Source organism: Ostrea edulis, chromosome 1, assembly GCF_947568905.1.
Source record: "Ostrea edulis chromosome 1, xbOstEdul1.1, whole genome shotgun sequence".
NCBI lineage: Eukaryota > Metazoa > Mollusca > Bivalvia > Ostreida > Ostreidae > Ostrea > Ostrea edulis.
The window spans coordinates 52,423,551-52,545,446 of record NC_079164.1 but is presented as its reverse complement, the minus strand read 5'-3'; the positions used below and the strand labels follow the sequence as shown (position 1 = coordinate 52,545,446).

General features: G+C 34.9%; 4 protein-coding genes and 1 long non-coding RNA gene across 11 annotated transcripts in view; 2 read left to right on the top strand and 3 right to left on the bottom strand.

Annotated features, from left to right (window-relative positions):
- Positions 1 to 731: 731 nt before the first annotated feature.
- On the bottom strand, positions 732 to 9,124 carry LOC130051627 (uncharacterized). The gene is made up of 2 exons (XR_008799897.1): positions 6,206 to 9,124; positions 732 to 6,096 (listed from the first exon to the last, which is right to left on the bottom strand). It is a non-coding gene; the product is annotated as an uncharacterized LOC130051627 (long non-coding RNA).
- A 1,556-nt stretch (positions 9,125 to 10,680) lies between these two features.
- Positions 10,681 to 25,671, bottom strand: LOC125650268 (uncharacterized). Its single transcript, XM_048878414.2, has 8 exons — positions 25,539 to 25,671; positions 22,918 to 23,705; positions 22,479 to 22,611; positions 21,902 to 22,187; positions 21,399 to 21,624; positions 18,460 to 18,634; positions 14,223 to 14,276; positions 10,681 to 13,494 (listed from the first exon to the last, which is right to left on the bottom strand). The coding sequence occupies exons 2-8, from the start codon at positions 23,624 to 23,626 to the stop codon at positions 13,260 to 13,262; spliced, it is 1,818 nt and encodes a 605-aa protein (XP_048734371.2). The 5' UTR covers positions 23,627 to 23,705; positions 25,539 to 25,671; the 3' UTR covers positions 10,681 to 13,259.
- A 186-nt stretch (positions 25,672 to 25,857) lies between these two features.
- LOC125650219 (NAD(+) hydrolase sarm1-like) lies at positions 25,858 to 39,274 on the top strand. 7 transcript variants are annotated; one of them, XM_056153774.1, is made up of 10 exons: positions 25,858 to 25,995; positions 26,438 to 26,504; positions 28,920 to 30,372; positions 30,493 to 30,669; positions 30,808 to 30,932; positions 31,257 to 31,492; positions 32,758 to 32,908; positions 33,324 to 33,513; positions 33,901 to 34,022; positions 35,100 to 38,450. In XM_056153774.1, exons 2-10 carry the CDS (start codon positions 26,494 to 26,496, stop codon positions 35,374 to 35,376), a joined length of 2,742 nt encoding a protein of 913 aa, XP_056009749.1. In that variant the 5' UTR covers positions 25,858 to 25,995; positions 26,438 to 26,493; the 3' UTR covers positions 35,377 to 38,450. The 7 variants fall into 7 exon arrangements, with proteins under 7 accessions (XP_056009749.1, XP_056009751.1, XP_056009756.1 ...); XM_056153776.1 differs by lacking the exons at positions 25,858 to 25,995; positions 26,438 to 26,504 and adding an exon at positions 26,263 to 26,344; XM_056153781.1 differs by lacking the exons at positions 25,858 to 25,995; positions 35,100 to 38,450 and adding an exon at positions 38,757 to 39,274 and having other exon boundaries at positions 26,277 to 26,504.
- Positions 39,275 to 48,402: 9,128 nt separating this feature from the next.
- On the top strand, positions 48,403 to 70,605 carry LOC125645967 (aromatic-L-amino-acid decarboxylase-like). Its single transcript, XM_048872064.2, has 14 exons — positions 48,403 to 48,697; positions 53,906 to 54,019; positions 56,892 to 56,958; positions 57,021 to 57,085; positions 58,090 to 58,200; positions 58,633 to 58,743; positions 58,866 to 58,898; positions 60,846 to 61,007; positions 61,205 to 61,272; positions 62,031 to 62,101; positions 62,238 to 62,257; positions 65,344 to 65,442; positions 69,909 to 70,010; positions 70,114 to 70,605. The coding sequence occupies exons 1-14, from the start codon at positions 48,473 to 48,475 to the stop codon at positions 70,309 to 70,311; spliced, it is 1,446 nt and encodes a 481-aa protein (XP_048728021.1). The 5' UTR covers positions 48,403 to 48,472; the 3' UTR covers positions 70,312 to 70,605.
- A 17,210-nt stretch (positions 70,606 to 87,815) lies between these two features.
- The window catches only part of LOC125650195 (protein strawberry notch homolog 1-like), a 43,144-nt gene continuing 9,063 nt past the window's right edge, over positions 87,816 to 121,896 (bottom strand). The window contains exons 5-29 of the mRNA XM_048878256.2: positions 121,669 to 121,786; positions 119,380 to 119,589; positions 115,498 to 115,582; positions 113,950 to 114,040; positions 112,852 to 113,013; positions 112,343 to 112,584; positions 111,965 to 112,118; positions 111,623 to 111,805; positions 109,668 to 109,765; positions 109,380 to 109,525; positions 108,990 to 109,181; positions 104,778 to 104,993; positions 102,454 to 102,719; positions 102,065 to 102,200; positions 101,861 to 101,973; positions 100,649 to 100,720; positions 100,400 to 100,499; positions 100,216 to 100,290; positions 99,788 to 99,934; positions 98,412 to 98,506; positions 97,055 to 97,147; positions 96,608 to 96,754; positions 94,669 to 94,745; positions 91,121 to 91,321; positions 87,816 to 89,790 (exon numbers count right to left, since the gene is read on the bottom strand). Of these exons, the coding sequence (XP_048734213.2) occupies positions 89,661 to 89,790; positions 91,121 to 91,321; positions 94,669 to 94,745; positions 96,608 to 96,754; positions 97,055 to 97,147; positions 98,412 to 98,506; positions 99,788 to 99,934; positions 100,216 to 100,290; positions 100,400 to 100,499; positions 100,649 to 100,720; positions 101,861 to 101,973; positions 102,065 to 102,200; positions 102,454 to 102,719; positions 104,778 to 104,993; positions 108,990 to 109,181; positions 109,380 to 109,525; positions 109,668 to 109,765; positions 111,623 to 111,805; positions 111,965 to 112,118; positions 112,343 to 112,584; positions 112,852 to 113,013; positions 113,950 to 114,040; positions 115,498 to 115,582; positions 119,380 to 119,589; positions 121,669 to 121,786 (3,549 nt within the window). The 3' untranslated portion in view covers positions 87,816 to 89,660. The remainder of the gene's footprint in view (positions 89,791 to 91,120; positions 91,322 to 94,668; positions 94,746 to 96,607; positions 96,755 to 97,054; positions 97,148 to 98,411; positions 98,507 to 99,787; positions 99,935 to 100,215; positions 100,291 to 100,399; positions 100,500 to 100,648; positions 100,721 to 101,860; positions 101,974 to 102,064; positions 102,201 to 102,453; positions 102,720 to 104,777; positions 104,994 to 108,989; positions 109,182 to 109,379; positions 109,526 to 109,667; positions 109,766 to 111,622; positions 111,806 to 111,964; positions 112,119 to 112,342; positions 112,585 to 112,851; positions 113,014 to 113,949; positions 114,041 to 115,497; positions 115,583 to 119,379; positions 119,590 to 121,668; positions 121,787 to 121,896) is intronic.

Below are 121,896 nucleotides of genomic sequence, written 5' to 3'. Positions count from 1 at the left end.
TTTAGGAAAATAATTAGACCCTCCCGTCCCAACAAGATACACATCTACAAATGGCAATGAAACATTGTACAAAGTTTCAAGTCTATCCAATAAGCCATATAGGAGAAGCGTTTCACAAGACTTTGCGACTGACAGAAAGTACAAAAACAATATGTCTCCCTTTGGAAAGGGGAGACACAATACACAAGTTCCGAGTTACCCAAAAGTTATTTCCCTTTGTCGAACTCTTTCGCATTTTATGACGTATGGTGGGTACACAATGTATACATTATATCGTAGACTGGCATTGTACATAACGATTACGTACGATTAATGTAATAAAAGCGTAACTTTTGTTTATATCAATCACTGGTATGCATATTCTGGCCATATCAAGCATAATTTGTTTGAATAAGATCATCAAATTGGTTATTGAATCATTATTCGTTTCCTCTTCTACATGAGTGACGCTTTTATCAAAGAAAGATGGCAATTAACAATATTTGTTTGAGCCATTTTGTTATTCAATACTCATAAACTCACTAAAGTTGCATTTTCCCTGAGATAGGATGGTCTCAGAAACTCTGGATATCATCTTTTAAGAAATAATACAACGATAGTAATTAGCAAATGTACCCACTGTCATCATATTTTACGTCATAATTTATGGAAGAGTTCGACAAAGGGAAATAACTCTTGGGGAACTCGGAACTTCCGTATTATAATATAATGAAAACCAAATCAATATCATACCCATATAAAGATAGATTTATTTTTTCATAGAAATACAATATGAACATATTTTTCATTACAGTATCATAATTAATACATTACTTAAAGACAATAGCACTAACAATTATTGCTGTCCAACCAACACCAAGGCAATCTGTTTCACTGTATATTTTTATCCTAATTTTCATTTCAATGTCTCCCCCCTCCCGCTTGTGTTCTTTACACTGCAGAATCTGACATACTGTCTAATCCAACACAAAATTAATGTAGAGTATGTCAAATAAGACAGGTTTCACTGTTTTTAAAAAATAATATAAAGTAAACAGCATGTATATGTACATCTCAATAAATTCTGAATGTTATAATTATAAGTGTATTAGTCTATATAATGTGCTTTACATTTAAAAAAAAAAATGCTGATCTCTATTACATGTCATTAGAAAATATTTGTCCCAGTTGCTAAACAAATATGAAATTTAAAATTCAGAGAAAAATATTTTATATATTTGTATGAATTATCTCTCTTCATATGTATAATACACATATTGCAGATATGACATTATAATGTTGGTAAAGTGAATGGAGTTGAAAGAAGAAGGATGATAAAGACAACTGTACACTGAGTCAGTCACTGACTCATCTTACAGGACCCGGGGAAAGAATGGCTATACAATGACTCCCTCACTGAAAGGGCCGGGGAAAGAATGGCTATACAATGACTCCTCTTAAAGGGCCCGGGGAAAGAATGGCTATACAATGACTCCTCTTACAGGGCCCGGGGAAAGAATGGCTATACAATGACTCATCTTACAGGGCCCGGGGAAAGAATGGCTATACAAGGACTCCCTCACTGAAAGGGCCGGGGAAAGAATGGCTATACAAGGACTCCCTCACTGAATGGGCCGGGGAAAAGAATGGCTATACAATGACTCCTCTTAAAGGGCCCGGGGAAAGAATGGCTATACAAGGACTCCCTCACTGAAAGGGCCGGGGAAAGAATGGCTATACAATGACTCCCTCACTGAAAGGGAAAGGTTTGGATTCCCCTACGATACAATCATTCTGGATTTTATTCAACACTTTCTTTCATTATTCTACAAAAACCAAATTCGCATTTTTTCTCTTAAAACCCAAGGACTTTGGAAAAAACCCACCAACAACCCAAGATTATCATCTAATAAACCACTACATATATACTTAGAACCATGCATGTCTATATTTCCGTATATTCCTAAACATACGTTAAAAATTTATTATTACATAATTTTGTGAGAAGCATCATTTGCAAAATCAAATTATTCACTTTTATTTTTATATTACTAAAATACATGTAAAAACTCATGCTCAACAGATCACTCACGTTCACCGGATCTGATGTCTACAAGTCGTGATATTAAGTACTCGTGTTAAATAAGGAATCTACTGTATATAACATTACTTGTTGCAGATTATTTTGTAAAATGCAAAGCAGTTTACAACAAGAGCTTATGTGGGTTATGAATTTTTCTGCAGTGCTAGCTTCCTTCATCACCCGATGAAACAACAAAGAAAGCATTTTATTGTTTAAATGTCCAGAGTGGATTGCCTTCAAAATCAATAGGGGTCATCTACTCCTTAGGATGCACCAGTGTACCAAGTTTGGTGTCAATCAAGCAAATGATTCTCAAAATATAGAGGAGACAATATAATTTGACCTTTGACCATGTGAACCCAAATCAATAGGGTTAATCTACTCCTTATAATCAATAGGGTTAATCTACTCCTTATAAACAATAGGGTTAATCTACTCCTTATAATGTACCAGGAGTGTACCAAGTTTGATGTCTGTTAAGGAAAGGGTCCTCAAGATATTGAGCAAACAATATCTTCCTATGTCCAGAATTGATTGACTCTTGACCTTTGACCATGTGACCTCAAAATCAATAGGGGTCATCTACTCCTAAGATGTACCAGCATAAAAAGTTTGATGTCTGTCAAGCAAAAAGTTCTGATTCTCAAAATATAGAAGAGACAACATACTACTATGTCCAGTTTGACCCTTGACCTTTGACCATATGAATAATATACAATGTACCATGTTTGATGTCTGTTAAGGAAAGGGTCCTCAAGATATTGAGCGGACAATATCTTCCTATGTCCTGAAAGGATTGACCTTTGACCATGTGATCTCAAAATCAAGTCATCTAATCTTTAATGTACCAAGTTTTATGTCTGTCAAGCAAAGGATTCTTAAGATATTGAGCAGACAAGACTTGGGCTTTTGGATTGACGGGTGCATAACAATATGCCCCTCTTTTTCAAAGGGGGGGGGGGGAGCATAATAAAAATTATTTTTTCATCTTAGGGGAAGAGTCACTGTATAGTCATTCTTCTAGAGGAAGAGTCACTATGTATAGCCATTCTTCTAGTGGAAGACACACTATATAGCTATTCTTCTAGTGGACGAGTCACTATGTATAGCCATCCTTCTAGTGAAAGAGTCACTATATAGCCATCCTTCTAGTGGAAGAGTCACTATATATAGCCATTCTCTCAGAGGAAGTCAATATATAGCCATTCATCTAGTGGAAGAGTCACTATATAGCCATCCTTCTAGTGGAAGAGTCACTATATTGCCATTCTTCTAGTGGAAGAGTCACTATTTAGCCATCCTTCTAGTGGAAGAGTTACTATATATAGCCATCCTTCTAGTGGAAGACCCACTATATAGCCATTCTTCTAGTGGAAGAGTCACTATATAGCCATCCTTCTAGTGGAAGAGTCACTATATATAGCCATCCTTTTAGTGGAAGAGCCACTATTTAGCCAACCTTCTAGTGGAAGAAACACTATATAGCCATCCTTTTAGTGGAGGAGTCACTATATAGCCATCCTTCTAGTGGAAGAGTCACTATATAGTCATTCTTCTAGTGGAGGAGTCACTATATAGCCAACCTTCTAGTGGAAGAATCACTATATAGCCATTCTGCTAGTGGAAAGGTCACTATATAGCTGTTGTCACTATATAGCCATCCTTTTAGGAGAAGTGTCACTATGCAATCATTCTTCTGTGGAAAAATCACTATATAGCCATTCTTCCAAAGGCTCACTTTAATAAAGAGAAAGCTCACTATATGACACTGATACATATCTAGTTTTTAAATGACAATAATGTATTTCTGGGAATACAATTCAAATAACTAATATTTAAGCCACATAGATAATCTTCTCCAGTACAATTTGAATGATTTTAGCTCAAGAGGTCATATATAAATAATTCTTGTCTAATTCACCATAGATAATAATTGAAAATAACTCTACATAGAGTACAGAGAGAGATAATTCTTACAAAAATTAGAACTTTCTCTGTGCATGTCACATGTTTTACCCAATACCTAATACCTTACTGACATTCATTGTATTTAAGTTAACAATCACCATTCTAATGCTTCTTCCACACTTTGCTAAAGTTACATGTATGTCCCTTGGCTGCCATCTCAGGATTCTCTCACAGTGGCCTTTGTATTATTTAAGTTTGTAACTTTGTCATTTCATAAAAATTGTTTGAATCTTTTATTTGGATTGCCCCAAGATGGGGCTACTTATGTACATTGAAAGAAAAATTGTTAAAACAGCTGTAAATTTATTGCAGTATGCCTACACATTTGGTAGCATAAAGACAAATATTGTTTTATTCTATTTCAACCTTTGGGTTGACCCCACTTAGGGACACAACTCAATTTACTTTTTGCAAAGTGTGGATGGACTTATACAGATCGAGTAAGATCCAGAAATTCTTTACCAAAGATGATGTATTTTTGAAGACAGACAGCCAAGCAAATAAAAATGGCAAACAGAAAGACCCCCCTCCAATAGTATCTAACAATCTTTTAATTCAGGGAAATAAAAAACTAAAATCACAAACCATTATGATGATTGCATAAAATAAATAACTGAGCAAATGAAATAAAATCTAGTTGTTGGTTGGTTTTTTGGCAATACTGCAATTCACGATTGCTAGAAAAACCCCGTGTTCGTACAAAGACCTATGGAGATCGAAGGTTTGATGTAACAGCTGCCACACTATGGAACAGTTTACCGATAGACATCCATTTGTGTGGCACATTCAAAACTTTTAATACAAACCTCAAAACATATCTTTTTATGAAATCTTATAACCATATTTTGTAATATATTCTTTTTTAAAGTAAAGGCTGGTTTGTCGCATGAACTCGTAATGTTTAAATTGTTGTATTTTATTGGATGTTATATTTTATGCTCTGATTAATCTTATCAGGTTTTACATTTTACATTGTTAAAGCACTTAGAGTAATTACAAATTATATGATGCGTTATATAAATGCCGCACATTATTATTATTATTATTATTGGTTGTTGTTTTTTTCATATGCAGAAATGATATGTCAAAGAAAATCACAGCCATATTCAACTAATCATGTGATGAAAATAGTATACCTCTAAACCTGGATATAAATAAATATTAACAGCATTCAGTTGACAGCACTCAGTAGAAAAATGACCATTGTCAAACATTACTTCAATTAATACATGTAACTACATCAAAAACAATCTAACTCATAAAATATTACTGTAAATATATCACATGACACAGCCACATTCCAAAAAAATGTTGTATAAAAATGAACCTCTTTCTTTGTCGGATTGCCAGATAAATGTCATAGAGACAGTACAAAAAGAGGCGGGCCACAATGCTCACCTAGGTCACTAAACACTTCCAATAACAGAATGAATCTCAACAGCCCATGATTCAAATCTATTCCTCTGTATGATGCTGCTAAATTGTAAATAATTGTTGTTCTTGCAAACTGTAAATGCTATTACAGTTAGATATCTCTGGGGTTTCTGATCTAAACATATTACATATGCTACATCTAGATTTCTGATTTAAATATATCATACGCTACATCTAGATTTCTGATTTAAATATATCATATACACTACATCTAGATTTCTGATTTAAATATATCATATACGCTACATCTAGATTTCTGATTTAAGCATATCATATATGCTACATCTAGATATCTGAACATCGATCATTTTAATAAATGATTGCCTTGTTGCTCTTAAAAGATATAAACAAGAATTTTACAGATCAGTCAAGGAGTCATGTAAAAGCATCTTACTTCACAAACAGAAAAGTCAATATGTCATATACAAGTGTCTTACCTTACTAACAGAAAAGTATGTCATATACAAGTGTCTTACCTTACTAACAGAAAAGTATGTCATATACAAGTGTCTTACCTTACTAACAGAAAAGTATGTCATATACAAGTGTCTTACCTTACTAACAGAAAAGTATGTCATATACAAGTGTCTTACCTTACTAACAGAAAAGTATGTCATATACAAGTGTCTTACCTTACTAACAGAATAGTATGTCACATATAAGTCTAAATTTACAAACAGAAAAATATGTCATATACAAGTCTTACCTTACAAACAGAAAAGTATGTCATATACATCTTACCTTACTAACAGAAAAGTATGTCATATACAAGTGTCTTACCTTACTAACAGAATAGTATGTCATATATAAGTCTTAACTTACTAACAGAAAATATGTCATATACAAGTGTCTTACCTTACAAACAGAAAAGTATGTCATATACAAGTGTCTTACCTTACAAACAGAAAAGTATGTCATATACAAGTCTTACCTTACAAACAGAAAAGTTACTATGTCATATACAAGTGTCTTACCTAACAAACAGAAAAGTCAGGGTGTCAAATAGTGTTCAAATGTCAACTGATGTTGATTGCATTGGGTGCCCTGAAATAACCATATTATCATTCCTATTCTTTGGTCATTTTAAACCCCTTTAAAGGTCCCATGCTTGCCCATTAGAACATGGATTAAGATGTTCAACCTTCATTTGATGAAAATCAAATCCCAATTTCCCATGCAAGGAAAGGTTTTGTGATAAGATTGGGAGTCAAAATGTGAAAGGTTGCTACATACATGACAGGACCGTTTACAGGACAGACAGATGTGAGACTAAGGTTGTTACATACATGACAGGACTGTTTACAGGACAGACAGATGTGAGACTAAGGTTGTTACATACATGACAGGACTGTTTACAGGACAGACAGATGTGAGACTAAGGTTGTTACATACATGACAGGACCGTTTACAGGACAGACAGATGTGAGACTAAGGTTGTTACATACATGACAGGACCGTTTACAGGACAGACAGATGTGAGACTAAGGTTGTTACATACATGACAGGACTGTTTACAGGACAGACAGATGTGAGACTAAGGTTGTTACATACATGACAGGACTGTTTACAGGACAGACAGATGTGAGACTAAGTTTGTTACATACATGACAGGACCGTTTACAGGACAGACAGATGTGAGACAAAGTTTAATCAGAAAATGCTCACTTGAGACTTTAGCTCAGTCAGCTATCGGGTAACAAAAAATATTCTGTAACAACAAAATTCAATTAAAAATGAACACAAAAACAGACCTGCACCATGAATTGGCCTTGGAATGCAATGAAAACAAACAAAACAAGTTGTGATTAAGATTTAAAATCGAGTCCTTTTTTCAGAATGGATCACCTCTTACAGTTTCCACCAACATTTACTGATAAGATACATACACATAAATTCTCAATGTATCAGGAACATTAAAAAATATATATTTCTTGATAACCCAAACAATTATTTTAACATTATAAAATCCATATACAAACCCATGAATGACAGAAAAACAAAGAATAATGTAAAAAGAAAACAGTGAAGAAAGCATGTCAAAATTTGGATGCAGTTAGACTTGTTTGCAATGACCATGGTCAGAATGACCTTTTGGTTTAAACAAACTTTATAACCCATGAATTGTAATTAAGGACACGGATTTCTCATCCAGTATGACGGAACTTACAGGTGTACATGTAACACAAATAGAAGACCAAGACACCCCCCCCCTTCTGTCTGGTCTATTTCTGTATAAATTATGTACTGTAATGATAGAAAACAACCTTATGACCTGAGAATATGTATATAGCATATATTTATAATACATGATAATGCATACTAAGTACAATCCTATCTGTAAATACAAGGTATATATACAAATTATCCATAAATACAGATGTACAACATATTGAAATAAAAAGTCTTTATATTATATATATTGTCTTTATATTATATATATAGAGAGAGACACACACACACAGTAAAACTGGTATTTCTGCGGTTGGAAATTTTTGTGCTTTGATCCGTAAATTCGGCATTTCCAATATCTGCAGTTGCATTATACCTATATGTACCTATGAGCATGTGGATATATTTGTTTGTTATTGTAATTTTTGCGGATTTTTCCTATCTGCAAAAAATGAACAACAGCAGAAAATACCCATTATATATATATATATATATATATATACACTAAATACAAAATAAACTCATAGTACATGTTCATCCTATTGAGTGCGGCATAGTGGTTAAACCATAATCCTAAACATTAGTAGCTTATAAAACCAGTGGTGCCTTATATTGTTTTTTTGTGAACCATTGGTAGTTTACTTCAGGAAATGAGTAACAATATTTTTTTGTGATATAGAAAGTGAATAGGATTAAACACAAGGATACAATCTTTAAACTAGAAATATGTCCATCTGTGCCCAATGTGACGTTTGTAATTCAATATAAAAACAAAAAAACCCAGAGATTTATCAGTACTTTCTCATGGCCCAATATTCTGCCCTATTCACAATGAAAAAAAGGTTGCATTTTTCCATTTTGGGGAAAAAAATTAAAATATGAACTTTTTTTTTATTTTTGTAGAAAATTATGCAGTACTAGGATGACCATAGGGGCAAATGAGGGGAAATCATCTCCTTCATGTAAAAAACTTTATAGATTTTCAATGGAGAGAGAAAGTTGCTGCACATTTTTTCATTCATCTTATCAATGAATAAAAAGAGAAATGCAGTGCTTCCTCAATAATCTTATCAATGAATAAAAAGAGAAATGCAGTGCTTCCTCAATAGGGAATACACTTTGTTGTGTCTGTATCAGGGTTAAAACCTTTATTGAACTTAGTCTGGTGTGATGCTAGCTTTTTATAGGCCAATCCGAAAACATGAGTTATCTTTCCTTGATCCGGAACGTAGTACGCTTGCGTAACAGTAGGTTAAGACTTCCGGGTAGTATATTCGAGAAGCGTCATTATCAACAGTGCAGAAGGCCGCATATATATTGCTGTATAATTTTACAGCAATCACGCCAACAAATATGTTAACGTTAATAAAAGATCTCAATGCATAGGTTTACTTCATACACGTGAAAATAACCAACTTTGCCTGTAAAAATAATAGAAAATTAATGTTGTAAGTAGAGGAGGACACCCCCCCCCCCTCTCCGATAGGATGTTCTATCGTTAAACTGATGTAATTTCCTACAACGGGTCTGTCCCGAGACGCAGTAAGATTATTCTAACTACCCCCCCCCCCCATTTCCCAGGATTTCACGTGTTTTATAACTGAAATTAGTATATATCATATATTGCATACATTTCCTCAGGATCTTTAGCCCGTGTTTTAATACAGTCAGATTTATAATAAAATATCAGAAGTTACTTGTTCAATATCAATGTAGTACATGTACATTCAGCGATGAAAGTTATGCCACGATGTACGTCTAGGTATGTCGGACTGACACATCTGGATTCTGAAAATGTTCATCTCCTTCGATTGGTGAGTAAAATTTAACCCAGCCTGTAGGCCTACTTGTAAATGAAACAGAGGCCACTGACAGATTTCCAGCTGTCTGCCCACAAATTTTATACAGTTTCAAATACAAGTATAACATAAAGAAATTCGTCGTCACAAACCATCTTTAAACTGATATTTAGACATGCAATGCTTTGAAAATAAGATAACGTATAATTGAACACCCTGAATTTATAGTTGGCAAGAGTATGTACCTGTAAATACAGCCATTTTGAGTAAAATATTTGGAGTTTTACTCAAATTATTTTGTAAATTTGTGGCGAAAGGGGGTGTCTAAATCTGTCATTGCAATTTCTTTTATGACACGATACGTGCCTATACATAATCAAGTAGATTTCAAGGGGGCTAAAACGAATAAAAGAGGGAAGATACAGAGACGTCAAAAGCATTGTATTAGGGGGGGGGGGGGTGTAAACTTACCTATCCCCCAGAGAGTACATTTGAGAATATGCCCCCCCCCCCCCCCTTCCGGGATCACACAGGTCTATGAAAAATAATTTATATCAGTCTAGCAATATTCAACAAAATTGATAAAAAATATTATTTAGTTACCTATTTTACTGCATTTCAAACATATCAGTTGATATTAACAATCCTAGCTTCATTCTGCAGTGTACAAAATGATTTGCACGTCCAGGTACTTTGGAGAAAGTTACCCAATGATTGCAATCCGGTTTATTTTTGAAAGAGTCGATTGGTGGTGGTATAAATTTAGCCCTGATAAAACAATGAAAGCGTTGATTTCCTAATTTAATTGATTTTTTTATTTTGAAAAGAGGGGGGGGGGGGGGGGGGGGGGCATTTTACATGTATGCAAGATCTTCTCACCACAGGCACTCGACGTTTTAAATATCTATAATGAAAAAAAATTGCCTACAAAATAATTATGTCAGTCGTTATTGGAGACATATGTAAACAAATGAATGTCTGGGTGATTTCCAATTTAATTTTTAAAATCCCCCCTCCCCCCGAAAATCACTCCCGACTCGATCAAGAAATTCTTCTCTTTTTTCCCCCCATTAACATTTTCTTACTCTCTCGTACAAATGATTTCAACTGTTCTCGATTTTGAACAGCGCCCATACTAATATAACTATATATATAATATATGCGCAGTTTGACTGTGTTACTACCCGGAAGTTGTCATAATCACACTAAATGTAAGAATACAAAGAGAGATAACTCACGTTTTCGGAAAGGCCTATACAGACTGGTATAAATCTGAGTTGTGTTTAAATTGTATCATAAATGTATAAAATATAAAGAGAACCTTTGAAACACTCTTTTCTATTGTTATTTACTCTAAAAGCTTTAATACGATTAAATATCAGTTGTTTACATGTCATATCACACATGAATAAAACAGAAAACCTTTCAAACACGCTCCCTTATCAATCTAATGCATTATTTCTATGGCAAAGTGAAGTGTTTTAATGAAAAAAATGTCACCTTTTTTAAAATTTATTTTTATTTTTAAACTATCACCCATTAAATTCATTTCACTCTGAATATTATTCAAATTTACTAAAATTCTAAGAAAATTACTATAAAGATAAATAGCAATTTTGCATTGGTTAAATGTTGCCTAGCTATCAATAGAATAATGATCATTATTCAAAATTACTTATAAAAAGGAAGAGGGGAACAAAAAAAATTATACTCACATGAAATGCACATGTACATGGATATCATAAACGGACATGAAAAACCCTGGCCATATTCAGAAAGGGGCAAAAATTTTTAAACTAGCTAACCACCAATTATGGAATAGTGAGGTCAAGGTCAAAAAATAATGCTACAGTTGAATAGCTACCACTGATATTACTGTATCAGTGTAAGACTTTTCATAAAAATATTGTCAATAGTTGCTTTGAAACTAAGCTAAACACCAAATAGGGAAAAGCGAGGTCAAAGTCAAAGGAAATGTCAAGGTCAAAAATAGTCATGAAGTTGAATAGATGTCACCAATATCTATCAGCATATAAGGTTTGAATATCTTGATCAGTTTCTTTGAAACTGAGCTAAATGCAAAGAGTGACGGAAGGACAGAGGGACAAAAGATGGACATGACAAACACTATATGCCTCAACCATAATCATGGTGGGGCATAAAAATTACTGTAAAATACTTGAACCCCCCCCCCCCTCCCCCTAAAAGATACACACAAACAACTTCTTATTGGTTTTCTTTTTCATTTGGCACAACAATATGGAATTGATTAAGATCAGACTTGTGTTTGGAAGACACCCCTTCCAGTAAATACTATATATGGCACACATCTGCATCAAATATGACTCATTTGTCTATGAAAATAATTTTAGTATTACATAATTATGCAGTAAGTGCATGTACTATCGTAATACTTAAAATGCTACATATTTCTGTGATTCTGTACTACAAGGGTAGTTCCTTTTCCCCCTGACAATACAGTACAAAGGTCATTTTTAAAATCCTGTCTTTCATACACTACAAGTACACATCTTATTTTGGAAATGAGTCTCCTTAGGGATCTTCACATCCGATTAAAACTTAGAAACGTTATTCCATAATAGCGGCACTAGAAAGATTCAAAACACAAAAACACCCAACCATTACAACCGCATTGTTAAATTCTGTACACTGGGAAATATAATTTTTTGTTTTAGTCCTTTTGCCCTTTTTCACTTTGGGTTAATTTGTAATGGGACTAATATCAGACCATTATAAAACTCTCATTTATATGTATATCAGGATAAAATAGTATTTGAATGTGATATGTTTGGACAAAATATGCCCAAAATATCACAGGGTGACAATCTCCCTATATCTGATCCTACTGCTAGACAGTGAAGCTCTAAAATAAATTCAAACTAAGTCTAAAGCTAAAAGAAATACATACATGTACTATGAGAAGTCATTAAAATGACAAGAGTTGTAGCTGCACAAGTCCCGGTCATCCACTACTGTATGTAAATGGATAGATCTACTGAGGTAGTGGTACACCACAATGATAGTTTCCACCATACATATACTTATCTAAGCGGGATAAAAAATTTAGCTGCTTTGGAGGTAAAGCAAGAGTGCTAATTTATACTTGTGATAAAATATGAAATTCTCTATTTATCCATTACCATACAGAGAAGAAGAGCTAATTTAAATCAAGATCATGTCAAGTACACGTACAGGAACTTGTCTTTTATATCCAAAGAAACTAGCAATTTTAAAAATTCATATCCTTCAGTCAATATTTGCATTAAGTCTTAACATTTCTCATACAACTTATTACTCTGCCAATTTTAATCTTAAAGGTGAACTAGATAAATCTGAAAATGGGGGCATATATCACCTTTCTCATTGCACAATTCATGAGGTTGTTTCTCATCATTAAAGTGATCATTCTTATCTTATATTTGAATTGCTTACTTATACGTACATCAAATAAAAAAGGCACATACAAGTAAATGAGATCAAAGTGTGAAAAGTAGAAATTGTTTAAAAGGGTCTGTGAAAGATAGGAACATTAGGTTAGAGAATGGAATCCTGCTTGAAACCTTGAAAACCTATAGAGATCTCGTTACAAAAATAGACAGTATAATATGTTTAAATGAAAATGCAGTGGTACATGTGTACATAAAAAGAGAATTTACTCTTATTCTTTTTAACAACCTTAATGGAGCAAATAGTACTTCATAATTATAGCACTAGTCCATATAAAACAAAGAAAATACCATCTTTTTGTACATGACATAAAACTAAACACCAACAACAATCTATTTCAAACACAGACTTATAAAGAACTATTTAGAGATGTCTTCTATATTAACTTTTGTTTTAGCTATATTACCATATGTATCCTCTACAAAAACTGTAATAAGTGAAGCCCCAGGTGGGAGATTTCTGATCTGTGATCTCTTCAGATAAAACACATTTGGGGGTGTGTCCTGTATAAACTCCCAGAAATGGAACACTTCCTCTTGGGGATCTGATCGCAGCTCCACCAGTCGTAGACCATTACAGGACTTCACAATGTTCCTAAAAATAGAATATGTCACGATAACACAATATATTTACATTTCCAATGCTTTCGCCTTTGATATCATTACAAATCATTAATGCGCTGCATGCAGTTGTGAACAATATGTGTATGAATCTTGATAAGTATACATTGTAGTACTTCTATTTTAACAGCTGGAAATTAAGACAGAAGTGATAGTAGAATGTAAATATAATAAATAAATTTCATTTTTGAAAATACATGAGGGTATGAACTGCAATGCTTCATGCCAGCAGACTTTTTATGACATGCTAACACGACGCTTGAAATAAAATATTATCTTCTTTCGACACCATAATTACAGCTAGTAGTGCTTTAAATAATATTGTATTTTTCAACAGAACAGTTTGGCAATAAAATACATCACTATGGTACCCTTCTTTCACTAAATAAATGTTGCCTATGTAACTTTATTTTAATAATCAAATACATCTACTTGCATATGAATTAGTTGTCAATTATCTTGGCTCTAATTATGCGAGAGCTGAATAATTTTTTAGAGCAATCAAATCCAATGGTAACAATTGTCCTTGGTACACTGATGAGATTTTTCATTGACCTGAAAGCACTATTTCTAGGTACTAACATATACACTAGACAGAAAAGTGGCCAATCACAAACAAATGTTGCTGAGATCCCACCCTGTTATTTCTATACACTACACAGAAAAGTGGCCAATTACAAACAAATGTTGCTGAAATCCTACCCTGTTATTTCTGGTGGTTTTCCTTGGTTTGCTGGATTACTTTTGTTGAACCACCTACAGAAAAAAAGCACACATACAGTCTGCATAGAAAACAAAATGGAGGATGTAAACAAGAGGTCAGGTAGGACAAACCTTACAGACTTTTTACTTTACATTAATCTAAACTGTTTAACTCAAAAATTGTCCATTCTGAAAAGTGACTGATTGCTTAGGATTGTCAGCGAATATCAACATTTCCTGAGTAAGAAAATAAACTGAAGAGTATTATAAAAATATCTTGGGTACTTCCTCTGCCTTATCCCTAGAGTGAGTAAATCCGAAGGTACATGTAACAAGTTTGTAACTTTTCTCTTATAAGACAAGTTTTTTTTGTGCTCACTGACTCAGTGCCCCATCTTTAGCATACACACACATGTACACACCCGGTATAGCCTTTTGGAATTCTGCTCTTTGATGAGATCTTTTCAATGATATGTCACATGAAAACTTTTACTGTATTTGCTGAATTTTTTAAAATTACACATGCATACTGCATAGGGGATGATTTCACAAGTTGTAAATTTCACTGTTTTTCTTGTTTAGACACAATCGTTGGTTCATGAATTTGCAGATTTGAATCACACCCCCCCCCCCTTTCATTGTCTGTATTTTAACACATCATGTTGTATTAAAGAGAGACAACTCTTTTTATTCCCTTTCGATACACCACTGCATAAGTGAGTTGTATTCAATTCAGTAACTAAGCAACTCTAAAGGGTTTGAATACTAGAACATTCAGAAGTTTTGGCAAAGAAGTACAAGAACAAAAAGAGCCATTAATCCAGTCATTCATCAGTGTTGGTTTAGTGCGTTAGTTTATCATGTTTATGTCAATTATATTGAGAGACTGTTCGAAATGACATAGAAATTTGAAGAAATAAAAGCATGAGCTACACAAACAAAACACATTATCAGGTGATTTATCCCCGAGGTAAAGGTACACGGGGCCTGTACACACGTATGAATCCAAGAGGGGCCACTTGTGTTTTTATTAATCAAACGATGATAGTCGGCTCATACTTTATAATAAAAGAGTGAGTAAAAGATGAATACATTTAAATCATTACTGATTGGAGTAGTGAGAAATAAAAAAAAAAATACATGGCATATAACCGAAATATAGTCACTACGTAATTATAGATAGCTACATAGTTAGATAGGTGTCTTGTATACTATGTAAAATCCGGATATTTTCTAGTAGCCTAAGTGAACTAAAAACAAGGATACTTCTTTTTGATAAAACTTATTCAGTTTCTTGAATTCATGGATTTGTCTAAACCGTGAATATAGTGAATATTTTCACCGCGAGTTATTTTCCCCTATACAGTATATAGCACATACCCATAGAGCCATGCTACGCGGTCTGAGTCTTGGACAAGGAGGCCATAAATAGCAAAGACCTCCACACAGTGTCTGCCAGATTTCTAAATTCATTACTATGCACCTAGTTTGTTTAAGAGTAGAGCTAGAAGATGTAAACGCATTTTCATGTGATAATACAGATGCATATAGCCCCATCTTCTGGCCTGAATAACTGACCCAGGATCAGGGATGGAGTAATTGAAATAAGTAATAAGTAATTACAGCTTGTAGAAATTATATTATTGGTAATTGAGTTTACTTTTAATTACATGCATGTGACTGCAATACTTTTTTATTACATGCCCTAATCTTACTGAAAGTAAATATTGACAGAAATAGAACTTCAATTATGAATTCCAAATTTTATGTTTGATCTCAACTTGGCCTTGCTGTTCTGGAAAAGGCTTTTTGAAAGACCTATATTGATGTATGATTTTAGTTCCACCCTAACCCCTGGGTCCATGAAATAAAACCCAAACAATCTTTTGTCTAATTGAAGATCGTAATTCGTTTGTACTTGATAATTGTATTTTCTTATTTTGATTGAATGAATAGTTTTTAAAAATATTAAAATCTGACTATTCCTGGATACATTTTAAACACTCATACCCCAGAAAACAAGAGGCCCAAAGGCTTTATCGATAGGTCACCTGAGTACTAGTTAAAAGTATCACTATAGCCCCAAGGGCTATGAAATGTAGAAAAAAAATTCCTGTTTTGCATATCAAAGTTAAATTCTAATATTCAACATCAGTATAAAACAAGATTTGTTCTTAAAACTTAAATGTTCCAGAAAATGCCTATACTGATGAAAGGCTTATATGCAACATTAACACGATATGACAATTTGGACCCGTCCTAGAGGCAAAACCCTGAGATTGCTAAATTCACAAATTTTTCCTAAATACACATTTAGTTTTTATACAGTACCAGCAAAATTAGATAAGTCTTTGAAATCAAATGATAAGACTTATCTAATTTTGCTTATATTATATAAAAAACAAATGCATATTTAGGAAAAGGAGAAAGTGGTGTACTAAATTTTTGAATTTAAAATTAGATAAGTCTTTCAAATGATAAAGCTCCTGTGGGAATCTGGGTTAGAATAGGTCCTCAGTACCCCTTGCTTGTTGTAAGAAGTGACTAAATGGGACAGTCCTTCAAACGAGACCGCAAAAACTGAGGCCTCATGTCACAGCAGGTGTGGCATGATAAAGGTCCCTCCCTGCTCAAAGGTCGTAAGCACCGATTATAGGACTAAATTTTACAGACCTTTACCAGCAATAGTGAGGTCTTCATATGTCAAGTGAATATTTTTCGAGCTGGACGTTAAACCAACCAAAGTCAAATGATAAAGATAATAATCACTAGGGTAATTATCATCTCACCCTAGAACCAAAACCCCTATCCCTGGGATCATCAAATTTACAATTTCAGTAGAGGACTACCTACTCCTTCTAATTTAGAATAGTTTCAATTTCATATCAATAGCATTAAAGAAGATAATATGTGTACGGTGTGACCGTTGAGACGAGCGAAGACCAATAACATCTTACAATACGACTTGAGGCAATTCATTTAACGCGGGAAATATAACGCGGTTGATGTAAACAGTGCATTGTGACGTTATCATTAGCTGCGAATGTTTTTCTTTCAAATACAAAATATACGAAGGTATGGGAAAGCTTGTCTGTAATTTAAAATCATTTGTGGTACTTCCCAAACTATTTATTTGTTTTATCTACGGGGTTGTCAATGAAGTATATTGCAGTGACAGCGACATTTTCCCGGAAGCATTATGGGTAGTCCCCATCATTTTTCAGCTGATGAAGAGCAAATCACGTGACTCAGTTGCGTAATCATTGGAGCGAGCTTGTCGCGTCGCTTTGCCACGCGAGCTTTGCTCGCTATTATTCAAATGTTTTACACATACACACTATACATATGAAGTTTAGCCCCACTCTGGAATCAGAACCCCTACCTTGGGTAGAGGCCTTCCTGCTCTACATCAGTATGTATTTTTCTAACAGATGTGCAGCTGTTGAGAAGAATATTTTTGAATATTGGTCAATGTTTGGCAGTTTTTACCCCACTGTCATGGGGGTGCTGGAGTCCTGAAATTTACAATTTATGTCATCCTTGTCCCAAAGATGCTTCATACCAAATAAGAAAATAAATGGAATGGTAGTTATCGAAAAGAAATTAAAAATGTTCAATTGTTAACGCATTTAATCATTGACCCTTTTGGACTCATCCTGGAACCAAAACCCCCTACCCCTGGAACCATGAAATTACAATTTTGGTAAAGGAGAGCCTGCTCCTTCTAAATATTCATTTAGCTTCAATTTAGTATCAATACCATTAAAAAGATGTTATTTGAATGTTTTACACATATACAATATATAGTAAGTTTGGCTCACCCTGGAGTCAGACCCTCTACCCCTAGGATCATGAAATTTTGGTAGAGGTTTTCCTGCTCTACATGACTATACATTTAGTTTTTCTTACAGATGTGCAGTTGTAGAAAAGATTTTTGAAAAATAGTCAATTTTTGGCACCTTTTTTTACCTGCCCCTAAGGCTCCGAGAGTGCAGGAATTCTGTTACATGTACAATCATGTCCCCCTTGTCTTTAAGATGCTTCATACCAAATTTTAAAAGAATTGGACAGGTAGTTATCAAGAGAAAGTTAAAAATGTTCCATCATTAATGCACGATGAACGACGACGGACAATGTTCCATCATTAATGAACGACGACAGACAAAGACCAATAGCAATAAGGCTACTGATTGACTCAGGCGCCCTAAAGACTATGTATGTTTGCAAAAGTCAATACCTGTGGAAATAGAGAAGAACTGCTGAGGACCTATACCAGTGGGCACCACCATCTGTAAATGATGGCTGTCGAGTGGGTGGTCCTTCAGGAGAATTGGGCAGAGTCAATGGTGTGGCGGACAGTGGTGATGGAGGTGGGGAGGAAGAGCTTATAGATGAACAAGAGCTGCTCTTCTCTGATAAAAATTTGTTATGTAAAAATTAGCATTAAAATGGACAACATAACAAACTTATTTGAAAATAATTACTCATGTCAGAGACACATATACATGTAACAGAGATTAGCAACTTCCCCAAGTCTCGTATTATCTTGTGGTCCCCTGTTTTTCAGCAAAAATGCACAAACTGATTTAAATTGTGCATTACATCTTAATAATAAAAGATATCAAGTTCAAACCTTCCAAATCCTATCACTAAAGCATTGAAGACACAACATTTTCAGAAGATGTTCACTTCAAAGTAAAATGAAACTGAAGTTTCAAAAGGTGACATATGACTTAAATATCGGCAATATTTCAGAAAATGAATGATTTGCTTACTTTTTTTGTTAATAGTACAATTTAAATAGTAAATAGTAAATTTGTTGATCATCAAATCATTTCAAAACTTATTACATTCAATTCCAACTTATGATAGGGGTGAAATAATCTGAAATCAACATCAATTTATCAAACCAATAGACAGGAATTAACAATTTATAGGTGGGACCGTCACATATTTTTTAAGTGGTAAACATGTCGTCGAAGGAGTTGCTTATCTCTGTTATAACTCAGCTCATGTGTGTATTATTACCTTGCATTAATCATTATTTCATGAGGCTATTAAAGTACATGCATAGATTAGGTAACTAATGATCACTTAGTCTTTATACATAACATTGAATGAAAAATGCTGAACAGAGAACACCAGTATAAACTTCTAAACGCAGTTAGATCTTGGGACCTGCCAATTAAAGACACTGGGCGCACTTGTTTCAGACATCCGGGAGATGACCCGGTTCACTTTTTTTTTTTGTGTGTGTAAGTTTTTAGTTTTGTGCACATACCGGTATATCAGATATACAATAAAGTGCACCGCCACGGCACATGATACGCCCGTCACATATTGTTAACAGTATAGATTGTACCCATTAAAACATTTTTTTTATATCACCTTAATTAAATGTCACAGTGACCTTAAAGTAGGATGCGACACACCTTCTACCTAAGATGCATTAGTTGACCAATTTTGGTGATTCTAGGTCTAATAGTTTTCAAGTTATGAGCCGGACAAGTTTTTGCCATATATGGCCATATCTTCTTAATGAAAAGTCACAGTGACCTGGTTTTAATGTGCGACACACCTTCTACCCAAGATGTATCTACAGACAAAGTTTGATGATTCTAGGCCTTGTAGTATTTAAGTTAGGGTTGGACACGAAAAAGCTAACAGACGGACGGACAGACGGATATCTTCTTAATGAAAAGTCACAGTGACCTGGTTTTAATGTGCGACACACCTTCTACCCAAGATGTATCTACAGACAAAGTTTGATGATTCTAGGCCTTGTAGTATTTAAGTTACGAGTCGGACACGAAAAAGCTAACAGACGGACGGACAGACGGATATCTTCTTAATGAAAAGTCACAGTGACCTGGTTTTAATGTGCGACACACCTTCTACCCAAGATGTATCTACAGACAAAGTTTGATGATTCTAGGCCTTGTAGTATTTAAGTTACGGGTCGGACACGAAAAAGCTAACAGACGGACGGACAGACAGACAGACGGACGGACATGAACGCCATACCATAATACGTCCCGTCTTAAGACGGGCGTATAATAATATTTCACTTTTATCATATATATATATATATATATATATATATATAAAAAAAATATATATATATATATATATATATATATATATATATATAAATATATATATATATATATATATATAAATATATATATATATATATATATATATATATATATGAAGTTTTGACCCGGAAACGAGTGGGAATCAGCTGATTTCTATCAAAATATAAAAACAAAAATTATGTATTTTTTAAACAATATCTGCAAAAAAGATTTCATAATTTGTACCCCACATCAGCTTATAAATCATAATTGATAATCAGTTTTCTATTCTGATATTTTATTCACAAAAACTGCAGACTGAGCTGTAAGTACCACAGGGAAGCAGTGTTGATTGTATCATCGAGCATATGGAAACAAAAATGTCAGAAAACTTACCCCTTACCTCACTACTTTATGCTAAATTGAAAATTAAACTTTTTAATGAATGAAAAATGGAGAAATCAAGAGCAAGATAACTGTTACCGCCATTCTTAGCCATATTGTTTTACGTGTGCCTGCTCTAGATTTATCGGCCAATATGGGCTACTTGCTGGTTGACCTACTTCCGGAAGTATCAACCGGCTTGACCCGGGTGATGAAACAAGTGCGCCCACTTGCTACAAACAAATTTTTTCAACCTCCTTTCAAAGAGTTCCAATCTTTACAATATTTTTTTTTTTTTTTTTTACAAAATTGGGGCATGTTTGAAATTTCCTTACTGCAGAATATTTATTGATACTTATTTACCAACATGATGTACCTAGAGCAATTTCAATCAATGTGTGAAAAGAATTCAAGTGAGTACAGAGTGTCTCAATGCAGGAAAGCTCTGAAAACAAATACCCAGTATACACTAATTTCAACTTGACTTCATTCATTTCGTAATGTTGCTATTTTGAAATGTTTTACCTATCTATTTACATTTTGTAAAGAAATATTTGAAAACAGATAAGTTTGATTTGTTTGTAGGAGGTGTCCTTAAGGCACAACTGAAACTACAAGTAACAAAAAGAACTATCTGTGAAACCAGAGGATTTCTGAACATCTGATACATGGATAATTCAAACAATTTGTCTCAAGTTCATATAAACTGCTTTACCTCTCCTAGACTGTGTTTTAGCCAGCACACGACCATCCACTCCCAATAAGAGATCAGTGACAACCTCACATCCTATCTGCTCAGACACGGTTTGGTGTCGTTCTGTACCATCATAATTTCTTGCACTGAATGTCAAACTGGTAGGTACTGAGGGCTTGAAATTTGACTCCAAGTTGACAACTAATGGTGGTGGGGCTACATAGCATTTACTTGCAGATTTATTGTACTGTAAACATAAAGAAAAATTCCTGTCATCAAGATGCATGAAAATTGACTTGTTCAGATACAAATGGTATATATGCCCAAACACTGATTGCTTGTCCTAAGGATAAAAACATGGTTTCTACGGAAAAAAAAGAATTCAATCTTTATTCACGTCAATTTAAAATTACCTACACTGTACTACATAGTATAATATGAGCAATAATATTTTATTTCATTCATCTAGAAACCAGGGTACCAAGCAACATTTGATTAACATTATCATATGATAAACCACCTACTTTTTGGACTGGATTTAGACACGGAACAGCATTGGGGGTATACACTCCTGTTAATGTGGCCTCATTGCAGGACTCAATGCTGCTGGCAATACTTCTGTCCTCGCTAGTGTCCCTGTCTCGTTGCCACTGCTGTTTAGACTTATACCTCTGGACTATGAAGACTCTGTTGATGTCATCAAAGCCTCGAGCCATAACCCCAGTTGGGGTGTGAGCAAGATCAAATGTGTGCCCCAGCTCATGTAAAGCTGCCCCTAAGCCAGTTGCATAGTTGGCCCAATGGTATTCCCTAGAGTACAACATTAATAAACTCAGTACATTTGATTGCTTGATTTTCCAAAAAAGAAAATCATGTACAATTAACATTAATGAAGAGAGATTATATAGACTGCTGCCCAATCCTATTATGCAAAATTCTTTCCATAATATGAAAATGTATAACTCTCTAAAGATTAACAGTTTCAACATGGAAATTCAAACATGAGCAAAACTGTATGTAGAACTGTAGGTTTCTGAGAAAAAATCAGAATATCCTAATTCTATCCCAGAAAGCTCCAGTTCTGCAGCTAGAGCAACACACCTGTATGCACTGTCATCCATAAATTTCTTCCTGTCAATTTTCCGAATATCTGTGAATCTTTGATGAATTTCATCAATATTTTTAGCCCAGGTGTGTAAGTTACCAGTACCAAACAAAGCCAACCCTCCTCCACCTGGTGTAAGAGACAGTCACACCAATAAAAACATTATTAAAACAATAATAACAACAATAATCAAATATGACATCATTTAAAACAATAATAATAGGTATTTACTTTAGTATGGATTCATGATGAAATTTTCATTCAAGTTCAAGTTCAATACATCAGTGGAAAGTGAACTTGGAAGAAAATTTTCTCATATATGTACACAAGATATTTTTCTCCTTTAGAAAAATTACCTGTCGCAACATTGCATGTTTTTCAATTATCAAATTTGCAACTGACTTAAGTTTGACTTCATTAACCAGTAAAAATTACCAAGAGCAGCATGGCCTTTCGTGTGACTGAGGACATCACCATGGGATCTAGGAGGTTCTATGTCTTCTGGTAGAAAATATCGAGTGAATGACATAAAACAAAACCATTTGCAAAAATCCTTTTGAGTAAGATTAGACTTCATTAATTCCTTGGCAAAATAAGTCCATAGCTCATTGCCTGTCATTGAGTGAGCTTGTTCTAGAGTCAGCTGACTTCGAAAAATATGACAAAATGGTTCGTAATCTTGATCCATTTCAAGCTGGAATGTTTTGTGGCCAAAGCCATGTTCATTCAACTTTTCTGCTGTAAATGTTTGGACTAGCATGGTAGCTAATGTTACTCTCTCTACAGCACTTTGTACAGAACAGTCTTCACCATCTGGAGCTTGAAAACTCCCGTCATCATCACAACAGATGATGTACACCGGCCGAACAAAGACAGGGATTTGTGGAATGTATCGTGTAAGGGTTAAAACCAAAAGCTGAGACTCATAAACAAGACGGATTACATTTTCTCCAACTTTTAACTTAACCAACACTTTGAATGCTCCCTCAACAACTGGCCATATGACTTGTTGACTGCTGGGGACTGAGGTGTTGTGTACTGTAATGAATCCATCCGACGTGGTGCAGTCGATGTCACCTATCAGAAGAGGGAGATGCAGACTCACCGACTGGCCATCACCTATATTATACACTCTGATGACCATTCTAAGATGTCATCTAGTGAGTCAGGTCAGATCCAGTAAAGAAGTTCAGATTCATCATTGTAATGAACTGTCCAAGTCTCTGCAATGGGAAGGAGACATTTTATCTGTAAAGCTACATATCTGTAACCTTATATTACAACCTGTACTTAATTACCTGTTCTAAAACAGTAATTATAAGAATTACTCAAGAAGGACTTAGTCCTCTGCAAATTGTAAAAATTAGGCCTACAAGGTTAATTCATGAGAAAAAGACAACACCAGTCCTGATGTCCATCAGTATCGATTCATGCCTTTCCATTAGAGATACAATAAATAAATATTTTCAAAGCATGTTCAAATTTAGGACCAGTGTACAAAGTATGACTATTTGTTGCAATCATGAATTAGTGCTAAACAACATTACAAAATATGTATATGTGGTAAACATAAATCATAGTGGAGACTACCCTTTTTGAAAAATTAAAAAAATGATACAAGGAACCAAGGGATCACTGGTCCTACTGCAAAGTAACTCTGCTTGAGGTAGAGGGTAAAGGTGAGGACCCACCCACTAATATCAATTCTCAGCATATGTAAAGCACGAGGGGGGACTGAATGAAAACAGGCTCAAGGTTAAACTTTAAAAACTGACCTGTCATTTTCTTTGAAAATTGTAATGGGAAATTTTGTCATACCAAAAAATACCCAGAAATAGATGTTTTATTCTTCTTTTTCTGCCTCCTTATAAGTAACACTGATAAGATTATCTCTAATTCATTTCCTGTATGCTGACCATGCAAATATTTTACTCCTGTTATTTACGCCATGAAGCAAATAAATTCCAAGGCTTTGAGTAGATTTAAAGAACTTGCACCGTTATTTACTCTTGTTATTTGCTTCGCTTTTTACAAAAAACGTGCCATTTTCTTGATTTGTTCTCTTTATATCTTGATCCCCCAAAAAATACCAAGCCCCATTTTTATATGTTTCTCCCCCAAAGAAACCCTTTTCTGGAGAAATCTTCCCCTTGAAGTGCTATATAGAATGAACTGGTTCAGTATATATATATATATATACTCCTGTTATTTGCTTTGCTTCTATCTATCTATCTATCTATCTATCTATATATATAAAAGCACGAAGTTCCAACAACACCCGATACCTAAAAGTGTCGGATCCACAACATGGATGCAAGGTCAAATACAAAAAATTATACAAAGCACTATAATGACCAACGACAATCTGGTTGTTAATGTCGTTGGTCATTTTAGTGCTTTATATATATATATATATATATATATATATCTTCCTGTTATTTACGTCATGAAGCAAATAAATTCCAAGGCTTTGAGTAGATCTAAAGAACTTGCGTCGTTATTTACTCCTGTTATTTGCTTCGTTTTGTATAAAAACGTGCCATTTTCTTGATTTGTTCTCTTTTTATTTTGACTCCCCCCCAAATACCAAGCCCTATTTTTTATGTTTCTCCCCCAAAGAAACCCTTTTCCGAGGAAATATTCCCTTGGAGTGCTATTTAGAATGAACTGGTTCAGTATATATATATATATATATATATATATATATATTATATATATATATATATATTTATATATATATATATATATATATACTCCTGTTATTTGCTTCGCTTCTGTATATATATATATATATATATATATATATTTACTTCTGTTATATACGTCGAAATGTGTGGAATTATAGTCAGAAAGTGTAATTATGTACACAGATGAAATTGACGTTAACGTCAACAACGTCAAACTTTAATATCTGATTCGCGAACGTGCAATATAGGTACAATATAGGTATAATTGCTTAAGTTACGTTCTGGTCCTATCCTAGTGTTACCTACGGTACCAATTTAATTATTTACCAATTATTGATAGCAAAACAGTGATCTATAAACTAAACATACTCGTCTTCAAGTGCAAATTTTCAAAAACACTTTCCTTGCGAAGATGCTTGAGTCGCACACATCACTTTTCATAATGATTCTCGAAATCTCCAATCTCGACCTGTCAGCTTGTTTACATGTAAATATTATTTGTATTGTGAACCCGAAAAAAAAATTAACAGGTACTTAAATCAAGCATTATGCATGCAACCAATCGTAAAACAATTCAATACGAGAAATGAATTGATTGATAGATCTAGATTCAATATATTTCATGATGTTTGTGAATAACAATCGACAAATCTTCTCTTATTGATTTAGGGATCGGGCTCAGGATAGTAGGAACACAATCTAGCAAAGGGAGATAAAAATAGTCAGTTAATGAGTTACAATACTTTGACGTTTTTAAAGTTTTTTTTTTATTTATCAGTTTATGTTACTTTTATTTCATTTATACGGTGGAACTTACACATTGAAGGTAGATTTAGATTTTAAATAACAGTGCTAACTTCACATGATTACTTGTACCGGTTGTAAATTTAGATTATTTACTTTCAGGAGTCGAGTGTAGTTATGTTTAATAATTTTCAGTTACATTTACGTATATATATATATATATGTATGTATATATATTTGAATAAGTTTAGGTAAGTTAAACTCTATAAACATTTGACTATTTTATCATAATCTTGGAATGATGAAAACATTACGCATGGCTGTTAAATGACTCATATAAGATAAAGACACATGTTTGCATATTTGTACGAGGCAAAAGGTACCATGCCCTTAGGCACTTACAATCACATAGGAAGTTATTAATCAAAATTGTAAGCACGATCTACTTTTTTCTTGATTTATCCTGCCATATGATTAATATATATCTGGTTTGTTACTTTGAAATGGATTGTATATTCTAAAAGGAGAAGATCCCGTGGAAGTGTAGTGTTGTTCGTATATCACTTTTGAAGTTATTAAAATGGGGAAAAGGTAAAATTTGTAACTTTCCTTGGTATTTAGAGTTTTAAAATGATAATGTGATTGATATGTTATAATTCTTTTATATTGCTTTCTTTGGGCAGAGTATTGTCTCGGCAAATGAAAAAAAAAAATTAGTGTGACAGGACGATAAATCACTGCCTGTTAACGTTTTTAAGCTTCTTTTTAATTGTAGAACTACAAACAGGTCAGCTATTTTAAATTTTTAGTTTTATGGTGGTCTTGTTTAACCACATTTACAGTTTAATAATTTAATTACCACCCCCAACAATGAGTTGGATTTAAATCAGTTTGACAGGATGATAAATATACTATGTAGTGTTATGGAGAGGCTTCATACATTTAAAATAATTCAGTTTTAGTATTGAGGGATGTACTATTATAGGCATACTTCATCTATTTCTAATTGACCAGGGTTGTGATGGAGACTACCATGTATATTCCATGATAATCTTTAATTGTTTAGATACATGTGCAGTATGCTGCATTATATAATGGTTTCAGAGCATAACTTTTAACATTTACAATTATTTTGTTGTCTAATTAGTGAATGAAATATTTTCTAGTACATTAAACTTTGGAAGGACATTGCTGTCGTGTGTTTTTGTGCGTCAGCACTCTATTATATATAGCTGTGATCCTATTTCCTCATACCTGTTGATCTAGGAATGACAGTACAAGACCTTCCTGTGTTCTAACATATTGTTCACAAGATATGATCACAGTTATGGGCGTAAAGGGGAAACACCATTAGAAAACTACATGAAGTAAAGTGTAGCAGTGAAATAGCATTTTGTACAGTTCATTCATGATATCACAGAGGTGAAGTTGTATTTGTGGGGGAGTTAGGGGTATATAAAAGCACCTGAATATCTTGGGAATTTAATCTTACATTAGAAATGCAAATTAGGGACGCTAATAGGTAAGGATGACATTTTTTAAAATTTAAAGTTGGACATGATACTGAGGCAAAGTTATATATATACTTTATTTGCATTTTTAAGGAACATTCCAGAGTAGATGTGATTGAGATATGCCCTTTATTCTTGTATCTAAAAGTAAATCAAAGAAATTTTGATTTATGTCTATTTTCATGCATTAATCTTAATTTAATCAATTAGTGACATGAATTTTGATTAGCATACACTTTGATTAGTTGCCTTATGGTATTCTTTAATGGTGCCAAGAAAAACAATGATTATAGATTGTTTATTTTTAATAACTTAGTTGATGTTATCAAATTTACCTATTATATTTTTCAAATGAATATATTCATTCAGTGTATATACATATTATACATATGTATTTGCTGTCACATTCATTAATGACTATATTGTGTGAGTGTGTAGTTACGGGTCGGCAGCATTGTTATTAATCATTCAGTGTATGGAATTCACAGTATGTTGAGTGGGATTGAGTCTTACCACATGCTGTTAGTACATCATGAGACAAAGCACTGTGTGCATCTGTTAATCATGTCATTGCACTGATACCCGTCTTTAGGTGCATTCCGTGTACCATGAATTGAATGCTGCATTGACAGCAAAAAAAAAAATGATAATAAAACACCCTCCCCAACACTTGCCAACAATATGTTAATCATCATAGTAGAATTTTGATACCTCTCATGAGATCACAATGCTGTTTGCTTTTAAAATACTAAAGTACATGTACATGTAATTATAACGCACACACACACCCAGAAAAAATCAATATTGTGTATAATTAACATAAACGGTAATCCACTGATTTTATCAAAAGTACTAGGAAGACTATGTCAAAAATCTTTTGCTTGATTTGAATTCATTAGCTCAGTCTGAGCTTCAGGATGTAACACGAGGAAAAAATACTCCACAATCAATTGTTTATCAAGAATTCTTCACTACCTTTTTGTTATTCTAACCTTTTACTTCCGTGTGGGAAGTAAGGGTCTTGTTTATATTACAGAGTCTGGGTTACCGTTTGTACAATGTAATCTAATATAAATAACCACGTAGAGACTTTGAAAATGCAAATTTCATTCCTAAAATGCCACAAATATTTAAGATTTTACCACATATGGTATTACATTCTGTCTCTCTCTTTCTCATTTCTTTTGATGATTGAAATTCAGATTCTTATGTTTACAGAATGATGTACCAAAAAAAATCTGTTTCATGTATTAAAAAAAACAAAATAAAAAAAAAAACTGTGTCTATTGAATATTGCAGTTTAGTAGTTAATTTATATTGTAGTAAGTTTTACTTCATTCTTTGCAGAGGGTTTAGTACATGAAACGTAAACTATCCAAGCTATGAAATACAACCTCTGGAGGGAAACAGAATGGTTTCCTGTCTTATACATGTATTTGTTTATCTGTGACCAGTGTTTTCTTCAATTTGCTGAATTGCCAATATTTATTTTTAGAGCTCAGTTACAAGAAATGTCGGACGACTCAGATGATGGAGCTAAAAACAAATCCAAAGTTACCAAAGATGTCAAAGAATTTGTTTCTAAGAATTTTGATCCAGAGAAGTTGATTGAAAGGTCCCAATCAGATGCCACTTTTGTAAAATTCCACACAAGTTCTGTATCAGACAGCAGGAAATATACAAGCCAAAGAATTGAAAGGAAAGGACAGCCAGCCAAAGTTTCAGAAAGTTCCAAAGTTTTCTTTGATCTCTCTAGCATTGATTCAGAAGAAAATGATTCTGGAGAATATACCAAGATGGAGAAAAGAAACTCATTGGACATGTTGGAAACTATCTCACATGATGGAGATTCGGCAATTCATGAAATTTCTTCCAAAGATTCTTTACTGTCTGCAACTGAAAACAGGTTTTCATCTGATGATCTGGAAAGTATTGTGGCTAGCGAGGACACAATTGAACCTGAAACTACTTATGTGCAGTACTGGGAGAAGTACCCATTGATCCTGCCAACAGTGACTGACTCAGATACAAATCGTCAAAACCAAACAAATGTGAAACTCAGTTACCAAAAATTGTCTCAAGAACTTGAGAGCCACATCAAACCCTTGAAGGCTGCCAAGCCTAAACATGAAGTCAGACACCTAGATAAAATCAGACATGTTTTAGTGGAAGCATGGCAGGTCCCCATGTACGGAAGGGACATTGCTTATGGTCTGTGTGATGTTTTGAGAAATGAGGGCATATTGGATATGGTGATAGAAAACTGCAGCTCAACTAATAAGGACCTTTTGAAAGCATCAGCATCAGTGTTAGAACAATGCCTTTCTTGGGAAAATCGAAACCATGTTGTAAAATCAGGGATTGAAACAGTTGTATTAATGACAAAAAGAGAGATTTCCAATCATGAAATGTCTTACATTAATACTGGCATTCTAGAAGGTTTGTTCAAAGTTTCAGAGGAAGCATCAACAAAAATGATTACCCTTGGAGGTTTGGATGTCATTTTACACTGGTCAAGGTCAAGTGACATCAGAAATCTCCGACACTGTGCAAAAGCCCTGGCCAACCTTTCATTATTTGGAGGTGCAGAAAACCAGGAGGAGATGGCCAAAAGAAATGTCCCAGAATGGCTGTTTCCTCTGGCTTTTATGGAAGATGACACCATAAAGTACTATGCATGCCTTGCCATTGTAGTGTTACTTGCTAATAAAGAACTGGAGGCTGCAGTGATTAAATCAGGGACCTTAGAATTGGTGATGCCGTTCATAAACTCTACAAAGCCCTCATCTTTTGCTAAAAGTGATACATCTCAGCAGCAGGGAAAGGACCACATGTGGTTAGAAAGACTGGTGCCTCTTTTGCTGAGCAGAAGAGAGGAAGCTCAAAGTCTTGCTGCGTTCCATTTTGCCATGGAAGCAGGAATCAAAGAGGAGCAAGGAAAACTTGATGTAAGTTTATAGAAGTTGACTTTTGTTAAAGTTTTAATGAATTGAGTGAAATATTCATGAATGACTACTAAGTCACGGCCGTGAAGAAATAAGTCATGTCACTAAGTATGTATTTTTCAGCTCTTTTATGAAATTGGTGCAATAGAACCTTTGAAAAAAGTTGCCAGTAGTCCCAATGCCACAGCATCCAAACTAGCTGTCCTGGCCTTAAAAGTTATTGGAGAGAGTATTCCCCATAAGCTCACTACACAAGTTCCAGTGTGGAGTGTGATAGATGTGGCCCACTGGGTGGCACAGGTCAGTGTTAGTCACATGACTTTTACAGATGAAATTTGCTGAAAATTCTTGATTGTGTGTGACTTAAAATGAATTTTAATTTTTGCCAATTTGATACTAGAGTTATGAATGTGATGTCACATATTGGTGTATTTGCAGGTGGGCTTTAAAGACTTTGTTCAGAACTTTATAGACTGCCAGGTAGATGGCGATATACTTTTACTTCTGACAGAACAGGAGCTGGAGACCAGTATCAAAATGGACTGCAAGATTGCCAGAAAAAGGTAATATAAGGACGTTGTACATATCTTGGAGCCATCTTTTCTTAGTGACTACTTGAATTTATGAATAGCAATTTTAAACACTGTTCATTACAAGTAACAATCATGAGTGAGCCTATTTTTGCCTTGTATATAAAGGAACTGGTTTACAATGACAAATATTTGCAAGAAAAGTATGCGGGAAAATCTTGATTTCATACATATTGTCATATATGCATGCACTGTATATAAGTAAATGTTAAATAACCATGCAAATGTACAGATTTTGCAAACACTGGATAACATGTATATCTTCTCTGACAACAATATTTCTGTGATTTGTTGCAGATTTTTACGAGAGTTGAAGTCATTGAAAATAACAGCTGACTATTCCTCATGCGACCCATCTCAGATGGATGCTTGGTTGATGAAAATTCTCCCTGATCTGTCGCAGTACACATATGAAATGCTTAAAGCAGGCATGAACAAGGAGGTGTTGGCATCTACGAACAACGAAGAATTAGAAATTGTGTGTGGAATCAAAAATGGCATTCATCGTCGTCTCATGTTGGAACATGTTGAAGGTAAAGTGAGATGGACTCCTGTTAATAATAATTGAACAAAATATTTGGAAAGTTTGGAAAAGAGATAGGTTCATTCAGAAAAGGTGTAATTTGGCCCTATAAATTTGCTCAAATTTTAGAATCGTTGATTGGGGGTAAAGGAACCATATACATGTATCATCAGAAGACCTGTCACTTATTATGATGTCATACTCCTATCGACATTTCTGTTATGATGTCATAATCTGTGTTATTATTTCCAAATTCTTGAAATGTCATAAGATATGCCAACTTTTTGGGCTTTTGACCTATTTTTTATTTTGTATGCTCCTTAACCTCAGATTGTTTGACTGATTGTTTACAATAACATTATTGGAAGATTTGCATGCATAATTAGTGAAGTATTTTTGAATTGTGGGCTGGGGCATATTTTTGAATAAGTGATATAGTTCTGATACCCCATATTCAGTGGATGAAATCTTGGGAATGTGTGAATAGATTGAAGCCTTGTCTTCATGTTTATGTAGAAAATTCAAAACAACCCAATATTTCTATCAATTGCAAATTAACAGGGTAGAATAATGCCACTTGTGAACCAGGTTCTTTAAGGATGAAGAATCCAAGTGAGGTTGGGTCGGGGAGGGGGGTGAAGATAGAGAAAATGACTCTCAAACCATAACCACAAGTACAAAATGAGTTGTGGAAAGTGAGAGGAAGGGATCATCCCATCTTCACAAACCAAAGGTTTTCAATCCACTCCACTCCCCACAAAGAATCCAAGTGAGGTTGAGTAGGGGAGGGGGATGGAGATAGTTGAAATGGAGTTCAAGAAAATGACTAACCATTACCATACATTGATTTACATAAAGTACAAAATGAGTTGTGGAAAGTGAGAGAAAGGGATTGTCCCATCTTCGCAAGCCAAGGGTTTACAGTTTGTGGGGAGCGAAGTGGACTGATAACCTTTGGCTTGTGAAGATGGGATTGTCTTGTTTGGTGGGTATTCTGACAGGAGGATATACCTGTACATTACATGTAACAGTGAGACTCTAAGAAACACAAAGTACATATATATGTAGTTCAAGTGAGTCTAAAGTTGATTGGATCTGTACCAGAAAATGACCAAAACAACATGCTTTTGTTAACTTTGTAATGAAAGCTTTCAACCAGTGTCTGAATTTCATTTTGTGATAGTATGATGGAGAGTAGAAAATGAAGTACATCATATAAATTGGTGTACTTATGTTAACATTGCAGTGTCTCAGATTCGCTTTCTTCCATTTCAGATTTGTACACAGCTTTACCAATGCCTAAATATGGCAGTATTGGCAGCCTAACCAGGCAGAAGAGTATAGATCCCACAGGGTTTGCATCCTATCCCAAAGCTGTCGACGTGTTCATCAGCTACAGGAGATCGAATGGATCCCAGCTAGCCAGGTCAGAACAGATTTACAACATCAACATTTTTATTTCATAGTGAATAAAATATGTATAGGTATTTTAGCATCACATATTTTCAGAACATATTTATTTTATACTATTGCTGTAAATAACTTTATTTCAGAGGTACAGGTGTTCTTATTTTAGGACTGTTCCTGTGTTCCATACTGACGTTATTAAACTACTTGTATTGTAAAGCTTAAAAATTTTGACTCATTTTATTTTCGCTTTTGTGGCACTCATTCTTTGAAGGCAAACACGGCTACTATGATATTACATGCCTGATAGTGATGGGACATTGGTTAATTTTCATAATCGATCATCGGTTGTAATCGGTACTTTTTTTCGTCAACAATCGATGTTTTCTGATTATCGGTATAATTCCTGATGTCTATATGTCTGTAATTTGTAGCTTGCTAAAGGTTCATTTACAACTGCGAGGATTTTCTGTGTTCCTGGATATAGATCGACTTCGAGCTGGAAAGTTTGATGAAAATCTGTTGATGAATATCCGGTTAGCGAAGCATTTTCTATTGGTTCTGACACCAAGTGCCTTAGATCGATGTATTGGTGACGACGAACAGCAAGACTGGATTCACAAGGTGAGAAATCATGGAGACCTATAAATCATTGGTGGAATCTATCGAGAGGTGAGAAGTCATAGCTATGAACTCATTAATCAACACAAAGATGTATTACTAGCTCAACAATCCATCATATTTATGTGTAGATGTTCTTTGTAAAGAAAGCATTTTCCATTATATACTGTTCGATCCAGAAGAATTTCCAAAATATTTTATATACAGCTGTGATTTTTGCTTCTTTATGTGTACTTAGTACCCTGAATATTTTATTTACATGACTCAAAGTGAGATGTAAAGAGCAAAATGTGTGAATCCTCTAGAATTAATAAATGATGATTGATGATACCTCTGTGTATGACAATCTGTTTCTAATCATGTAACTCAAACTTTCTCTATCAAATTTAGGAAATAGTGACGGCTCTAGAGAGTGACTGTAATATCATCCCTGTCCTGGATAATTTTGATTGGCCACTGCCAGAAGTGTTGCCGCCTGACATGCAGCAAGTTGTGTATTTCAACGGAGTCAGGTAAGGTTTCAACTGTATGCTACTGGTTCACCTTGCTATTAGCTTTAGCACGCTATATGATACTACATAGATGACTAGAATCTTAGTTGGGCACTAGTTTCATATTTACCATGGAATAAAATATTATATAGATACATGTATATACTGCTGTATAGTCGGTCCAAGAGCCAATTTGAGCTCATGTTTACATTTAATGTATATGTGTGCAGGCTCTAAATAAAATTTACTTGCGTACTAACTTATGTAAATTGCACCTGCTTGACATGAAACTCTTATTTGCACTGAAAAAGAGGGCAGATTGTTTTTGAAGCTTTATGTTAAAAGGGTTAAAAATATACTTGAATGACTTTGATACTTGTATGGGAAGGGTTTCCCTTGAAGGTAGATTTTGTAGATAGTATATATAATGCATGCTTATTCCTACTAGCAGACACAATTTATACATTTCCAGATATGTATGATATAACCTATTCCCAGAGCATGATATAAAAGCTGAATATGATCATCTGTGATAAAACAAAGACCCCTAAATCTATGTTGTTGCTATTTAAAGCTGAGATACTCCAATGGTATTATCACCTTTAAGTTGCCTAGTTGTGTAAACATTTGCATGGCTGTCTCTTCTATATATGCTATATAAATTTGTTTCTTCCCAATTCTTTTTCTTTTGGAAAAAGTTTTTTTTTCTTTTGCTATTATATATAAGCTTTTGATAGTTCGTGTTCTAGTATTTAGCAGTACATTGTAATTAGGATATTCAACTGGTTCACATTGTTATTTACAGAAATTGTTTTTATTTTTTTCAAAATCATCTTTGTATATATATTTTAATCTAACAATAGTTTGCTTAATTAACCATGGATTTGGTGCTTTTATAGAATTATTAAGATAGTCTTGCACAATAAAGCTACAAAAATAAGCTCATCCTGAATGGTGATCTGTTAATGACAGATTAAACAAAAGGCATAGGTGGAATAAGTAAAGTATGTCCATTTAAATGTCCTCCATAACTGTGTAAATGCACCTTACAAATGGTCAACAGATGGTCATATAATGCTTTGTCATTTATTGCTGTAGATGGGTGCACGACTACCAAGATGCTTGCATGGCTAAGCTTGAAACATTCCTCAAAAAAGTTCCTATAGCTCGTCTGAAGTCTGAGGAACTTCCTACCATTGTGGAGAGACCGGTGTCAGAATGTGACAGCGTGTCATCTGCTCTGACAGTAGAGGAAATGATGGCACAAGAAGAGGTTGTGATGAGGAAGTCTAGCACTGATAAAAAAGAGGCCCGTAAAAGAGCCTCAGGCTCAGCCTTTATGGACACATTAACTTCTCTAGTTGAAAATTTTTAAGTTGTTGACTATTTGTTTTTGACAATGATCTGAGTGTGTTATGGTTTTGATGTTAGAAGAATGTGTATCTTCTCATCTCACCTTGTCCATAACTGTTGAGATGTCTGTTACCTTTCATATGATGCTTAGAGCTTGTTTATGGATTGTAGATATGTATTTTGGAATTTGAGCTATTGAAATGCACAGTCTTATGTTTTGAGACATGATCTCTGACCTGAGCACACATATATTATAGGTGTGCATCTTTTAGGGTATTCAATATTTAGGCAAACGTTTAGGTCTCCGAGTATTTGATACAATCATGAATTAGTGCTAATAGTATTACACTATGTATATGCAAAGATATTTCATATTTTAGTGTAAAATACATATGCACAAATGCAACTGTGCCAAAGATGCAAATATTTAAATACCACTAAAATGTTCAATTTTCCATGCATCACTGATGCATATTTTCATAATCAGGGTATTTAAAGTTAAAATACCTCATTCATATCTCGAAAAATCTTTTATATTCTTCATTAGTCTATAATAAAAATTATGCAAAACATAAAAATAAGTTTTATGCTCCTGTAGACCATTATTCAATCATAAGAAAAAATATCTAGCAGATTGAGACTGCCATAAGTATGGTTCACTTGACGTGAATATTGAGCAGGTGAAAAGCAGTCTTAAAACGTTATGCAAAGTCGTCAATCATTGATGTTAATTACCACAAACAGATTTACCTCACTATTTTAAGCATTAAATGTGTTAAGAGTAGACACATGGAAAAGTGGGTCAAACTATTTTCATCAGAATTAAGGGAACAAGTTTTTAAGTGTATGAATTTATAGATTGTATTTTCTTTTTTGTCTTCCCTATTTTGGCCTCTTGATATCCATTGTAGTCTCTTGAATTTTTATTGTTTTATCTGGCTAATTGTAAGATTTTGAACTTGCTCTTGGATTTAGATTGGGGCCACATATTCTTTTGATGTGTATTTATTGGAATTATTTATTGTATTTTAATGTCAAATAATGCAAGACAAAATCAACTACATTTTACTGATGAAGTGAGTTATATTATGCAATTGTTTTGTAAAAGAAATTTCTTGAAATTTTATATCTTTTATTTATTTGTGTACACGTGGTGCCCATTTATGGCAAATCAGAGATTCTCATGTCTTGGTGAATACTTTTAAAGTTTTGTCAGAGTTTTAAACTGGTCCCTATATTGCAGTCCCTATATTGCTACTATCCACAGTGTTTTATTCTGTTTGAAACATGTGGTGTTGTTTTTAAATCAAGTTGTCAATCCTAAAGGAGACAAACTGATAACTGAAATAGTTTATGTTATTCTGTGTCCAATGCTGCACACCAAACCTGAGTGCTCTTGACTTTGGTACAGGATAAGATGGGCATTCAATCAATAGTATTTTTACTCTATATGTGTATTGCATGAATTTAAAGGAAATCAGATAAGTTTTAGTCATATAAAAAACATTCCCCAAAATATGCAATGAATTACTGAATCTAAAAATTCAAATCTTATTTCCTGTACTATTGCCTAATTTTGTATAAAATTCTGTTTTCTTAAGAAGAAAACATAACAATGTTTTAAGATATCATATGTACCATAGAATTTTTGCACGTACAAAGAAGCAGGTACAGTTTCTTCAGTCATCTAGCCCAGAAAATGGACGATTTCAATAGGAGTCCCAAAATCTGGCATTACAAAAGAGAATATATAAGAAAACCCAAACTACATTTGATTTGATCCAAAATTGCTTCGTGCTGTATTGACAAGAGCGTGAAGTTGGCATAAAATTGCCAAAAAGCCAAAATCAATGAAAAAATCCATAAATTCAGGGGATTTTCCTTTCAGAAAACATGCAGCCCATGCGTCGAGCAAATTCATATTCAAATATATTTTTTATCGTCTATTAATAAAAAATATATATTAATTTCATTTTGCTTGACAGATGAGCACACCTTTTCCTAGGCAATAATCGGGATGAAATTTAACAGTTATTAAGCTTTTTTTTTAAAAAGGCGGGAAAAAGTCTTATTCATGACGTAATAATGCTATCAAATAAGCAATAACTTTGATTTAAGTTGAGATAGTATACTTGGCATATATTTAACTTACTTTAAACACTGATCAAGCTTAATTCAAGACACATTTAAAACAGAGAAATTTTTTGGGCCTTTTAATATACACAATCGTACCTTGTTCTTTAGTGTATTTTCATATGTGAATATGTGAGAGATTTATACACTGTTGAAACATTTATTTTCGCGGGTCCAATTTTGATGGAAGCATAAATTTGTGGATACAAGTTCAAAATTGACATCTGGGAGAGAATAGCTTATTGGCCATTAATTTGAGAGCTTACAGTTATCACTAACTGCCACAAATAATGTTGAATCTGGTGCAATTTATATTGGCATCAATCACACACACATGTGTGCATGCGCGCACACATACACACACACAAGCGCACCATCACATTATTTTATATGATGATTCCACACTTCTAAGCAGTGTTGATGAAATGTATGATATCTTTAAGATTATGAATTCTAGTCATTTTGACTTAACTGTTTTGAAATATTTATTGACATTGAGAAACAGACAGTGGATGTGGGTAATTAGATTACAATCAGGTCTGTGTATTTATTTTTCATTTTTGGTGCTGTGTTGTTGTTTTTAATAGTGAAAAAGAATTAAAGATGATAGGGGGGACCATTTTTATTTATGTATGTTTTGATATAAATGCTTTATTCCTTGTTTGAACTTTTAAAAAAAAAAAATTTGTTATGTTATGTGAAATACACAAATTCATCTCTCTTGAAAGAGTTGACACTTATATAACTATTATTGAGAGTATTTACAATTTGTAGGTAGTTTAGCACATATATGTGACTGTTGACCGGTGTAATGCAGTATTCTGGGGAGGCCTTCAACAGGCTGTTCACTCTCATTGTCATTTCATCTGTTTTGTTATCCTTCTGCTTTATACAGAACAGTTTGTAATATTCAATGTTTTTGTCTCGAAATTGTCAATCAATAAAAAGATGACATAAAGTTGATGCAACGTTTTCCTGTATTTTATTGTTCAGTACATTTTTAATTGGTCTTCCCTACCAGAATTTGAAGTATTAAAGGAATATTTCATTATGATGAAGAAGAAAGAAAAGGTCCATATGCAATTTACATGCTGGAAAGAAAATACAGCGTTTTATCGATAATTGGGCCACATATTGACATACAAATAAATGGTATTTTCATTATCACTTTACATGTATGAATTAATTATTGATAAGTTCTCCTATTGTTATGCATGAAGAACAATAAAAGAAAGTAACTTATGTTTCTTTTCCTGGTCTTTGTTTCAGATGGGTGCATGATTACCAGGATGCTTGTGTAGATAAAGTGGAGAAGTTTCTGACTGGAGAAAAATCCCCCCTACAGAAGACCCTCCCCCCACTGTCATCCTCGGGGAGTCTCAACTCTGTTGAGAGAAGCTCTCCCCGCAACTCCATGGACCGCATAGAAATCCATCGTAACTCTGTTGAAAGATTGTTGGCAGCTAATGGTGGTCCTACATTTTCTCTAAGTTAATTTTTTAGTTGTTCTTATTTATATTGGTCTTGCTGTTGATCAGTTTTATTATATTTACCCCACAAATGAATTCTGAGATGTATATTAGGATCAGTCTCTGTTCATCGGAGACAATTTTTGTCTGAAGTTTTCTCTGATGCTATTGATTTATTTTCCCCCAATTTTGATGGAAGTGTTATTTATATATATATATAGAGAGAGAAAGGACTATATAAAATTTCATATTGATTTGTTCAACTTTGATGAAGTTTTGTCTATTTTTAGATTTGAATAAAAAAAATTCTGTACATTCTGTTTGTACTATCTTTTGATCACAACACAGAAATATAGAATTCTTGTACTTGACATAGAGGTTGCTAATGACATAGTGACATGTTTTGACCCTAGCTCAGGTCATTTGTACAAAGTAAAGGTTGTCGGAAAAAGCATATATATTTTACGTACAGTTTGCACTTCATACAGAGGCTTGTCATGTCTTATGGATGTGTCCCAATTTATTCCGAAGGTCATTTAAACAAAATCAAGTTCACTTGAAGAAAAAGTATTTAACTTTAGGTTGGTATTTTGCTGTGTTGAAATAGTAGATGTTCATTCTTAACTCAAAGTATAATTGTAATCCATTACCCTTACTGCAGGTCAGTTATAAGGTCAAGGTCACAGAAATTCCTCTTTCACCTGAAACATTGCTGTTCAGTGTATGGATTTTTTAAAAAGAATTGAATTCATAATTATTGATTGTTTTTGGTCTGTGTCTCTCAAATATGCCATTTCTCCCTTTTACACTCCTTGAATATATTAATGAAAATCAAGGTAAAAGAAATTTAGTGTAGTCTTTAACTTGTATTCAGATTAGACATGAATGATATTTAAGCCTATATGACTTTCTGACCTTCAAATATACAGCATTTCAATTATATGCCAATATTTGAATGAGTCATGTTGAAGGGAGGGGTGGTATAAGTTTAGTCTTGTGAGGACAAGTTTCATCTAAGTTTGGACTTGAAGTTCTCCTTTTATAACTTCTGTTTTATAGTCTCTCCTTTTAAATGGCTGCATGTTTTATTGAACCTAAACTGTATTTTACAATTTTCTTTTATAAAGCTTAGATGCAGAGTTGGTTTCATTAGGCTCTTTAGATTCTCACACAGATCAGAAAATACAGTCATAAATGGAGCACCAAATTAACATAAACTCAAATAATTGAAGATAATGAAGATTCTGTGTTTATCAATTCATACACACATATTGTTTACAACTGTAGTAGGTCATGAGGAAATGCCTAACATTAATATCAAAGGAAAAAACTGGAAATGTAAATATTATATGATATTGAACAAACCTGAAGTCATGTGGATCAGATCAATGTTACCTGGAAACCAGTTTGATATTCTTGAATCAGGAAGACTGGCCCTACAATGTGACATTTTGTAGGACGTACCTTTGCTTGTAGGTATGTTTCTAGATTCATTTACCATACAATATAATGTACACACTGTATGTACTATGCATTTAAGAGATTTATATTATGGAATACTGCATAACAAAACTGCTTTTCAAGATATTTGTATTGGAAATACATTTTTTAATGAAAATTTCCAAATCTGGATGCTCTTATTCTATGCCAAAGACATCTCTGTTGTTATTATCACTCAGTCACTTTATATCAGCCCTTGGCCTTCTGGCTCTCGGGGTCAATATAGAGTGACCTCTGGCTGATATAGGGTGCAGCTAGTAAATGAAAAAATGTAACAATTTACATCGCTAAAATGCAAGTTTGGGGAATTCATTTTATTATTTTGTGTAACCTTTTCAACTATAATTATATTTCTTATGAAAGTTTTATTGCAAGTCCATTGCTATATTGTAATTACTTGTTTTCTAATTGTACACAAAGCACATGTAGCTTTCAGTTTACATTATTTACCATTTTACTTGCTTTATTATTAATAGGTATTGATTAAACCTTTAATGGATATGATATAGCATTTGTAATACTTGTTTTTGCCTATAGCAAAATAAAGTGATGAAAATTAATTAGAAATATCTTAATTACTTAAGCATCCAGGGTGTTTGGTAAATTGCAATACGACTGTAAAAAACAGATCACATTGACAGTGACTGATGACTAATATCAAACTCATGCGAGATTCATGACTTAATCACTCTTTTTTCAGCTCTCTTTTTTTAAAATTCTACATGCAGGTCAAGTTTAATTTGCGTATATCATAATTCCCCAAATGTGGAGAGTATAATTTATAGAAGGGTAGTCAACCTAAGTCAGGTAACATGTGTCAGAGGAAAATGGCATATTTTGGGGAATTTTACATACATTTTGCTTTGGAAAAAGTAGAGCACACATTTGGCTTTGTACCTTTTTTATATCAAAGTCGCACCTGATACAGGTGTACAAAATATGCAAGTTGGAGAGGTAAGCAAATGTGAGCTCTATCTTGAAATTAATATTCATTTTGAGATGGACATGAGTTACAAAATAATATATACAATGTCGTCCATGATGACCCCTCAAAATGGGGGCCATATTCTCATTTTAGCATCAATGCTAACTACAAACAAATGAAAGACTCTATTGCTAATGTCATGATATTTTGTAACTTTCATTTACTGATGATATGTAACTTTTATCTACTGATGATGTGTAACTTTTATCTACTGATGATGTGTAACTTTTATCTACTGATGATGTCATGATGTGTAACTTTTATCTATTGATGATGTCATGATGTGTAACTTTTATCTACTGATGATGTCATGATGTGTAACTTTTATCTACTGATGATGTCATGATGTGTAACTTTTATCTATTGATATTGTTATGATGTGTAACTTGATATTCTGATTTGATATACATGTATATGACAATCATGAAGGATGTTGAATTTTTCTTGTTAATTTTAATAATGCTGTTGAAAGAAAATTGCAATTTTCTGATGTTGATATATGATTTGTATCTGTATGTCTCACATCTTAAAAAGTGTGATGTCAACCTATATATTAAAAAGTGTGATGTCATCCTATATATTTTATGTGATAATTTATTAGTTTTAACTCTAATAAATTGAAAGAATTACACATTTTAGATTTTATCAGATAATGATACGAGTATGGAGTTACCTTAATAGAGTGTTAGGTTAGAGCATGAGGACTACAAAATGTTAAGTGCTTTTGTGCTTGATATATATTACAGAGTTTCAACTCAATTATTTATGAAATACAAGTAGTTTTATTAACAAAAACAACATTATTTATTTTATTTTATCTTTAGAAGCATATCTTATCCCCTGGTTATTTTTTTCTTCTGTGTTTGTTATCTTGGTATAGTTGGTGTTTTGATTGCATCTGTTTTATATGGTTTGTACTAGTAAAATTTATCTCGGTTGAAGCTTTATTGCAGGAAGAGATGGGGATGGCCTCTATTGTTCATATTAATCCACCCTTTTCTTTGATATTACAGATTAAAGGTTAGTTGTTAAAGTATGTTTTCTTTCAATCCAATTCTTTATTATCCTTGAGTTATACAACTCCTTGGAATACATCTCAGTACGTGTATATATACTGTATATCTAATTGTATAAGGTAACAACGGGTGAGTGGACAGGAGAAGATTGGAGAAAAAATTACAAATATGATATAATCACGTTATGAGATGCACATGATATCAAAAAAGAATTTTAAGTTTCATTTCTTAGATCTTTAAGTTGATTCACACACAACTTTTCAAACAAATATTCGTAATCAATGTCCAATGCTTGACAGATCATCCAGCAATCATATTTTCATAACTATTAATCTTTCAAAATACCGTAATTCGTGGTTTTGATTTTTAACCAGAATTTAAAAATTCTCAGTTTTCTTCTGATGTGAAGTGGGAATCTACCAAATTCACAATTTACCATACTAATGTTGGTTCTTTTGGTCACCCCTAACATTTTTTTTTACAAAAAGAAAGATGCACCTTTTCAATGTCCGGTGCTTTATGAAAACCCCCAAATTTCATGTGCATATGAAAGAATACTGTGTATATAAGTATCAACAAGAGTACCGCAAACGGTACAATATACGCCCGTCGGACATTGAGCCTTTGACTAAATGAAGAAAAAAAGGCTGGAAAACTGTCTGACCTTTTTAGTTCAAAAGTAGGTCAAGGATGGACCAATCCAGCTGAAATGCAAACTGAACTTGTATTCCTCCAAGAGAAAGCATCTGACTAAATTTCAGGGCAATATCTGTATCCATAATGAAAAAAAGGCCGGGAAACTATTTGACCTACTTTTAGTCCTAATGTACGTCACGGACGGACGGACCAATCCAGCTGAAATGCAAACTGAACTTGTATTTCTCTGAAAGAAAGCTTATGTGTAAATTTCAGGGCAATATCTGTATCTGTAACGAAAAAAATCCGGAAAACTGTTTGACCTACTTATAGCCCTAAAGTAGGTCAAGGATGGACCAATCCAGCTGAAATGCAAACTCACTCTTGCAATTCTTGATGGAGATATTGTGACCAAATTTCAAAGTTTTACATGCATCCGTTTAGGAAAAAAGTCTGGAAAATAATGACCTGGGACGGACGGACGGACAGCGCCATAACATAATACGTATAATGACGGGCGTATAAAAATTGAACATTGCGTCTCAACATTAAAATGATGATTTCTCAAGGTATTAGATATTGCAAAAAGTGCTTTACGTCCTTGTTCGGAAGCATGTTTTTGTGTTTGAAAAAAAAATTGCCATTTAGGGAAACTCCACGAAAGCCGATTTGTACATGTTCCAAGGGAAATATAATTTTCCCTCGTTATTCACGAACAAAACCCTTGTAATTTCAAGTGAATTATTTTGTAATTACGAAGTATTATTCTGTAATTACCACGTAATATTAGGTCAACATATTGAATTATCACATCGACATAAACTGACAAATTGTTGCCATACATAGCATTGTGTTTCATGTATCTGCTAGGAGAGGCTGGGTTAACTGTATGTAACATAACCATGGTTATTTACATCACATTGCATGAAGAGACAAATGTATACCCCAACGTCTGAAAAATGGTTTTTATTAAGCAATGTTAATATGATATAACCGTTTATTTGAATGTGATATATTGAAAAATGTGGAGCTTATTGCATGCATTGATGAAATTGTTGATAGCATTAATTATTCCGCTGAATTGATGAGCTCTAATTGAGTTATTGCTCTCTTCAATTGAATAGTAGCACGCATCAATTCAATTAACGCGCGCAATAATTCAATGCTTGTTCTTTTCAGTTGAATTATTGATATCATTAATTCAATTGTTGCGCGCAATAATTCTTTTTAGACAGAGCAGCTATGAAATTAAAAATATCTTCAATTCAACATATCCACAATTAAATTATATTTTGATGCGCCTTATACAAAAGTGTTGTAAATGATTATATATATCTTCAATGGAATTAAAAAGATCATCAAATCGTATATACCTAGCTCAAACTTAAATCTTGTGACTAATAATTGATTTGATGCGCGCATCAATTGAATTGATGAGAGCGATAATTGAATTGATGCACGAATCAAATCAATTGTTGCTCTCGTCAATTGAATTAACGTGCGCATAAAAATTTGATTGAGATGTCTTGAAATAGTTAAAGATATCTTCAATTGTTTGGGTTTATCTTAATTTTATGCTCCATAAAAAAATGTTTATTAGATCCGATATGTGAAATATTGTTCTCAATCACTTAAACAATATTTCCAGAAAGAAGAAACGCTTTACTGCTGTGAAGAGATGACAGAGAGTGTTATAAAATATACAGAAAAATTAACCTGTTTTTATGCATGTTGAATCGAGAGTATACGTTACCATGCAATAGTTTTCGATTATATGATACCAGAAAGAAAATACCGCAACTTCTTTCATCAACGCCAATTTCCACCGGTAATATCTTACAATTAATTAAAGTGTTGTTATATTAGACTCCACTACAGAAAAAGGGGGTGCAAATTTGATTAGATTCTTTGATCCTATCCGCCGAATATTTTGTGAAATAATATGAAACAATAACCCGTGGTTTGCGACGATGTATAAATGCAAGAGCCAATGGGAGGTTAACTAACCATCATGCAACTGGTTCCAGAACTGTCCATACTGGAATTCTCATAGCTCCGAAAATGAAAACTCATTCTTCGAGATTGGGGACTTTTGGGATGCTGAGTATGCAAATATCACGCGGCTTTATTGTAAAAACTAAGCAGTGACATGGTGATAAGGGTACAAGTTCATATATAAGACCATTCAACAACAATATCCATTCACTGTTTTGACAAAGAGTCTTTATTTTGTTGTACAGCTAATCTATTCATATTAAAGAAATTAAGAATAAACACGGAGCGTGAACATCCGGCGTTTCCTCGGAGTTTTCAATGTGTCTATCGAGATCCACTGACATGGACGCTGCGGAATTTCGAGTCAAAGCTAAAGAAGTTGTAGATTTCATCGCGGACTACATGGAGACTATAGGAAATAGACGAGTCTCCCCCAGGGTCAGACCCGGCTACTTGACAGGAACCTTTCCAAAATTCGCTCCGACGGAGCCCGAATCTTTTGATGATCTGATGAAAGATTTCCATGGTAAAATTTTGCCGGGGGTAAGTTTATCGCAAGTACATGTCTTCATGTAGGACAGCAATGAAAGTTCTCCACTCCTATCGGTCTTTCGCAATCTTCTCTACTGTCTGATGTCATTCCTTTAGTTCGGCCGCCGCTGTCCTCTCCAGGTGTTTCCCGTCCTTTCTCTTTCCCTCTGGCGTACATCTTAGAGCTGTCTTAGTGATTGAGTCATTCACCTTTCTGATCACATGATTTTTATACAGTTGCGAGAATTTCATAGATTTTGTATCGAAAATACATTCTCCGTAGTTTAGTTTGTTTTTGAAAAGGAAAGGGTTATGTACTATCGTTCCAATAACAGCGTTTCAATTTTGATCGAGCGTGATATTTTTTTAGAAGTTTCAAACAGTCACATTGGTACGGAAGCCGATAGGTGCCAGGGTATAGAATTAATATTCATTTAACTGGGGTCGCCACTTAATTTATGTGGCGGCCGCCACTTAATTTAACTGGCGGCCGCCATATAAATTAACTGGCGCCGCCTGTTAATTTATCTGGCGGCCGCCACTTAATCTAACTGGCGACCGCCATTTAATTTATATGGCGGCCGCCAGTTATTCAACTCTTTTCTCTCTCTAAAAATGAAAAGGGTGCAATCCCTGTAATCTCCCTCTCCAATACTTAGTAATTTATATGCGATATACAATTAAGAGCATTGGTGTGGTAATGAATGGTAAAAATGTAATAATGAATGAACTGATGAATTGAATGACGAACGGAACCACCTCCAATTTAGGAGTACGAATTTTGGGCAAAAGAGACATTTTTAGGTTCTTTTTCTATTTGCCAACAATTGTAGAAGACATTTTCTCCCCCGACTGTTTGACCTACTTATAGCCCTAAAGTAGGTCAAGGATGGTCCAATCCAGCTGAATTGCAAACTCACTCTTACAATTCTTGAGGGAGATATTGTGACCAAATTTCAAAGTTTTACATGCATCCGTTACGCAAAAAAGTCCGAAAAATAATGACCTGGGACGGACGGACGGACAGCGCCATAACATACGTTTGTAATACGTATAATGATGGGCGTATAAAAATTGAACATTGCGTCTCAACATTAAAATGATGATTTCTCAAGGTATTAGATATTGCAAAAAGTGCTTTACGTCCTTGTTCGGAAGCATGTTTTGTGTTTGAAAAAAAAAATTGCCATTTAGGGAAACTCCACGAAAGTCGATTTGTACATGTTCCAAGGGAAATATAATTTTCCCTCGTTATTCACGAACAAAACCCTTGTAATTTCAAGTGAATTATTTTGTAATTACGAAGTATTATTCTGTAATTACCACGTAATATTAGGTCAACATATTGAATTATCACATCGACATAAACTGACAAATTGTTGCCATACATAGCATTGTGTTTCATGTATCTGCTAGGAGAGGCTGGGTTAACTGTATGTAACATAACCATGGTTATTTACATCACATTGCTTGAAGAGACAAATGTATACCCCAACGTCTGAAAAATGGTTTTTATTAAGCAATGTTAATATGATATAACCGTTTATCTGAATGTGATATATTGAAAAATGTGGAGCTTATTGCATGCATTGATGAAATTGTTGATAGCATTAATTATTCCGCTGAATTGATGAGCTCTAATTGAGTTATTGCTCTCTTCAATTGAATAGTAGCACGCATCAATTCAATTAACGCGCGCAATAATTCAATGCTTGTTCTTTTCAGCTGAATTATTGATATCATTAATTCAATTGTTGCGCGCAATAATTCTTTTTAGACAGAGCAGCTATGAAATTAAAAATATCTTCAATTCAACATATCCACAATTAAATTATATTTTGATGCGCCTTATACAAAAATGTTGTAAATGATTATATATATCTTCAATGGAATTAAAAAGATCATCAAATCGTATATACCTAGCTCAAACTTAAATCTTGTGACTAATAATTGATTTGATGCGCGCATCAATTGAATTGATGAGAGCGATAATTGAATTGATGCACGTATCAAATCAATTGTTGCTCTCATCAATTGAATTAACGTGCGCATAAAAATTTGATTGAGATGTCTTGAAATAGTTAAAGATATCTTCAATTGTTTGGGTTTATCTTAATTTTATGCTCCATAAAAAAATGTTTTTTAGATCCGATATGTGAAATATTGTTCTCAATCACTTAAACAATATTTCCAGAGAGAAGAAACGCTTTACTGCTGTGAAGAGATGACAGAGAGTGTTATAAAATATACAGAAAAATTTAACCTGTTTTATGCATGTTGAATCGAGAGTATACGTTACCATGCAATAGTTATCGATTATATGATACCAGAAAGAAAATACCGCAACTTCTTTCATCAACGCCAATTTCCACCGGTAATATCTTACAATTAATTAAAGTGTTGTTATATTAGACTCCACTACAGAAAAAGGGGGTGCAAATTTGATTAGATTCTTTGATCCTATCCGCCGAATATTTTGTGAAATAATATGAAACAATAACCCGTGGTTTGCGACGATGTATAAATGCAAGAGCTAATGGGAGGTTAACTAACCATCATGCAACTGGTTCCAGAACTGTCCATACTGGAATTCTCATAGCTCCGAAAATGATAACTCATTCTTCGGGATTGGGGACTTTTGGGATGCTGAGTATGCAAATATCACGCGGCTTTATTGTAAAATCTAAGCTGTGACATGGTGATAAGGGTACAAGTATAAGACCATTCAACAACAATATTCATTCACTGTTTTGACAAAGAGTCTTTATTTTGTTGTACAGCTAATCTATTCATATTAAAGAAATTAAGAATAAACACGGAGCGTGAACATCCGGCGTTTCCTCGGAGTTTTCAATGTGTCTATCGAGATCCACTGACATGGACGCTGCGGAATTTCGAGTCAAAGCTAAAGAAGTTGTAGATTTCATCGCGGACTACATGGAGACTATAGGAAATAGACGAGTCTCCCCCAGGGTCAGACCCGGCTACTTGACAGGAACCTTTCCAAAATTCGCTCCGACGGAGCCCGAATCTTTTGATGATCTGATGAAAGATTTCCATGGTAAAATTTTGCCGGGGGTAAGTTTATCGCTAAGTACATGTCTTCATGTAGGACAGCAATGAAAGTTCTCCACTCCTGTCGGTCTTTCGCAATCTTCTCTACTGTCTGATGTCTTTAGTTCGGCCGCCGCTGTCCTCTCCAGGTGTTTCCCGTCCTTTCTCTTTCCCTCTGGCGTACATCTTAGAGCTGTCTTAGTGATTGAGTCATTCACCTTTCTGATCACATGATTTTTATACAGTTGCGAGAATTTCATAGATTTTGTATCGAAAATACATTCTCCGTAGTTTAGTTTGTTTTTGAAAAGGAAAGGGTTATGTACTATCGTTCCAATAACAGCGTTTCACTTCGCTTGATCGAGCGTGATATTTTTTAGAAGTTTCAAACAGTCACATTGGTACGGAAGCCGATAGGTGCCAGGGTATAGAATTAATATTCATTTAACTGGGGTCGCCACTTAATTTATGTGGCGGCCGCCACTTAATTTAACTGGCGGCCGCCACTTATTATCTGGCGACCGCCATATAAATTAACTGGCGCCGCCTGTTAATTTATCTGGCGGCCGCCACTTAATCTAACTGGCGACCGCCACTTAATTTATATGGCGGCCGCCAGTTATTCAACTCTTTTCTCTCTCTAAAAATGAAAGGGGTGCAATCCCTGTAATCTCCCTCTCCAATACTTAGTAATTTATATGCGATATACAATTAAGAGCATTGGTGTGGTAATGAATGGTAAAAATGTAATAATGAATGAACTGATGAATTGAATGACGAACGGAGCCACCTCCAATTTAGGAGTACGAATTTTGGGCAAAAGAGACATTTTTAGGTTCTTTTTCTGTTTGCCAACAATTGTAGAAGACATTTTCTCCCCCGACTGTCCCTACACTTTGAAAAACGATGCTACGTGTTTGCGTACTATTCTAAATCTTTCCCTAATAATCACTCAGCAATATGAATTAAATTGTTTTTGAAATTGACAGCCGCCATGTGTAAATGCATTTTCTCCCTTCCTGTTACAAGTGTAACCCCTATACGGATTCAACACTTTAAACACAACATCACTCACGGATGTCCTCACGGATTCCTTCGTCACGGATATTGATAATACTGTCTTCTGGATACCCATAATCTACATCAACAGGTCGCGGATGTTTTCTCCCGGGTTTCTTTCGATCTTTTACGCGCGTTTTCCCGTAGAACTGTTCAATTTACATATTTACAAATAAACAAATCCTCGTTCATTTCCCCACAAACAGCGAAAATCACGGATTTTGTAGGCAGAGAAATATCTACACACAGCCGTAAACTCATGGTTACGGACAAAATGTGGCAGCAGTTAATAGGAATTATAGTCCTCGTCTGCTTCATACTTAGATATTTTATTGAAAGTAGATATTAATGGCAAACTGACAACTCAACTGTGTGACAAACGGGATGATCTCAGCTTCTCCATCGTCAACTTCCCATATTTGTGTAGCGATACTCTATTATCACCTGCATATGGTGTTTATATCTTTCAACGGATTCGATACGCAAGAGCTTGTTCTGCGTATGGTCAGTTTTTAAATCAAGGGAAGCTACTGACAAACAAGTTGATGTTACAGGGGTTTCAACAGTCTCGATTAAAGTCAGCATTTCGCAAATTCTATGGTCGTTATAACCTATCATTAGATCAATTACTCTCTGACGTGTTTCATACCGATTGTTAGACCGTTCTTTGCACACTGATTTTGACTACGGATAACTCCGTTTACCTGATCAGGATGTAGGGCTCACGGCGGGTGTGACCGGTCGACAGGGGATACTTACTCCTCCCAGGCACCTTATCCCACCTCTGGTGTGTCCAGGGGTCCGTGTTTGTCCAACTATCTATTTTGTATTGCTTATAGGAGTTATGAGATTGATCACTGTTCGTTATCTTCACCTTTCATATAGACAGGAACATTTTTCTTTGGTGAAAATTTGAATGCTGTATAATTATCCAATTCAACCCATAATTACAAAACATCCCATCTTCGGAATAAATGCTATTCTGCCACTTGAAATATTAGATTTCCTTTCATTGGCCATTTTTGTTGAATTCGAATATTGTGACAGTTTCTATTTATTATCCGTCAAACAAAATCTGAGGTTTTTAAAGAATCTACATGTACTGTTGATTTGTGGCTTCCAACAGAATTTGAATTTTTTGTATACTCCAGAGGGAATTGATGTAGATCTATCAGTAATCATTTCATAATAAAAATGTGCACATGATAGAATACCACTAACTTTAATCAATGCGTTTAGATTTTGCATACAAATCAAAATTGAATTGAAAATTATACATCAGGAATGGCTATGAATTTTACATTTTAACTTTAAGAAAAGTGTCATAATGGAACTAATATCCCAACCACCCATAGTGCACATAAATACCTTTATCTTGTGAAAATTACAGTTATTTACGTGTAATGCAATTATATGCATGCATTTTTAGCTTTGCAACAGTGAGTTTTTGGTTCAATGTGAGACTTCAGTTAGGACTCTTGAACTTAGTTGTGAAAGACATATACAGGGTGTCCCAAAACATGCGTTACACTTTTAATCATCTATAACGTTATCAAAACAAAAGCAATTACAAAGATATTTTGTCAACATCTAGTGTATTAATATAAATTTTATTTGACAAAATTTCAGGAAATTCTGTTAAATAGTCAGTTAATTATGACGTCATAATGACGTCATCCCATTTTCAAGATGGAACCTTCATGTGAACAGCTGGCAGAAATTGTCAAACTTTACTATGAGTGTAAATCTGCTACTTTAGTCATTAGAACCATGAGAAAACAACATCCTGGAATAAAAGTGCTCAACAGAATGCTAATTTACAGACTTGTGAGGAAGTTTGAATTTAAAGGCACCACAAATGACACAAGACGCAATTCTGGTATTGGGAGACCAAGGAGTGCCCGTACCAAAGAGAACATTGATGCCATTGATAGAGTTATTACTGAAACTCCACAAAAATCAGTTAGACGGGTATTGCATGAACTGAATGGCACCGTTAGCAAATCTAGTATTCATAGAATGCTCAAATTTGATTTAAAATTGATTCCATACAAGATAAGTGTGATGCAGCATTTAAAAGAAGTCGTTTAGAGTTTGTCCATTGGATTTTAAGTAGACCTGACTCTGAAAATTTTACAGATGCCATATGGTTTTCCGATGAGGCCCACTTCCATCTTAATAATGTTGTCAATAAACAGAATTTTAGATTCTGGGGTTCGGCGAAACCCAATTTTTATGTGGAAAAACCTCTTCACTGTGAGAAAGTTACTGTATGGGCTGCATTAAATTCAAGCGGAATAATTGGCCCTTTTTTCTTCGAAGACACCGAAGGCGATGCAGTGACGGTAAATTCTGAACGATACTTAAAGTTAATAAAATCAAAATTTCTACCAGCTCTTAGACGAAAAGTTGTAAATTTCGATAATGTGTGGTTTCAACAGGACGGCGCTACGCCACACACTGCAGGTTGTGTTCTTCAGTGGCTTGACAACACGTTTGGGGATCAATACATTTCTTATCGTACCGCAAATGTTTGGCCACCGCACTCCCCCGATCTGAACCCCCTTGATTTCTTCTTGTGGGGTTATCTAAATGACAGAGTGTATTCTCCTTCCCCACAAACAACAAAAGACTTAAAAACAGCAATTACACGAGAAATAAGATCAATCCCTGTTGATACATGTAAAGCTGTGGTAAAAAACTTCCGAAATCGTGTTCAAATAATGTTAAAGACAAAGGGACGTCATTTGGAACATATGTTGTAAAATGACATATATTATTCCGAAGAAAGTTTTTGTTGATTAACAAGGAAGCTGTGACAAATGTATGCATTGACAAAAAATTTAAATCCTTTTTGATATATGTTGTAAATTTCATAATTGTAACTTAAGGTATTAAAATTTTATAACAGTTTAAAAGTGTAACATATGTTTTGGATCACCCTGTATGTGAGACTTCAGTTAGGACTCTTGAACTTAGTTGTGAAAGACATAATATGTGAGCGCAGATAGGCCTTGTGATCCATAGGTCTCTTGGATTGAAATATTTCCAAAAATTGTAATTTAAACATATTTGGTGTATTGCACTGTATAATGATTTAATTTTTTTTAAATGTGTATATTAGGTAATTGTGTGACTGTCCGGTTAATATAAAAAGAAAATGTTTGAAAAATAGCTATATATTAATGCATCGTTGAGTGCAAAAAAGTCAACTGTAAGAGCACGTACGCGTATACTGTAGATCAACCTTCCACTGTTGTGATGTTGAATTCCGAAAGGGGTAATATGGGTATGCTTAAAGGTCAAGTAGTTTATCTCTGCTGGCTGAATCTCTTAAAATTCATATCGGGAAGGGAGGGAGTAGGGTTACAAAATTTGGCATAGTTTTAAATTTAACTCCAAATCAATATTGGTATTTTTTTCTATTCAGTATTTTAGATATTACTAGACTGATTGTAAAAATTAAATGAAAGAAGAAGTATTATGAGCAGAATTTCGTTGTCAGAAAATATATGTCTGCGAAACGCCATATTTAGGGAAAATTTGGCCAGTTATAGGGTCAAATCACCCCAATGTTTTCCTTAGATGCATTTTGAATTTCTAATTAATGTTGATTTTTTAACTGAGTGAGTTTAATGTACATAACTATACAATGTATATAACAAACAATATTTCTGGTGTCGACAATTTTTTTTACTGGCCTTTGTGTGTTATTTTTCTCAATTTTGGCATTTTTTGCCTTTGGAGGCTGCAAAAGAAGGGATTTCAATCTCATCCTCCTCCAAAACTAACCTGATTACTTTTGTTGATTTTTTGGTATGTTTTAGGATGAAATCCAAATATTATAATGAATAAAGTTGAGGAAATTTTCAGGGGCTAGCTATCATTAGCTATATACCGATTCTTTCATGATATAAATTCTTCGCACGACAAATAAGTACGTCATTGGTTCATTCAGTTCGTCTGTCTGTTTGTTAAGAGATTAGGAGTTGTTTGTTTGTCTTTTAAATCAAAGGATTTTGCACTTGAAAGCGCATGGTTAGACAGCACGTGGTAAGACAGACCTGTGGCGCGATGGGTTACATAATCTTTTCCGGAAAGGGGGAGGGGAGTGCCGTCACCGAAATCTTTTGTTTATTTGTAGAAATAAAGCTTGAAATATTTATTTACCAGATTCTGCATCACCAACACCCCCACTTTAATGCCTACTTCCCGGTTGGTCATTCATTTGCTTCAATTCTGGGCGCCATGTTGTCTGATGGAATCGGCAGCATCTCGACATCCTGGGTAAGTCCGGTGAGGTACACCTATTCTGGGTAAGTCCGGTGAGGTACACCTATTCTGGATAAGTCCGGTGTTGTACACCTATTCTGGATAAGTCCGGTGAGGTACACCTATTCTGGGTAAGTCCGGTGAGGTACACCTATTCTGGGTAAGTCCGGTGAGGTACACCTATTCTGGGTAAGTCGGTGAGGTACACCTATTCTGGGTAAGTCCGGTGATGTACACCTATTCTGGGTAAGTCCGGTGAGGTACACCTATTCTGGGTAAGTCCGGTGAGGTACACCTATTCTGGGTAAGTCAATGAACTAATGGCTATCTAAACGTGGAAGATATATATCCTGGGTATGGACGATGAATTAAGAGAACGGTCAAAATTGATGGAATTGTAGGCCCGGTGCAAAATGCAAGGGAACAAGAACTTTTTCAGCTTTTTTGAATAATGGGAGCCTGGAGGGGGTCCATTTGAGCACGGGACATGCATTATTTTCCAATAAAAAGATTATGCAGAGACAAAAAAAATTCAAAACTGCAACAAACATGAAAAAGGTGACATACAACAATTATCATATATATACATGCATATGAGATAGTTTGATATCTTATGGTAATCATAGTAATATGCATTTGTGCTTATTTACATTATTTTGACATGTTGCAAGAATGAAAAGGGTGAGAAATTGAGATTTTTTTCGTGATATATAATTTTGAATCTTGATCAATAGAATACGTCTATTTTAACGGCAGGAAATTTCGACAGTAATGAAAGTAGAAGGTAAATATAAAAAACAAACTTCAGTTATGAAAACACATGACTTTATGAACTGCGATGCCTAGGAGGAGTAAGCGCCCCCGTTGACCGATCACACTCGTCGTGATATATATATATATAGATATAGATATATATGTATATCCAGATATTCCACTGTAGTTTCCATTATATAGCTAGATATCACACTGTAGTATCCATTATACAGCTAGGTATTTCTCTTTAGTATCCATTATTTAGCTAGATATCCCACTGTAGTATCCATTATACAGCTAGGTATTTCTCTTTAGTATCCATTATTTAGCTAGATATCCCACTGTAGTATCCATTATATAGCTAGATATCCCACTGTAGTATCCATTGTATAGCTAGATATCCCACTGTAGTATCCATTATTTAGCTAGATATCCCACTGTAGTATCCATTATATAGCTAGATATCCCACTGTAGTATCCATTATATAGCTAGATATCCCACTGTAGTATCCATTATATAGCTAGATATCCCACTGTAGTATCCATTATATAGCTAGATATCCCACTGTAGTATCCATTATATAGCTAGATATATCATTGAAGTATCCACTATATAGGTCTAGATTTCCAAAGGGAATATCCATCATATTGCCAAATATCCCCGGATATATCCACTAAATAGTTACATAGATAGCCCAAGGGAGTGACCACTATATAGATAGATATCCCACGGGAGCATCCACTATAATATTAGTTATATGGATTCTTGGCAAAGTATGTATGGACTCATATTCCCTGTTAAAGTATATATTCTCCCTCACCTAACGGCTCGGGTAGAAATCAGATAACAAATATGTCCTACTGCAGAGCGATCAGATAATGTTTATTTTACGAAGCGGTTAAATATTTAGATCTCTATTCTTGGCAGAGGTACATGGCCTCGTATTCCCGGCTTGTCATCCAATCAAATGCCTAGAATTTTCCCCCGAAGTGGGACACAGCTAATATCCCAGGCGAGTATCCACCACGTAGTAAGATATGCCACGGAAGTACCCAATGTTTAGACAGATATTCCTCGGGAGTGTTTACTGTATAGCCAGGAATCCCATTGGGGTGTCTACTATATAGCCAGGGGGAAATCCCTCTGTGTGACTCGATTCGATATATCTCCGAGAACTGACACCACAGAGTCCACATCTGCTTCAGATGGGCAAAGTGACGACTTAACTTAATGACAAACGGGATGAGTTCATCTTCTCCATCGTCAACTTCCCATATTTATGCAGCAATATTCCATTATCACCTGCATATTATGTTTATATCTCTCAACTGATTCCATACGCAAGAGTAAGAGCTTGTTCTGTGTATGATCAGTTTTTAAATCGAGAAAGGCTACTGAAAAACAAGTTCATGTTTCAGGGGTTACAACAATCTCGTTTAAAGTCAGCATTTCGAAAATTCTATGGTCGTTATAATGATCTAGTTTGCCAATACAACTTATCATTGAGTCAAATGCTGTCTGACGTGTTTCATACCGATTGTTAGGCCGTTCTTGGCACACTGATGTTGACTACGGATTACTCCGTTTACATTGTGAAGATATAGGGCCCACGGCGTGTGTGACCGGTCGACAGGGGATATTTACTCCTCCTAGGCACATGATCACACCTCTGGTATATCCAGGGGTCCGTGTTTGCCCAACTATCTATTTTGTATTCCTTATAGGAGTTATGAAATTGATCACTGTTCGTTATCTTCACTTTTCATGACATCAATCTACCCAGTATCTGAAATTTGAAACTGGTCGAATAATGATTTCACTACTCCCTATTAGATACGATTTGACGCAGATTCGGCATTATTAATCACATAATGTTAATTATTGTAAAATACAGAAAAAATGAATGTGAAATTGTCTTGCGATGTGATCTTCTGTATCTATTAGGTCTTTAAACACGTAACATTCAGCCAAACATAACTGACAGACACCAGTAAACCAATTTCCCTCTTGGCACTTTACAATGTGACATCCATCCGGGTTCTTATCATCTGTGAACAAGATAATCTGCAGAATCAAAATCGTTACAAATCAGAATTTCAGAACACTTGTATATGATCTCTTCAACATTTTCAGGCAATAAGTCCCGCCTGTACAGAGCTGGAGATGATCGTTACTGATTGGATAGGTAAGACATTGTTCAGCACTATATTACTTTGAAGAATATATTACGGGATACTATAGAGTTTCTTTGTTTAATTACAGGTAAACTGATCTCTTTACCGATCCAATTTTTACATGAAGGGGGGATAGGAGGTGGGTCCATTCAGGTCAGTGTTTGCTTTCTATCTAATCCAGCCATACAGTAGTATTTCCCAAATCTCGAAAATGAAATAATAACGAAAAATTCTGAAAAAGGATTATTTAATAAATGAAAACCGATATATTGCCGGTCTGAAAGGGCTTTCGGATTTTTATTTTCCAGCGAAATTCTGAAACCAGCGATGTTTGTAACGTGTATACAAAGTAACTTCTTTAGGAGACATACAACCATTGTACTTACAAATGTTAAGAAACATATAGTTTTAGATACACCTGTTGAATCAACAGATAAAGAAATCGCGGGAAATAGCACCGTGAAAGAGAATTGTGCCGGCTTTATGCTATATCTTTCATGTAGAAACTTTCTCTGTAAAATGTAATGTCCTATCTGAATATTGTATAGTGCATTATACTGAACGTACAACTTTTTAACATGTTACACGACCACTCCTCACGAGCTGTTACTGTAATAAAAGTCGATGTTACAGGGGTTCAACAGTCTCGTTTAAAGTCAGCATTTCATTCTATGGTCGTTATAATGATCTAGTTTGCCAATACAACCTGTCATTGAGTTAAATGCTGTCTGACGTGTTTGATACCAATTGTTAGGTCGTTCTTTAACTCTGGTTTTGACTGCTGATTACTCCAATTATCTGATGAAGAGGTAGGGGTCACAGTGGGTGTGACCAGTCAACAGGGGATGCCTACTCCACTATGGCACCTGATTCCACCTCAGGTATGTCCAGGGGTTTATGTTTGCCCTCTTGATTTTGTATTTATGAGATTAATCAGTTTGTTATCAGATATTTACGAATAGGAATTCATCAGGCCTGCGCTAGTTGTCCAAATCTTGGAAATTTAACATCTGCAGACTATGGAAGAATAGCAGATACTGAATGAACAACTTCTAAACAGCACGCAACATGAACGAAGAGCACCCTAAATGGTTTATATGTCTTCAATGTCGTGTTATGAAATTCCTCTTTGGTATAAATGGGTAATATCATTTCAGGGCTCCGGAAGTGAGTGTGTTTTCTTGGCACTCTCAGCAGCAAAACGAAAAGGACTTCAAAGTGTCCCAGCAGGCCAAAATCCCCGGCTTGTCGCATATACTTCTTGTTTGGTAAATTTGTTTTGTTTGAAAAGTTTGATTTAAATATATACACTAAGTGCAGTTGCATTTGCTCTAAAATCGTAATACAGCAGTAAGAAGTATCTTTTTATTGATATGTGTGCAATCTCTTAGTGTGGCCAAACGCTAAACAATTATATGACTATAAAACGGAATAAGACTATATTACATCCAAAATTAATTAGTCCATTTCAAAGCCAAAAGGAATTAGTCCTTCTTACTAGAAAGATCGAATTTGGCCATATTGAATCCGACAGGTCATTTTAAATTCAAATATTTGTACTAGAACTAGTTAGGATGGATTCCAGTTGTTGCTGTGACACGTGTGTTCTGGGGAGTAGAATGTTCTGTAACCAACACTTCAAAAACAAACTGTATAAAAATCATGAACAAGTTCAGAATTTTATTTTATGAAAATTACAGGCTAACATCTGTGTACAAAAGGCCAGTTTATTGGCGTCTGTTACTCTACGTCAAATTCCTGTGGACAAGAACCTCTCTTTATCTGTGGCAGCCTTGAAGAAAAGCATCACGGTAAGCTTATCTATAGATCCATCTGGTAATTGAATACTGACAATAAAACTCAGAAACATGATATCAAAAAATGCTGGCTTACTCAACCTATAGCTGGTAAATAATTCGCTGTCATTTTTTAGGCAGACAGAGCAAGTGGATTCACGCCTTTCTTTGTAAGTGTTTCACTTTTTAAAAGGACGGTTTATTGTCATCCAAATCATCATCATCCAAATCATCATCATCTGAACTGGTCGAAGATCAGCAGAACACCTTTGATAAGGTATAAATTTTGCTTGTCTGACTGCTGTCGGTGATGAATTTTTATACCTTTGATAAGGTATAAATTCTCTTGTCTGACTGCTGTCGGTGATGAATTTTTCTAAAAGCTTCTTTTCAGTTTCAATGAAACTTGGAACAAAGGAATACCACAATATTTGTATTCTTATTTTATTTCAATCGGCTGGTGCTGAAATGGAATACGTAAAAAAAAAATGTTGCAAAATTAATGCCACTCCTCCTACATGCAATATTGGTACTTGGTATAAATAAAGATACAGAATAAACTTAATGTCATATTCACTTCTCTTACATGTACGTTGATTGTTAAATCATTTTGCCCAACTTAATCCTCTTATACTACATAAAGAATATGTCATTCATTGTTGTATTTAACAGCATGGGTGCTATTTATAAGAATAGAATACAGGTACCAGTAATCAGTATGTAAAATAAAAATATCAAAACGCTACTCATTTTACACATGTGAAATTAAAAGGAAGGCTGGCAGTTTTACATGAGTATTTATAAGAAACAACTCGTTTAAAAACTTCTCAAGAACACCAGGGTCATGGTTAGTCGTATTAAGCATCCTAAGGTAACTTCAGATTCACGTTTGTTCAAATTATAACCATGAGTATCACAGTAGTGGAACAAATATTTGTACGGGAATTTATATGAGGAAAAAATCTTCTTCTCAAGACCAGTAGAGCCGTGATTAGCGTATCATCAAATACAGCAATTCTCAGTTAGTGCCAATCATCAAATACAGCAATTCTCAGTTAGTGCCAATCATCAAATACAGCAATTCTCAGTGCGAATCATCAAATACAGCAATTCTCAGTTAGTGCCAATCATCAAATACAGCAATTCTCAGTGCGAATCATCAAATACAGCAATTCTCAGTTAGTGCGAATCATCAAATACAGCAATTCTCAGTTAGTGCGAATCATCAAATACAGCAATTCTCAGTTAGTACCAATTTCAGTTTATTCAAATCATCCCCGGGGGTTTGGCACAATAGAGAGATCAAATTTATTCTTGGCAATATATTAGAAAATTATTTGGTAAAATTTTTCTCAAGACCAGCAGTGCCATTATTTGTCATTATTATCCAAGCATCCTAGGGTACTGCAGATTGGATTTCCTTCAAATCATGGCCCGAGAGTAGGATGGGGCCTCAGTAGGGGATCATTTTACATTGGAATATATGTATATGTAATCTTTGAAAATTTTCTTGTCAAGGACACTGATTAGATATGTTGATATCCAAGGCAGTGCAGATTCATATTTGACTAAGGTTGGCTTAAATCGGGAATCAAGGTTTTGTATAAGGATATATAGGGGGAAAACCATTTTCACTAGTAACAGGGCCGCACTACATTATATCAATATGCAAATGTTCTGAATTCAGGTTTTTTCATAATCCCTGGGGTTAGAATAGGGCTAAAATCAAGGATCACATTTTATATAATACATGAATATAGGGGGGGGGGTGTCCTTTTCTAATTTCTTTTCTAGAGCAGCAAGGCCATGTTAGTCATATTGATTTTAAGGCATCTCCATGTTTGGATTCAAAATCAGTAAGGTCACAGCCCCATGCAGCTGGGTTGGGGTCAAAATGTATCATAGGATTAAAGAGGAAAATGATCTTTTAAAAAATCTTCTGAAGAACAGGAGCCCGAGGTTACTCAGGTGAGCGTTTTGGGTCTGTCTTTAAATTTGATTATCATTTAATATTTCTGAAAAGCATTGCTTCTTGCTTATACGGGTAAATCTTGGAATACATGATTTGTTTGCTCAAAAGTCCAAGTTATCTTTATAAAACAGACATTCTATTTTAGGTCTGTGCCACAGTGGGCACCACCTCTTGTTGTTCCTTTGACAATGTATCTGCGTTGGCGGAGGTGTGCGACAAGGAGAGTCTTTGGCTGCACGTCGATGCTGCCTATGCCGGTTGCGCACTGATCTGCCCGGAATACCAGTACCTCATTGACGGGAAAGAGGTAGAACTACTACCAGTAGCATGTCATCGCGAGCACATGTCATTGTTTACATGTTTCCCTTCCATTCTTTTATTAGCTCTAGCAAATTTTCTTTCAGACTCTGAATATAATAGATTCACAGCAGTTATATATTGTTGATTCTCTTTTAATAATTGATAGAAATCAGATGAAGATTTACCATTAATATTAATTTGCAGAGATTTACCTCCTTTTCGTTTAACCCACACAAATGGCTGCTTACAACCGTGGAATGCGCTCTGCTTTGGTAAATATTTTAATAACTGCTTAAAGTGAGTAATGAATTCATTTTCTTGTTTTTAAACTAGCAAGTTATATTTGCATTTCTAATAAATTTCCGGGTTCATAGTAAGGTTTTGTCAAGGTGATTTTAAACTCGTGTTTTTTTTGGGGGGGGGGGGGGGGGATGAGTCTTAATATATTTCCCAAGTCATGTAAATAATAACTGGTAAATTGCAACTATGAATTATATTGAAAGAAATTTATTAATGAACCATTTGTCATTAAAACTATTGAATATATATGGAAAAACTATTCTTGTGTTTAAAGTTTTACATCGTATGACACCAGAGTATTTGGTAGTTTTAGTTTTGTGAATGATGTTAACACAAGAAATACAAAACAGAGCTCTTTTAATTTGATCTATGTTACAAGAGCCAAAACAGAATATTTTAGAAGATCTTTTTGCATTTCAGCAACAATTTTATGAAACCCATTACCAGATTTTATTACAAAATGCACAACTTTGACATCTTTTTAATCAGTCTATCTCAAACAAGATTTTGATTCTCAATAATGCTCAAGTGTTTATGGTCTCTTTTTAGGTAGTTCTTATCTGTGTGTATATAAACTTTGATATTTTCATGTTTTATGATATATGTTCCGGTATGTGTATATGAAAAAGTAAAACTAGTTTGTATAACTTATTGTGCTATCCTGTATAAATAAAGGATATCATCACCATCGCTGTTCTGTAATGTAATGTAAACATGTACCTATTGTAAGGGTGAATGACAAGAAATCCCTAACGGACTGCTTGACCGTGAATGCTACATATTTACAGCACAGACACCAAGGTGAGGGAGAAAGATATGTAAACATATAATCCGACAAAAATATCACAGAATATTTCGTAAATGACATTTCAAAGCATTTTGCAGCCTACATAAAATTTGTACTTATCTTTTAATTTATTTCACCATTGTATTTCAGATGTAACGACTGATTTTCGAGTATGTATCCTTTTTAAGGACTTTTTTCTCTAGAAACACGATGGTGCCGTTTTAATATTTTTGAGGAATTTTCTGATATCAAAAAAAGAATTATTGATATCAATAATTCCAATTCCTGATATAAAAAAAAATTCTTGGTATCAAAAAATAATTCTTGATATCAAAAAATCATATTTCTGATATCAAGAAATCGAATTTTTTATATCAAAAATTGATCAAAAAAGAACTTAGATTTTTTTATATCAAAAATCAGATTTCTGATATCAAAAATTCTAATTTTTGATATCAATAAATAACTTGTTTCTTGATATCAAATAATAATTCTTGATATCAAAAAACAGATTTTTTGATATCAAAATGATTTTTCTGATATCAAAAAATCGAATTCTTGATATGAAAAAATCATTTCTGATATTAAGAAATCGAATTTTTGATATCAAAAATTGAATTTTTGATATAAAAAAAGAACTTAGATTTTTTTATATAAAAAAAGAACTTAGATTTTTTTATATAAAAAAATCAGATTTTTGATATCAAAAATTCAAATTCTTGATATCAAAAATTCAAATTCTTGATATCAATAAATAACTTGTTTTTCTAATATTAAGAATTTGATTTTTTGATATCAGAAAATCATTTTTGATATCGAATTCAAATTCTTGATATCAAAAAATCATTTTTGGCCGGGTTGCACGAAGTGCAAATCCGGTCTATAGTATGGTGAAGTGCGGGCGGGCGGGCGGTTGGGGAAATTTTGTGAAATCAACTCCTCCTACAGTTTTTTATGTACAACCTTGAAACTTTGCAGAAAGTAAGTATATATATTGAAGTTATGCACTAGGTTTTTTGAAGTCTGACCTTTGTCGAATATGGGCGCTACAGCAAAAAGTTGTTACTAAAAATAGAGTTCAACTTGAAAAAGGTAAATGAGATTATCTTTTGTGGTTAAATTTAGTTGCACTACCTCTGAGGAAAAATTCAATTATATATGAATGTCAAATTTTCTGGGCATGAGTTGTAAATTTGCAATATAAATAGAGAAATTCTGTTTCTTTATCATATAATCATATACAATTCAAGCACCTGAAGTTATTGTTCATTTTAGTTATTATTACTTAATATTACATATATCAGCAGTGCTCCAAGTTGCGAGTAAAACGGTCGCATTTGCGACCAGAAAATAAATTTTGCGACTAGAGATTATAATTAAGTCGCATTTTCGCGAGTGAAGAAAATTTGGGCAACCAGTAAAATTTTAGAATCGGGATCGGAAGTCTGAATAAATATTTTTAGTCTCGGTCAAAACAATCAAGATGGCGGGAAAACGAGGTTTAGAGCACTTTGGATTTATCAATAGTAAAAAACAGAAGCCTCAGCCTTGTACATGTAACAAAGAAATTTAAGAATCACACGGGGAAAGTTCTGCATCTAAAGATGGCGTAGCAATGTCTAAAGAGAAATGCAAAAGTAAAGGAAGAACCCCAGTCCTGAAATGGCGGAGGAAATTTTCGTTATGGCAAAATGTTTTGCAGAATTTGTGAGGCCAATAAGCCAGCAACGTCCACAATTTCTAGACATCCATTGTCCTATTTCGCCACGACCGAGTGTACATCTTTCAAACGTGGAAATGTTACTATTCACGGTAACAGTAAGAGACATGTCGTTGTCCGTGACTGCATTATTAGTAATCTCAGCGAGATTCGTCGAGGCTGGATATTTGGACTGACGCCTCTTCCGAATCTCAGACCAGTGTCACATAAAGTGATTCGGGAAATCTTGCCTGAACTTCGGCCGCTTGTTGCGATTAAAATGGGTTAAATTGAATTTCTTGTCCGCTTCAACTTCTCGCCTCAGACATCCTATTAACTCCCTATCACAATGAAACATGCATTTCTTACCTTTACAAGGTGTAAATCCCACAGTAATTCAAGTTGGCTATTTTCAAAGCCATTGCAAACGGCCACCATTTCATATTTTACCTTCTCAACACTGAAGAGTTCCGATAGTTTAGGACGCCTTCAAATAGATTGATTAAATATTACACAGTTTTCTTTTTATTGCTTTTAATTTTTATGCTTAAATGTTTTGTACAAAGTAATTGTCAACCAGTAAGTTCTGTATTTTCAATCATAGTACAAATTGTCATGAAGAAGTATATCGGAACTCTTCAGTGTTGAGAAGGTAAAATATGAAATGGTGGCCGTTTGCAATGGCTTCGAAAATAGCCAACTTGAATTACTGTGGGATTTACACCTTGTAAAGGTAAGAAATGCATGTTTCATTGTGATAGGGAGTTAATAGGATGTCTGAGGCGAAAAGTTGAAGCGGACAAGAAATTCAATTTAACCCATTTTAATCGCAACAAGCGGCCGAAGTTCAGGTAAGATTTCCCGAATCACTTTATGTGACACTGGTCTGAGATTCGGAAGAGGCGTCAGTCCAAATATCCAGCCTCGACGAATCTCGCTGAGATTACATTATTAGCAGTAAGTCGAGCGGGGCAACAGATAACTACCACCAAATAAATCCCTACCCAAATTATTTACTCTAAATATTGCAACCCGGCCAATTGAGTCTTTGACCCATTTTTTGTTATCAAAAATGATTTGTATTCTTTGATATCAGAAAATCGTATTTTTGATATTAGAAAATGATTTTTTAATATCAGGAATTCGAATTTTTTATATCAGAAAATGTATTATATTTTTTATATCAAGAATGTGAATTTCTGATATCAAAAATTATATTTCCTGATATCAGAAAATTTTATGTATTTTTTTATATCAGAAAATGAGTTTTTGATATCAAATATTCGAATTTTCGATATTAGAAAATCATTTTTTAATATCAAATAATCAAATTTTTGATATCAGAAAATGACTGTTATTATTTGATATCAAAAATTCGATTTTCTGATATCAAAAACATTTTTGATATAAAAAAAATAGACTTTTTGATATCAAAAAATCATTTTTTTTATATATCAGAAAATACTTCAAAAATATTAAAATGGCGCCTCATAATGCCCCGCCTTGTGGAACTCGGTTTTTTTCGTTTTGTATATTATATTTTCTCTTAATGTTTAGAACTGGGGCATTGGTATTACTCGTCCATTCAGAGCTCTGAAGGTGTGGTTTGTGTTGCGTTTGTATGGGACAAAGGGATTACAAGAATTTATTCGAAAGGTTGGTATCAATCCATATTGTTATTTTTTGGTAAACTTTGTAACTTTAGTACATGTAATTATCTTAAGTAGCTTGGCCAAAATTTCATAGTTAGACGATCCACTTTGAAAAATTAACACCCCCCCCCCCCCCAGTACATCATTATCAGGGGCGGATCCAGGAATTGCGGTTACGGGGGGCGCCACTATAAGACATGGAGTCTGGGGGCGAAACCCTGGTGGGGGCCCAGGGGGCGAAGCCCACGGAAGCTCCTGGATTTTATAGGGCTTGAAATATATCTCCTATTTAGTCTTTTGTACTATTTTTCATGAAGTGAAATTAATAAAATGACGCAAATTTTAAGGGTTTTGGGGAAAAATTAAGTCCTCCCAATAAAGTAATTTAAGAAATCAGTAGATTTTGTCATTTATTTCTCCGGGAGTGTAAGAAATTATTGCTTCTTGCATTGTTTAGTACATTTTTTCTAAACAAGATACCACGATTTACCTTAAGTTTGAAAATTTTAAGGGGGGGGGGGGGGCGGCTACGCCCCCCTTAAATCCGCCACTGATTATACACATACATTTTATAGAATAGATAAAAATTAGTTCCCCAAAATTTCATCCATTAAAATTCATGGTATAAAATTCATTGCAGACCTAAACTTTGTGTCCCACCAAAGTAAAAAAAAAAAAAAAATAATAATAACAATGGTGTACCTTTTAGACCAAAATCCGCTAAATTTTTATCCCACCAAATTAATAAAAAAGAAGAAAAAAGGGGGATGGCTATACAGTAATTCTCCGTCACTTCAAAATTGTGTTAATGGGATGCATTTTAACATTATACATTTATTGCATGATAGTGAGGGAAATATTTAAAGGTTATAGACTTTGTATTGGAAAATATGACGACCGAGTGTTTTGGCGCGTAGACGGACCGAGCTTGCGAGGTCCGTCCGCGACGAAAAACGAGGTCGTCATATTTCCCATACAAAGTCTATAACCTTTTTATTATATACTTTCAATTTCATTTAGAAAGTAACAATAATCTTATTTTTAACAATAACTTTATCGGTTTAACTGAGTAAAAGATGAAAAACACGAAAAATTTGAAAATTAACGGCGTAGAAATTTGATTGTGACGTAATGTTTGCGGGCCGGAATGTTTCCGGGCATATATCGTGTGATATATGCCCGCAAACTTTTAAAGAAAAAAGAAGAGATGAAATTGAAAGTATATAATAATACTTTATATTTAAATACATGTAGTCATGATTTAAAGCAATGGGCACTGGGTAACATTAGACCTATTTCAAACTGATTCGATTTTTTTCAACAAGAATCATTTTTCATACTGCTGTTACACATACCAGTACATGCTTATTCTGGACGCAAAAAATTCCGCGAAACAGTCGAAAGTAACTAAAGTTCTGTGGAGGAACTTGTAGATATCAGGCGATAGTCCAGGATGTCAGACGGCTATTTGGTGACGTACTTGTAGAGGTCACGCGGGAGTCCGTGGATTACTTATTGACAGGCGGGAGTCCGTGGATGTACTTTTAGGGTACTGACTAAAACCCGGTCTCGGTCCCGGTCTTCGGTCTCGGTCCAGTGACTAAAACCCGGTCTTCGGTCCCGGTCCCAGATACTTTTATTCGATAAAAACAAAATATATCAGGATATTTGAGCCCCATTTCTCAATAACTTAGGTATGACATCTCATGCCTGCACTCTGATAATAAATTGATCATATTATTTTCCTCTTTCGTAAAATAATATGTGAAAACTCCGGGACCGGTGGGACCGAGAAATAAAAACAATGCTAAAAGCCGGTCCCGGACCGGTCTCGACATTTTTCCTCAATAGCCGCTTTAATCTACCTTTTCATAAAATGATAAGGACGTGATACTCAATGGTATTCCTTTGTATACATATATTTCTGATTTATTGTGTGTGTAGGTTTTTTATTCCAATATTCTTTGTCAGAATCGAACTCAACTACATGTACGTGACATTTTGTCCCAAATGATCGCGTTACACTACCTTTTCATAAGAAGATAAGGATGTAGAAGGGAAATAATATATATGTACTTATCCTGGTGTATTTGTTTGTAATTTACAGTTAGTTTATTTGTTCATTTATTTTATTTCTATTCCTGTCAAATTCAGTTTTTAAAGATTCATGTTTTGTATTCCGAACCCGATCTCTTTATATGGGTATAAATTTTACATATACATTTGTATTTGTATATAACCAATGAATAATAACTATAAAATATTTCTTCCTTTCTTATTTGATACTTAGTTTTTGGGGGTTTTTTTTCTTCAGTTGTGGTTCTTTTAGATACAATGCTTTTTAAAAAAAATCCACCCAATAATATACTGTATTTATAGTATCTACAAAAGTGTGTCATACATAGAGCACATGCTCACCAAAAATGTCAGATTCTGTATATTTATACAGAAGATACCCTCTGACTTTAGATGATCTTCAAATCATCTATGGTATGTTTTTACTGTAATATTATGGGGTAACTATATTTATTGTGAATAGTTATATACGTATATGTACAAACATACATGTATAAATTATGATACACAAAAACTGTTTGTTTCCTATTTTCAAAATATTTTATATTTCAAAGTGCATAAATTTGACATAAACTGACAAATTTACAAACAATGAAATCTACGTTTATAAATATGCAAGACATACATGTAAATTCATTTAAGAAATAAATTTCAGTTTTGAAAATACAAATAGGCCTACTGTTAGCGCTTCAAGAAAAGTATGCCTGCCTGAAGTATTTTACACCCTCGTGTATTTTTACTAACCATTCAAAAGTTATGGCTAAGGTTAAAGATTTTCAAAAGTAGGTCAAATTTGAAAGGTGAAGAATTGCATGTAAAGAAAGGTCTTGTCACAAGGAGTACACATGTGAAATATGTCGACATGCATTCAAAAGTTATGCCGAAGGTTCAAGTTTTTACTGACAAACAGACGGATGGACCAAAAACTATATAAATACGCCCCGAATATCCGATTACGGGGATATAACATTTGCTTTTCAAAAGCATCATTCTTGTATTCAGAATCTTTCTGGAAAGGGGAGGGGGTCAACAACAATTATTCATCATGTTTCAAAAATTATAATAAAATTTAAGGACAAGATTTGTTTTGGGTTTTTTTCCCATTTCACCAATGAACATAATTTTTAAAGTACTTCATACATCGTACATTCTGGACTCATATTTTGCACGTGCACTCTACTTTGTATTATTCTAATATTTACATAGAGGCTTTTCTTCCCTGATTAAAACAACTAATATAATATCATAATTTAACAAATTAATGCGATTCTCACGGTACACTCGTAAATGAGAGAGAGAGAGAGAGAGAGAGAGAGAGAGAGAGAGAGAGAGAATTAATTTTGTAAAAACTACATCCAACAATAAATTACAAACAAATACACCAGGATAAGTACATATATATTATTTCTCTTCTACATCCTTATCTTTTTATGAAAATGTAATGTAACGCGTTCATTTGGGAGAAAAAGTCACGTAGTTGAGTTCGATTTTGACATAAAAAGGAAAATTGAATAAAACACAAACATACAATAAATCAGAAACATACATGTGCATACAAAGGAATGTCATTGAATATAACACTCTTATCTTTTTTTAATAAAAAAGTAGATGCAAGCGGCTATTTAGGAAAAATAAAAAATATCGAGACCGGGACCGGCTTTTAGCACTGTTTTTACTTCTCGGTCACACCGGTCCCGGAGTTTTCACATATTATTTTACGAAAGACGACAATAATATTATCAATCAACTATCAGAATGAAGGCATGATATGTCATATCTAAATTAACGAGAAATTGGGGCTGAAATATTCTGCTTTTATCGAATAAAAAATCTGAGACCGGGACCGAAGACCGGGTTTTAGTCACGGGACCGGGACCGAGACCGGGTTTTAGTCAGTACCTACTTTTAGATGTCCTGAGCGTAGATATCAGACGGGGATCCAGGAACATACATGTTGATGTCAGACGGGTTTCTGTGGACGTATTTGTAGGTGGGCCAAGTTTATATTCGTGTAAAATCCTGCGTTCTTGACGTTTTTCGAGACAGTACACTACATGATACTAGTATATAAACCTATTTTCAACCGTTTGAAAAGATTATTGGTATGATAATCACCGCCATATTTTTGATGAACCTTCAGTATTGAACATATTTAAGTCGTTATTAAATAAACAAATAAATAAATCATTTTTACATAAGATATTCCACTCTTGAAAAAGTATACACAACTGCAATCCAGAATTTCAATTCAGTGTGCTACAGTAGTTTCCGGAACTACGCAAGTCTGTGTTGGTTTTACAGATCTATGCTTTCTTTTTAATCCAGTTGAAGAAGAAAAAATCAACTGTGTTTATTTTTTCAATGTAGATTATAACCGCTTAATTCCATCTTTAGCACATCAAACTTGCCAAGAGGATGAAAGACTACATTGAGGCCAGCCCTATTTTCGAAATAGTTGGACAATCAAACTTAGGATTAGTCGCGTTTCATGTTATGGTATTGTATCTGCTGGTTTTAAATACGTATTGTTTCAAAATTGATTGGGTACTGTTTTCCCCTCTGTCTTGGTTATTAGCGTCTGGAATTGTATATTATACAGGGACCAAATCGACTGACGACACAGCTCCTGCAGAAAGTGAATGATTCCGGTACTCTGCACGTGACAGAGGCGTCAGTGAATAGCCGCTCCGTTATCCGATATGTTGTCTGCGCCGAGAATGCCGCAGAAGGTGACGTAGACTTCGCCTGGAACGTCATTTCGTCTGCTTCTGACGAGATATTTTCTAGTAGGGGATGACGAATATAAATCTTTATTGCTGTTCAAGGTCAATCTGGTAGTGTTTAACGGCATATTGTGATGTCGATGATGGAATTCCTGGTATCTGTTGTAGTCTTTTGCTGTTTATTTTACTCCTATATTGGGAGTACAAAGAAGACAGTCGTGGACAGAACCACCAAAAATATTCACGCAGAATTAACCATCTTCATTATAAATTGCTTTATTCTATGTGTTAAAAAAGTCGTTTTGGGCGAGACCCTTTGAAGTTGTTTTATTTTTTTGTTAGATTTCACAGGGTGTGAAATCTAGAATTAGTAAAGAAAGCACACAGAAACATGTATAGCAGACAAACAAAAGGACCACAGTGCCCACGTGAATTAACTCCACAAAGGAATAAAATTTTAAATGAATAGTACTTGATGTGACATAAACTCTGCATTAGAATTAGTAGTTCAATATATATATATATAAATTATATATTTAATAGATTTTGATTTTTTAAATTGTAGCTTTTAAAAAAAAAGGTGTATATCCCATTGTGGCACAATCCTGTCCACTGAAAGGAGTGGGGGAGGGGGGTGGGTGGTCATTTTTTCTATCAGCAAAAATTACAATGTAAAGTTTCTGAACTTTCTTACCCAGATTGTACCCCCTGTTCTTTCTCCTTGGGAAGCAATTTGAAATAAACTAAATCTACGTGAGAATGCTTTCGTTTAACATACTATAGTCCTAATGTTCCAGAGAATATTGTAATGTGTTTACGTGTATATTGATATAAGGTTTAGTTTACCTCCGTAACCCCATGGGTCATTATTTGAACGACTAGAATCTACACTATGTCTATCTAAACTGCCAACGTTTTGTGATTCCGGTGGTTCAAGTAGAGAATATTTTTAAAGTGGGCCCACTTACTTTCATATATCCCGTATTGTGCCCCTAACCCACCCACCCCCCGGGACCATGATTTTAACAAACTTGAATCCGCACTATGTCCGAAAAATTTTATGTAATGAAATGTAAACTTTTCTGGCCCAGTGGTTCTTGAGAAGATTTTTAAATGACCCCACAATATTTTTGCATTTTTGTGATTATCTCCCATTTGAAGGGGCATAGCCCCTCATTTGAACAAACTTGAATCTCCTTCACCGAAGGATGGTTTTTGCCAAGTTTGGTTGAAATTCGCCCAGTCGTTCTGAAGAAGATGAAAATGTGAAAAGTTTACGACGACGCCGTCTACAGAAGACTAGGAACAACAACATACAGTTACCCTGACTACAGTAACTTTAGTTAACTAGTACTAAATATATGGTGTTCTGATCAGGCTACTCGTTCTTCCTCTCATTTGTGTTCCAAGAGCGTGAAAGTGTGGGGGTGAAAGAACAAAGGCAATAGGGGTGACGAAGTGTGGACATTTATGTTTCTATATTTCCTTGAGCCATGCGGCTCATTGGACTTAATTACATACAATACAGTTTTAAAATATAACAACATACAGTATATGGAGAGTGCATAAACTCAAATAACATTCCAAAGTGATATTGTTTAACATGCAATCATATGCATGCACATATTCATACATTATAATACTGATTAACAAAAAGTACATTAAGTAGATATATAATAGTCTATTGTGCTAATTAGCAACACTTTCCTTACGTAATTTTGTGGCATATAAAAGATATTTACCTAAATTACTCAGTTCTGTAACGTTATTTACACTCGGTAATTTTATAAGTTAATATACACTTGGTTTTACATAGTAGAATTGTTTAATATATCTTTTTCTTATTTCGTTATATAAAGGACATCTTAGAATGAAATGAAATTCATCTTCGATATCATTTAAACTACACTGTTTGCAAATTCTCATATTTCTGGGAACATTATTATGTCTACCAGTTTCTATACATAATAAATGTGATGACGTTCTGTATCGGGTAATAAGTTGCTTACTGTACGTGTCTAATGGTTTTGTTAAATAATACTGTATACAAAAATTGTCAACAAGATGCATATACAGCATACACTTTGGTGAATTTTCAAAACTACACATAATTTTTTGCCTGTACATATCTATTATTCTGTGCTCAATAATTCTATAAATATATTGATTCCTTCTGTGGTTCCATAAGTAATTTAAGCCTAGATTTGACAGCTACATACATGTACGATGTATAGATGAGTAAACTCCAATCATTATTATAAGTGGACATATCTTCGTAACAAGTCTTTAAAATACAATTGTTTGTGTTCTTTAGCTTTATCCAATATTTAAAAAGTTTTATTTTTCTCTTAACACATAAAGGTAATCTTCCTAATTCACAATAGACCATATTGTTACATGTTTTTCTATTTACACCCAAGACATTCTTACAAAAATTAATATGAACTTTTTCAACATCTGGGGCTTTATGAAATCCCCATATTTTGGATCCATTTGCTAGTACACTACCAACATACATGTCAAAAACCGAACATTTTGTTTCTACATTCAAACAATGATTTTTAAGACTATTATTAATTGCAAACAATGCTTTTCTACCTTGTTCTGCTACGTGTTTTTGTGTTTTCAAAAATTTACCACTGTAACACATAAGTATACCTAAATAGTTAATTGGACAACAGCTCGAAAACGCGAAGGTTACGGAGTGAGACTAATAATATCACTTCTTCGCCAACGCATCTTCACAATCTCAACTTAGCTCTGTCGTGGGGAAGTTTCGATATACGCATGCCCAATTTAGAGGATTTGATTAACTAGTAATACTGAAATAAGTTCATTACTATCCATTATCAGTTTTGGAATAAAAGTGTTTGTTCGCAGGGAGAAAATTTGTTCATGTTCGCATGGTTTGGTGTACAGGTATTTCGACAGTAACAAGGCTTGGAACATTGTACAACACTTTAAGTTTTAACTATAAACACATGGCTGAACTCCCCGGAAGTAACTTTGACGTCAGAAGTAACACCTTAACTTATGACGGACATTTTCCCGACATTTTTCATCGGCATTTCGGAACCGGCCTATTTACGTGTGTACTTGTTTATGGTAATGCACTGATCCTGTACATGTTGTCACAGGTTAATCATTATAATACAAATGAATTTAAAAATTGTTTGCAGATCCGTTAATAGATACACTTAACTGTTTCTTGTAAAAAAAAAAATATATATATATATATACTCATTTATTATATACTCTTCTCTTTCCTTTAGAAGTTTGCGGGCATATATCACACGATATATGCCCGGAAACATTCCGGCCCGCAAACATTACGTCACAATCAATACACAAGCAAATTACTACGTCGTTAATTTTCAAATTTTTCATCTTTTACTCAGTTAAACCAATAAAAAAATGTTAAAAATAAATTATTGTTAGTTTCTAAATGAAATTGAAAGTATATAATAAAAAGGTTATGGACTTTGTATGGGAAAATATGACGACCTCGTTTTTTGTAGCGGACGGACCTCGCAAGCCAAAAAACTCGGTCGTCATATTTTCCCATACAAAGTCTATAACATATAAATACTATAGGGTTATTGAACTTATATTGGTGAATATTGGCACGAGTTGGCTGTAAAAATGCACGAGCTTGCGAGTGCATTTTGACAGCCAACGAGTGTCAATATTCACCTATATAAGTTCAATAACCCTTTTATTATATAGCTAAAGTGTTTAGTTGTTAAATTATATCCCTTTTCACTCAAAATACTCCAAAATAGACGAGAATTCATCAATATTGGCATCTAAGGTGAAGGTGTGCAATATCGGCATGCATTTCTTAACTGTTCAATATTTAACCCGTCATTAATGCATGAAGCAAACTGATTTTGTGAATGGGGACATTATAATTTATGTACAGTAAAACATTTGCTTAAGTAAATATCAAATACCGGCTCTGTCAGATTCGGAGGACCGCCGTCTGCCATTTTGGCTTGTTTACGTCGTTAGGTAGCAGGGGACAGTTTCGCACTATAGGCCCGGTCAACTTTTTCAAAAAATGGAATTACCCCGTATTTGAAGTGATATTACATGTGTATAAATGTATACAATAATTTTAGGATGCATGTCAAATGTAGCTGAGTGCTTAGTACAAATGTTGATATACAACATGTAGGTGTCACCATGATTCCTAGCATATAGATGGGTGCAAATACGAAACTAAGACACGTGGTCAGTTGCTGAAGAAATTCCGGTGAAAACATGCAGGGTCTAGCAAAAGGTCTGTAGCTGTGAGGGAAGGTGGATGGCCCCATATGAGAGGTAGATTTTTGAGAAGGGCAGATAGGGTTCTTGATTGTGCACAGTGTCTAAATCCCCATGTTTGGTACTGTGATGGTGTGGGGGTGGTGCGGATTAGCCCAAATGAGGGAAAATCAAAGCAAAAAAGGGGAACCTGCTCAGAGCATGTTTTGTGCACCAGCACCAGTATTTATAGATTACATGTAATTTAGGGTCATAATTTATTAACTACACTAATATGAAATACAAGTATGGACATAAAAGGGAAATATGATTTTTCATTAGTCTGTCATAATCTGACTTTGGTGTATACCCCCTATCCACATGTTTCAAAACCAAAGAAACTGTCCCCTGCCACCTTACGGTAACGTCAATATTGAACGCTCATACTCGGAATGTTTCGGGCGCATACAATATTTACGCAATGCAAAGTTAGCGTTCAATAAATTCTCAGGATATTGAACGCTAACATTCTCTAGATTTTACGCAGATTTTATAATAGACTATTTATTAGCTATATAATAATATACATTTATTGCATGACCCGAACATTCATGCAATAGTTTAATATGTATACGGTGTAACCGTTGGGCCGAGCGAAGCATGTACGTAACTCCGTGTCCCGAGTGGTAATCATAATTCCGTTAAGTACGGTAGATTATGATTCATTTATAAATATATATTGAATGAAATTTCCTTGCGCTAAACACCCAGTAACATCTCAATATTTAAGGAGTTTATATGGGGACAACAGTTTTACATGATCCGCCTATTCAATGAACGTGGGAAATAAAACGCAAGGCGACGTCAACTGTGCATTGTGACGTCACATTTAGTCTCGACTTTTTTCTCTTTTTCAAAGCAAACAATTATAAACAACAATAATACATTCCGTATGAAATGAAAAAGGCCGTTAAAACCAAACAAAATTAACCAATAAATTCAAAATGGTAAAAAAGTAACCGTAATTTTATCGTATATTCTTATTCAAATAAACTCATGAACTCGTTCATCTATTTAGTCGTATTACGGTTTTATATGTATTTATTTGCTAAATCCTGTACCAATGATAGAGGGCGAAGCCCTCTCACGGCCCGAAGGGCTCTCCCTATAGGTAACACGTATATACATGTTTAAAAGGAAAATATAGGAAAATAATGAAAAATTAAACCATACCTATGGAACTTGAAAAGTTTGGTACCAATGGCGTCGATTCGAATATTAGCGCGTGGACATGTATTCCTCCATTTTGAATCTCGTCTACCCTAGTTCATGTCCATCGTCGGTTACCCACGGGTGCTTCTATTCGATTAATCTCCATCATCATGAGGGAGCGTGAGTGGACTCAAAACCGTGGTTTGCGACGATGGTTCATGTCGTTCTGAGATGTTACACATAAAATCCGTAAAAGCATGTAAATCTTATTTTCTTAATCATATATAATCACTCCACGATTAACGCAATGTTTTTTGTTGTGGTTCAAACGCTTCGTTTGTAAATTTGCTAAATAACGACGCTGAATATGACATCACAATGTACTGTTTACATCAATTGCATTATATTTCCCGCGTTCAATATATAGGTGGATCAAATGTCCAAAAATTAGGATGCTTTGATACAGCTCTGTCCGCGTGCTAACTTCGGGTTGTTTTTGTCCTGTTTTGGATATAGATACTAATGTCAAAACTTTTTTGCTTCGCCCTCAAACACGGTCACGCCGTAAAACATATTAATTATATTATTCACTTTGAACAAACTGAGTGTCTAAATTATGAATTGCACGTAAGAGTCTACTATTATTGGCATTCAAAATAAAACACGAATAACTGTTGAAACAGGAAATAAAAAAATAAATGGCGGCGCCCATATGGATCACGAAAATTTCAGTGAACGTATATAGAGATTATCTCTTTTTCTTTTGCTGATTTTGACTTTTTTCTTTTACATACGTGTTACCTTTAGAGCCTTGCTTCGCGGACGGGCCTTCGACTCGTCCGAGCTTCGCTCGGTATTATACCGAAACAAAGCAAGACCACAAAATTGTATTTGAGATTGGAGTTTACTCATCTATACATCGTACATGTATGTAGCTGAGATCGCCCTCGCCCTGACAGTAACATCGCGCCGTCAACGTATATATATATATATATATATATATATATATATATAGATAGATAGATAGATAGATAGATAGATAGATAGATAGATAGATAGATAGATAGATATAGAAGGTACAAACAGCGAAACACAGTAATGTGATAACCAGTTTTTGTATTTCCAACCAAAACCAGGCGATTTTAAAACTGTATATCAGAGACCCGCATATTTTGTGCCTTACGAACTATGAAAGTAGAATGACTCGGACTTATTGTGACGTCATAATACACTTCGTCTACTTTGACGTTATATTTATGGAAAATGCACGAAGCTGCCCAAGGGGAAATATGATAGGGAGATATGATATTTGAGAGGAAGATATGAAGTTTTGTCTTCCCTGGCATGTGACTGTCTAGACCAATCAGATTACGCGTTGCATAGAATTCTCATACTGAGGTATAATAATATACTTATCAGACTCCATTTTTTCGGTTTCATGCATGCTTAGTGCGTACTGACAACTTCTGATTGTGACGTCATAAGATTTTACAAAATCAATGATTTATGACCATGAATGTTGTTGGGTTTTTTCCCTATGGGTGTTGTAAAAAAAATCTCGTTAAATATAAAATATTTTCAAAGTCAAAGTTATACGAGGACGAGTCAATATTATAGGATTAAACATTCTTTTTGAAGAATTTATCGATGTGTAAACGTTGGACATTTTGCTCACAAACTGAATAAAAGTGCGAAGCACTTTTATGTTAAGTTTGTGAGTAAAATGTCCAGCGTTTACACATCGATAAATTCTTCAAAAAGAATGTTTGATTCTTATAATTCCAATCCGTTCCCTGCATTATCAACTTCAATAATTTGAATATTTCCCCCGCACTATGTTGTTTGTTTTCAAGCGCGTATGTATACATAGCGTTTTGGGATTTATTGATGTGTAAATTCTCGTTTAGATCTATCTTTGTCCAATCAAAACAATTGTAATAAATAACATTGGAATTATATATAAGTAACCAGCCTAACGTATTTCTGGTTGAGATCCACCTCTTCTTTTTCGATGTGTGATACAGTTAGACCAACGTAGTCCGAAATATCTGACGTTTTTATGATTTTGAAATTTACCGTGCCAGGAAAACGTCAGAACCGGTGCCACTACGTAAACTGGAAATTCGCCGCCTCCAGCTGGAGGCGGCATTAAATACTTGCGAGCATAATTTAATGATAAACTCATAATTAATTTAAAATCAGCCCGAGAATGCCGCCTCCAGCTGGAGGCGGCGAATTTCCAGTTTACGTAATGGCGCCGGTTCTGACGTTTTCCTGGCACGGTAGATATCAAAATCATAAAAAAAGCCAGGAAAACGTCAGATATTTCGGACTAAGACCAATGGTGTTCAAGTGCCATCAGCCCAGAACTAAAAAAAGTCAGGATCCTTTCCACTGACCCACTCCTCAACTGCCGTCACGACTTCTTCGTCAGACCGGAAATGACGTCCATGGATATCCTTTTTCAAGTTTGGGAATAGGAAGAAGTCGCTAGGAGTTATGTCAGGCGAATAGGTAGGATGTGGCAGATGTGGTATTAACCGTTTCGCTCTACAGCATCCATTGCAAGTTTGGACTCTCGCGTTGTCCTGTAGCAGCAAAACACCTTTAAAGAGTTTACCTCGGCGTTTTTCACGGATGGCGGTTCTCAGCTGGTCTAACAAATTTGCATAGTACACTCCAGTTATTGTATTTCTCTTGGGTAAAAGTCCAATGTAATAACGCCTTTTGCGTCCCAAAATACTATTGCCATCACCTTGCCAGCAGATGGTTGCGTCTTGAACTTCTTTGGCCCCGGGGACCCAGTCCCTACCCACTGACGACTATGAGCTTCATTCTCTGGCTCATAATAATGAACCCAAATCTCATCTACAGTCACCAGACGCAAAAGAAAATCATCTTTTGACCTAAAACGCTTCAACAAGGCGCTGCATACTGATGTTCTGGCTGCCATTTCCTCATCAATAAGGGATTTGGGGGCCCAGCTTGCGCAACCTAAACGATCATGTAAGATTGTTGAAAGGCTACCATGTGAAACGCCTAATGCCTGCACTATTTCTTCCACCTGAATTCGCCTATCAGAGTATACCAGATCCCGAACTTTCTTCCACATTTCTTCGTCGGTGGCATCCACATGCCAAGAAATTCCTAGCAAAATCTCCAGTATAGAAAAACCGTTATAAATCTGTGACCGCAATTAAGAGATAAGCGACGGCTACTATTAATCAGCATGTAATATGGTCCTATTGAAGCCAACGAATTCAGACCGGACGGGATTTCTTGGCATGGTAATGATTTTTGTGTATTCGACTAAAACACTCAAATAACCCCATACCGGCTTATTTGGTCATTTTTGAAAATTAATTTTGCACATCAAATCTTTCCACAGCCTTGGCGTAAAAATGCATAATGGCAAAAATTACAAATTGTGACATCCCCCTCCCCCTTGCACTTGATCAACGCGCTGATGCCGAATAACGCTGTCGGAAATGCTCATTGTTATCCGTCTCGTCTGCTGACACCGCAAAAACAACATGTTACGGTACGCAGAATTTTCGAAAGTATTTACCCGCAAACAAGACTACCCTCAAATCCACATGTTTTTCACATGTGTGTAAACAGCCTGAGTGCACCTCAGGAAGTAGCCTCAGCTACCAACATCAACTACTTCCTTTGTATACAACTGATTATTTCTGAAAATTACACAAAATTTCCTAATTAGGGGTACAACAATTAAGAGAAAAGAAGAAGAATCACGCAGGGGAAAAATCATTCTTTTAAATATATGGAACTACAATTGACGATGCCGGCTTATTTTGTAGAATATTGAATATACCTTTCTGTATGCAGAATGTGTATTGATACAGTAGTTCATATTTTTAAAAATTATTTTTACGACGTAACAAATCCCCCCTTGCGACCAAACATAAACAAACTGTCACTACTATGCGCTTTCTTGGAGGCGATACATTCAAAAAAGGAATGCAAATGGAAAATCAAAGGATGGTGTATGGAAACGTCTTCAGTTCTATGGCTGACGACAGTGCTTTGAAGAATGACTTCGTACCACATGAACAGGTTAAGGGTACGATATCAAAGATTGAAGTTTCAATAGCTGATAATGCAAATGTTAATTAATTTTTGCCATTGTGGGCTGATGAGGACTATTTTGTGCAATTACACAAACCGAAGAAAATGGAAAGAAATATCTTTGAGAAAAGCATGGAGACTGAAAAGGCAGTGTTTACGGCAGCAACCATTGAAAGCGGACGGACTATACTGAATGAGGAGGCTGAGAACGGACAAATCACACATTCTGTTCCCGAGAACTTGATATAAAAACAGAGGATGTTGCAGCATACATCCTGAGTAGTATAGAAAATGCATGTACAATAGTTCGCCAAGATATAACAGTTCAGAAACTAGATCAGGATGACGACAGGGTTATAGTAGAAACAAAAAATGTTCACACTTCAGGTGCGAGCCAGGACAACGAATGTCTACAAAAAAATGGCGAACTAATGAAACCTGTGAAATTACAAGAGTCAAAACAGAAAACCAAGTCATTCACAGGTAGACTAGACAAATCTGGGGAGCTTACTGCATTAGAATCAGAGAAAACATGCCAGTTCATTCCTCGGAAGCTGTTTTTATCAAGCGTAGAAAGCTTTAAACTTGCACCAGATACCCAAAGCACAGAAGAGGAGACCAAGTCTGCGAAACCAAAGCCTTTACAGTTTAGGTTTATCTGCACCACGGGACTTTCTCCTGCGGAAGAACCCCGTGTGGTGAGATCACGGAGAACATGGAGAAAGCGCATTCTGAGATTTTTTGGAATTAAAAGATAGACTTTCTGAAAATTTATGAAGATAAGAAAAGTAATTTTAAAGGATTTGTTGGTACTTCGCAAATGTATATAATAATATATGCATGATAATAGATTAAATTTGTTTTCAAACTGTTACACCTCTTCTTTGTTCTGGTTAACGTTACTTGTTACACACTTCTGTATAATGGACATCTGAGTAGCAAGTGGCCATATATATCTTTCCCATTCAAATGTTATATCGACAGTGCACTATCTAAGTCATGATTTAAAATACATTTTGGGTTTCTGGAGGTCACTTATTTTGAGGTATCGTCATTGGAATATGATTTATTATGAAAAAATAGCTTGTCAATTTTCCCTTGGTATTTATTGTATTTTCAGGTGAAGTATAATGCTTGATTATTGATGTGCATATGTAGGCAAATCTATGTTTATGCACATACTTGAAAAAATTAATAACTTTTCCATTGGCCTTAATAGATATCGAATGCCCGGACAGATTAAAACCCTACCCCCATCGTGTTTCTGTTGTTTTACAATCTCATTAAAGTCAGCTCCTCGATCCGCTCCTTTATTCATCCCCCCCCTCCCGCAACACGAGAGCTCGTGTAGCGACAACAACAAAAAAAAAAAAAAAATAAAGGAGCGGATCGAGGAGCTGATTTTAATCGGATTGGTTGTTTTGATTGTCTGGAATGGTTATTTGACATAACATATCTTAGCAAAGAGTAGCATTAAAAATTTCCCATTCATACCTAAATGATCTCAAGATATTTATTTTTTGGAAAAACGATAAAGAACGCTGTAACCAAAACTTTCTTTTTCATTATTTTCAAAATGGAATTTTTATATAGAGAGAAATGTAAAATCAAAAACAAAGATTACACAAAAATGAAGAGTACAACACTGAGGTATACATTTCTGAGAAACATAACTTACACCCCCTGAGCTACAAACATACATAGCTGAAACTGAGAAATAACGCGGTTACATACTTGGATTTACTAGCCTACATGCCAAGAAACTCCTAGCAGGGTATATAGGTCCCTGCTCCTAGCAAAGTATCTGGTATAGAAAAACCGTTATAAATCAGTGACCGCAATTAAGAGATAAGCGACGGCTACTATTAATCATGGTCCCATTGAAGCCAACGAATTCAGACCGGACGGGATTTCTTGGCATGGACCTGGCTTCATCTCCTAAAGACGTTCTACCGTGTTTGAATTCCACTACCCAGAATTTAACCTGAGCATAAGATGGTGCAGAAGACCCATGAACATCGACTAACTCGCCGTGTATTTCCTTGCCTGTTTTACCTTTTAAATATAAGTGCCGAATATAACACGGTACTCAACTTAGATGAAAAGCATGCCTTTGCATCACTATAGCCGTGTTTGATATTCAATATCTTATTAAAGAATGACTCGATACGCGTGGAATTTTGTACCCAGGTGTAAAACATGTATTGAAACAAGGCATGAAAATCGTGACCATCTCCGTCAATCAGAAATGGTATAGGCTGGTTACTTATTGACTCGCACTCGTATATAAATAATTCATGTTTCAAAGTATTGAATCCAAGGGTAATGACTCTTGTTTTCATTGAATCCTTTATTAGGTCCATTATGCGATCCGAAAACCCTTTTTAAGATGCGAGACATACATAAGATGACCTATATATTTTATTAGTTTTAACTCTAATAAATTGAAATAAATACAAACTCTTATCAGATGAAGCACAGCGTTTTGACACAATCTGTATATATTGTATGTAATAGGAGTAAAGGGACCTAACAAGCTGCCGTTAAATTCTCGGTTGCTCGCTTCAAACTCTCAACGGTAATACTCCTAATAATGCAGTACAAGTTTTCCCAGTCAAAAGACAGAATATTTTTCCTTTTTAAAGCGCTTAGCGTAGCTGCGCTTTATTGTCGCCAGTTGGATTTTGCTTTCGTCATCACGTTTCCGGTTTATCGCCACCTATAGGGAAATTTATGCATCGCTGTAGTAAACAAGTAGTCGTGATTTTGCAACCGATCTAGTACGGGGATAACATTCATATCCGCAAGGGGCTTTTTTTCTTCGTCGGAAATACAGTTCGTTGAACAGTGGATAAAATATGTATAAAAAGGTGACATTTTGGTCCTCATTCTGGGGGAAAGTGAGACACAGATGCAGGTCATTCTTCAGTTAAAATTCCCGTTTGAATATGCGTCTGTAATAATCAAAGTGATTATCAAGTACTGGGTTAATTCAAAATCTAATAATGAATAAGATTCTGTACATGAAACCGTTTTGGCTAGGGTGCCTTTGCATTGTTACCTTCACATAGTGCTTAGAGGTCAAGAAAATCAATACTTTTGCATGGTGTAATCTATAATTAGAAGCCACGTTATTAAGTTATATACGAGTCTTGAGGGTTTTCCACTTGTGATTTGACTGCTGTTCCGACTCAGTAAAAAATTTGTCCGACACAGCAAAAATGTGTGCAACACAGTAAAAAAATTAACTGATCCGAACGAGAAAGAACTTGTGCACGATTATGTTTTGACAGCGAAGGACAAAGATCGGTGTCTCAGAGAGACGATATTGCGTAACTGATTACACCTCCCTCGATCATATATGTAAGTAGGTCATGCAGGAATTTAAAGGATGCAACGTTGTAACTTGGGCTTACCTTACTATTTCTAAACGACCAAGATATTCTTCAGAATCATCGTCAACACAATCAAATTTGATTTCGTTATTTAATTTCAAAAATGAGACTGAAAATAATGATCTTTGGGGAGGGAAAAGATAAAAAATTATAGGTCTGTGTTTACGGAAGACAATGCCCCGGTTTCAAGCCTTCAAAACACCGCCTGGAATTTTACGAGGGCTGTTTACTGAAATACATATGGTTAGAACAAGTGTTAGATAAACATTGCCATTGTGTCAAGCATGAATGTAAAATGGTTTGCGGTCCACAGCTTGCTACACACAATGAAAAGTAATCATGTTTTCAATTTGTTTGTACTTCAAACAAACAATTGACAATTACAGGCATATGCTACATGTATTCCCGAACGTACAAAGGATGAAGGAGGGGAAGGGGGCATGGTTTTACTGTCGTTTCTTTTTTGTCCAGTTGTTTGTTTGTTCCTTTCTATTATTTTTTGACATATATGTATGTATCAAACTATTGATTTGTTTCATTTGAGTTGTATTCTAAAAAATATTTCATACACTATTAAACTGGGACACAACAGTAAGTTAGTTGCGTAATAACAATTGAACACTTTTTACTGAAAACTACCATTACAACTGTTTTCACATTCTCTACCAAAACTTGACCGATTTCCAAAAAAATATTCTTCTCTACATCACATCTGTAAGGAAAAAAAATTGTATAGTCATGTAGAGCATTTCATGATCCAGGATGGGGGCCGGAGCGGAGCGGATCAGAAACCCTTGATTTGGGAAGATGAGTTGGGGCCAAACTCGGTATAAAGTGTTTATGTGTAAAATATTTGAATAACATAGCCTTTAATGCTATTGATTGATTGTATCTTGTTTAACGTTCCTCTTGATACTTTTTAATTCATATGGAGATGTCATCAAGACCGATGAAGGGCTTCAAATTTAGGCCTTTGCCCGGCACATAGCTGCCATTAAGCAGTGAGGGTTCTTTAGCGTGCCACACCTACTGTGACACGGTACATCCGTTTTTAAGGTCATCTCCGAGGACCCGTGACATTCACACCTGATGCCCAGAGTTTGGTGATGGAACTGTCACTACCTGTTTTAACGACCTAGGTCTGTCGAGGACGGGATTCGAACCCCGACCGTCCGCATACAGGGCGAACACTTTACCTCTAGACCCCCGCAGCGGTGGTAATGCTATTGATACTAAATTCTGATTATAGATATTTAAAAAGAGCAGGTGTCCTTTACCAAAATTGTAAATTTCATGATCCAAGGACAGGGTTTTAGTTCTGGGTGGGACCAAAATTATTATAGTGACCATTTTTAACAACATCATATAAAGTTTATATTTCAACTTGTTGAAAAGTTTCAGGACATTGTTTCCAATCCATATTTGTTATTACCTTACAGAAAATGTATTATTTAGTTGTGCGAAAATAAAGAATAATGCATGAACTTTTTTTTTTACTGTTGTTCCTGCTCATTAACATTACATACAGAATTCATGAAGTCAGCTTAGTGCTTTTCAGTACTTTGATTGTAATATTGTACATAAATCGTTTTACCCGGCTTCACAGAAACTTTGAAATAATATGCCCAACTTCCGAGAATTAGGTTGCCATCGTTAACCCTACACCATTTTCTCCATCATTTTGGATTTTACATTGCAGTCTATCTTGGGGTTACCTTTTAAAATATAGCTACTTGTGGCATATGGAGCGCCAAATAACATAAACTCAAATAATTGAAGATATCTTCAATTATTTGAAGATATCATCAATTCATTTGATGCGCGCAACAATTGAATTAAAGATCTCTTCAAATAATTAATGATATCTTCAATTCTGAATTATTGCGCGCATTAATTGAATTGAAGATAGCATGAATTCTTCAGCCGAATTGATGTGCGCTTTAATTGAATTAATGATATCTTCAAATGAATTAATAATATCAACAATTGAATTGATGCATGCTACAATTCAATTGAAGAGAGCAATAATTGATATAATGCGCTCATTAAATCAATTGATGAGAGCAATAATTGATTTAATGTGCACATTAATTCAATTATTGCTCTCTTCAATTGAATTAACAAGAGGTACTGTGAGCAATGCTCACTAAAAATACCTCCCGCTTACCCCAATCTCCCAAAGGGTGTTGTTAATAGGCATAAATTACCTCTTTCCCCCCCCCCCCCCCCCCCCCCCCCCCCCCCCCCCCCGAGTGTAAAAATATGGAAGATATAGTCCGAACACAAATCCATGGCATAAACCTATAATTTTGACCTTGAGATCAAAGGTCATAAAGAGGTCATGAATGTACATGACACATAGTCTCATGGTGATACACCCATGTCTTATGGTATGACTGTCAAAACCCTATAATCAATTTTGACCTTCAGGTCAAAGTTCAAGGTCATATATAGGTCATGAAGGTACTCGACACATCGTCTCATGGTGATACACTCATGTGTCAAATATGATATGCCTATGTCAAAGAACAAAGAAGTCATGGCCCCGACACGAATCCATTGTAAAAACCTTTAATTTTGACCTTGAGGTCAAGGTCATATGGCGGTCATGAAGGTACAGGACACATTGTCTCATGGTGATACACTCATGTGTCAAATATGGTATGCCTATGTCAAAGAACAAAGAAGTTATGGCCCGAACACGAATCCATTGTAAAAAACCTTTAATTTTGACCTTGAGATCAAGGTCATATAGAGGTCATGAAGGTACTCGACACATCGTCTCATGGTGATCCACCTGTGTGCCAAATATGGTATGCCTAAGTCAAAGAACAAAGAAGTTATGGCCCGGACACGAATCTGCACAGACGGACGGACGGACAGACAGAGTGATTCCTATATACCCCCCAGAACTTCGTTCGGGGGGTATAATGATATCTTTAATTCATTTGAAGAGAGCAATAATTCTTTTAGAGAGAGCAACTATATAATTAAAGATATCTTCAATTCAACATATCCACAATTGAATTAATGATATCTTTAATGAATTGTTGCTCTCTTTAAAAGAATTGATGCACGCATCAATTCCTTTTACAAAAGCATTGTAAATGATTTAAAGATATCTACAATTGAATTAAAGAGATCATCAAATTATTTATACCGAGCTCTAAATTAATTATTGCGAGCAATATTTCTACTAAATTGATGCTCTCATCAATACGTCAGTTTCGAGATAAAAGCTCTCCTGTGTAAGAGGTACATTTAGTAGAACTTTGAGGACCTAAGTGGGATGGAGTGAACCTACGTCAGTGAGGAAGACGATAAAATGTATTAAAAGTGGCTTCTCTTTCAATATTTAAATGTTGGAAATACAAAATACTATTGAAAGAAATGTTTTACAAAAGCAGAAACATAAAAACAATGTCATATTTGAAAGTAATATCCTGGATATGATACCTACGACCAACAAAATTACGTGATATAATAAGAATTCCATGTATTTAATTACTCCCTGAATACTTATCATTTACTTAGTTGAATTCGGGCGATGAAACAGTGTATGAGAGACTTACTGAGTACATTCACTAAAGCAGTGATGAATATTCGTCCCACTCCCGCATGTAAACAAGTTGTTTCGTGCCTTACTATGTACGAGAGTTCTTCAAAGGGAAATAACTCGAACATATCTCGAAACCAGCGTATTGAATTGAAGAGAGCAATAATTTTTAAGATTATTGCTCTCATTAATTCAACTGATGCACGTATTAATTGAATTGAAGCGCGCATTAATTCAATTGATGAGAGCAATAATTGATTTAATGCGCGCATTAATTCAATTAAAGAGAGCAATAATTGAATTGATGATATCTTCAAATAATTGAAGATATCTTCAATTATTTGAGTTTATGTTAATTTGGCGCTCCATAGTGGCAACCCTCACAATATTTGAATGAATGTTGATCGTCCGTTTCGGCAGATCAGATTCGTTTTAACCAGCTATTAGCCTCAGTTTAAACGGGTCAATCATATTTAAACTTTAAATTTTAAGTGAAGTTCCGCAGCAAGAGTAGTAATATTGTCCAATCGTCTTGCACCTTTTAAACTCCTCATTCAGTGCTGAACAAATTTAATCATCGCCCCATTTTGGCCCCACCCCAATACCAAAACCCATACCCCTGGGATCATGAAATTTACAATTTTGGTAAAGGACTACCTACTCTTTATAAATACCCATTTAGTATCAATAGCACTAATGATGTTATATATACTGTATGTTCTACATAATAAGCATACCAAGTTTGGCCCCACCCTGGAGAGAGAGAACCTCTACCCTAGGGTTCATAAAATTTACAATTTTGGTATAGGACTTCCTGTTCGACATCATTATGCATTTAGATTTTCATACAGATGTGCGGTTTTATAGAAGTTTTTTGAAATTTGGTCAACTTTTGCCCCTTCCCCAAAGACCCCGGTGTGCTGAAGTCCTGAAATTTACAATTTATGTCCCCTTTGTCCTAAAGATGCTTCCTTAACAAATTTGAAAATTAATGGAATGGTAGTGATCAGAAAGACCAATAGCAATACATGTTGATCATCCGAGTAACTCAGGTGTCCTAAAAATTCTAAAAGAAATCAGCAATATTTCAAAAAATTTATTATTAACAGCAAGATATTTTTTTCTCAGATGTAACAAACACACACTCTCTCAAACTTTACAAAGTGGGGATCACAGTCTGCTTAACTCTCATGTCAAAACATAAACTTGATGGAGCAGAAAACATGGCAGGTTTTAATAATGCAAGATAATGAATTCATTTAAATGCATTCACAACTTCAAAATCTACATGTACCTTAAATTTTACATCAATGTTTGAGACTCGACTTCATAAAACAAAAGAATATTCAAGATTAATTACACAACATCACAACACTTTCGATTTCAAATAAGGCACTTCACATATAAACTTGTGAATCATTAACCAAAAGAAATAACAATCGTAATATTTTGTGAGAATTAAAATTATTTTTTTACGATAAAAATTACAAAACCAGGACATGAAATTACTCTACTTTAACACCAATACATATGAAACCTTTCACAAGCATGAGTTGTTTTTATCACATATAAATTACAAACTTTTACACTCAGTAACAAATTTAACTTAACAATCACACAAACACAATTGCACAATAAAAATCAGATAAATATAAATGGACAAAGAGAAAAAGAAATTGTTCCACAAAATCCAACACCTGCATCCACATAATATATACAATGAGAGAAGAGTCTACATTTTGATAGCAACATTTTTACAATATTCCCCGATACGACACTCATTGTCACTATTTTTAAATTGTGCATCCTTATATCATGTCTAATATACATTTTTCTTAGTTCATGCACATTGCATGCTGCAGTTGTATACAATATGCATAGAAATCAATGACTAGACTGGATGAAACATGATACTAACCAGGTTTATAACCCAAAGTTTGGTACGTTTTCATACTGAGCAAGTCAACTGTAAGAATTGCACTGAGATATAAATATAAATCACCTGATCAGTCTACAAAAATGGAATGTTGTAGAATGGAATCAGTTGTTGAAACAGAAGAATGTTAAGACATTTAATACTCGTCAATACGTCTGTCTGCTTTTGGAAACAGAAAAAGAAATACTAGTACTTAAATAATCTACAAAACATATCTAAATAGCCTAAACTATTTCTATTATCTGAATGTTCACAAAAAAAAAAAAAAACACATTTCCTAAATAAATAAACATTAATTCATCATACAATTCAACTTTTCAAAAGTGTTTCCATCATTGATTGATTCAGAGTAAAACCAAATTTATAAAACTTTCAACATGAACTATTTCAATTATTTATCATCTGAAATCCAAACACTGTTACATGTAAAGACTAGTTTTTCTGGATTAAACTGTGAAAACCTTTACACACAGTGATTCAAAAAAACAATTTGAAAGACACAGGGTTTGGTACACATGGAAACTCAAACTCGGAACTTCTTCACCACCTGAAAACTCTTTGGTTTTTATTTCAATTAGATGATATAATACATGCTTGACATACATGTACTTCCTTTATATGTCTACAAAGAGCCTTGTAATTATCAAATAATTTGAGATACAGTACCTGTAAAATTTTGGGATTTACTATTGGATAACTTTCTTAACCATATGCACATCCAAATAAACATCGTAATCATAAAATATTCATAATACACAACTTGTGCAGTCATTGGCAAAAGAAAATAACCAAAAACTTTCTCCTTTTCATATTGGAAATATCTTTACCAGAAAATTATCCATAATTCAGTCTTTGAACTGGTCATTAGTGTTTTAATTTCCTTTCTTTGAGTACAATTTGAAGCAGATCTACCAGATCCCAGATATAGTTTAAAGTAGAACACATAATCAGCCCCATAAATGAGGACTTCAGCACCAATGTTTAGAACTTCTAGAACAACAATGGCATACTCAAATGCTCATCATCTTGAACTGGCTGGGGGTGTTTCTCAGTAAAACTTTTGCCACAACCTTCAGAGAGAATGGAAGTCAAAGCTTGCACACAGTTTCCTGGAATCAAACTGCCTGTAAAACATAACAGATAAATTGATAAACATCTGCCTGTAAAACATAACAGATAAATTGATAAACATCACATGAACAAAATAAAGTGCACTGCTAGAGTGCATAATATGCATCATCTTATCCTGCCTTTCATAAACATTGCACTGCGTTAAACATTATGCCTAATGGTGCACTGAATTTTTAAGCTAGGAGACCACAAGATTAGGATGATAATCCATGCAAGTTCACAATCATAGTCCAAGACGTGACTTTGTGAGATCTCAGCCATTTTTGACAAGGGACTTCTGGGATTGGCGTCAAAATTTTTTTTGGTTAAAGGTTTAGATTTAGCTCGAATTATTTCATGCGCTTTAGTCATTAGATCGTGCAGTATGCTTTGCGCTGGTTCACTATAACGTTTTGATTGCATAACATGTCAATTCCCTACACTACCTTGGCGGATCTCAAGACAAAACTGCTGCTTGTGTGCAGTGGTCAGAAATAGGTCAAGTAGTTGTTTTGTTAATTGTCATTGCTAATTGACATCTTTTAAATTTCATTTTATGTCATATGAATTAAAGGTAAACAAAAGCAATCTTTAATGTATATATTTTCTAACTGTAGACTATCTAAACATCGCAATTATGAGGATAAAAAAGGTCAATTTCCAAGAATGCCTTTTTTATGACTTAAAAACTTATTATAATCTTATTTTTCCAATGTTATGTTGGAACAATGAATGAAAAATCTATTATCACTGTAATTGTAAGTTGATTGTGTCAACAACTGTGATCACCAGAATTTTCTCTGTTCTTGCAAATGCAATGTATATATTATAGAATTAGAAATGACAAAATATTTAAGGTCTCAACACCAATCAAATAGGTAACATTAGATGCTATATTCATGAGATAATTCTGTTTTATTACCATGCACTTATGGAATTAATGAAAATATCTCGCAGTATGCTTAAAATTATTTATAGGTGTATCAAATCCATTTCGGATTGATATTCTGTACAGATTTTGTATCACTTTTTGTGGAGAGATTTTTCACTCCAAATCACGCTTTCTTTAAAGTCATTGTACAGATTTGCAGTTGAAAAATTATCACATGTATGCATCTATTGTTGAAATTGTTTATGGCCATGGTGAACAATTTTTGGTTTGGTACACATACATGTAATTAATTACCACTTATCATTTATCACATAATTGTACATGAATGTTCGATGCATTATAAATTGTTGAAACATGTATCCATTAAGTTATAATACTCCATATCTTTTAATTCATAACTAATTTACCTTGAATACAAACGATAACGAACCTGATTTCTAAAGAATACTTGCCTACTATCCTTTGACCACAATCTGTTTTGAGACGAATGATTTGCATTTTGGAGGCCGATCCACCTGGCATCGCGGCTAAAACACTTTCTACCTTACTCCACACACTCAGGACTGATCCACTTAAGATGTGAAAAGTGCGAGTTCTCAGGCCAATCTCACATGTGAGACCCAAGTTGGCCTTTTTACAACTTCCTTTCCTAAAGGAAACAATCATTTTAAATCAGAAATAGAGTGTTCCAAAGAATGGTAGAATATAAATAAAACTACAATGTGGGCAACTATTAAAGAGTTTAGTATGCAACAAGAGCACTATCAAAGCATCTAATTGCAACAATGTACAGTACCCGCAACGTTATTCTTGATATTCCTATCGTGCGTGTATCCTATCGTATCGTGCGTGTATCCTATCCTATATCAGGTTTTCCGTTTTCTATCGTGTTTTGCGTTTATCAGGTCTATCGTGTTTTGCGTGTATCAGATTTTCCGTACATAAAATCAAATGAAAAAGTACGATACTTTCTGAAACCTTTATTCGTTTTGTTAAAGAAGCTTTTTTAGGAATCGAGGAAAGACGGTATAGTTGAAGGAGAACATAAGTTGTCGATGTTAAGGCAGAAGAAGAGCTATTTGTCTGTCCAGAGAGAGTGAAAATTTATCACAATTTAATTCTAAGTAGTCTGGAAAGTAGGCAGTGGTCTGTCGAGCAAACCGAGGACAGTAAATCTGAAAGCTCCTTCATCTGAAGTTCATAAACATTTGTTTGTCTAGAAACAATTATTTGTAATTAACACTAACAGTAAAATAGGGAGTTCCGATTTGAAAGGAAAAATCAGTAAATTACATTGTTTATCACATACATGTATATCTTAATAAAGGTTCTTTTTCTTCCAATTTTTTTCACCCGTATATTACTTATATAGCAACTGCTGAACTTGTGCGCGTCCTTATATCTGATTTTGTGTATCACCCGTGTTTTGACAGCTAACATTCTCAGGGACATTGTATTTCACACATTTAGAAGATTAAATTTTAAAAGGGTGCAAGGGTGTTGCATCCCCCAAAATTCTGCTCAACTGGGCACGATTCCGCTGTCATCATTGTTTTTTTTTTTTTACTTGTACATGTACACATGTACCAATAGTCGTACGTGTAGATACTGGAAATTTATGTTGGTTTTGATGATTATTTGAATTTCTTTTTTACACACTAAGCGTTTCAAAATTGCGAATTTAAAACAAGCCGGGTTTTGTTTATGTTTTTTTTTAAACAGTTTATTTATATTTTGTTAACAAAATATCAATTCCAAGAAATATGTTCCAATTACTTATGACTATCAATTATCATTCATAGTGTAAAAATATCGAACAGGTGTAGTGCGTTGATTTTTTTAAAGCGGTCGTTATGAAAATAACTTGAGATGTTGAATGAGCCGTGAACTTAGAGCTTGATGCAAAATAACCCCCTCCTCACTACACACACAATATTACTTGGTTTTATTTCATATTCAAGGTAATATACATTAGCATAAGAGAGCTACTGAAGCATGATATCACTATATTATATTACATTTAGTTAATTCCCTGTATAATTTATATATTAAACATTAGGTGACAATATAAGTTTTAGAATCATTGGCTGAGAAAATTCATATAGATATCAAATAATGAATTCAATGCCGTATATATTTTAGTTTTTTTATTTTAGCTGTGATGGCATAAAATACATAGATAAAAAAAAACAAAAAAAAACCAAAAAAAAACCGTAAGACCGTGGATTAAAGAAATTACAGTATATGGTACAAAACCGATCAATGTTTTAAACAAATATTACCGCGACGGGGACAGGTAACTGATAGTCATCCCGCGATGAGAACGCAGTTTTCCTGAGTTACCTATAGATTACTGCGTTAGATTTTTCCCATCGCGAGAACGCGGAAAACAAGAAATCTGCGTTGTCTGTAATGTAGGTATATAATGAACATTGAAATCCTTCAATATTATTATCAACATAATGTAATTATGTTGTAGGTATCAAAATTTCGTTCTGTCTAAATCGTTTCTAAATATACAACATTTCTATCAGGTTTTCCGTTTATCAGGTTTATCGTGAAGATCGTTTATCCAGTTTTGCATTTATCAGGTTTATCGTGTATCCTATCGTATGTATATCCTATTGTATCGTGTGTGTATCCTATCCTATTGTGCGTGTATCGTGTCCTATCGTTTATCATGTCAAGAATAACGTAGCGGGTACTGTAAGATTGCAATCTCTTATCAGAAATCAACACATCATTATGACCACAATGATAACAAATATATTTTTCCAGTGGCCTTGAACTCAACCTGAAATGTTATGTTATGTAAGCAAGGCTTGTGTCATGTGCTTGTTTACATATGTTAAATATACAAGTATAAGTTTCATTTAAAGCAGATTTACTCAAACTACAAGTTCATTCTGAACACAATTAAACAGTCTAGTGTTTGTCAAATCTCATTTTGTTTTAAAATTTTTTTTCTATTAAGCAATCTACATGTCAACAATAAACATGGCATGAGTCTTGTTTACATATTAAACAAACAAAGAATTGTGAGTGCTGTATATCACTTGTAACTCAACAATTGACATTCAAATTTTGGTTGACCATTAGAAATTTATTAAGAATGTAAACATTAATAAGAGTACCGCAAACGGTACATAATACGCCTGTGAAATGCTTACATAGGGTGTTTTTCTTGTGCTATAATTTGTATAACTTTGCTTCAGGTAGTATCAGCCATCATGAGGCTGTGACAAACTTTCATATGAACAAAGGGTCTTAGCTTAAAAATCGAGATTTCCTCAAAATGGACTAAGTTCAACAACCTGTAATTTTTTTCAAAAAGGGAAGAAAATCAAAATCCTTTCCGAGATGCACAACTTCAATACCCATACAAACACTCCACAAAATAAGATGGTCCTCACTTGAAAACTGTGGGAGGAGTTGGGCAGACAAATTATGTACCCTCCATAGAATATTAATTTCCAAATAGACTAAGTTCAACAACCTGTAATTTTCTCAAAAATTGTAGAAAATCAAAATCCATCCCACATATACATCTTCAATACCCATACAAACACTCCACAAAATAAGAAGGCTCTCATTTGAAAACTGTGGGAGGAGTAGGGCGGACAAATTATGTACCCTCCATATAATAATTATTTCCAAATAAAGGGGCAAAACTCCTGGAAAAAAGGTCGAAATGGATCAGAATTGCAGTATGATCTAAAGTGACCCACAAAAAAGCTACACAGCAAGTTTCAGCATGATATGTGAAAGGGAAATGAAATTATAAAGAGAAAACCCCCAAATGGACGGACGGACCAATGGACGTACAGACATCGCTGTACCATAATACGTCCAGTCTAAAGACGGACGTATAAAAATGGAAAAATGAAATTTGAAAATCTTCAGCTCAAATCGTGTCCATGCCCCTTTAAGGGGTTACACTATAATTCAAATACATAAACAGCATTCTATTATACCCGATTACATCTGAAAACATACCAGTAAGCATGACTGCAGATTTTTGCCGACAGATTATATTGGTCTTCCCACCAAGGCTGTGCTAAGTCGGGCAATACCTGGAATGGAAATACTTATCAGTTTGCAAAATTCATAACGATACAATAGGCGTATCTACATTACTTTCACTGAAAGCATGGTGTGAACAAACTTAAATCTACACTACATATGCACCCTGGATTTCTTGCCCATATATTCCTATGTAAAACACTGAACCTCTATCATTGCCTTGCTTTAAACTCTGGAGTCATAGCGTGAACAAACATGATTCTACACAACATCAGAATACCATATCAATTTGACATATAAATTCCTGCTGGTTCACGCTAGCTCCTGGGATCATGTTTTTGAACAAACTTAATTTTTTCATTATATAAGGAACCTTCTTTGTTATGGCTTTTCTGGTCAAGTGATTCTTGAGAAAAAGATTTTAAAAACAGCCCACCCATGTTTACTATTTTTAAATTATCTCCCCTAGAAAGGTGTCTGGTCATTCACTTTAACAACCTTGAATCCCACATCACCAAAGGATACTTTGTGTCCAGTTTGGTTGAAATTAGCCCTACTTGACAAAAAGTTGAAAATTTCACAGAGAGACAGACATATTTCAATCAGAAAAGCTCACATTAGCTTTCAATTAAATTGAGTTAAATATGTGCATATAGTGTGGTACCAGTTGATTTGGCAATAATATATTGTCCAGTATATTGTATTACCACATTTCCAGGCGTCCAGTATATTCCTCTACCGAACTTTTTGCTTTCTTTGTGATTACAATGAATTGTTTGTCTCTTTGTGATACATACGTGAACATGTAGTTACCACTAACAAGGAAAACTGATGTTTCATACAGAACCATTACCCTAAAAAGTAGCTCTACAATGATGGTACATACATATGCAACACTGAAAATTTCTCCTCCAAACAGCTACTCATTTAAGATGGGGTGATTTTGGAGGGGGGGGGGGGGGGGGGGGGGGTGGGGGGGTGGTGGTGTTGGGGAGGGGGGTCCTTAATCCAGGTAGACTTTCTATTTGAAGTGACCCTACTCCCACCATAGTTTCAATCTTATTATATTTCTCAGGTGATTGAGAAACTGCAGTCAATGTCTAAGTGGTCACCAGAGACAGATTTGTACCTTAACTTGCCAAATCAAAATGAAGTTGCAGTGAATATTTATTCTGACACTACACTGAGGTTGCACGTGAATATTTATTCTGACACTTCACAGGGCTTGAAGCTAACTTTTTTTGTCACCAGTCCAGCCGGACTGATGGGGTATAATTTCAACCAGTCCGTAGAAAAATTTACCAGTCCAACAGAGTTTTCCGGAAATTATTAAACATATTTTGTTAATGTTATCAAAATGAAATTTAACTCAATATGCCTCAGACAATATTGTAACACTGAAAAGTGGGATTTATATCTACGAATCAGATTCGTCTGATATCTACAGATTGAAGCATGCCAAATCTGTGTATAAAATTTCATAAGTATATTTTCCAAAATGATGCTTTAGAAAATTAACCAGTCCCATCGGACTGACTAAAACAAATGTCAGTCAGTCCACCAGACTTTTAACCAGTCACAGACTGACGGGCATATGTTAATTTCGAGCCCTGCTTCACAGAGGTTGCACGTGAATATTCTGACACTACACAGAGGTTGCATGTGAATATTCTGACACTACACTGAGGTTGCATGTGAATATTTATTCTGACACTACACAGAGGTTGCACGTGAATATTCTGACACTACACTGAGGTTGCATGTGAATATTTATTCTGACACTACACTAAGGTTGCATGTGAATATTTACTCTGACACTACACTGAGGTTGCACGTGAATATCTATTCTGATACTACACTGAGCCTTGGAAAGTATCTTTCAAATGCTTTTACTTGATGATACACAACATACCTTCTTGTATTTGCGTTTGATATTGGAGAGAGGTTCTGCATGGAGTTGTCTGCCTGTGTTTGGCCTATAGACATTGTACAATTTCTCTCTCTTCTTGTTGGTCCCAAAGAACACAGCCAAAATGATTGTTTTCTTCACATTTCTCTCCTTCAGGATTAACAGAGTGAATGTTTTTTAAGTTGTTTGTATTATAGGGACATGATGACAATGGAGGCAAGGGATAATTTTTAAAATCCCTCAAAATACAAAGACATATATTCTATAAATTCACATTTTGTAATTTAACTTGTTTCTTTTAAATATAGGTTAAAATGAAATGTTGCTTGCTCACAATCTATATCAAGAATTATACACAATAAAACATCAAAAGTTTATTATTCACAAAATATTGGTAAATGTACACATTTGAGTATAATCATCAATCAATGAGCATACACAATAACTTACCATGGAGGATATGTAAAAGCCATCATCTATTCCAGTGTATTTTCTCCAAATGTCATTGGCTTGTGAGAAGGACATTCCTCTTTCCACAGAGATCTGCATTAATACCATTTACAATAACTGGCAATGTAACTAAATATAGTAGCATGTTACAATTTACACAGAGTATATACATGTACACTATAATACATGTATGTGTACACAAAATCTTTTATACATCATTACATGTACATAGATGTACAATATCTTTCATCTACCTTTAAATGTCAATCTTCTCATATTGGAAGTTAAAACCTGACCTAGTCTTGTTTCAGACAAATCTCATAAACATTGAACCTTTTATAAGGGCCCCACACTGCCAGCTTAAACACCCATTTGATGATCTGACAGTTACTGAAAAAGTTGGTGGGACCTAATCAAATCAGATGTTATTTACCTGGAGTGGCCAGGGTCTACCTATGTGTTAATTGCTATACATGTAAACAAAAACATACACAGAAAATAAGATATAATAGAAATATACCGATACATGTCAAAATAAGAATGAAAATATATTAATTCATTTCTTTAAATCTTGCAATTTATTTTGAAATTATTATTTGCTTTATTGACCTATAATTAGTTTGTGGATATTAGCCATATTTCTTCCAGGATGCCATTTTTTTTTGTTTATTGTGCTGTTCGGACTGTTGTTCTCAACGACAACGTATGGTTGACAGCAGACATTCTGTTAATGGTGCTTTGAGGAGGAATTCTGATGACAGGCAAGTTGGTAATGCAACTACAGGAACTAGTAGCTTGAAATCATTTGAAGCTGCTGGGTCACATGGGGGCTTTAATGAGGGATTGAAGGTATATTTGGACACAAGTATAGTGGAAAAAATATGTTGAGAAGATTTAGATATTGTAAAAATACGACATAAGGCCTCAACCATGCAAATTTTTCTTGCGTCATAAATCAAAGGATTTTAAAAAGGGTGGATCTGTAACTCTCTAGTCTGTCCCAGTAGACACCAAGGAGGATAATTTAGATAACTTGCAGCCTTGTTGTCCCGGAGAAATCCCCCCCCCACCCCCCAGATATTTGTGACTCATCCTGGGGTCAGGGTTAGCACAAACTTGAATAAATGTACACGGTACAAAGAAGCTTTCATTAAAATTTTGCTTATTTCCCCTAGTTGCCATTTTCACTCTTCGACTCTAAGGGAACTTATATGTCTTCTAACCCAAGGATGCTTTGTAACAAATCTGGTTGACTTTATCAACTGAATGATTCAATTGCACATTTTTAGATTAAACACTGTTTATCTACACAATGGCTGCTTTTAACAATTGATTTTATCCACTCGGAAATACTTACAGTTGTGAGTTCCGTCTTCGCTGTGTTTGCTGCAGCATTTCCTACAAAGGTTTTTGTTTCTATTCTTTTCACACTTTCTCCACCTGAACCCAGATCTGTAAAATTTAAACACAGATACAGATATAAAACTGCATGACCCCACGTCAGACTAACCTTTTTTAACATAGCCATACATATGGTTAGAACTTGTTAAATTGCACTAGCAGTGTTACTAGTGTACCATAGCTGCAATAATGTATCCCTTTCCAATTTATGATTTACATCTGCTGCAATTTTTGATAATTCTTGAAATCTATGAATGTTTATGCACATCACTTACTTTGGCATTATTATTATTGGTGTATAAGATTTTAAGCACTTCAAAATTCAATCAAATAATCCATAATTTCAATTATTTTTAACCAAGGTCAGCTTTGTAATTCTTAAAAATCATCAAGTTTTCAACCTTTTGGTTAACCACATGCGTACTGACATGACTGAAAATATGGATGAGTGAAAAAATGTGAGATTGAATATGAATCAAGATTTCACTGCACCTAGGGTTATCCTAAGTGACCTCTTCACACGCTAAATGTCAGACTTACTTACTCTCACCTGAAAATATTTTGTCCTATTTCATGAATGTTCAAGTTAAGCATCCTGTCTTTCATACTAGCGTGTTATTATTGATTATATTCAGTAATGCAAACGATCATGCTTCAACTGTCTTGTAGCCAATGTTATAGTATTTTGCCACCCCACCCCCCAAACCCAGATGGACAATATTTGGCAAAACGTTTATGGTTTTAAATGAGTTGATAGAGACAATCCATAATGAACTGCACAAAGATGACAATCATGGCAAGTATCAGTATGGATTGTGTGGGAACAAACAAAACAGACTCTCAAATTTGAATGAATAAATAAATAAAACAAAGCCGGAATCATCAAAATCAGAAAATAAATAAAACAAAGCCGGAATCATCAAAATCAGAAAATAAATAAAACAAAGCCGGAATCATCAAAATCAGAAAGGTCCACACTGTGTCTATATTTTTCTGCTAACATCGTGATCAGTGTGACCTTTCTCACACTGTGTCTATATTTTTCTGCTAACATCGTGATCAGTGCGACCTTTCTCACACTGTGTCTATATTTTTCTCCTAACATCGTGATCAGTGTGACCTTTCTCACACTGTGTCTATATTTTTCTGCTAACATCGTGATCAGTGTGACCTTTCTCATTTTGATGATTTCGGCTTTGTTTTATTCTTTTTTCCACTTTCCCCAATGGCCACTTCTTAGAGAGGTAAACAACTAACAACAGACCATACAAATTTTGATCAGAAAAATCTCCAGTGAGCCAAAAACCACTCACTCCATTTTGGAAAATTTACCCAGAATTCCCATGTCCCATCTTCCACTTCTCTTTGCATCCAGTATAATGGCTGTCAGTGTATCAGAAAAGTATTTAAACAAGGCATTCTGAAGGGCGACTTCCATTCCAAGGATTCTGTTAAGGAATTTACTGATGTTGTTATAATCTGCAATTAAAGACATACATTGATTAATTAATATTTACATTTCCCCATGAACACACTAAAAAGTAAACAATGCATGTATGAACACAGACCTACTAGATAAATATCATACATCTATATCACTATGAAGTTTTTAAGATTTTGAATTAATTCAATAAAGTTTGACTCCACTCTTAACAAAGGTTCTTAATGATAAATATGAAGTATTCTGCAAACATTTTGACACATTTTAAATATGCATCACATTCATCCCCCCCAACAGAGGAATATCATATCAGTCTTGCCTTTTTCTAGTAATGGGACCCCAATGCGATCATCAAGGCTGATCAGTCCAACACCTGACAAACCTTTCTTCACATCTGAAACACAAATCACTCTACCTTGTAATTTTCATTCAAAAGTTGCTCACAATTCATTTGATGTTTAATATAAAAGTGGATTATGGATCTGTTCTGAAGCCCAACTCACCTGCCAAGAAGTCTCCATCATATGCAGTGGGAATAGGAACAAGAGGAACATCAAATCCTAACACAGACTTCATCACAGCTTCCAATGCTGTTCTACCATACTGCAAATAATTATAACATACACCATCTCATTAAGGACTCAAACTCACTGATAGGCAACCTCCGTCATACAACAACTAGTTACAACACAAGTCATCCTCAAAAGGGACAGTAATTCACAGCTATATTTTCAGAAACTTTCAAAACTTGCCTTGTTATCAAAGTTAAATCGACTCAGATCTCTGGACTCAGTGGCTCGTCTATCTCCATGTGTTAGAGCTCCCTGTAAACATAAATACTGTATCACAACCGGGAAAATTACCAATAATTTACTGAGCTATATTCAGTATCTCTGAAACCAATAAGACCAACATTCAGGCTTCAAAATATGCCTCCTATATATTCAGAATGCAATAGTAATCAATGAAAAGATGACCATCCAAATAAACAATTCTTCAGTCAAAAACAGCTCCGACATTGTTCTTTCGGCACTTTCTCTAATACTGACGTTAGATCAAGAAAACTTTGGTAATCATAAAAATTGAGGAAAGATTTCATTTTAACAAAATACAACTTGAGAAGTGACATTAGTTTTTGTAAATATATACTTGAACCAGCACCATGGGGAACATGTACTCCAATATTGATGATCCTAGTTTTACTAGTATTGCTTTTCCTTCATAACTGCCCATGAAAGTATGACCTTAACTTTGACCTTGAGAAATGATAAACACCTTCCTCTCACCATGATTGAGGTGCATGTGTACTACATTTGATTATCCTAGCCTTCTTAGCACTGTTTTTATCCCTCCCACAAGGTGCTGATGGATAAATACAGACACCAAACTATTATACATCCTCATCTACGATGGATGAATATGCGTATTAAGTTTGATTATCCTAGCTTTATTAGTACTGTTTCTATTCTATCTTGTTTTGTGTACATGACATAACCCCCCCCCCCCCCCCCCCTCCCATCAACTGACCAAGTGTGATGGTCCTAAGCCTCACAGCATGAATGCTAATACTGGACGATTTGAATATGTATAACCATAAAATTCAAGGAAGCAACAGTTGAATTATTTTTGGTTCAACCCCCCCCCCCCCCCCCACCCCCCTCCCTCACAACAAAGAAGGGTCTATAACAATACACCTTTTTCTTTAATCATGGGGAAAGATGTGTTTTTATCTGATCCACAAGGTGCAGGCAGTCGGGCTATGCCATACCATGATGTATACAATCCATTTACTAGGGCATAAAAAATGCATTTATGGAGGAGGAAGGTGGAAATACTCGACAATGCTGTTAATCAAAAATTATTAATGTATCTTACATGCCAGTTTCCAACTTGTTATCAACTTGCAATATTCTCAGAAAAGCCTTAGTAATAACTTTTTCAGAAGCTCACAAGTTATTTCTTACCAAACTCTCTAGTCTTTTGGAAACGGTAGAAGCAAATCTTTGTTCTCCAGCAAGCTCAGATATGAGGAACATATACTCTGGGGCATTCACCTGATTTGATCTATGTGTACGTCCTAAAAAAGATCAGTAGTTAAGTAAATTCCTTTTAGAAGCGAATTTCATTTAGAAGAATCATCATAAGTGCAAGAGTCCAACTATTCCTACCGAATTGCTGGATGGCTCGGTCAGCACTCCAGGGTAATTCCAGGGTTATATGGACTCGTCTTTTCTGGTTTACTGCACGTCTGTCAGCTTGGAGAGATATACCTGAACTTGCTGCTTCAGAGATTATAGCTACATTCTGCAGATAGAAATTGACATAAAATGTTTTAAAATTACTTTCTTTCAGATATGATTATGCTTCATACCACTTACTATCAATGATTAATTTTCCCTTCTATAATTTGCTACATGCCTATTATCTTCGCTAGCCAAGAGTGACGCTTCACAGTGTGTCTCTTTTCACCCAAGAAACACCGTAGAGCATCACCCTTGGCTAACGAAGATGCATGCCTATAGATAAGTCTTTATATTTCTGAATGCAATACTGAAACCTTTTCTCCATCCATGAATCTTTGTTTCTCTGTGAGGTTGAGAATCTCCAGAGGCACATCAATCTCGCTGCGAGATTCATACGTGATGCCCTCGTCAGTGTTGACAACACGACCTTTTCTGCCCGTCATCTCAGCAACACTCTCAGTTCCTCCCAGTTCGTCAATCAGATGGTCTAAGGTGTTGGGTGGAAGATTCTCTCCAATTTCATTTAACATGTCCAACAACTCGTTCTTCATGGCAACCGCCTGTTCCACTGCATCCATGCCTGACAAGAACAGATCTCATTCAAACTTTTCTGATTGAAACATCATTCATATCATCTACCCTCTAGAAGTACCGAAGTAAGAATGATTATTCAAAGGTACATACATATCAATAATTAATATTCTCTCTGTTTCCAAACTAACATGGTTAATGTACAGTATCTATAATGGTAATATATATTACTTATGAAACTATCTGATTTCATTCCAGATGAGAGTGATGAATGAAATTTTTGTTCATTCTGGACTATTTAACTCTCAGACATCTTAGGTCACAGTGATTTTTTTTGTTTTTCAAACTACCACCCCTCCTTTTGAATTGGGAAAAAATTAGCGACATTTTCCTCAAATTGGGAAAAATCATTCATAGTAAATTAAAATGGTAAAGATGCATAAAATAATCATATAACATTTTTTGTTTGTTTGAGGTTTATTTTAGATCTGATTTAAAATCATAAAATAAATCATTATTTAACATTAAATATGTATAGGAAGTCACACCTTGTATAGATATTATTTACTTTTTCAAAAAAATGCTTATTGTCTAATTTCATAAAGAAAATAATAAATTATTAATTCACCAGCATTTGTACCCATAATCTTGTAAATATTATATTAATAATCAAGTTTCCAGAATGCCTCTCCTGTTTGTAATTTTCGGATTTTAGTAAAGCCCTACCAGTATACTGTTGGCCACTTCCTGTTATTAGCCTGACCCTACATATAATGGTGGTCAAACTAAATTGTCATTAATGCCTTAATGTGTATCTGGAAACTATATACTTCGCTGCATATCTGCTTATATGGATGCCTCTATTGTTTTACATATTCTTTAAAAAACCGTTTGCATGTGCAGTGGTTTGGAGAATAAAACTGAAGAAAAAAACGTATTTACTCTTTGTCAGCAATATACAGTAACCTTCTTTTTTAAATGGCCTAATTTCCCTAGAAATGAAATTGGGAAAAACATATATATATAATTGGGAAAAAATAGCTAATTTTAGTGAGGGGAAACAGCCGAATATCGGTGGCATTTTGGCCCAAAAAAAATCACTGGGTCAGCATTATTTTGAAATCTGCTTCATCTTTCCGTATATATAGGAATACGAATCTAACTAAAATCATTGTGCTGGATGATGTGTTAACACTAAGGGCAGTTAGATATGTACAGAATTTGTGAAAAAATAGCAGATAGTATGCTATTAAGACAGTCACATGGTCAGCACTATGCTAATTTTGGAAAGAAAGTGTGTCAAAGCCAAAGGTTGTGTTTTAAAACTATTTTTCTTCTATATCTCTACAATCTTGGTAAAAAATTTGTATGCATATCTAAGACTAAGAGAGTTTTATTTTTTATTTCATCTTATTTATAGAATACCATAATATTGATATCTTTATTGAAATCTAACATTAAAAAAAATTGACAACATGTACCTTTCAAATCATCATTACACCTGTGAGCATTGCATAATATAGTAATTGTCAGCTTGGATATTGGCGTGTCATTGATGTGATAGGAAACTGGAAGAAACCCACATGTCCACAATACCCTCTCAAATACAACCACTGCTGAGGATTGAACTACACTCCCAGCAGTGAGAAGTGAACACATTACCTACTACACTACCCGAACACCCAAATTCACTATATTTAATGAGTGTTACTGTAAATGTAAAACCTACTACACTACCCGAACACCCAAATTCACTATATTTAATGAGTGTTACTGTAAATGTAAAACTTACTACACTACCCGAACACCCAAATTCACTATATTTAATGAGTGTTACTGTAAATGTAAAACTTACTACACTACCCGAACACCCAAATTCACTATATTTAATGAGTGTTACTGTAAATGTAAAACTTACTATACTACCCGAACACCCAAATTCACTATATTTAATGAGTGTTACTGTAAATGTAAAACTTACTATACTACCTGAACACCCAAATTCACTATATCTAATGAGTGTTACTGTAAATGTAAAACTTACTATACTACCTGAACACCCAAATTCACTATATCTAATGAGTGTTACTGTAAATGTAAAACTTACTATAGAGAGGCTCTTCCCCATTTTCTGTTTTGTTCATATTGGAGTTATTGGCAGTGTTGACATTTTCCTTGGCTAGACTGTTCTTCTTCAGTAGACCTGCTGCAGCTAATGCTTTATCAAACTCTTCATCCACATCCACTCCCTTGGATTTCTTTTTCTTCTTTTTATTAGTGTCTTTCTTCTTAGTTTTCTTGTTGCTTTTCTTCAGCCATGGATCTAGCAAATCACAATCATTAATTTGTATACAGATATATCTTAAAAGTGGCTGTCCAAGTCAGACATATAATCTACTGCAGGGCTTTCAACAAATTTAAAAGTAGGAGGCTGAAATGAAAAAGTAGAAGGCGATCCAATGTGAACGGCACAGCCGTATCGCACGCGGAGCTATGCTCGGCGCCCTTATGGCCGGGGGTCAGTGGGGCCGCTGAAGGCCCCCAGAAGCTCTGGGGTAAATGACGCAAAATCCTGCATTCTGGCGGTTTCCTGGCACTTAAATGCAGCTTTGAAATTGTCATTTTTTTGCCTGAAATTTTTACTTTTGCCATGAATTTATTGTTTCATAAGTGAAACTTTCTGTTCATGCAAAGACTTAAAAAATTCAACATTGCAAAGTACTAATTTTGATGCAAAATGAAAAATAAAGTGCATCAAGATAACTACATGTAATTATTTTTTGCAATGCTGTATCAATTAATTTTTAAGTGTCTTTGCTTGAACAGAAACTTTCACTTTTATTTCTACATTTGTACTGAAAGTTTATAAGACTGAATTGTTTTGTAAGAAACAATAAAACCCAAACAATCTTTATTACAAATTAATAAGTAACATTTTAATGACCTATAATTTTATTTTTCCACAAATTCAAGTTAACAGCTACAGATTTGTTGGTAACATAGCGAATTTGTGCTGAAAAATTCTACTTTCGTTTTTATTTAATACCACGTGGGCATCTGCAAATTAAAAAGAATAGCAAGTCTGAAATCTTTCCTGATTAAATTCTGTTTTCGCTTTTAAATTGTTGATTGATATTATACTTGTGTCACTTTCGCTTCTGGCCTTTTTAAAGCCGAAACTGAACAGGGTATTTGTTCTCTTCATTCCGTCAACATCATTGATTTTTACGTTCAGGACTTGTTATCTTTCGGAACTTCTCGTCTGTGTTGTTACGAATTGGGTAAATCCGAGGCTTTCCGACTATTGCAATTGATGTATTATTTTCTACACCAACAGACGACCAATCAGGTGCCGGTATTTACCTGAACTAAATTTAGCGCAAGTAAACACGTTTGATATGGCCGCGATTTCTGAGTCTACTAAAGTTTGGAAGATGTTTAAAGTTTTATAAAAGGTTTTTTTCATTGGACAAACATTTTTGTCACTAAAGTAGCCGGCACCTAATGTTACTATAGGCGGCGGAAATCCGCCGGCTACCGGCTACTTTTGAAAGCCCTGCTACTGTAATTATCCCCCCTCCCCAAATATTTTAGTTTTGATGTTTTATAGCACTATGGGAGTATATTATGAAATTATAACAATTCTTGATATGCGTGTGTATAGCTTTCTAGTAAAATGAGATCTGTCAGAAAATTTCAAATATTTCTACAATCACTGTTTATATTTGAATGTGAAATACAGTTATCTGCCCCTAATGATATAAACTGCATTTTTTTCTTTCTTTCTAATTTACCTAAATCTCTCATTATGTAAAATTCAGTTCAATAAACAAAATATTACAATCATAAACCAAATATTTATTCTTTTCATAAAACAAGAGGTCCATGGGTCATATCGCTCTCACGGGTCACCTTGGGCTTGCTGTTGTGATTTCACCATAATGAATTTATATGCAAATTATGAAAGCCTAACTTATATAAGTTTAGGAGTTATTGAATGGGTTAGTTTACTTAAAAGTAGGTGAAACTCCAAGGTCAAGGTCACAAGGTTAAAAACTTCTGTACCAAAAAAAAAACAAACAAGGAATGCGAGAGCCCTACCACTTACCATTCAAAAGTTACGAGCAAGGTTAAAGTTTCAGACAGATAGGACAAAACAATATGCCCCCAACTATAGACGCAAGGGCATAAAAAAATATGAATTTACAAAACTTGGGAACACTTGCACTGGGATATAATTTAGTGTGGTCCTTCTACTCTTGAAAAAGAATTTTTAAAATTGATTTCCTGCATATTCCCATATAAAACATTGATTTCTTATTTTGGCTCCACCCTATGAAACCACCCCTGAACTGAACATACTTGAATTTCAACTACCTGAAGATACTTAAATATCAATATGACAAATCATGGTCCTGATGGTGTTGAGATGAAAAGATTTTTAAAGATTTCCCCCTATATATTGCATGTAAAACTTTGATCTCCTATTGTGGCCCCATCCTACTTCGTGGGGCCTCAATTTGAAGAAACATTAATCTGCTCTATCCAGAGATGTTTGCATATTATCATGACTAATTGTGGTCCTGTTGTTCTTGAGAAGAAGATTCTAAAATATTTTTCCTATATACCGGTATCTGCATGTAAAACTTTGATTTCATATTCATTTGATTAAACTTGAATCCCCGCCACCCAAGGATCATTTGCATGAAATTTGATCGAAATTAGCCAAGTAGTTCTAGACAAATTCTAATGAGATGTTTGTAAAACACATATGCCCCCCATGGTGCAAAATTGAAAAAGGTTATACACACACTTCATTTAATTGATAGTAGTATCATCAATTCAAAATACTGAGCAGACAATATCTTCCTATGTCAAGAGTGAATTGACCATGTGACCTAAAAATCAATAGGGGTCATCTACTCCTTATGCTGTACCAGAGTACCAAGTTTGGTGTCAATCAAGCAAATAATTCTTAAAATATAGGAAACAATATATTACTATGTCCAGTTCAACTATTGAATTTTGACCTCAAAATCAATATGGGTCATCTTCTCCTGAAGATGTACCAGTGTACTAAGTTTGATGTCTGTCAAGCAAAAGGTTTATCAAGATATTGAGTGGACAGTATATTATATGTCCAGTTTGACCCTTGACCTTTGACCATGTGACCTCAAAATCAATAGAAGTCATCTCCTGAATATACACCAGTGTACTAAGTTTGATGTCTGCCAAGCAAAGGGTTCTCAAGATACTGAGTGGACAGCATATTCCAATGTCCAGGTTAACCCTTGACCTTCAAACATGTGACCTCAAAATCAATAGGGATCATCTTCTCCTGAGGATGTACCAGTGTACCAAGTTTGATGTCTGTCCAGCAAAGGGTTCTCAAGATATTCAGCAGACAGTATATTTCTATGTCCAGTATGATCCTTGACCTTTGACCATGTGACCTCAAAATCAATAGGGGTCATCTTCTCCTGAAGGTGTACCAGTGTACCAAGTTTGATGTCTGTCAATCAAAGGGTTCTCAAGATATTGAGCAGACATTATATTCCAATGTCCAGTTTGACCCTTGACCTTTGACCATGTGACCTCAAAATCAATAGGGGTCATCTTCTCCTGAAGACATATCAGTGTACCAAGTTTGATGTCTGTCAAGCAAAGGGTTCTCAAGATATTGAACGGACAGTATATTCCTATGTCCAGTTTGATCCTTGATCTTAGACCATGTGACCTAAAAATCAATAGGGGTCATCTTCTTCTGAAGATGTACTGGTGTACCAAGTTTGATGTCTGTCAAGCAAAGGGTTCTCTAGACATTGAATGGTCAGTATATTCCTATGCCCAGTTTGACCCTTGACCTTTGACCATGACCTCAAAATCAATAGGGGTCATCTACTCCTTAGGATGTACCAGTGTGCCAAGTTTGATGTCTTTCAAGCAAAAGGTTCTCAAGATATTGAGCGGACATTATATTCCTATGTCCAGAGTAGATTGACCCTTGACCTTTGACCTGAAACACAATAGGGGTCCTCTTCTACTCATAACCAACCCACATATGAAATATCATTATTATCAAGTGAATAGTTCTCAAGATATTGAGCGGACAACATGCGATCTACCGACCGACAGGTGCAAACCAATATGCCCCTCTTCTTTGAAGGGGGACATAAAAATATCATGAGTTACAGATTTTGACTGAAGATATCATTTAGTGCTGTTATATCTATACCTTCATCACTGAAGATATCATTTAGTGCTGTTATATCTATACCTTCATCACTGAAGATATCATTTAGTGCTGTTATATCTATACCTTCATCACTATCTGAATCATTTCCAAACGGATTGAAATCATCTACATCTGAGTCACTGCTCTCTCGATCTTCCTGGAAATTTAACTCCAGATCACTAATGTCTGAATCCGAATCCGAACTGTCTGAGCCACTGTCATCTGAATCCGATCCACCTTTCTTTTGTCTTTTGGACTTGTGATTGCTCTTTTGCTCTGTAATGTTAAATACACTTACATTTCTTCAGAGCTAAATAGAAAATAAAATTTCAGCCTGTGTTCAGGTGAACAAGCTTGTTAATGGACTGTGACTTTTGACAGCACTTCCATAAAAATCATATAAGGTTGATCATTTTACTTCTACTACACCGTGATACCGTTAAAGATACTTTGACTTCCCATATGCATTGCTACCTTTTTTCCGTTTATTGTTTTCATTTTTCTGCTGCACACGTTCCTGTTCTTTCTTTTTACCATAATCCCCCAGTCCAAATATATCAAAGGTCTTCTTTCTGTCTGGAGCTGGAAAATGCTTTTCCACTAATGTTTGAAATACACCTCTGCAACATGAAAATAATAAATTAACTATACAGGGAATAAAATTGGGGACAATATACCTAGTAGTAAAATCTACATATATCACATTTGGAAGGGAAAAAATGTGTACTTCATATGATTTTGGTTACCAAGAATAAAACTTACTTAGCGGTGGACACAAAGTCATTGAGTTCTCCCCCCTGTTCCTCCAACTGCTCAAGGGTCCTAGCTTCACCTGTGGACTGTAGTCCTATCACCACACACTGAAAAAATATTAAAAACATCAATCATCATTTATAAAATACTTTAAAATCATTTATATTTTGGTGGTGGTGGTGGGGGTTGGGGGGTTGGGGGGGGGTTGTTTGATGAAAAAATAGTAGTTGCCTTTTCCCTATTCAGAATTTTGTGATGGATTCGTTTCCTTCACAAAAACAGCACTTAAATGGACTCCAGCAGAAGGAAAGAGAAGCAGAGGAAGACCTAGAGAGACATGGAGAAGGACTATAGAAAGTGATATAAAGAAGATGGGAAAAACCTGGAAGGAAGTAGAAAGGATGGCTATGGATAGAAACAAATGGAGGGATCTGGTATCAGCCTTATGTGCCACCGGGCACGAAGAGGATAGGTAGGTAGGTATTCAGAATTTGTTAGTACTTCAAATATAATGAAAAGAATGCAACACCCAATAAAAAAAATCAACAACGATTGTCAGCATGGAATCTGTTGATTGGGAACAAGAGACTCTCATGAGTGTGATTTGCTCACCTGGCTGGAATAACTTCATCCATTAAATGCCATGGTAGCCATACAAAATTCAAATTTCTCCAGAAAGTAAAGTCACTTCGACTACAAGGGGAACATATGTACCGAGTATGCTGATTGAGGATGCAACTGTTATGGACAAATTGATTTGTCTCAGTCAAACAGTCACCACAGCAGCCTTATTGAAATTCAAATTGGTCTGAAATTTTGCAACACTTCTGAGGGACCACTTGAATATTTGTACCAAGTATGGTGATTGGAAATTCAGTCACTATGGATAAGAATTTGATTTTGTTTCAGTCAATAAAAAGTGGCATTAGACAATCACTTTTAAAAACAGCAATACTTCTGAGGGACAACTAGGGGGGAAATCAGCAAGGTAAGCTAAATAGTATCCGATAACATTTTGTAGATTTTTTTCTCTTATGACATACATAGAAGTTTTGAATAAAGTACACCGCCAGGGGACATGACACACATGTCTGGAACTACATGTACATGAGGCATACATAGATTTGCATGGTTTAAGTCACAAGCTGTCATGCTGTCAATACGCCGGTTTCAAGATACGTCCGAGTTATTTCCCTTTGGAGAACTCTCGTACATAGTAAGGCGCGAAATAATTTGTTTACATGCAGGGGTGGGACAGATATTCATCACAGCGTAAGTGAATGTACTCAGTAAGTTTCTCATATGCTGTTTGATAACCCAAATCGATTGATACACAAACAAAGTAAGTGATAAGTATTTAGGGAGTAATTAAATACATAAAATTCTTATCCTATCACGTTATTTCGCTATTCATAAGTACCATATCCAAGATATTTCTTGCAAATATGACATTGTTTGTATGTTTCCACTTCGGTAAAACATTTCTTTCGATAGTGTTTAGTATTTCCCACATTTACATATTTAAAGAGAAGCCGCTTTTAATACATTTCATCGTCTTCCTCGTTGACTGTATATCCACTCTGTCCTACTTAGGCATTCAAAGTTCCACTAAATGCACCTCCTATACAGAAGAGTTCGTATCTCGAAACTGGCGTATTACAATACCTAAATGAAGCTACAGTGACCTACATCCCCCCCCCCCTCCCCCTTGCATCAACTGACCAAGTTTGATGGACCTCACAGTGTGAAAGATATGATCCACATATGATTTGAGTATACATAGTCATAAATTCCAAATGGAGGCCTCAATGACCTATTTTTAGTTTTAAGTCAACACCACCTCCCCCAAGACATGGACAGATGGATGTATAAAAAATACACAACAGTGAATATTAATAATCTATACAGAGATTCACCCTACTATGAATACACTTCTTCCCTGTCACCATTTGCTTGACATTTACCTTGCCATTTTTGACAGCCTCTCGAGCTATCTCCACACAGTGATTGACTTTAGCTGAGATGCATAGATATTTGAAGAACCTCTGATGAGCTGACCAGAACTGTCCCCACATACTTTTCTTCATCCTCTGCTCAGCATCCATCAGCTCAGCAGCCTTACAGAAGCGATCCCTGGCCGTCACCCACTGCAATACACACATGTATATCATACAGGGCAATGTATCAAATCAATTCTAATTTACAGATACCTTTATCAAAAATCATTGGTTATTAAGCAGATAAGAAACTTTTAGTCTTGCTGGCACCTATAATATATAGACAGTTAAATGTACTTTTAGGCATACCATTTTCACACTGTCATTGTAGACCTTGATAAATTCTTTGTCAGGTGGAATTTCCTCTATTTTGAATGTGACACCTTTGAAACTTAGCTGTCTGGCAATATACATCCCTCTCAACTTCATATCCATCGCCACCAATTCCATAGCACCTACTCCTCTGGAAAATTAAAATGCATACATGTTTATCAGAGGTAACAAAGAATTAGATGTGTGACATGAATGCCTCATATGACAATAGTCAACAAATTTCCATTATGTGTACCACTAGAAAGGCCTGGTCATAAGAACTGCACCCATTAATGTCAAAGCTTTCTTGCAATGCTGAATTTTTTTTTATACAAGAGGGTCAGACATAAAGATACAGAGACAGCAATACTGTACCTTTTCTCTACTGCTTGAATGAAATCATTGAACTCCGGAAAAGGTGTCCCCGGTCCCCATAAACCCAGCCGTGTCATGTACGCCATGTTCTTGGGTTCGGAGGCACCCGTGGCACTAGCGTACACTATCCTGGCATTTGGAAGGCGGTTCTGTAGTTCTAGGACCGTCTGGCCTGTCTTTGTGGGCTTGCTTGATCCAACAGGACATAGATTCTTGGCTTTATGGCACTCATCAAATACAATCTTATCACTATTAAGGAGAATTCTCATCAGCATAGTCCTTTGGTGATTATGAAGGCTTCAGTATTGTCATAGTTGTGTTCAATACTAATTTTATTGACTGATCACTTAAATTAAAACATAAGAAATGTACATTATAATGATTAAATATAATCATTCACAACGCAAGTATGGTACATTTAGATCAGTAATGAGAGTAAGAACAAATCCCCTGTAATTAAGTCCCATTCTTTTAGTCTGACAAGCTTACAAATGTGACAAAAAGGATACCACTCCATCAAATTCTTTTCCACACCACTTAAGCAGCTGTTTGAAACGTGTCTTGTATTTTCCAGTGGACTGGCTTTCTCCAATCAGAGAGGAGTATGTGGCAAAAATCACACCCTTCTTCACACTCCCGTTTTCCTTGGATGATATCTTGGCATACTTAAACTGAAATTTTCAAGTCAACTTCAGATCAAGGGGTGTATGTACAGTATTTATACATACAATCAACATTTTTGGTCTTTTATGTGAGAACTTGGAATAACTTTTCTTGCACAAAAAACCCCCCAGGTGCCACGATATCATGAGGTGGACAGCAAGTGTTGGAACCCATTGTTGTGTATACATCTGTGCTTGTCACTTGATTTTGTCCCCCTTCAGGGTAGCTGTTGTAGTCTTTCCTGAGAGGTACATTTGCTTTGTATAAGGAAATCTTTATGCCAGCTGCAAGACTTTCATGGGTCTGGGCATACATGGTTACTTTTCAAACTTTTCTTTTGCAGTAAATGTTCATGTATTTTACCAATCTTAAAGCAGCGAAATGTTCAAATTTTAAAATTTCACTACCATCTACAAAGCACCGTGCAATTCATGGCTTTGATCATTATCATTTTATAACTAACAAGGGGTTGATATATTGCACCTTTGTACATCATGTTTCACAGCTTGGTATAGTGTTGATTACAAACACAATCAGAGATAATGGCTCTTCTTGAACTTACGACAAAATTTTTACATTGCTATAGTATTCAATATATTCAATCTGTATCAATACAAGCCATCAAGAAAGTACTAAACATTCCCTCATCATAGAACACGCAGAAGAGCCAATATCTTGAATTTTGTCTATCAAATTGTTTTTCTCCGTTGAATTGCATGCTTGTCCAACTCCATGACTTCGTGGATCTGTTCACTAAACACAACTGTAGAATTCAGATCACAAGTTTTCTGATTGCTTTTATATTTTCACATTTTTCATAACCATTTCCATTAAGGGACAAACATTTTCTTCTAAATCAAGAGAATCTTAAAGGGATTGTTGAGTCTTATATTATAATTATATTTTTACAAATGAACATTTTCCATTATCAAACACAATATTACCTTATTTAAGGCATGGACATCAATTCTTCCTGCTCCAATATCTCTGAGATCTCTTTCTGAATCAACTTTTAAATCATTTGATACACTCAACCTACAACAGTTTGATAAAAACATCATGACTTAGTTTTGAGCCTCTGTAACAAGATATGCCATGTACACAAAAATGTATTATAGAAGTTTTATTAGAAGATTTTTAAACAAGAGGCCCATGGGCCACATTGCTCACCTTGTCTCATATTTAAAGAATTTTCCTATATATTTGCATGCAAAACTTTTATCCCTATTGTGGCCCCAACCTACTCCCGGGGGCCATGATTCTTTTCAAAATTGAATCTAGAGTATGTCAGGAAGCTTTCATGTAAATGTAAACTTTTCTGGACCAGTGATTTTTCAGAAGATTTTTTAATGATTTCCCCTATATATCTGTTATGTAAATATTTGATACCCTTGGGGACCATGATTTTTACAAACTTGAATCTGCAATATGTCAGGAAGCTTTCGTGCAAATGTAAACTTCTTTGGCCAAATGGTTCTTAAGGAGAACATTTTTAAAGATTTGTTTCTATTTATTAGTTATGTACAACTTTGATCCCCTATTGTGGCCCTATCCTAGCCCCAGGGGTCATGAGTTTAACAAACTTTAATATGTACTATGTCAGGAGCTTTCATGTAAATTTCCACTTTTCTGTCTCAGTGGTTCTTGAGAAGAAGATTTTTAAAGATTTTCCCTATATATTTGTATGTAAAATTTTGATCCCCTATTGTGGCTCCATCCTACCCCTGGGGGCTATGATTCTTACAAACTTGAATCTGCATTTCATGTAAATCTCAGCTTTTCTGGCTCAGTGGTTCTTGAGAAGATTTTTAAAGATTTTCCCCATTTGTATGTAAAACTTTGATCCCCTATTGTGGCCCCATCCAACCCCCGGGAGGCATGATTTGAACAACCTTGAATCTGCACTATGTCAGGAAGCTTTCATGTAAATTTCAGCTCTTCTCACCCAGTGTTCTTGAAGAAGCTTTTTAAATGACCCCACCATATTTTTGTGATTATCTCCCCTTTGAAGGGGGCATGGCCCCCTCATTTGAACAAACTTGAAAGCCCTTCACCCAAGGATGCTTTTGGCCAAGTTTGATTATAATTGGCCCAGTGGTTCTGGAGAAGTTGAAAATGTAAAAAGTTTATAGACAGACGGACAACAGGCGATCAGAAAAGCTCACTTGAGCTAATGACCCCACCCTATTTTTGTAATTATCTCCCCTTTGAAAGGGGCATGTCCCTTCATTTGAACAAACTAGAAAGCCCTTTTACCCAAGACTGCTTTTTGCCAAGATTGGTTGAAATTGGCCTCGTGGTTCTTGAGAAGAAGTCGAAAATGTGAAAAGTTTACACAGACGGACAGACAGAAGACAGACGGATGAGACAGACGGATGGACAACAGGTGATCAGAAAAGCTCATTTGAGCTTTCACCTCAAGTGAGCTAAAAACTATAAAACACAGGTTAATATGGTTAAATACACATCATTTAAGCATACTCTACACTAACCATAATGCACGTTTTCGTCCCAGCAAGTAGTTTTCATAAATGATTCCCGCCAGAGTTCTTCCTTTCCCCACTCCAGCACCATCTCCTGCATTACCAGAATACAATAATTATACACTGGACAATTTTGCGAATTTCTTCAAATTTTGTGAGCAATCATCACTAACATTAAGTGACCTAAGACTAATTATGTGATACTGACAAGAACATAAAAATGATATCTGCCAGGGGTGTGCAATTACAATCGCCCGACACTGGCAACCGATTGCAGAAGTCGGGTGAGCAAAAGTCAATGCTGCGTTAACCAGTTGGGCTAGTAAATCTAAAAGGAACATAATGAAAGTAAACACATTATTCATTGTACCACTGTTAATATTACATCAACCAAGTTTACGCATGATTCAACTTTGTTGCCAAATCAAGATTCTCAGTCCGTTTTAAAGTATATGATAGACACACTCGGTTAATTGACAAAATGGAAAAGTACCTGGTGTTTCAAGAAGTCTGTTTTGTCCTGCTCTGAATTTTGTATTCTTTATAGAATTTATGAGATTGATCACTGTTCATCCTTTTTTCCTTATAATAACTAAAAGAAAATGTTTGCTTGACATATACAGTGGATAACACCACATTACCGTTGTACTTTAATGAAGAGAAATGTATCATGCATTGCAAGTCCTGTAGGAAGAGGTTTTCTAAGTTGATAGAACTTGTAACTAATCTCTTTGTATATTTATACAATATGTTCAAATCAAAATCAAAAGTATCCAGACATTGTGAAATCCATAGGTCATGGGAAAATTCATAAACTTTCTTGAACTTGAAGGTTGCTCACATTCCATATAGAAAGTGTAAAAAAGCCATATAAATATATTTAAGCTGAATCATTCACCACTTGGCGGGAAGCTAACAAATTGATTAATAAAAATCGCTAAAACGCATCAAAGATGCGTATGGCCGAGTTGAAGCTTGGAAAATTATGCATGCTTGCATTCACGAAGTAAAAACATGCACGTATTTAATATAGTTTATAATTATGAAGCTTTGAATGGCCGCAATTGGTATTTAGTGTGATAATGACCTTGACCTTTGGATTTCAAAAGCAACATGAATCTTGAATGTCATCAGGATTTGAAGTTTGATAAACATGCACCAGCAAGTACATATATAAAAGTTAGAGGCAAGCTCAAATCTACAGTATATAGTGAAAAAGAGACCTTGACCTTTGAACCTCAAAATAAATAGGAACTCTTTTGGATGTGATCAAAATATGCAAGTTTGACAAAGACGCACCAAGTAGTATGAAAGTTAGAGACCGGACAAGCTCAAATCTATAGCATTGAGTGACAAAGTGACCTTGACCTCAAAATAAATAGGAACCTTCCTCTTTTGGATGTGATCATGTTATGTAAGTTTCACGAAGATGCTCCTAGTAGTATGAAAGTTAGAGACCGGACAAGCTCAAATCTATAGCATTGAGTGACAAAGTGACTTTGACCTCAAAATAAATAGGAACCTTCCTCTTTTGGGTGTGATCATGTTATGTAAGTTTCACAAAGATGTCCCTAGTAGTATGAAAGTTAGAGACCGGACAAGCTCAAATCTATGGCATTTAGTGACCTTGACCTTAAAATAAATAGGAACCTTCCTCTTTTGGATGTGATCATGTTATGTAAGTCTCACAAAGATGCACCAAAAAGTATGAAAGTTAGAGACCGGACAAGCTAATTGTGGACGCCGCCCACCCAACGGGACATGGGCCCATCCATCGCCAATTTAAAAGCCGAGATTTTGCTACGCAACTCGGCTAATAAAAGATATTAAAATGACCATTGTTTACATAATCATTATCAACTTAAAAGAATTAATTCCATTTGTAGGTTTTTTGTTATATTGCTGTCAGTAGTTCAGCTGACAATCTTGGGCTAGTAACTCAGTTGCTGCCATCGAATTTTTTTAATTGCACACCCTTGATCAGCTATCAGCATTTTAAACTATCAATACAGTGAAACTTCTCCAAACCGGCCCCTCAGAAAACCGGTTTTCCCTGAATATCGGCCGATTTTCAAAGTCCCGGCAGAAATCTTAACATTTCCTTACAAAGAAAGTCTTACAAAACCGGCCACCCCTGAAAACCGGACATTGGCCACTTTTTAAAGTACATTTGTTAAGAAACATGTGTAATTTACCCTTAACATACTGGCCACTTTTTGAAGACAAGAAAATTTTGGCCAGAGGTTGATCAAGATCATCCAGGTGTGCAAATTAACTGACCAACTGGCCAGGTGGGAAATTATCACTGGAGGTGTGAAAAACACTAGTGGCCTCATTAATTTCTATTATTTACCTGTGCTGTCAAGGGTGTTAATTGACACTTAGCTAATCCAAGAAACCCTTCCAAATTCTGCTCAAAATGTCAAAAACAGTTAGGAGCATATTGAATGAATACAGAATAAAACGCCATATTGTTTCACCATACTATCATATGGATATAAGCAGTAGTTAATAAAGAACAAACCCATGACTGTTAATGATAATTATTAAAAGATAGATTAATTTTCTTGGTTTCCATAGACTTAAAATTCCAAAGAAATATTCAAATTACAATTTCATATTTACTACTGTACTTTTGAAAAACGTCAAAACAAAATTGTTAATGACATAAGCGATGAATGTAAACAGAGTTTTTATAGGTAAGAGGAATTCCAATAATAGGGCTCTGTGTTTTCTTTATGTATCCTGTTATAGATTTTCAGTTTCAAATTAGATGATTTCAGTGAGAATATTTCTTGTAATCCATAATTACTTTTAGGTACAAGGGGACTAATTTAATCTCCACTGATAATTGATCATAGATCACCAGATCAAAGTGAACAGTACCTACTTTGTGAATATTGAGATAAAACGTCTATCATTGCTAAATTCTCAGTATACCGGCCATCCCTCTAAACCGGCCGTTTTTTCCGGTCCGAGAGCCAGCCGGTTTAGAGAAGTTTCACTGTATAACAAAACATTGTAGATTATTTTTATGATAAATTCCTATATTTACTAAATCATAATGGTTCTAAGTCAAAAAAGATTAGAATACTACAATCACATTTGGCAATGATTGATACCATTCTTTCTGAAGATTCCACACTTAAAACATATTCTGTAAACCAACTTTTTATTCACGACGACTTCATTTGACAATTTACTAGTGATGAACTAGTTCATGACGACTAATTTTCATAACTGAGATTATCTTAAACATACAAGAGACATTATAGAACTGGTTCACGGCAAGAAATATTCGCAATGATGAGGTTCTAGTAAACCTCAAGAAATTTCTCCAGCGATTTTTTCCCCTTATATAACTGGTACCGATAAACGGTACCATTCCCAATGCCAAAAACCATTGATTTTTCCCAATTTTGTGACTAAAAATTCCTAATTTACTTGCCGAAAAATAGACCGCTGACATCGTAATTTATTTAGTCTGAAACATTGTACAAGTTAACTAAAATGTCCACTTCCGTTATTAAATCAAAAGTACAGATCATGGCAGTGCGTGTGGTTTGTAGAACTACGAAGATTCTAAAACAAGCCTATGACAATTCCTTATATATGTCTCACAACAGCAAATATTAACGTAAAAAAGTTTGTACAGAGATGATTACTTCTAGTATCTTTTTTTCTTTTCTTTTAGTTGAAATCATTTGTCGATACAGTGGTAGAAAATTCTCAATTTGTTCGATTTTGACGCTATTTTTCCCAATTGAATGGGTATTGGTACCAGTGGGTAGAAAAAAATCGCTGTTCTCACACGCGAATAAAAGTTGGTTTACAGCATACTAAAGCTTATTCTACAACTTATTACTTTACAATGTAAAGCATGTTACCTACCTATGAGGAATCCTGCTCTTTCCTTACTTGGCAAGATAATTTCATGTCTCTGACAGGCATATGTAATAGCTTCTAGCTGTAGGGCAGACAGCTCCCCATTATCAACAATATTCTCAGGAAGGGATAAATTGTACCAAATATTGGAAGGTTCAACACTGGCAAGAGAACTGGTTTCCACAACTGGATCAGGGTGCTTTATCCCTATGGACACTGAAAAAGAAATTTACCAATACAGTATTTTCTTAAAAAATTTGCTAGAAAGAATGTTCCTAGATTTTCAGGATATAAGTCAAAGGTTCATCAAATGAGCATAATCTCATTCAATAAACACATTATCAAATTACAGAGTCCTAAGTTAACAAAAAGCCCGGAAAACTACATTCAGCAGTTCCATAAATCTCCTTAAACAAGTCCACTATAATGAAACTAAAACTTGGTCTGCTAACATATATTGAAAGTTCTGAGAGGAGGAGAGATGGTTGGACAGACACAGAGTTTAAACTTAGCACTCGCCCAAACGCAAGTAAAATTTTGCGTGGGCCTAAATTAGATGTCTCGCTTGCCCACATGATGAGTGGAATTGGTCATAATTACATCGGGTTCGGTAATCAGTATATCTTTAGCAAACAGACTCTTTTCCGAGAGTCATTTACAAGCTTAATTTAAAGCGTTTTGGAGACCTTCTAAAACAATAGTAAACCATGCGCGATTGGCAAGATTCAATGATGTCAAAACAGCTGGAAGTTTTTGAGCTTGCCGAAAAACGGCACATGCACTTGCAGTCCTCGTGATGATTATGACATAGAGAAATGAAGAAATAGAAAGCTACTGTTAGTACAAAGAAAGCAGCATTGTTGTCCAAACAAATTGAAAAAATATTGAGTTGGAATACAATTAATTTAGGCCCTAATAACAAATATTTATGAGGTAGAGTATATTTACTTGTATCATATAAAATTTAAAAAAAGTATGGAATCTAAACCTCTCCAAATACTTATACTATGTATTCAAACAGTATGTTAATAAAAACAAACCCACACAAAGTATATCATCAATTTACATATCTCCTGGATTTCTTGCATTATATTTCATCATATGTGTATAATATATGTGATCCCGTGGGGATCCAGGTTAGAATAGGTCCTCAGTACCCCTTGCTTGTCGTAAGAGGCGACTAAATGTGGCGGTCCTTCAGATGAGACTGCGAAAACTGAGGTCCCGTGTCACAGCAGGTGTGGCACGATAAAGATCCCTCCCTGCTCAAAGGTTGTAAGCACCGAGCATAGGCCTAAATTTTGCAGCCCTTCACCGGCAGGGGTGATGTCTCCATACGAGTGAAAGATTCTCGAGAGGGACGTTAAACAATATTTAATCAATCAATCATCATATGTGGGCTAGCATGTTTTGTTGTGGGCTCTCATGGCTCCTGAACATTTTAGCTAAGTTTCAACCCTGCAGACACATGGAGTGCAAACTAGTAGTTTTGTTTGGCTCTGCTGGTAGGGAAAATTATTACGTTTTGATGATCTCAGCCTTATTAGTACAGTTGAAAGTATTAACTTGACCTTCAAGAGAGTATGACCTTGATAATGGACTTTTGAGAAAGAAAAGCATCTCCTTCTCATAATAAAGAATATATCCACCATGTTTGATTATCCTAACTGTATTAGTTGTCTTGTTATCCATCCCATAGACAATACACCCAGATACAAAGAAACATGGCACCAGACCATAATGCAACCAGTTTTTAAAATTAATTATCCTACCCTTATCAGTTTTGTTTCAATCTTGTTTTGTGCCTGTAAAATTACCCATGCAAGTTTCACAAACTGACCTTGACTTTTAGCCTTGAAAAACAAGAGCTTCTTCCTCTAATCATAGGGAACATGTGAACCAAGTTAAATGATTTTAGCCTTTTAAGTACTGCATTTACTTAACCCATGAAGTGCTGACAGATGGACAGACAGACGGGTGGATACATTGCACCTATCCATAATAATTCATTTTCCTCCCCTGGGAAAGAATGACTTTCAATGAAAAAATTTCGATAAAAACTTCACCTATCCTATCGAAAAAAAAATTTGTTTCTTCAAAATCTCTTAACATTTGGAAGGGGAAGGTGCTCCAAACTCAAGGATTATGCTCTTCAGGTGAAATACTTTATATCAAATATATGTAGATGACAGTGTGCATTACAAATGTTCAAGTTCTCATACCAAAATGATAAAATTATCCACGAAGAAAACATCAATTTTATCATTCTTGTTTCTACTTCTGATAAATACTTACATTTTACAGGCATATAGTCATTGTAAGTTTCTGCATGTCCCAGTTCTTGAACTTCATCCTCAACTTCATCTTCTTCTATTGATGCCACACCCCCTCCCAACATCTGCCGTGCAGTTTGCTGAAATATAGGATGCCAAAGATTTGTCAAAATACCCTGATGGTTAAACTGGGCTCAAAATGAATGCATGTTCACAGGGCTCTTCATCCTTAAAATTAGGGTTCAAGGTA

What these genes read in the sequence shown, in the direction of transcription:
- LOC125645967 (XM_048872064.2), top strand. Translation starts at nt 48,473, where the DNA reads ATGTGTCTATCGAGATCCACTGACATGGACGCTGCGGAATTTCGAGTC. An exon ending in ACCTCATTGACGGGAAAGAG is followed by an intron (nt 61,008 to 61,204) that starts GTAGAACTACTA and finishes ATTAATTTGCAG; the next exon opens with AGATTTACCTCCTTTTCGTT. An exon ending in ATGTAACGACTGATTTTCGA is followed by an intron (nt 62,258 to 65,343) that starts GTATGTATCCTT and finishes CTTAATGTTTAG; the next exon opens with AACTGGGGCATTGGTATTAC.
- LOC125650268 (XM_048878414.2), bottom strand. Translation starts at nt 23,626, where the DNA reads ATGGTCATCAGAGTGTATAATATAGGTGATGGCCAGTCGGTGAGTCTG. An exon ending in ATGGATGACAGTGCATACAG is followed by an intron (nt 22,188 to 22,478) that starts GTGTGTTGCTCT and finishes GTTGTACTCTAG; the next exon opens with GGAATACCATTGGGCCAACT. An exon ending in GTTCTTCTCTATTTCCACAG is followed by an intron (nt 14,277 to 18,459) that starts GTATTGACTTTT and finishes TTTTTTCTGTAG; the next exon opens with GTGGTTCAACAAAAGTAATC.
- LOC125650219 (XM_048878299.2), top strand. Translation starts at nt 27,413, where the DNA reads ATGCAAATTAGGGACGCTAATAG. An exon ending in CAAATTAGGGACGCTAATAG is followed by an intron (nt 27,436 to 28,919) that starts GTAAGGATGACA and finishes ATTTATTTTTAG; the next exon opens with AGCTCAGTTACAAGAAATGT. An exon ending in GTGTATTTCAACGGAGTCAG is followed by an intron (nt 34,023 to 35,099) that starts GTAAGGTTTCAA and finishes TTATTGCTGTAG; the next exon opens with ATGGGTGCACGACTACCAAG.